Raw genomic sequence first — 144,179 nt, 5'->3', positions numbered from 1 at the left:
CATCTCCTGAATACAGCACACTGATGAGTCTTGACTCTTTATCCAATTTACCAGTCTGTGTTTTTTAATTGGGATATTTACCCTGTTCACATTTAAGGTTAATATTGTTATGTATAAATTTTATCATGTCTTTACAGTGCTAGCTGGTTGTTTTGCCCATTAGTTGATGCAGATTCTTCATAATGTCAATAGTCTTTACAATTTGGTTTGTTTTTGCAGTGGCTGGTACCAGTTTTTCCTTTCCGTGTTTAGTGCTTCCTTCTGGAGCTCTTGTAAGGAAGGCCTGGCGGTGACAAAATCTCTCAGCATTTGTTGTTTGTAAAGGTTTTTATTTTTCCTTCCCTTATGAAGCTTAGTCTGGTTGGACATGAAATTCTGGGTTGAAAATTCTTTTCTTTAACAATGTTGAATATTTGCCCCCACTCTCTTCTAGCTTGTAGGGTTTCCTGTAGAGGTATCCGTTGTTGATCTGATGGGCTTCCCTTTGTTGGTAACTTGACCTTTCTCTCTGGCTGCCCTTAGATTTTTTCCTTCATTTCAACCTTGGTGAATCTGATGACTATGTGTCTTGGTGTTGCTCTTCTCGAGTAGTATCTTTGTGGTGTTCTCTGTATTTCCTGAATTTGAATGTTGGCCTGTCTTGCTAGGTTGGAGAAGTTCTCCTGGATAATATCCTGAAGAGTGTTTTGCAACTTGGTTCTGTTCTCCCCGTCACTTTTAGGTACACCAATCAAATGTAGGTTTGGTCTTTTCACATAGTACCATATTTCTTGGAGGCTTTGTTTGTTCCTTTTCATTCTTTTTCCTCTAATCTTGTCTTCACACTTTATTTCATTAAGATGATCTTCAATCTCTGATATCCTTTCTTCTGCTTGATTGATTCAGCTATTGATACTTGTGTGTGCTTCACAAAGTTCTCATACTGTGTTTTTCAGCTCCTGTCAGGTCATTTATGTTCTTCTCTAAACTAGTTATTCTAGTTAGCAATTCCTCTAACCTTTTTTCAAGGTTCTTAGCTTCCTTGCATTGGGTCAGAACATGCTTCTTTAGCTTGGAGGAGTTTGTTATTACCCACCTTGTGAAGCCTACTTTTGTCAATTCATCAAACTCATTCTCCATCCAGTTTTGTTCCCTTGCTGGAGAGGAGTTGTGATCCTTTGGAGGAGAAAAGGTGTTCCGGTTTTTGGAATTTTCAGCCTTTTGCACTGTTTTATCCTCATCTTCTTGGTTTTATCTACCTTTGGTCTTCAGTGTTGGTGGCCTTTGGATGGGGTTTCTGTGTGGACATCCTTTTTGTTGATGTTGATGCTATTGCTTTCTGTTTGTTAGTTTTCCTTCTAACAGTCAGGCTAGTCTGCTGCAGGTCTGTTGCAGTTTGCTGGAGGTCCACTGCAGACCCTGTTTGCCTTCTTATCACCAGCGGAAGCTGCAGAACAGGAAAGAGTACTGCCTGTTCTTTCCTCTGGAAGATTCTTCCCAGAGGGGCACCAGCCAGATGCCAGCTGGAGTTCTCTTGTATGAGTGGTCTGTCGACCCCTGCTGGAAGGTGTCTCCCAGTCAGGAGGCATGGGGGTCAGGGACCCAGTCAAGGAGGCAGTCTGTCCCTTAGCAGAGCTCAAGTGCTGTGCTGGGAGATCCACTGCTCTCTTCAGAGCTGGCAGGCAGGAACGTTTAAGTTTGCTGAAGTTGCTCCCACAGCTGCCCCTTCCCCCAAGTGCTCTGTCCCAGGGAGATAGGAGTTTTATCTATAAGCCCCTGACTGGGGCTGCTGCCATTTATTCAGAGATGCCCTGCCTGGAGAGGAGGAATCTAGAGTGCCAGTCTGGCTACAGTGGCTTTGCAGAGCTGTGGTGGGCTCCTCCCAGTTTGAACTTCCCAGTGGCTTTGTTTACACTGTGAGGGGAAAACTGCTACTCAAGCCTTAGTAATGGTGGACCTCCCTCCCCGCTCCAAGCTAGAGTGTTCCTTGTCAACTTCAGACTGCTGTGCTGGAAGTGAGAATTTCAAACCAGTGGATCTTAGCTTGCTGGGATCCATGGGGGTGGGATCTGCTGAGCTAGACCCCTTGGCTCCCTCGCTTCAGCCCCTTTCCAGAGGAGTGAATGATTCTGTCTTGCTGTCATTCCAGATGCCACTGGGGTATGAAAAAAAACTTCTGCAGCTAGCTCAGTGTCTGCCCAAATGACTGCCCAGTTTTGTGCTTGAAATCCAGGGCCCTGGTGGCCTAGACACCTGAGGGAATCTCTTGGTCTTTGGGTTGCAAAGACCATGGGAAAAGCGTAGTATCTGGGGCCAGAGTGCACCATCCTTCATGGCACAGTCCCTCAAGGCTTTCCTTGGCTAGGGGAGGGAGTTCCCTGACGCTTTGCACTTCCCAGGTGAGGCGACATCCTACCCTGCTTCAGCTTGCCCTCTGTGGGCTGCACCGACTGTCTAACCAGTCCCAGTGAGATGAGCTGGGTACCTCAGTTGGAAACGCAGAAATCACCTGCCTTCTGTGTTGATCTTGCTGGCTGCTGCAGACCAGAACTGTTCCTATTCAGCCATCTTGCCAGCGACAACTATGTGATCTTCTTTAATTTAAAAACCAGTAATATCTTCACGTTTGGCAAGTGTAACCAAAAAAACACAAAGAAAGCACAAAAATCAACCATAGGAAATGAAAAAGGAGCATCACAGCAAAAATAGCATCCACATTACTATCATAATTGACTGGAATTCTTAGAAAAGCAGATGTTCTGGTTAATTTAATTTTCTTATTAACTGACAAAAAGAAGCTCCCTACTCTTGAGAAAAATCTTTATGACATGCATTCATGTGTTGTTTTAATAAGCAATGTGAAGAGCATAATATACTGTTTCTTTGGTGATTCCAGCTTTATGTTTCCATCTTACCTCATTCTGACCATTACTGAATGTTGTTATAACAATATTCTATTTTTAATCTATGTTTTTATAAATTGCCTTTTTCTGATCTTAGTTATTGAAGTCTTAGTATTTTTTTATATCACTTATTAGTAACTCTTTATTAAAGTCATTAATCTTTGTGGCAATCTACTATTTGTTATTTGCCTTTTAATTATCTGATTTTTCTTTTTAACAAATGAGGTTTCTTTAAAAAACTTTTACTTAGTCAAACATGTCAATACATTCTTTCATGATGTCTTCACCTACTTCTATGCTTAAATGCAGCTGTCCTAATATTTTTGGCACCAGGGGCGGGTTTTGTGGAAGATAATTTTTCCATGGACCGGGCTGAGGGATGGTTTCAGGATGATTCAAATGCATTACATTTATTGTATACTTTATTTCTATTATTATTACGTTGTAATATATAATGAAATAATTATATTACTCACCATAATGTAGACTCAGTGGGAGCCCTGGGCTTGTTTTCCTGCAACTAGTTGGTCCCATCTGGGGGTGATGGGAGACAGTGACAGATCATCAGGTATTAGATTCTCATAAGGAGTGTGCAACCTACATCCCTCACATGAGGGGTTTACAACAGGTTCCCGCTCCTATGAAAATCTAATGCTGCAACTGATCTGACAGGAGGCAGAGCTCAGGCAGTAATGCAAATGATAGGGAACAGCTGTAAATAGAGATGAAGCTTCACTCACTTGTGCATTGCTCCCCTCCTGCTGTGCAACCTGGTTCCTAAAAGACCATGGACTGGTACTAGTCCATGGCCTGAGGGGTGAGAACTCCTGCTTGAATGGTTTTGATTATTCAGGTATTCTGACATATTTTATCCTAGTCCTCATTTCTTCTATGTTTTAGTGTTAACTTGTGATACACCTAAAATTTAGTTTGATTTTGGGAATGAGCTGTGGTTCTAAGTTGATTATTTTAACATAAAAAATATTTTATAGATTAACTCCTCCATTCCTGATATGTAGTATTATCTTTATCACATATTAAATTCTCATGTCTACAGGGTTTGTCAATGGTTGATTTATCCATGTATTCTTGTATCTGTAACACACTAATTTTCTTATCTTTTCTTGTTCATTTACTTTTCTGAATAAAATTTAGAATAGTTTTTGCATACCTGCTGTCAAAAATAAATAAATCACTGCCATGTTTTAGTCGGAATGAAACTAAAACAACAAAAAGGGAGGAAGGGGTGAACATTTTTATGATATGCAGTTCAATATATATTTATTATATAATATTTCAAGGTCTGAGAAGTTGAATAAGACATAATACCTGATATCGAGAAACTGATGTTCAATAAAATTTGCTAATTGTTAAGAGAGATAAGTATCCTTTAGTGTAATGAGATAATAAAACTGATACGTGGGCCAAACAAAGGATCCTGGAACTCCTCTGCAATCCTCTAAATTGACCAATTTTTTAAGTAAAAATGTTATGCAAGTATATGTTGAGGATTAAGTAGAGAAGATATCATTTCGTATCAGATAATTTAGGAGATGACTTGAATCACTGATCAAATTGTGACACTTGAAAATAAAGTCGAGTTTATGTTTTCTAGCATGAGAGTAGAAAATAAATTTAGCAAACTAATATAGTACCTACCACATTTAACTGTCAGAATAAGTGGCATAAAATGTAAACATACACATACATACACAGACATACATACTTTTCTTTCTTTATCCATCCTTTTTCGACAACAAATAATATGATTTCACCTTTTGGGTATAATAATTTAAGAAAGTATAGGCCGGGCGCGGCGGCTCACGCCTGTAATCCGAGCACTTTGGGAGGCGGAGGAGGGCAGATCACGAGGTCAGGAGATCAAGACCATCCTGGCTAACACAGTGAAACTCCGTCCCTACTAAAAATTAAAAAAAAAAGGAAAAGAAAAGAAAAAAGAAAAAAAGAATTTAGCCGGGCCGCGGTGGCGGGCGCCTGCCAGCTACTCGGGAGGCTGAGGCCCGGGAATGGCGTAAACCCGGGAGGCGGAGCTTGCAGTGAGCCGTGATCGCGCCACTGCACTCCAGCCTGGTCGACAGAGGGAGACTTGGTCTCAAAAAAAAAAAAAAAAAAAAAAAAAAGAAAGAAAGAAAGTATAAACAAGTATGAACTTGAACTAAAAATTAAAATGACGATTATGTCATCTAGAGATGATACAACCGTCTACCCTATCTGCATCTGTATCTGTATCTTTTGTATCTATGTGTATCTCTCTCTATTTATCTCTTCATCAATATCAGTATTGAGATCTTAGTAAATGTTCTGTTTATTAGCTTGAATTTTTACTTGAGAAACTGTCCCTATGTTTTTAAATATTCTTCAAAAACAATATTTTAATACATACATAGTATCCTAGAATATGAATGTATTGTGAAGGTCTTTGCATTAAAATTAGTATAAATAACTTTTCTAATAATCGTTTTGAGAAAATTATAATTTTCTTTATTTTGATGAATCATATATTCACCCACTATAATTTTGATTATTATTTACTATGCTAAGCAATTACTTCTGGTAATAGCTCACCAATAAACTAAGCTGCTTTTTAAGACTGCTGGTATTCAAAGACAATAATAGTACCCATTCATTCTATGTTTGTGCTAATTATGTAGAAGAAACCCAAATACTTATCATGTAAAACCAAATGACATACACACACATATAAGCCTATACATTAAATAACTCTCTGTAGAGTTCCCATTCTCTGGAGGAAAACTAATTCTCCTTTTAGTTGGTTTTTAAGAAACTGATGAATAAATTCTTTGGAGAATCTAGAAAGCTTCTGATATCTGCTCATAATTTTAGATTTACAGTCATCTCTTGAAAGCATCAGTCACTGTACTATAAGGGAGAGGCAGAAGTGGACTTTCTGACAGAATGTCACTGAAGTAAGCCAGTGGCTGATGCTTCAATGGCCTATGTGACGGTATTTTCTTGAAAAAGAAAACACTTTAGATTCAGGGATGGTGACCATATTATGTCAAATTATAAGAAATGAAAAATTCTGAAAGATAGTTCACATTTCAAAATTAAAATGAGAAATAAAACTTTATAGCTGACCACTCCATTTATTCCTCTTAGGAAAACATCTGGGGAAACAGGTCTATTACTTGGGTAGCTTGTCATATGTCATGTCCTGATTTATAATACTTTCAATATATGATTTCATTTCTTTTATTTCTAGATTATTAGAGGACAACAATCTTAACTATCATCCTTAGATGGCACCCAGTTATTTCCCTTTACAGATGCTCACCTCCTGCTGTGCAACCTGGTTCCTAAAAGGCCATGGACTGGTCTCTGCACATTCACCCTCAGACTCCAATCACTATATTTGGGAATGAATCATTATAGAACATCGATTTTGCCTTCTTTAGCATGACTACAATGAAACAAATTTTATTCCTACTCTTTTATTCTGCGTGTACAAAATAAGAAAGCAGAATTAAATGGGAGATTTAGCCCCAATAAATTATTTCACTAAGAGTAACTGAAGACTTCTAGTCTTCACATGTTCTGTATTACAGAATTACTTAGAGAGTTGTGTGACTCACAGAATATGAGTTATAAAGGTGTGTTCTCATTAAATCAGTGTAAAATTCTCATGGCAAATTAAGTTGTGATTATTAGTAGCTAAGGATTTGACGAAAAAGATATTCTTGTTTATTCCTATAAATACATTTGCTAATTGTACTAATTTCTGAGTTCAAATATTTTCCCCAAATGGTTGTATTTTGTCTGTAGAAGAAAAGTCTTTACAGTTAAAGGCTTTTATGTAAATTTCAGATAAAGCATATGTCTATATGTTAGTCACAAAACAATGTAAAACAAGACAATATTGCATTGATACTTGGCAAAATAGTGTGGTGCCTTTGAAGAACTTGCAAAAAAAAAGGTTTCTTTAGTAGGTTATCCTATATAGTACATGTTAGTATACATGAAGTTGTACTCAATTCTGGCAGAGATATGTAAAATCATCTTAACAGATCCAAAATAATCACAACCAAATGCTGCCATACATTCAAATCATTCAACTAGTGCCTCCCTGTGATTGAAGGCCACAAATACCTTTCTGGTAATTGACATTCCATGTAATTCATATATCGGGAGAAAATGTGCTAGTCAAATAGAGGAAAGTATCTGGTACCCTTAACAACTTAAATTAGTCATTGTAAATTATTAAGTTCATGCTTTGGCTTTATACATCAGTGTTTATGAACTCTGGCAGTGTGTGACAATATTGGATTCTTATTAATTTTGGTAAACTGACATATTAAGGTTCCTGGCCTGTGAATATGAAGGGTTAGGACCCATCTACTATATCTGATCTTATTGGCAAGAGCCTGGGCACAAAATACATAATACAGTTTTTTAACAAAAATTATAACAGCAACAAAAACTCAGTTTACAAATATTAGTAAAAAGCATGCTTTGGTCAAGTTTACCAGAGGTTTTATGACAACTTGGCCTGGTGAAACCTTGAAGGATTTAAGACATGTCAGCCATGTACAAACAAAAAGCATATGAGATTATTAGACTTTGTCATCCCACAGCAGATGGCAACTGAAAATACAGTGAAGCAAAATCTCCTCTGATGTCTCTACAGTAAGCTATCCCCCAATTTTTTGTAACAGGAATAGATATGTTCATTAATTTCACCTACACCATAGTATATGATGGTAGTTACTAAGAAATCAAAAAGTAGAAGAAACAGTGGGTGGAATCCAGGAGCTAGGAGGAATGGAGTTCATAAGGAATGGAGAAGTTTTCATAGCCACTAACTAAATAATGAGCAATAATTTTACAGACATTCCCTCTCTTGTCTCTCTCTCTCTCTCTCTTGCGCATGTGCATGCACACACACACACACACACACACACAGAAAATCTCACATATAAGCCAAAAAAACTATGTGTTCAAGAAATGGTCTCAAACTTTGAAGCACGATAGGGTCATTTAAAATCAATCACAGTGTCATTTGACTTTGAAACAAAGAAAACAAATGAAACAAATGTATAATAGTTTCAGATTTTAGTCTGGGAAAAAAATTAGGAAAATAAGTTTATTAGCTTTAGAAACATAAAAGGCTAAGATAAAGTTTTCATGAAAATTGCAAGAATAAGGAACTTATTCTTAAATTTATCTCAGAAATAACAAGTCCTGCATTACACATAACAGTTGAGTATTCTTTTTTGTGGTTTCCGGATATTATGGAATATAAAAACACACAAAATATCTATACAGTCAAGATCACTTGTTGAAAAATAATGAAGACAGTAGAGGAAAAGTCAAAATGGAAAAGAAGAGAGAGAGAGAAACAAAATAATCATTTTCCAGCCTACCTAAAATTATAACTTGGACTTTCATAAAACTGGCATATCTTCTGCTTTACATGGAAAATTATTTTATCTTAAGTTTCCATTTAGATGATTAAAAACAGGGTTACAAATGTTAAATAAATGATGATTTATTGCAAAGAAAATAAGTTTTGAAAGGTCAAAAAATGTCTGTAACAATAAAAGGCAAACTAAATGATTTTCTCTTTTCAATCCTTTAATGAATAATTAGATTAAGTAAGACCTATATTATGCTTTCTTTTTTATTCTCATATCTAAATAATGCTTATGACAAACTGAACTCACACTTTTCAGACCCCTGCCCAACTTGACCTCTAGAAACACTTTTTTCCCCTTGCCATAATCTGAATCTTTGCCTTTCAAATCCTTGGCTCATGTGTAATGGTAGGATCTGGTCCACTGTGATGACTTCATACTGTTTTTATATCATAACCTATTTGGACTCTGTCAGTGTAAGAAAGTGTTAAATAAACATAGATTCCAGCTGTATAACACATGTGAAATTCAAATATATGCCTGACATTTAAGCAACATTATTTGCACAGGGATGCTAATCGACTTGATGAAGACAGGGCACAATGGTAATGGAATGCCAAGTCAGTATTATAGTATATTTTCAACCATCTTTCATTAGTAAAAATAATGCTTCATGCTTCCTAATTTATAAATACAATTTCATGTATTATCTCAATTTAGCATTCCATTTCCTGGATTTATATATAGACATTTTTCAGGTAACTGAAACTTCGAGAGGTCGGAGTGACTTGACCAAATTTACAAAGAGTTAGGCATAGGAATACAGCACTGAACTAAAACCTGTTGAGCTGAACTGACTAGCAAATCCTAAACCATTCTCATGTTTATTTTTCAGTTTAAGCAATAATTGTATGTTTATTTTGAAGACCATAAGAAAAGAGTGTGAAAAAACTTAAGTGAGGAAATTGAAAAGTTCAGTGGACTCATGCCCCTTATCCTGGCACCTGATCAAACCACATCTGTGGCAGAAACGACACTAAGTGTTTATCAATTTCCTTCCACCTTAAATACACAGATTACATCTGCAAGCCTCCCAGTAAGGGAGAAGATGTGACTGAGTTCTGGCCAATGCAATATGAGAAATTCAGAAATTATACATACTGCTTGTTCTATGGTCCCTAAAATACACCCATGTGATTCTTTATTCTTACTTTCTTTTACTTCTTGCTTGCCAGATGTAATAAATTAACCTGCGATCTTCAAGACACTAGAAATAATGAAGCCTCTGGGTTAAGGAAGACCGACTCCATGAATTACTGCATGGAGCAGAGGCTTCACTGCCTCCCCATTCCACTGAGGAGTCAGAAGGAAATAAATCTTTACTATGTTAAACCACTGAAATTTGACTGTTGTTTCTTATAGCAGTTAATCTACTTTGTGTATAAGAACAGTCACGAAATCTTTTGTTTTGACTTGAATTGAGATTTTTCTCTCTTCTGTCTGCCTCTGCCTTGTGTCTTCTGTGACATTATTTCTATCTTAATATTTCTGTGACAATATTTCTATCTTACTACTAGTCTGACAAAACTAGTAGTGTCCCAGAGCACGGGTAGCAACCCTGCTTTCTCCTTAGTCTGGCAATTCTAGAGTAAATAAAAATAATTGAGAATCAGTTTTAATTTTTAAATATATACAATTTCTACCATGGCTTCATTGTATTTGTAACTTTTAAAACATTATGTTATTTGTTTTTACAGCAGCCGTATGAACTGGATATTGTTATCCTAATTTCATAAATGAGAACTTTAAGGCACAAACACATTAAATAATCTACCCAACTTATAGATTGGATAGACCTAGCATTTACATTCAATTCAGTAAGGACCCGATATTCATCAAAATGGATTGCAGTGGGTCCAGCTTTCTTTAAGCACCACCCTCCCTTACCTAGGAGGAGGAAGAAGTCTTAGTATCAGGTTACAATTTCATCCTACTTCTGGAGTTATAAAGTGACCATTTTTGGAATGCATAAAAGCAGAAGTTGGCTGCATATAAAAAGAATATAATGGCTCCCATTGATACTTGCAACATCTGACTCTATGGGAACACTTAAAAGACCAATGTATTCTTAATCTATTCAACCATTTAACAGTAGCAAAATATTTTCTGATTTTTGCGTGACATCTGGCCTATGTTCCAGGACAAGAAAATTAGAAAGCAGTCAGTCATGACCTCTCCTTCATCCTAGACATTCTACCACTAAACAAGATAGAGTTAATTCAGTAAATGTCAAGTTACTGAAGAAATGTTGTCTTGTTCTGTACATATACATTTTGTTGACTGACAAAATACTTTACTGAGTTTTCAGAGTACAGTTATATTTTAATATTCCATAAGAAATACATAATACATAAATCTTTATTGAAATTCAAGGAATATACACTACTAAAATTAGTGGTAAGCCAATTGTTTAGTTTTCCCTTCTTTAACTGAATCACCAAATTATATATTCCACAGAAAAATATCCAGGTGACGTAGTATTGAAAATTATGCAACTGCTAATTTATCAGATTTCAAATAAGAAAATGCTCAGTAGATGTCCAATTTACAAAATTAATAATGTTTTTTCAATAATTATTGATAATTTTAAATATTTTTCTAAGGAAAAACAAACCTTTTTTAAACCTATTTTTAGATATCTTGAAAATAAGGCTTCACTGAATTGTTCATAATATATAATAAAAGTTATTTTCATATAAAAAATTAATACCCTTGAGATGTTTTAGTAAGCTGTAAGTCTAAAAATGCTACAATGGCACACTAGGTAAATGCTCCACCCTCTCTATTTCAATTTCCTGGAGTTGATAGTTAAAATATTTTTAAAATATACACGATTACACTTGAAAATGAGAAGGATATCTCTTTTTAGCATGGCAACTATGAGAAAATTTAGAAGACTCAAATCAGACTGCATTTGTTGGCAATAGAAAAGCTAATTCAAAACAAAATGACACAGAAATATTGGAGTAATAAAAAAAGAAATGAAAACAAATAAGCCAATAAATTGTTAACAAGTATAGTAATGTTAATATTAGACCATTTAGAATTTACAGTAAACAGCCTTAAATGGACAGAAATAGATATTTTATACTGACTTAAAATAACATAGGAATGTTAACAGTATATTGCAGTAATGGTTCCTTATGTACCAATCAACATAGTTACAAAATACATAAGGTGAAACTAAAAAATGTAAAAAAGAAGGATAAATCCACAATCATAGTGAGAAACTGTAAAACTTACTATTAGAAACTATTGATTTTTTGAGTTTGAAATAGAAACATATAATAAATGATATACAATATTTGTGTAACACAATAAGCTTGATCTAATGGATACACATAGAATTTTTTAGAAATTTATATTCAATAGAGGATTTAGCACAAAGGAGAGACCAAAAGAAATGAGAAACAAATGACCATGTACTAATAAACTACAAAGAGACCTCAAAAAAGTCACCAAAAACAGACCTAATAAACAGGCTACATTCACTGAAGGTATTGCAAGAAAACAAGAAATTAATCACAAAAATAGCTCTGCTTTAGGTTCCCTTCAAACCTATATACCTATCAAGTAAAGAAGATGCTTCTAAATAATAATTTATTAAGAAGAAAAGATACATTAATTATAAGCTATTTTCAAAGGATATTTATCAAAATGTATACTCCATGTTCACAGTAGAACTCAGAGAAAAATTTATGCACCTAAAGGCGTTATTATAAAATAATAAAGATAAAATTAAGTTAAAATATAGAACTTAGAAAAACCAGAAATTAATAAAAATGAAACATATATTAACAAAATGAAAATGAAACAACAAAAAATATTTCTAAAGTTATTTAACAGAAAACAAAGCTAGCTTTTTAGAGATATTAATAATAAAAAAACTGGAAAATACACTCATGAAAAACAGTAAAAGAGAAACACATTATGAATCCCAAAATTGACAATGGAACTGAGTAACATTTAAAATGTAAGAGAATGAGTAATTATATGCCATCAATTTTAAAACCGACATAAAACCTACATAAAATGTATACACTTCTAGGAAAGTATGCATTTCTAAATCTGTTCATGTGAGAGTAGAATAACTGAATTTAACATTTAACCCTAGAAGAAATTGAAGCAGTACCAGGTCCAGATACTTTTTACCCAGATAATGAGTCTTTACAAAATAAACAATTTCCCATCTTGTACAAAGATTTTCATAACAACGAAAATGAGGTGAAGCTACCTAACTGATTTTATGAAGCTAGTCTATTCAACAGACACCAAAACACACACACATGCCCGCACATGCACACACACACATACACACGCACTCACCAATATGCCAATTATAAAATAGATGTAAAAACATAAAGTATTAACAAGTCAAATTTGAGTAGCATATTTTAAAAAGGAATAATCAAATAGTATTTCTCTGGATAAAGTAAATTCCCATATTAGAATATGTATTAATATCTACTAACAATGAAACATTATTTGTTCATTTCCATGAGTAGTGACAACATTTACTGGAAATAAATACTCATCAGTAATAAAGACATTTAGTAAAAGAAGTCCAAAATAGAGTGTTCTTAACTTAATAAAGTACCAGAAATTTAAGTGAACATCAGATCTAATGGTAAGACATAAATTTTTCTAACTTGAGTTGATATTGAGATGAAGATACTCTCTATTGTTGCTATTCTTCAACATTATACTAGAAGTCCGACTAATGAAATAATGAAAATAAAATGATATATACAGTTAAAGGGAAGAAGTAACTCTATCTTTCATATATAATTTCAAGACAGTCTACCATTATTGCTACATGATTTCAAATTTTATGACAATCAGCAAACAAACTTTTAAACAACTAAGAAATTAAAGTAAGTTGAATGGGAAGATACAAGATGAATATGCAAGCTTTTTCACAAATGACGGACCATTAGTAACCAATTAAAAATTATAGTAAGATGTAGTAGTTGCCATTAATAAAACTACAAAACTATAATACTCAAGTAATAAACAGAAACACATGACCTGAATGTAGAAAATTGTGAAACTTTCATAAGATATAAAAAATATGTCAGTTCAAGAATAAGGACAATTGTGATTGCAAAAAAAAAAAAAATTCAAAAGTTAATAGAAAAGTCTTTGCAATACCCATTCATTTCCATTAAGATTTTTTGTGGAACCTGAAAAATTGATTCGAAAATATATATGAAAGTTGAGAGTTCCATGTTTGGTGATATGCTTAGGCTTAAATGTTCAGATTGACCTCTGGCATTCTGGAATTTTTCACAGTGAAAACAACTAAAAGCACTAGATACATACGAAAAAATCTGAGAGGATATTGCAAATTGCATCTTCCAAAAAGAGTGACAACAGTATCTTTCATCCTACAGATCTTCTGTAACATGACCTGACATTGCTGTGAGAATTCCAAACCACTCTGAGAGGTTATACACAGGTCCTCCTGTCAACAGTTCCACCTAAATACAACTAAGCTTTCATCTTATCATAACCCAGGTAGCAGACAATTGTGAAGAAAAGCTTGAAGATGATTCCAATTGCCAGCCATTTCAGTCATTCCCCAGCATTTTGGGTGTTCCAGTTGAGACCCCAGATATTGTGGAACAAACACTTTCTGCCGAATCCTGTCCAAATTCTTGACCCACAAGATTTTTGACATGAGAAAATTATTGTTGTTTTATACCACTGGTTTATGGTGGTGTGTTATGTAATAAGTGTTCACTGGATCAGCTGTATTTCCACTAATAGCAGGAACAATAAAATTGCTTATGTCCTGAGAGTGTATATCACAGCTGAAAACTTCAGTGATTTTCACAGCCTTCAGTGCTTTTCATAACCAGAGCTCACTCAAGTTGGAAAATATAGTAAGAATCTCTCAAACATTGAGTTGGAAACCTTAATAAAAGGAGGAAACAAAAATACAAAAATAAATATGTTCATTCCAGTCATCAAAGGACTATGGTTGCCCTGACTCTGAGGAGAGAAAGGGGAAAAAAAAAAATCCCTGAGAAATTGTACCCACAAGCAAGTTTTAAAATGTTTGCAGTTCAAAACTTGAGGTCCTTACACTTCAATTAAGTTTAAAGTGGACTTTATTCTTACTGCTGTCACATGCTTGTAGTGACAATACAAATCCTCTGGTTACAAATGAAACTTCCTCCTAGGCTCCAGAATTTATGATAAATAATTTTCAAACACAAATTGAGCAGTTCAAAACTTCTGCTCCCAGCCATGATGAACTAACAGAAATTGGATTTAACCTTCCACTGAAATCACTAAAAATTTGGACAACATGTATTAAACAATGGTTTTCAGGCACTGGGCATCAAGTAGCACAGGACAAAAATCCTGAAGGGAGAGTAAACAAACGCATAAGGACTATGAATGCCTGTGATTAGAGCCAAAGTTTCCAGGCCACAGCACGTGGAGAGGAGACCCAGGTAGAGCTTGGTGGTGTGCCTGAGTTAAGAAGAGGTAGTTGGGAGTCTGGCAAAGTCAAAGCAGCTACAATTCACAGGGAAATGTGTCAGACAGGAGACAACTACAGAGTAAGAGCTCTGGATAGATACAGTGTATTCCTCTTGAAAATTCAACTGAGTTCCGATTGGTGAATGAATGTGAGGAAATAATCTGCATTTGAGAAATGAATCACCTGGACAAAGCAGAGAGAAAAATCCCTAAGAGTAACACATGGTCAGAAATAGTTTGTATTTATTCCAGCCAAACTGGAAATACAACATGACTAGAACAACCATAAGTATATTAGGTCAATAGTAAGACAAAATTCAGAGACTACATGCTGCTCAGTTTCTGCCTAACAAAACTTAAATCTCAAAAGGATTACATTGTTTCTACATGACAATTGTACTTCAAAAGAAAGATTTGTAGGAACACACAAAAATATCTAGAACCCAACAAGGTAAAATTAAAAATGTCTACCATTCAATAAAATTTCCAGGTATGAAAACAAATAGGAAAATATGCTCCACATAATGAAAATAAAGTTCAATCAATAGTAATAGACTAAGAAGTAATACAGATAATATAGTTAGTAGAAAAGGATGATAAGCAGTTATAACTATCTTCCCAATGATCAGGAGGGTAGAGAAAAGGATAAGTTTGTTAAGGAAAGATATAGACGGTATTAAAAAGTACCAATATGAACTTCTAAACATAGGGGGAAAGGTCTGATTAAAAATGTACTAGATGGAATTAATATTGGAAAATTTGAGTGAACTTGAATATATAGCTATGAAGTAATAAAATCTTTTTGAAATTATATACCAAGAAAAAAAAGAGAAAAGTATGAACATACCAAGTAGCCTAATGCATATATATTTAAAGTCCCTTTAAAGTAGTGAACATCATTAAAGTACTGAAATGAAAACTGTTGACTTAGAATTCTATAACCAGCAACAATATCATTCAAAAATAAATGAAACATAAAGACTTATTTAGACATACAAAAGGTGAAAGATTTCATCACCAGAAAGTACACATCACATGAAATACTCAATAAAGTCTTTTAAGTAAAGAGAAAATAATACCAGATGGCAACATGGATCTACACAAAGGAATAAGGAGCACTGGAAATGGTAAATATGTGGGTAAATACACATTTCTTCATATTTTAAAAATCTCTTTAAGAGAATGTTGAATTGTTACAGCAAAAATAATCACATGTATTGTTGGGTTTATAATATATAGAGAGATAAAATACATGACAATAGCACAAAGACTGTAGAAACAGAAATATACTGCATCAAGCTTCTTTAACTGCATGTGAAATGATATAATATTTCTTAAAGATAGATGGTGGTAAGTGAAACAGTTATATTATAAGCCACAAAAAACATTAAAAAGTTACAGTTATGATGTCAGCAAAAGAAATTAAATAGAATCATAAAAACATTCTATAATTCCAAAATAGGCAGCAAAAGAAAAGAGAACAAAGAAGGGATTGAATGTATAGAAAATAAACAGCAAAATGGTGCATTTAAACCCAATTATATCAGCAATCACATTAACGTAAATTGTCTAACACCTCAATTACAAGGCAGATGTTGTCAAATTAGATTTTAAAAAACAAGACTCAACTACATGTTGTCTACAGAACAGAGAATACTTGAAAATATAAAGACACAAATTGGTTAAAAGATTGGAAAATAAAACCGTGTTAACACTGACCAAAAGAAAGCTGACATGATTATATTAATATCACACAAAGTAGATTTCAGAGCAAAGAACATTACCAGGGATGAAAAATGTCATTTCATAATGATAAAGGAGTCAGTTAATCTTAGAGGACATAACATATGCACATAATGACAAAGCTTTAAAATACATGAAAACTGATAAAACTTCAAGAAGAAATGCACAAATTCATAATTATAGGAGGAGAGTTAACTGCCTTTCTCAAGTAATTATTAAAACAAGTAGACATAATCAGTAGAGATATATAAAATATGAACAACTTTATTAACCAACTAGTCATAACTGAAATTTACAGAATGTTATTGAAGTAAAGCAGAATGTGCATTCTTTTCAAGTGTTCATGGAATATTTACCAAGAAAACCTATATAATAAAATAAGTTTCTATACATCTTAAGTAATGAAAGTCATAGAAAGTATATTCTCTAACTGCAACGGAATTAAATAGTAAATTACTAACAGGAAATTATCCAGATAATCTCCAAATATTTGGAAAGTGAATAACATATTCTAAGTAACCCATTAGTCATATCAGAAATCAAAATGAAATGAGAAGTTTTTTAAAAATAAATGAAAATTTAAAAATGTTAAAATTCATAGGATGAAGCTTAATTATGGATTACAGAGGAATTTATATCATTTTTCTCCTATATTAGAAAAGACAGAAAATTCTCTAATCAATGGCTTCAATCTCTACTTAAAGTAACTAAAACAAGAAGAGCAAATTAAATCCAAAGTTACCAGAAAAAGGAAATAAAGATAAAAATAGAAATCGATGAAATAAAAATCTGAAAAACAATAGAAAAAATAAAAATAAAAACTGGTTCTTTAAGAAAGGTAATATAATTAAAGCTCTAGCCAAGGAGATCAGAAAAATAAGACAAATTGCCACTACCAGGAATATGAGAAGTGAGGTCACCACAGTTCTACAGAAATAAAAATGAATATAAGCAATATTATGAACAAGTTTATCTCAATACATTTGGCAATGTATATAATATGTTCAAATTCTTTGCAGTATACAAACTACTAACGGTCACTAAAGAAGTAGACAGTCTGAATAGTCCCACATCTACTTTAAAAATTGGATTTGTATTAAAGATCCTCCCACAAAAAGTTTAGGCTTTGGTGGCTTCCTTGGAGATTTCTACACAAAAATTAAGAAAGTAACACTGGCAATTCACACAACTTCTTCTAGACAACGAAGAGAACTGAATACTTTCCAACTCGTTCTATGAGGCCAGTGTATCTCTGGGACCAAAATCAAACCCTGGCTCCCCCCGCCTGTGGAAACTGGGGAGGCCATGAGAGCAGGCCCCCTGAGGGCAATACACCTTAAGCAACCAGGTATCCTTGATTGTGGGAGTTCCTTGGAACATGAGCAGAAGGTGAGCACCCCTGAGAGCCAGGCTTGCCAGAAATAGGACAGTAGAAGCAGATTCAGAGGAGAATGGAACCCTGAAACCAAAGCTGACTTTCGGCTCTCTCCTCAGCTTCTGTGGAAAAAAATAACTAATAATTTCTGTCTTCTTTCTCCTTTTGATTTAAATCCAATTCTTGGTCCCAGGCAAGGCCCTGCAGAAGACAAGGCTGAAACTGGTAAGGTGCCCATGAGTACCATGGAACCTCCACATCCATTTACAAAGCCCTCTAGGGAGACTGGGCTAGTTGCTTTCTTCAGCTTCAGTATTTGTGTGTCAAGTGCGTGAATGAGTCAGGGCCACTGACCAGCAGCAAGGCTGGGCTCAGGAAAGCCTGCATTACAGCCTGCAATTGATGAGATTGCAGGATGTGATGGAGTGCCTTCAACTTTTCCACCTCATGATTCAGTCTTTGAGATCTATATCTAGATACTATCAGTCAATTAAGAACCTCTCCTGAGAAGAACTTCAGCAACAACCAAGCTTGAGTCTCCATACACCATCTATAGAATAATGAATTTCTTTTTTCAGGACTTACAGTCAAGATACCCCTCCTGAAAAAAGGAAGTCACAAATCGTGGATCGGTGTTGGTGTGGCCCTTTTGGAATGAGATGAACTCATTGAAAAAGATTCAGACTGAAGAGCTTGGACTTCATTTTCTGTTGGATTGGTTGGAGGTGGGAGTTGTTGGATAAGGTACAAGACCCATTCCTGAAGACATCGTGCTGTCACAATTGGATGGTATACAAGTCCTGGCCCCGCAGCTGGAAGCTGAGCCCATAGTTGAGGATGTCCAGCAGCTGGTACATGTAGAAGTGCTGTTTGTTGCTGGGTACATCCTTGCTGTCAGGGAAGTACGCCTGTTTAAGGCTTTCCTAGCCAAAGAGCTCCACTTCTCTGATGTGGCCTCCAGCTGACTGTTGACAAGGTGACAACCATGTAGGTTGCTGCTGTTGATGGCACAGGGGTGCCAGGCTGAAATGTAACTTGACCTTCAAGCACTTGTTGTGGAGCTATTGAGTAGATCAGACAGAAAAAACTGGTTGTCTGCACACGGCAGGTTTGCAGCCAGCAGCAGAATATGGAGGAATCAATTACACAAAGCTAGTGATGTCACCAGGTAAATCTACCAAAGTGGTGTGGTTTCAGATAAGGGATCCCAGACTCACATACGGTGGTGGTCATTTGAACTCCTCTTTGAGTAAAGAACAGAGTGCTATAGGGGACCAGAATATACTGGACCGGAATGTACTGTGCAGCTCAAACTTGGTGGCATCCTCCTGAGCTGTTCCTCCTCCTTCTCCCACTTTGCACTAAAAATGTTATCCTTACTCCCACTTTGCAGCAAAAATTTTATCCTTACTAATCTTGACTGTGCAGAAGCTGGATCACCAAAGTCAGACTTGTATATCTTTTAGTAGTGAAATGATATCAGCGCAAGCTAAATAATTTGTGCAGCCCAGTACAAAATGAAAGTGTGTGACCCATTGTTTAAAAAAATTTTTTTAAAAAGTAAAACGTGCCATCAAAGGCATAAGATAGAAAACGTTGTATTGCTTTCTTCCAAAGTCTCTCTCAACTTATCATGGTGTCTTATATTTGCTATTTAATGCTGCTCTAAGTAGAGAAATTAAAATTTTTCATCATAAGTGTGATTGTTACTGTTCACCTTCATTTTGTGCAATTGCAGTTCTAAATGAAAATATAAGAACATTTACTGATATCCAGAATCACTGAAATTGCATAGTTCATATTTCATAGCTCATATATGCATATGTATATTGTTGTTACCGAGCCAGTAGAAACTGCAAAAAAAACCAACTCAAAATTGTTCTTATTTCACTTCTTGATATGCACACATTCTACCAATACTCAATGGAGCGAATGACTTTGATAACAGGCTTACCTCGCATTTACTTTGAGTCTTGCTGAACTCCCACCTATGATGGGTCCATCAGAATTCTGTGCTCATGAGGCATCATGAACTCCATGTGCAAGTGAGATCACAAGAAATGGTAGAGAACTTACTGTGAATATCTCTTCTGCTCATGCACATGCTTCATTATCCCATTAGACTGAACTTACGAAAAATAAGTTCAAAGATAAAATTATTAAAAATTTCAGGACAGCAATAGTAGATCATTAAACAAACAGAGGAACCTTCTGACCACAGGTGCTGTGGGCCGGTACAGTTCTCATACGTGAAGTTGGCCCTGAATGACAGATCTTGAAACACAGTAAAGATCAGCTGGAAGATGTGGCTTTTGTTAAGGGCTCAGCATTGCTTAGCCTTCTACTTAGTGGAATTGGCCTTATCCACTCTTCTACTTCACTTTCCTGTGTTCTTGACCCACGTATGAAAGATAGTGTTGTTCCCCTCCTGGATGGGGCCATGCCAAATGGCATAATGCCAAAGCAAGTAGAAAGTTGGAGCTGGGGAGAAAACTGGGGGTGGTGTGAAGGCGGAGCATAGGGCATTACTCTTAGAACGTAATATTAAATGGATACAACATTGATGATTCTCAGCATAAGAATATAAATTGTTAACTCTAGAATAACCACAAATAAAATAATAAAACAAATATAGCTAAAGAACCATTAGAAGCACAAACTGGAAGTCTAAACATTTTTGACTAAAGTAAATAAAAACAGGAAAGTATAAATGGAGGAGAAAAGTAAAAATGAAAAATAAAAAATATATAGAAAAATGATGGACTTATACCCTCCATATTAATACCTATATTACATGGAAATTGAATAAATATTTTTTATAGTAAATCAAAGATTGTCAGACTGGAAAAAATGCAAATTCAACAATATTTTGTATACAAGAGATAGAAATGTAAAAGCACAGATAGCTTAAATGTAAAGGTACAGAAATGGATCTAGTAGAAACAATAGAAATAATACATCTAATCTAAGTATTAATATCAGGCAAATAGACTTCACGACCAAGTATAACCACAGATAAAAAGATCAACATTTCATAATGATAAAAGGGTTGATTCATCAAGAAATCATAATAATTCTAGATGTGTACGAGCCTAATAACAGAACTTCAAAATATATAATGAAAGAATTAACACAACTAAAGAAAATATAGTTTGAAGTTGGATAGCCTGATGCCTCTAGCTCTGTTCTTTTTGTTTAGGATTGTCTTGACTACATGAGCTCTTTTTTGGTTGGTATAAACTTTACAATAGTTTTTTCTAATTCTGTGAAGAATGTCAATGGTAGTTTAATGGGAATAGCATTGAATCTATAAATTACTTTGAGCAATATGGCCATTTTCAGGATACTGATTTTTCCTATTCATGAGCATGGAATGTTTTTCCATTTGTTTGTGTCCTCTCTGATTTCCTTGAGCAGTGGTTTGTAGTTCTCCTTGAAGAGGTCCTTCACATTCCTTGTTAGCTGTATGTCTAGGTATTTTATTCTCTTTGTAGCAATTGTGAATGGAACTTCATTCATGATTTAGCTTTCTGCTTGTCTAGTGTTGGTGTAAAAACTGTGATTTTTGCACATTGATGTTGTATCCTGAGACTTTGCTGAAGTTGTTTATCAGCTGAAGAAGCTTTTGGGTTGAGACAATGGGGTTTTCTAGCTATAGGATCATGTCATCTGCAAACACAGACAGTTTGATTTCTCTCTTCCTATTTGAATACCCTTTATTTCTTTCTTTTGCCTGATTGCCCAGGCCATATCTTCCAATACCATGTTGAACAGGAGTGATGAGATAGGGCATCCTTGTCTTATTCCCTTGTGTGGATAACTTTAAACTATACTACGAGGCTACAGTAACCAAAGCAGCATGGTGCTGGTACAAAAACAGACACATAGACCAATGGAACAGATAGAGAACTCAGAAATAAGACCACACATCTACAACCATCTGACTTTTGACAAACATGAAAAAAAACAAGCAATGGGGAAAGGATTCCCTATTTAATAAACAGTGCTGGAAAAACTGACTAACCATATGCAGAAAACTGAAACTGGACCCTGACCTTATACCTCTTACAAAAGATAATTCAAGATGTATTAAAGACTTAAATGTAAAACCCAAAACTATAAAAACCCTAGAAGAAAATCTAGGCAGTACCATTCAGGACATAGGCATGGGCCAAGATTTCATGACAAAACATCAAAAGGAATTACAACAAAAGCAAAAATTGAAAAATGAGACCTAATTAAACTAAAGAGCTTCTGCATAGCAAAAGAAACTATCATGAGTAAAAAGACAGCCTACAGAATGGGAGATAATTTTTGCAGTCTATCCATCTGACAAAGGTCTAGTATCTAGAATCTACAGGGAACTTAAACAAATTTACAAGAGAAAAACAACCCCATTGAAAAATGGGCAAAAGACACGAACAGGGACATCTCAAAAGAAGACAACTGTGTGGCCAATAAACATATGAAAAAAAGTTCAACATCACTGATCATTAGATAAATGCAAATAAAAAACATAATGAGATATAATCTCTCAGTCAGAATGGCGATTATTAAAAAGTCAAGAAACAACAGATGCTGGTGAGGCTGTGGAGAAATAGGAACACTTGTACACTGTTAGTGGAAATGCAAACTAGTTCAACCATTGTGGAAGACAGGTGGCAATTCCTTAAAGACCTAGAAGCAGAACTACCACTCTACTCAGCAATCCCATTTCTTGGTATACACCCAAAGGGATATAAATCATTCTATTATAAAGATACATGCATGCACATGTTCATTGCAGCACTATGCACCATAGCAAAGACATGGAATCAACCCAAATGCCCATCAATGATAGACTGGATAAAGAAAATGTGGTACATATACACCATGGAATACTATGTAGGCATAAAAAGGAATGAGATCATGTCCTTTGCAGGAACGTGAATGGAGCTGGAAGCCATTACCCTAAGCAAACTAATGCAAGAACAGAAAACCAAACAGCGAATATTCTCACTTATAAGTGGGAGCTGAACAATGAGACTACATGGACATGGGGAGGGGAACAACATAAACAGGGACCAGCTGGGGGAGGACTTGGAGAGGGAGAGCATCAGGATAAATAACTAATGCATGCTGGGCTTAATAGCTAAGGGATGAGTTGATAGGTCAGCAAACAACCATGGCACATGTTTACCTGTGTAACAAACCCACACATCCTGCACATGTATCCTGGAATCTAAAATTTTAAAAATTAATTTTTTAAAAAAAAGAAAATATAAAGAAATGCACAAGCATAGTTGGAGATTTAACACTTTTCTTTCAGTAAGTTATAGAATATACTTAAAAACATTGGTATGGATCACCATGGCATGTGTTTACCTAAGTAACAAATCCGCACATTCTGCACATGTATCCCAGAACTTAAAGTAAAATAAATAAATAAAATAAATAAATAAAATGTTTTTAAAAGCAAGAAAAAAAAAACACTGTCTTAAGGATATAGACTATAATAGACATTTAGAGAATACTATATTCCACAGTTTCAGAATACACATATTTTTTTCCAAATACACTGAGAACAGTCATAAAGATAAACCATATGTTGGGCTATAATAAAAGTGTCAATAATTTTCAAAAGTTTGAAATCTTACAATGTATATTTTCTAACTACAATGGATTTAAAAGTCAATAACCATAAGATGTTAGACAGCTGTCAAATACTTGGAAACACAAAAACACAATTCTAAATATGCAACCAAAAAAGAGCCCATATAGCCAAGACAACTCTAAGCAAAAAGAACAAAGAGGGGGCATCATGTTACCTGACTTCAATCTATACTACAGTAACCAAAATGGCATGGTACTGGTACCAAAACTGATATATAGACCAGTGGAACAGAACAGAGGCCTCACAAATAACACCACACATCTACAACCATCTGATCTTTGACAAAACTGACAAAAACAAGCAATGGGGAAATGATTCCCTATTTAATAAATGGTGTTGGGAAAACTGGCTAGCTACATGCAGAGAACTGAAACTAGACCCCTTCGTTACACCTGATACAAATATTAACTCAAGATGAATGAAAAACTTAAACATAAGACCTAAAACCATAAAATCTCTAGAAGAAAACCTAGGTAATATCATTTAGGACATAAACATGGGAAAAGACTTATAACTAAAATTCCAAAAGCAGTTGCAACAAAAGTCAAAATTGACAAATGGGATCTACTTAAACTAAAGAGCTTCCATATAGCTAAAGAAATTATCATCACAGTAAATAGGCAACCTACAGAATGGGAGAAAACTTTTTCAATCTATCCATCTGACAAAGGGCTAATATCCAGAATCTACAAGGAACTTAAACAAATTTACAAGAAAAAAACAAACAACCCCATCAAAAAGTGAGTGAAGGATATGAGCAGACACTTTTCAAAAGAAGACACTTTTCAAAAGGAACACTTTTACACGGTTGGTGGGAGTATAAATTAGTTCGGCCATTGTGGAAGACAGTGTGGTGATTTCTCAAGGATCTAGAACCAGAAATACCATTTGACCTGCAATCCCATTACTGAGTATATGCCCAAAGGATTATAAATCATGCTACTATAAAGACACATGCCCACGTATGTTATTGCAGCACTATTCACAATAGCAAAGATTTGGAACCAACCCAAGTGCCCATCAATAATAGACTGGATAAAGAAAATGTGGCACATATACACCATGGAATACTATGCAGCCATAATAAAGGATGAGTTCATGTTCCTTGCAGGGGCATGGATGAAGCTGGAAACAATCATTCTCAGCAAACTAACACAGGAACAGAAAACCAAACATCACATGTTCTCCCTCATAAGTGGGAGTTGAACAATGAGAACACATGGACACAGGCAGGGGAACATCACACACCAGGGCCTGTTGGTGGGGTGGGAGGCTAGGGGAGGGTAGCATTAAGAGAAATACCTGATGTAGATGACGGGCTGATGGGTGCAGCAAACCATCATGGCATGTGTATACCTATGTAAAAAATCTGCACTTTCTGCACATGTATCCCAGAACTTAAAGTGTAATTTTTTAAAAAATGAGAGAAATGGCTGGCAGTTACACATTTGAAATTATATCAATATGTTTGCATATGTGACTCCATCTTTCTTCCACTTATGAAATAATTATCTATATAAGTTCTTATATCTGAAGAATATTTTGAGATAATATTTTTCTAGATTTCAGAAACAATTTTGAATTCAAATCTTCAAAAGGCAAACAAGCATTGAACTATGCATTTTCTAATGTAGGTCCATGCTTTCTGAGGTAGGAGTCTGCACTAAACTCTGTAGGTGCGGTACTTGGAAAGCAGACCAATCTGAGGACTAGCTAAAACAGTTTCGGGGGGAAGCACCTCCCCATAAGACATGCACACCCGTGTGCCGTGTGAGTTTACCATTGCCGTGGCAACACCCAGAAGTTACTGCCCCTTTCCATGGCAATGACCCTACAACCTGGAAGTTATCATCCTCATCCTAGAAATTTCTGCATAAACCACCACTTAATTTGCATATATAAAAGTGAGTGTACATATGAGTGCAGAACTGCCTCTGAGCTGCTACTCCGAGCACACTGCCAAGCAATACCTATACTGCTGATGTATACTCTTAGTTTAATAAGAATTGCTATCACCATCAGCTAGCCTTTGAATTCTTTCCTGTCAAAGCCAAGAACCCACCCAGCCTAAGCCTCAATTTTGAACTTGCTTGTCCTGCATCCTTTCCATGGAGTTCATTTTACATAAGTGCTATGTAACTGTAAATTCAAATAATATACAAGTCAGTGAAAATGTTTTTATGTTTTATTACTTTTTCTGAGTTTTCAAAAGGAATTTTTTCTGTAAGAAAAGCAAACCCATTTTCCAGTTTTTATTAAGTGGTTTAAAATACAGTACTATAAGTTAAAACCAAACCTTTCAAGCATAGACTTTGCGGATCACAGGGCTTTCTTAAATGAACTTACACAAGAAATCATTGCTTTAAGTGTTTTAAACAAAATTCGCCCTAACTGCCTCCCTGATATTGTCCTAGGATGATTGAAAGGAAATAGCAATATGTGTATTTGATCTATTAAGCGATCCAAGCTACTCAGAGTCATGTCGGGTAATTATTTTGTCTTACAATTTAGGGCAAAGGACTGCTGAATGAGATTAAGTAATATGCATCATTCACTTTTGATAGAATCATAATTTTGTTAAGATATTTGAGCTTCATGTTTCTAAAACAAATTTTTGCAAATGATTCAAATAGATTTTTTTTTTCAAATTTCAAGCAAGATGTATATTCATCTAGGACAAAGGTTTTAGCACATACAATTATTAGATTCTAGTTTATATTTCAACTTGCTAGAAATGTAAGTCAATAGTATATGTCTTTATATGGTAAAGAAATAAGCATATAACATACATCTGGAGGTTTTAATTTTACATTAAACTATTTACTTCTTGTTCAGTGTTCCTAAGATATAATTATTTATTGTATAAATTATGTTTGTTCTTCATAAATTCTTGTAATATACATTTGGGCCTAGGGAAGGATTTCAAATTATACATGTTCCAAGGTTTATAGTAGGACATGAGGTAAAAAATAAATAATTGAGGTTTGAATGGCATGAGACTCTTCTACTCCAAAATTTACAATATATCTCTTTTATCTACATATCATTTGTAAAAGAAATAGCTGGCACTACACCCTTGAAATTATGTTCTACTTGGGAGTATTAATTAGAAATATTTAGGACTTTAATTATTTTGAAAAACACTTGAAAGACAACTTTACAATAGTTAAATTCATACAGAGTAAGTTGGCTGGTGCCCATTTTGTAGATTAGCAAACTGTTTGTAGAACAATTAGCTAGGACTAGCTCATCTCATAAAAATAGGTTCACAAAAGAAATGCAGTGGTGGAGACTCATTATTTGCTGTTCCATTCTTATTTTGAAACAATAGATACAGTTATAAAATGTATTCCTATGCATTTAGAACATATTTTCTACTGGATGTTTAACTAGACACCAAGGTGTAAAGTTCCAGAAATTTGAGTGCATGCTTCAAACATCCGGAGCTCTACATATGGGTAGTATACAGCTGTGTTTATTTCAATGATTACACATGTACATGCATATAATACATTTATTTAAATTATAATATCTTATATATGTGAGAATATTCAAACAAATGCACTTCCTGTACATCTTTAAATATGTAATGAAAATGGACTCAAGTACATTCACCACTTTTATTTAAATCTTACAGCCTTTATTTATATACTTATTAATATATAATCGTAACACTTTCTTTTTAGTCTAAAACCAATTTTTTTTCTTTTTCTTTTTTTTTTTTTTTTTTTGAGACGGAGTCCCACTCAGTCGCCCAGGTTGGAGTGCAATGATGCAACCTCGGCTTACTGCAACCTCTGCCTCCCAGGCTCAAGCCATTCTCCTGCCTCAGCCTCCTGAGTAGCTGGGATTACAGGTGCCCGTCATCATGCCTGACTAATTTTTGTATTTTTAGTAGAGATGGGTTTTCACCATGTTGTCCAGGCTGGTCTGGAACTCCTGGCCTCAGGCAATCCGTCCACCTCGGCCTCCCAAAGTGCTGGGATTACAGGCATGAGACACCACGCCTGACCAAAAGAAATATTTTTAAAAGATTAAAAAAAAATGGGGACTCTGAGTCATACAAATCAGGAAAGTTTTATAGAGAATTATTCACATTTAGCAAGCTTGCAGAAGAATTTGGAAATTCAGGAGGTCAAGAGTGTAAAATTATTTGTAAGTGGAATGGGTTTCTTTTATTCCAACAATTGCATCACAGTATGATGAACATTTTAATTGAATCTCAAGGCCCTTGTCCAGAGGTACTCTTTTTTTTTTCTTACTACAACTGTATCAGACAAGATAAACCCTTCTGGGTTTTGGTTTAATATGGAAGGAAAAAGAGTTTCACTATTTTAAAGCCACACACATAAGTAATCTGGTTAAGTGTATTAATATAATCTCATTTAACTCTACCTTTATTTCTGGGAGAGGAACTGGAGACCAGAAAATGATTTAGGAGGACAGAAAATAAAATTACATTTTGGATTCAATTCCTGGCCATAATATCCTGTGAGATTTCAGAAAGCCTTCTGGTTAGTCTATTTATACTTGTCTCAGTTTTTTTTTTTTTTTTTTTTTTTTTGTATGCTACTTTCTTTCTCAAGGGCTTTTGAAAAAAGATATGCTGGGGCTGGCCTAGAGGAAGGTGACTTTTATGTGAGCAAGACAAAAATTAAATTGGAGGTTGCATAATTTTTTGAAGGAATTTTAGATTTAGTTTACCACAATATTAAAAATGATGACTGAAGGCACTTAGATTGAATAAATCTAGCTTTTCTTAGCCTGCGTTTCATTGTTCATAGGCTGTGGATAATTTTAGTGGGTTTTGTAAGGATTACATGAGTATAATGTATAAAGCATTCAATATTCGAATACTTTTCAAATAACTAACATCTTAATATTTCATTCCCATTTTGTAGATGTGAAGATTGAGTACCTGAACAGAGGTTCCTAAATCTTAATTGTAGGTCATGCTTTTGCAGTCTTTCCTAAATTTATTAATCTCTGGTTAATGTTAATATAAAACGATTTTTTTCTTTTTTGCTGTTTGAATATGCAATGAATTCATTGTTTACACAGACAGTGGACCCTTCCACTTAGGGATGCTTCTTACGGATGATCCTGTGAATTGGGGAGTGTGTGTGTGTGAGATGGGAGGGCTCAGTAACCAAAATAACATAGTCTTCCGTTTTATATTTACAAAACAAGTCACAGCCTTTATTTTTAATTTCTACAGTCACCTCGTGAGATAGGTATTAGCACTCCAGCGAGGCATCAAAATGAGGGAAAGGCCTCAGGTCCAGCGCCTTTGCGTCCTGGACCGGCGTAGAGGCGGGAGAAAGGCCGACCAATCCGAGAGCAGGCTGAGGCCTGGTCCCGCCCCTGCAGGCATAGCCCCGCCTCTTTTCCGCCTCACCCTTTGAGTGTAGGGGTGTGCGGCTGGCTCGTCCCGCCCCTGCACCTGAGTGACAGGACCGTGGACAGCAACATTTCCCACCGGACACGAAGTTTGTCGGCCCTTGCCTTGGCAGAGCTGAGGTGTGTGTCCAGCGAGTGCGAGGGGATTGGGGAGACCCTGCCCAGGAAGCTCGGGGTCCGGGAATGAAAACGGGCGCACCTCCTTAGCGAGCCCTAAAGCGTTTAGGAGACGATCGTTCCGTCCCTGGGAGCGGCACTTGGGCGGGCTGGGCGGAGGGAGGCTCTGCAAGAGAAACCCGGAGTCCAGGAAACCCAGTAGGTACGATGATCACTGAAGGACCCGTTCCCGAGGAGCAGGGCGCTGGCTGCGGGGTGGGGGATGGAGGGTGCTAGGTTCGGTGGGCGTGGCCGTTGCGGTTGCTAAGGAACGCGCGGTTCCCGCCCTGCCAGCGTGTCTGGCGCCAGCCGCTGGGCCCTGGACATGTTAGGCCCGCCCATCTTCCAAGGTCTTCCACGCGGCTCGGGATTGGCTCCTTTGTGATGTCCGATAACTCGCGGCCGCTTATTTCTCTGTGCAGCTCTCTGGGTTCTGCAGTTCCCTTATGGGGCCCCCTTTCCCGTGGTACTCCTCTCCACTCTTTCTCCTGCTTCCTCTTATTAATGAACGAGTATTTGCATACCAAAACATTTGCAGAGAAGAGATTCAGACAGGACTAGGTGGCTTTATTGGTAGTGGTGAGGTTGGGGGGCGGGGGTATTTTTCTTGGAGCTTGGTGAATTCCTGAATCCATCAGATGTTGGTGTCCACGTGGATGTCTAGGAAAAGGGGATTGGAGATCAGGTTTCTCCTACTTGGAGTTCTCTGCTGCTTGTTTGAGCTTAATAAGCCTCCTGAAGAAGTTGAAGCAATTTATTGCTGGAGGAGCCCCAATGTATAATCTCCCTTTCATTCTCTACTGTGGAGAGGTGTGCTAAACCTGTAGAGCTGTTTTTGCTTCACTCGGCTCATACTTAATGATCAACAAGTATGGTATGAGATGGTAACCTTAGATAACCATTTCAAATCTCCCTTTGTTTGCTCATATACTCTGTCTGCCAATGATTCAGAGACAGTACATTCCAGAAAGAAAACACAGAAGAGGTAAAAATATTTTACTTCCCTCTGCCAGGTTTACCGTGTAAACCCCCAGGAAGGAAGCTTGTACTGCTTGTTAACATTGGAAAAAGCATGGGCCTACAAGTCCGGAAACCGGCAGAGTTAAGAAATGTTTGTCCTTGGGCAATAACTCTCGTAATTGTTTTATTATCTGTAAATTGGAGCCTCTAGGATATGCCCTAAAAAATGAGGAATAATTGATTGTGAAAGTATCATTTATGATCTACACAAATGTAAAGCATTATTGATTACACTCTTAATGTTTTTGTCTATATGATCTGAATTTATAAACACGTATAAGTATTGCCATTCAGCTTTAAGTATTTTCAAATTTCCTTTGTGTTTTTTTTAATCTTTGGGTTATTTAGAAATGGGGAAGAAATTCGCTCGTCTGTTCATTATTGATTCTGTGTTGGCTCTGGTTAGGTAGCACCTGTAATGTCTTGAACGATACTTTTTCCGCTTTAATATCACTAGGTATATATATATACCTGACAAGATTGGGAAACATTACCTTCTAATGCAAGGATGACTAACCTTTTTGGTGTCATTTACCACTTTGAGAAACCAAGGAAAGCTATTGACTTGCTCCTCAGAAAAACGCACAATTTTAAGCCTAAATGGACCCTGTTTTTGTTCAACTTCTTTAGGGATAAGGAAATTATTCTCTCCCACTTGCCTCATCCTACAGAGAGACTAAGTAACTTTTACCCAGGTGTAGCTACATAGCTGGGAGTAGAGTGGGGCTTTTGCCTTTCTTCCACAGTGCCTCTTACCATAGCATACCTTAGTTCAGGGCCTTCAGTCATCTGCAGTTCCCTTTTGGGACCCCCTTTCCCATGGTACTTTTTTTTTGAGCGCTAACAAACAGAAACTACGAATGTTCAGTTAATTGTTGCTATCTTACAAAGCCATGTAATCTATGTTTTATCCCAAATGCCCTTTGATCATAACCTCTTAAAGCATATTCTGGTATTTAAACAAGTGAAAAGAACATTGTGAAATATTTTGAGAAAAATGTGAAATTGTGTGTTTTTTTTTTTTTTTTAGACGGAGTTTCACTCTTGTTGCCCAGGCTGGAGTGCAGTGGGGCGATCTCAGCTCACCACAACCTCTGCCTCCCTGGTTTAAGCGATTCTCCTGCCTCAGCCTCCCGAGTAGCTGGGATTACAGGAATGCACCACCACACCCGGCTAATTTTGTATTTTTAGTAGAGACAGGGTTGTTCCATGTTGGTCAGGCTGGTCTCGAACTCCCAACCTGAGGTGATCCGCCCACCTCAGCCTCCCAAAGTGTTGGGATTACAGGCGTGAGCCACCACGCCTGGCCAAAATTATACTTTTGACTTACCCCAGCATCTCTTTGGTCTAATATGGGTTAATGTTAACCTCAGGAATCTCTTATTGTTTGCATTTTGTAATCCACATCTTCTCTTTTCCATCTCTATTCCATAAACAAAGCAAAATTCATGTACATATTTTGCAGTTTTATTTCCAAAGATGAAATAAAATATTTCAATATTATGATAAGAAATAATGGATACCATTATATGCCAAAATTCTAGATGTTTATAGAGATAAGTATGTACAATATTTAATAAGTTACATATCAATCAGATAACCAAAGATTTGTCCAGCAGGTATAGGTGAATTGTACAGAGAAAGTACGTAATTGATTGAAATGGGGTCATGAAGGGTGCCTATGAATTCAAGTTAGACAAGGCTAGGGCTGAGCAACATTGAAATAAGTATAACAAGATTTGGAAAGCTATTAAGCTGTCAATGGGTTCTTGTGGTGGAAAATCAAAAGAAGTTTAGTGATTGGGGCCTAATCTAGAGAAAAGTGGCTAGAGTTGAGGCAATATGAACCTGCTGGCAAAGGCTGAGAAGCCTCTTATATGACACGCAAAACTATTTGCATCTTGTAGGCAATGAGGATCCATTTCAGGTTTTCAAATGGAGAGCAACATGATCGAATTGGTATTTTAAAATGGTTCTGAAGCTTTTTCAAATACTGTACCACACCTTCTAAAATCCTTTAATTCTATGATTATACTTTCATGGAATAAAAGTTGTACAGAGGTATACATAGGTTTTCCTTTTAGGGGGAATATATAAACAATCCCCTAGTTACTCTAGGAACTTACGTGGTAGGTAAACTTAATGTGAGCAGGCTGTTAAATAAACGTAAATCATTAACATTTTTAGAATATTAAGAAGTTACTTATAAAGTAAACACATAATCTGTTTTTGCTTCTCAGTAGATAGAACTGCTTTAAGACAAAACATAATGTATATGCTTGCATACTGCATCACTTTTACATATGGCTTATAAAAACTTTATGAAAGCTTGAGATGATAGTTTAGTTATAGACCACTTGAATATATTTAGATTTTCTTTGCTTAGATATTTAAAAACAATGTTTAAATTAATGCTTAGCATTTCTTCTAATAAAATTAATACATTTGTTTGGAATGCCTTTGTAGAATTTGACTGAATACATATCCCCTTTGAACCTTGATTTAGATATATAATGAAAATAGTTATTCAGATGATGTTGTCTCATAGTTATGTAGACCTTTATATTTGACACATTTTCATAAAAATACTTTGTTTCATTCTTACTTCACATATATATGTGTATGTATATATGTGTATATGTGTATGTACACATAAACATACATATATGTATATTTATATACCTACATACATATGTATATTTATATACCTACTTACATATATGTATATATGCTTATGTATACTTGTATGTATATGTAAAAAGGCTCTTACTCCGTTTTACAGAGGTAGAGTCTGTAGTTCTGGCGAATGGTCTGAACATACTCTAATACATAGAGGAAAGAGAAGTAAGCTCTATGATCAGATAGATTTGAGTTCAAATCTCTGCTCCTTTCCCTGTCAACTTTGCATGCTTGGGCAAGTCAGTTAATCATTAGGAAACTCAGTTTCCTCAGTTGGGAAATTGTACCTATCACACAGAAATGTTACGAAAATTTATGATATGTGATATGCTTACCAAAGTGTTTGCCACATTAGTTGCTAGTCAACAAATGGGTAGCTGCTATTATTACTAATATTAACAATCATCATTAATAAGGCTCCTAACACCCATCACTTGCATTTTCAAAATCCACAAATTGCAGAATTAAACTTTGTCAAGTTTTCTACAAACTTAATTGAGACAAAAACCAGACTTGAAATGACATGGGACTATTTACGTAATTAGTAGGCATAAGATTTTTCTATGAAGTATTTATGTGCTTCCCCCACATCCTTTCAGGAGTGTTACGTAATTATAGTAGATGGGATTTATTACATTTTTATAATCTAAAATCATTCAAGACATATCTGGCCCAAACATTTTAGATAAGGACTGTAGAGTTGTATTTTTATGGCACTTGTAATAACAGCTTTATTGAGCTATGTTTCACAATCATAAGGTTTACCATTTTAAAGTGTACAATTCAGGGGTTTTTAGAATACTCCCAATATTGTGCAACTATCTAATTTCAGAATATTTTCATTATCTCAACTAGAAATTCTGTACCCATTATGTCAGTTCCCATCCCTTCTGCCTCCGCCCCCTTAAGCAACCAGTCTCTATTGACCTTCCCATTCTGGACATTTCATATAAAGGGAACAATGGAAGTTATGTATTAAGTGGACTTTTGTGACTGACTTCTTTCACTTAGACACATGTTTACAAGGTTCATCCATGTTGCAGCATTATCAGTATTTCATTCTTTTTAATATTCCATCATATCGATATATACCACATTTATACACCTGTTCATCATGAGTTGTTTCTACTTTTCGGCTATTAGAATAATGCTGCTATGGCCGGAGGCGGTGGCTCATGCCTGTAATCCCAGCATTTTGGGAGGCCGGGGCGGGCAGATCACGAGGTCAGGAGATCTAGACCATCCTGGCTAACACGGTGAAACCCCGTCTCTACTGAAAATACAAAAAATTAGACAGGCGTGGTGGCGGGCCCCTGTCGTCCCAGCTACTTGGGAGGTTGAGGCAGGAGAATGGCGTGAACCCGGGAGGCGGAGCTTGCAGTGAGCTGAGATCCGGCCACTGCACTCCAGCCTGGGCGACGGAGTGAGACTCTGTCTCAAAAAAAAAAAAAAGAAGAATAACGCTGGTATGAGCATTTGTATATAAGTTTTTGTGCAGAAATGTTTTCATTTTTCTTGGATATATATATCTAAGAGTAAAATTGCTGGTAACGCAGTAACTCTGTATTTGGATTTTTGAGGAGCTGCCAAATTTTTCCAAGTGTGGCTGTATCATTTTACATTTCTACCAGCAATGTATGAAGGTTCCAGTTTCTCCACATCCTCATCTCCTCTTGCATTTTTTTTAAAAATAGCCTTCCTACTAGGAGTAAAGTGGTATCTCATTATGGTTTTTATTTGGATATTCCTAATGACTACTGATGTTGAGCATCTTTTCATGTGCTTTTTGGCAATTTGTATGTCTTCTCTGGAAAATTGTTCAAATATTTTGCTCATTTAAAAATTGTACTATTTGATCTTTTATGTTGAGCTGTGAGAGTTCTTTCTATATTCTGGGCATAAGACCTCTATCATATATATGGTGTGCAAGTATTTTCTTCTATTCTGTGGACTGTCTTTGCACTTTTTTGGTCATGTTCTTTAAAGCACAAAATTTTTATTTTAATGCACTTCAATTTGTTTTTTATTTTGTTGCTTGTGCTTTTGGTGCTGTATCTAAGAGACTATTTTCTAACTCAAAGTAATAAAGTTTTATTCCCATGTTTTCCTTTAAATGTTTTATAGTTTTAGTCTTTGCATTTAGTTCTGTGATTCATCTTGAATAAAGTTTTGTGTTTGCTGTGAGGTAAGGGTCCCACTTTATTATTTTGTAGCACCTTTGTTAAAAAAGATTATTCTTTCATATTATTACTCTTGACTTGTATTGTTAACACTATTTAAAAGCAACCCCAAAATTGCTATTATTAATTATCTCATTAGAATTAGTAAAGTAAAGCTTGTGTTCCCGAATAGTTGGGGTTAAATTTTGATTTGGTATTATTATTAGACAGCAGTTTGGAAATATTTAAATTTTATATTCTTATCCACATGAGAGCAATTGCAGTGTAAAACTAGATATAAGTTCATTGCTTGGCATTTAATAGGTATTCGGTAAATATTCACTGTACAAAAATGAATAAATCATGCATTACCTGCTTGTTATTCCATGTTGCTTTTAAAATGGGCATTTAGAAAGTAACATATACTTAAACATTTAAGACTGAATAAATATAATTGTTTTTTAAGTCAGCCTTGTGCAAATTAAAATAACAAAATAATTTTATATCAGTCTCTTTACATTTATGCTTGACTTTAGAAAACAGTAGAAGCATCTTCTGCTACTTTTCAGATAATTGTTTAAGACACACTGGGTCACATAAATTTAAATAGATTTTTCTGTTACAGTACTTCTCAGAGCCTTCATAATAATATGAGAATGTGCCTTGTTAAAATGGGGCATAATATGCAACAATTTCCAATTATATTTCGCATAGAAACATATTCAGATTGAATAAATAACAGCAAACCAAGAAACACCTTTTGGAAATGTTTTCTCTGTGATTTAAATTTGTGGACAATTAGGGAACTGGAGATCATCCATTTACTATTTCTATATACTTTGTTTTGAATTTCAGTAAGAAAAATCACCAAGAATATTATTTTTGGTATTTGGAATTGAATTTGCCAGGAATGCAAGCACAGCTACCTAACTAAAGACCTTGGCTTTGGAAACATCTTACCCCTTGGCAGCTCTCCAGAGTTTAGACTTGGCAGCATCAAAGACACAACGCAAGGTGTGTTTATTTGAACATTTTGCAAAAGGTGTTTTGATTTGTGGTTTGTTTTCTTTCACTTTGTACTTATTGCTTTGGGTTGTTTTCTTCTGGCAATGAACCTGGGTTCCAAGCATAGTTTTTTCTTATGGAAGGCAGTATCACAATAAGGAAATGTTTTTACTTGTATTTATTTTGTGATATTTCAGCAAATCCAAATAAATGAAGTAACATTTATAAAGCCATACATTTATAACTGATTTATTTGTTAAATGTTTACTATTATCAATTGTCTATTAAGATTTGTTGCTACATTAAATTCTTGGTCTGTCTTGATGTTTAGTGCATCATTATACTTTGGTATATTGCAATATTTTGGTAATTATTTATTGGTTTTAATCACTGTCCTGCATATTAAGTAATGAACAGACTAATATCATCATAAAATATCATTTACTCAGCAATATTTCTTAGTAAGTTGATACATCCATTTTTCTCGTGTATTGTGGAGAGAGGAAATATGACATAAAATGGAAGAATATGGGCCTCTGTTTATCTCTGACCTAATCGCTTACTGTTCTTTCCTACTCCTCACTCTACTCAAAGCCTTTAAATAGCTCTTCATTTTACTCAACATCAAATCTAAATAAAGCTTTTAAACTGGCCTAAATGTCTCTACAATACTTGAACCATTGTTACTCCTCTAATTTTCATCTTTAACTGTTCTCATCATCATCCTCTTGGCCTGGGCATACTGCCTTCCTTTTTGCTCTCTAACATGCCAGGCATTTTCTCATCTCAGAATTTTTACACTTGCTATTCTTTCTACTGAATTGTTCTTCATCCATATATAGCAATTGCTTGACCAATTTCCTTCCTTTTCTGTTGGTCTTTATTAAAAGTTCACCTTCTAAATGGAGTCTTACCTGATGACCATCCAACGCTTTATATTTTTTCTTTGCTCTATGATTTTTGTCACTATCTGTTAAACTATGTATTTACACTTATTTGTCTTGCTTATTATCATTATCCCTCATAAGAATATAAGGCATATGAAGGCAGGAATTTTCGTTTGCTCTGTTTTCACTCTATCTCTAGTAACCGGAGTGGCCCCTGGCCCTTGATGAGTGAATGCATGAATGATCAGTGAATCCAGTAAATGTGTTTTAACTACTTACTAAGAGCTAGGCATTAACAGTTCCTACCTTCAGGAGTATAGTTTAACAAAGGAAATGGATAATTCCAGCAGCCATATTACTATAGTATTGTTTTATAATAAGAGTATGAATAGAATGCTGTCATCACTTGGAGAAGCAGCATTTAAATCAGACTATGTCGTAATTATGAAAGGCTTTTGGAGAAAAGTAATCCTTTGTATCAGTCAGAGGAGCTCAGGTTATACTGTAGAAAAAGCAAGCCCAAATTTCAATGTCTTAACACAGCACACAAACTACATATCCAAAATGAGTTGATAGGACAGTTCTGGACCCAAGATATTGAAGGTTTTATCCAAATATACTTCCATGATCACTGCAGCAGTGGGAAGGGAGTGTGACTCATTACGTACTGGCATTTAGAGTTTCACTGGTCAAAGCAAATTGCTAAATTTTGAATGGGGAACTATGAAGTGCAGTATTGCCTTCTATCCAGAGGGAAAGGGGAATTGTAAGATTAATGAGTTGCATTAATGACTGTCATACCTTTGTACTGATTTAAAGGAGTATAAGATATCCAGGTAAAAGGTATTTAAAAGCATTTTCAGATGATATATCTAGGTGTAGCTTTTTTTGACATTTATCGTTTTTGATGTTCTTTGAGCTTCTTGGATTTATGGTTTGGTGTCTGACATTTATTCTCAGTCATTATTGTTTCAAATATTTCTTCTGTTCTTAACTTTTTCTTCATCTTCTGATATTTTCTGATATTTTCTTCATCTTCTGCTATTCCCATTATGCATATGGGAATCTTTTAGAGTCGTACCACAATCTTTGAGTATTCTGTTCTCTTTCTCTCTCTGTGTGTGTGTGTGTTTTATCTTTGTTTTCTGGTTTTGAAGGTTTCTATTGATTTACCTCAAGCTTAGAGATCTTTCCTCAGCTAGTGTTCAATCTATGAATAAGCTCATCAAAGGCACTCTTCATTTCTGCTATTGTGTTTTTGATCACGAGCATTTTTTTTTGGTTCCTTCTTAAGATTTCCATCGCTTTGCTTACATTCTCCATCTGTTACTGCATGGTGTCTACTTTATCCATTAGAGCCCTTGGCATATTAATGATATTTAAGTTTCCAGTTTGATAATTTCAACATCCCTTGCATGTCTGGTTCTGATGCTTGTGTATCTCTTCAAATTGTGGTTTTTTTGTTTTGTTTTTTTTTGTTTTGTTTTGCCTTTTAGTATGCCTTGTAATTTTTTCCTTGATAGCTGGATATGATGTACTGGATAAAAGGAACTGCTGTAAATAGGCCTCTAGTAACATGGTGGTAACGTATGGGGCTAGGTGGTGTTCTCTGTAGTCCTGTTATTAGGTCTTAGTCATTTAGTGAGAATTGGCTTTTAGACTGTGAGCTTCATAAGTGTTTCTCCTTTTTCCCCCCCTTTAGTGAAGACAGGATGGCAAGAGTGGCCTGGAGTTGAGTATTTCTCTTCTTCCACATGGAAAGCTAGAGTGGGCTAGAGTTAGGGGTTTACCGTTCCCCAGGTCAGTTAGGCTCTGACAGTACCCAGCAAGTTCACCTTTGATTAGTTTCTCCTGAGGAAGGATCTTGTTAAGAATAACAGAGTGCTGTAGCATATTTCAAAATGGTTCCTTTTCCCCTCCCACTGGGATATTTCTCAGATATTTACTGTGAGAAGCTAGTCGAGCTCCTGGTGGTGAAACTCACAGAGTGTGGGAGTCCTTCTTTGTCTTGGTTCCCCTAGAGTTTTTAATTCAGACTTTTTCATCCTGAGCTTCTAGCAATTTGTCAATTACAGTTCATGTTTTTCTACCAGACCACTGGTTCCTTTGACACTTTCCACTCACGAATTTCTGACTGGTAAGCTGTGACTTCTGCATTTGCCTATTTCTCCAATCTTGAGGGTCAGAATTGTGCTCTGTGTCCTCATTTTTCTTAAGAATCCAAAAAGGGTGCTGATTTTTCAGTCTGTTTAATTTTTTACTTGGAAAAGGGATGGAGTGGTGACTTCTAAGCTCCTTACATACAGAAATGGAAACTGGAAGCCTATGATATACTTTTTAGATGATAGATTTTTTAGTAAAAAATTTTCAGTTGGCCCTCCATATCAAGGGGTTTTGCATCCATGTATTCAGGCAATTGCAGATCAAAACCACTAAGGATTAAAAAAGAAAAACAATAAAAATAGCGATACAACAATAAAAACTAACAGAAAAATCCAGTAAACAATTGTTTACATAGCTTTTACATTGTATTAAATGTTATACATAATCTAAAGATGATTTAAAGAATACAGGGGAATGTACAACATAGGTTAATGCAAATGCTACACCATTTTATGTAAGGGATTCCAGCACCTGTGGATTTTGGTTTCCACAGGAGTCCTGGAACCAATCCCTGATGGTTATGGAGGGAGACCTGTATAATACTATACTAAAGTTTAATATTCAAAAAGAAAATAGAAAAGTAGAATATTTGTGGACATTTTCTTAAAGGTTTTGGAAGATATTGGTTGGAATGTACTATAAGGGCTTTTCTAAAATTGTATTTCTTATTTGCCATTATGTATTAGACCTAGGGTTATTTTAAATATTTGAGTTGCTAAACTTATCATTGGAAATTAAAAGTTTGAGGCTTTTATGGCAGAACCAGTTTTATCTAAAGTCAGGCTATTGCTCTAGTAAGAGGAACAGTATTGACCTGCACAACGCATGTAGTGGGTATGTAAGAGGAATTGTGACTTACAGACTTAGTAGAAAAAACATCAAGAAGTTTACAACTCCTGAAGAGAATACAGAATAAAGAATTGTAGAAGTGTTTACCTGAGAAATTTTTTCTTAGACTGGAGGATAATTTGCAAATTCCCACAATGATTAGAGATTAAGTTTGCAGCTTTAAAAATGGGGACTAGTGTGTAAGCCTTTGTAGGTACATACGTACGTGTATTAAGTATGTAAATACATACATATTGTGAGACTAGGTTCTCACAGTAAATATCTGACAAAAATTCCTGGGGGAGGGGAAAAGGAACCATTTTGAAATACACCACAGCACTCTGTTCTTAAAAAGGTCTGTCTTCAGGATAAACCAGTGTATATAAAAAGATTTACTTTCTAAATGTAACTGTTGCTCTACTAATCCACAGTTTCAAACATGTATGAACAATAAGATAGTATACATAATTTGGCATTTTAAAAATCATCCAAAGATACTTTTGTGGAAGCCACTTAGCTGATGATAGAAGATATTTAAAAGATCAAATAATAGCAGAAATTGTACATTGTATATGTAATTAAGTTGTTATAGGTTTAGTGTATTCTGAGACCATTCTTATATCCTAAGAACCTTAAATACATGGAGCTCAAAAATGAGTGTGAGATCATCAACTTTCCTTCCTTCCTTCCTTCCTTCCTTCCTTCCTTCCTTCCTTCCTTCCTTCCTTCCTTCCTTCCTTCCTTCCTTCCTTCCTTCCTTCCTTCTTTCCTTCCTTCCTTCCTTCCTTGACTTCATACTGCCTCAATAGTAATCAATTAAATCAGCATGATGTAATGATGATTATAACATTTATTGAGCACCTACTGTGTGAGAAGCACTTAATATAAATTATTTAATTTAACCATTACAACATAGCCATATGAGATAGGTATTCTTACTGTACCTAAATACGCCTGTCTTAGTTAACCACCAAAAAGGACCAAAATCAGAAGGGAAACAAGTAGGGAAGAGTTAACCTACCCTTTATCAGGCTCAGATTCTCATAAAATATAACATTAAAAGAAAACACTTAGACAAATTAAATTTAACGAGTTTAATTGAGCAAAGAATAATTCTCTAATCAGGAAGCCTCCCAAGCCAGAATAAGCTGAGAGAGAGATTAGCATAACCACGTGGTGGAAGATTTATGGACAGAAAAAGGAAAGTTATGTACAGAAAACGGAAATTAGGTACAGAAACAGCCAGATTGGTTCCAGCTTGGTGTTTACCTCATTTGAGCCTGGTTTGAACAGTTGGCCATCTTTGGCCAAAACTCAGTGATTGGCACAAAAGTCTGTTGCAGTCTGTTTACACATGGAAAGGTTACAGTTTACTGTGCACAGAGAGACCTGGTTACAGTTTACTGTGCACAGAGAAACCATTAGGTCAAATTTAGAATATATAAGGAGGAAGCACTGGGCTAAACTTAATAATTGCTTATATTTGAAAACTCAAAGCATTTGCAATTAAGCTTACAATAATTAAACATCAAATATGTATGTTTCAAGTTAATGTAATTTTCTTTTGGATAATTTTTTACTCAAAAATGTCTGTTGAGTATATACTATGTGCAGACATTGTCCTTATTGTTTGAGATTCTTCAGTGTAAAAACAAAGATCCCTGCATTCTTGTTCAGGGAAGTGAGGAAATAAACAGTGGACTAAATTTAATATGAAAAGAGCTTTTAAATATTTTAAACTAGCTGATAGGTATAAGGTAAAACAACTTTTCTGTTGCAACACTGATAATCTCATTGTTCATTTCATAATATCTACATTAATCATGAGAAGGAGGAAATATTGATTGCCATAAAATGATCATTTGTTTTAAATACTTAGAGATTAAATGTTGTTGACCATTACTGTGGCGAAATTTCTCTCTCTCTTTCCTCCTTACTCAAGATGCAGCATTCCAAGTAAGCAATTAAATGTCATTTGCCGTTTGTAGAGCAACTTTGTTTTCTATAATTAAAGACCTAGGTGGTCCATAGCTAAAACAGAATAAAAGTGAATTAAAAAATAAGAAATGGTCCTATGAAGGACCATTTATCCTTCTTAGGAAGGATAAATGTAAATGTAAAGGATAAATGTAAGCATAATCTTTGTGCCTTTACCACAAATGCTCCTGATTAAAAATTCAGTTTTGTTCTTTTTGTTTGCAGTATATGGGTGTGTTTTTATGTGTATGAGAAAAAGAAAAAGGGAGAGAATGAATATGAAAAGGAGAATTAATTATGTCAGGGCTCCCTATGTGCGTTTGTTTCAGTAGCCTTTCAGAATCCTATCACTGTAATTCAGGGAATTGACTAAACACATATATTGTTAAAATAGAAGATGACATGTTTTTCCTGTCTTATTTTTCTTCTACTATCCCTCAAGTGATCTCAGTGTTACTACACTTAATATTCCTTTACGTTAGATGTAACCAGTAAAACCCTCTGGACTGCTCTATTTGGTAAACCATCTTGTATTAATTATTTCTTGTGAATATTTTAAAGAATTAAGTAATGGATGTAGTTTATGGGTTTCATTATTGAAATAGTAATGATATGGTACAGTGAAAAATTTAAATGTTCAATCACAAGGCCATTAACAAAGAATGAAAAATAATGAAGGGCAAAAGAAAAAAGAAGCCTTTTTTTTTTTTTTTTTTTTTTTTTTTTTGTAGGGTTTCATTCTTTTTGCCCAGGCTAGAATGAAGTGGTGCAATCTCGGCTCACTGCAACCTCTGCCTCACGTGTTCAAGCGATTCTCCTGCCTCAGCTTCCCAAGTAACTGGGATTACAGGCGTCCACCACCATGCCCAGCTAATTTTTTGTATTTTTAGTAGACACAGAGTTTCACCGTATTAGCCAGGTTGGTCTCAAACTCCTGACCCCAGGTGATCCACTCACCTCGGCCTCCCAAAGTGCTGGGATTACAGGCATGAGCCACCGTGCCCAGCCACGAAAGAAGGCTTTAAGATTAAGTCTAAACTTAAGTATATAAGCAAACAAACAAACAAAAAAACACTGTTGAGAGAGGCATAGGAAGGATTTTTGCAGAGGATAGAATCTGTATTAAAAGTCCAGTCTGTTAATAATTAAATTTTTGTACTGGAAGAGGTAACATGGAGGTCTTTAGGCTCTAAAAAACTTTTAGAAAAAGTAGGGGTGACACTTGTGGTTAAAAAAATAAATGAGCCGGGTGCGGTGGCTTACGCCTGTAATCCTAGCACTTTGGGGGGCCGAGGCGGGCGGATCATGAGGTCAGGAGATCGAGACCATCCTGGCTAAAACGGTGAAACTCCGTCTCTACTACAAATACAAAAACAAAAAAATTAGCCGGGCGTGGTGGCGGGCGCCTGTGGTCCCAGCTACCCCGAGGCTGAAGCAGGAGAATGGCGTGAACCCGAGAAGCGGAGCTTGCAGTGAGCCGAGATCTCGCCACCACACTCCAGCCTGGGCAACAGAGCGAGACTCCGTCTCAAAAATAAATAAATAAACAAACAAATAAATAAATAAATAAAATAAGAAATAAAAAGTAAAAGGTAGGGAGTATGACACATAAAGGAGAAATATGGTTCAATCAAAGATGATTATTATGGCCAGTAATGTGAAAAAATTAGAAAGCAACACTTAAAAATATTAATTGCTTTAGGCAGTTTATTCATTGAATAAAAGTTGTTTGCTTTCAAAAAATCCCATTTTCTGATATGAGCTAAATAGGGCAATTTTAAAGATAGGAGTTCAGAGCAGTTCATAGCCTTTTTACTACATTCATTTTTAAATGCTTTATTTGAAAGGGAATGTCCTGGTTTGTGATTTTCATACTTTTTCCCTTTTAGAAAGAGGCAGATGGTATGAAAACTGGACTCCCTTATTTAAAGGGAATGTTGATATTTATAACCAAGCTTATCTCCAGAAAGATTTGTTTTTTGCAGCTGTTCCAGGTTGGAAAAAAAATATTATATTAAAGCTCTGACTTGTTTTTCTTTCCATATTTAGGGGGGGATATCTTCAAAATGTGAAAAAGTGATGTTTGATTTTAAACATGAATGCAATGTAAACTGTGATTTTTTCCGTCTATATGTGAATTTTCTGTTTGTATGCTGTGATATTACTCTTTTTGTTTCACTGATCTATTTCCTAGATATATCACACGAGAAATAATTTACTCATTATTTTCTGTATATCATCAAATTATCCCAGGAAATGTAGTAGACTTTCATTAAGACTTAGCCTTTGTTATTAAGTAGACCACTTTCTAATTTTCCATTTTGATATTTTAGTCATTTTTTTCTGCCCAGAGCATATTTTCACTGGGAAAGTAACTTTGTTTTTAGTTCTTAGTTATATTATTTAAGTTAAGACATATTTTTTCTTTTTATTTTCTATTCTTTGCTTCTATTTTTAATTAGAAATGCTGCTTTTTTCTGGACATATTTTAGTACTTTTTAAAATAATTGACAACTGTATTTTATATACTAAATTTAATATATATAGCTACCTCTTGGAGCACATGCTAATACTAGAATGAATATCCATGCCTGCACATGCATATAATCTTTGAACAAATATGTATCTATATACATACCTGTATGGTACATAAGGAGGAAAAAACAACTGTAAGTTGGTCACTAAGCTGTCCACAGCTGCATGAGCGAACACAGACTCTTGCTTAGTCATGTGAAGCATCTCCAGACAGGCTGTACAGGACGAGTCAGTTAGATTGAAGAAGCAAAATAATTTATCTGCCAACATCTTCCTATCTCTCATTTCACATTGGTCAAAGCTCACCTTATGGTATGTTGCTGTCGCTATACTTTCAGATTGTGTCCCCTGACCCCAGTAGGCGATTGTTGGGGAAGTTAGATCCTACACTATATGCTTTGTGGCTTCACTGGAATCTGGAGGTGGCAGGAGGAACTGAGCTTCCATGGGTCATGGTGTAGATATTGCTGTAGCTGTGAAAGTGGTGACAGGGCTGTGCCTTCATCTTCACTATAGAGGAAGCCACATCAATCAATGGTATTGGAAAATGAGTTGAAGGTAATGGCTGGTACTGTCCATTGGGCAAGTGACTGAGAGTGCAGTAGGTAGTGAATCAGGTGACATTCATAAATTGGGCCCAACATAGGATAATGGGTAATGATTGCAGCTGGCCAACTTCTTTAAAAATTATTTATCATATGTAAATATGCCTTTGACAGTACCTACACCACAGTTAGCACTCATTAGCTATTTAATTTTTTTATTTATTAACTTTGTTTTATTAAGATATAATACATATACATATTTACAGGGTATAGTAAGATGTTTTATTACATGTATACATTGTGCAAAATCAAATCAGGGCATTTGGCCAGCATATCCATCACCTTATATATTTATCATATCTTTGTGGTGAGAACATTCAAAATTCTCTTGTCTAGCTAGTTTTAAATATACAATATGATATTGTTAACCTTAGTTATCCTAATCTACAATAGAACACCAGAATTTATTCCTTCTAACTGTAACTTTGTACTGTTAACCAAAATTTACCTGTACCCTCCTCCTTTTCCGTTGCTAGCCTCTGTTGACCACCGTTCTGCCTTCTACTTTTATGAGATCAACTTCTTTAGATTCCACATGTAAGCGAAATCATGCTGTAGCTGTCTTCCTGTGCCTTGCTTATTTCTCATAACATAGTGTCCTCAAGATTTATCTATGTTGCCATGAGTGCCAGGATTTCATTCTTTTTTATGGCTGGATAGTATTTTGTTCCATATATATTCTTCATTTTATTTATCCACTCATTCGTTTATAGACACTTAGGTTGATTTCATCTCTTGGCTATTGTGAATAGTGCTGTTGTAAACATTGGAGTGCTGATACCTCTTTGACAAACTGGTGTTATTTATTTTTGAATATATACCCAACAGTAGGATTGCTGGATCATATGGTAGTTCTATTTTTTTTTTTTTTTGAGAAACCTTCATACTCTTTTCCATAATGGCTGTACTAATTTACATTCCCACGACAGTGTGTAGGAGTTCTCCTTTTCTCCACATCCACACCATTTGTTACTTTTTAATTATCTTTTTGATAATAGCCATTTTAACAGGTGTAAGGTGCTGTCTTGTTGTTTTGATTTGCATTTTCCTAATGATTAATGATATTTTCATGTAACTGTTGCCCATTTGTATGTCTTCCTTTGAGAAATGTCTCTTCAGGTGTTTTGCACATTTTCAGAATGGGATTATTTGGGGTATTTTTTTGTATCGCATTATTTGACTTCCTCCTATAGTCTGGATATTAACACTTTGTCAGATGCATAGTTTACAAATATTTTCTTCCATTCTGTAGGTTCTCTCTTTACTGTATTGATTATTTCCTCTGCTTTTTCCTCTTCTAAAAAGCTTCTAGCAGAATCCCGTTTGTCTATTTTTTGCTTTTGTTCCTGTGCTTTTGAGGTCTTACCCAAAAAATCCTTGCTCAATCCAATGTGTGTCCAGTATGATGTTTTCCCTGTTTTCTCCTAGCAGTTTTATTGTTTCAGGTCTTACATTTAAGTCTTTAATTCATTTTGATGTAATTTTTGTATGTGGCAAGAGATAGGAATCTAGCTTCATTCTTCCACATGTGGATGTCCACTTTTCCCAGCACCATTTATTGAAGAGACCGCTTTTTTTCTATTGTGTGTTCTTGGCACCTTTGTTGAGCGTCAGTTGGCTGTAAGTATATGGATTTATTTTTGGATTCGCTATTCTGTTTCATTGTCTCTGTGTCTGTTTTTATGCCAATGCCATGCTGTTTTGGTTACTGTAGCTTCATAGTATATTTGGAAGTCAGGTAACATGATGCCTCTAGCTTTGTTCTTTTTTGCTGAAAACTGCTTTGGCTATTCAGGGTGTTTTCTGGGTCCATATGAATTTTAAAATAGTTGTTTTCCACTTTTATGAAGAATGTGATTGATATTTTGACAGGAATTGCATTGAATCTGTAGATTGAGTAATACGGACATTTTAACAATATTAATTCTTCCAATTCATAAACATAGAATACATTTCCATTTACTTATGTCTTCAATTTTTTAATCAGTTTTTAAAAATAGTTTTCACTGCAGAGAGTTTTCACCTCCTTCGTTTAATTTATTACTAAGTGTTCCATTTTTTTAAAACTATTGTAAATAGGATTGTTGTCCTCATTTCATTTGTAGATAGTTTGCTTTTAGTATATATAAATTCTACTGATTTTTGTTGGCCAAGCGTAGAAGCTTGTGCTTGTAATCGTAGCACTTTGGGAGGCTGAGGCAGGCGGATTGCCTAACCTCAGGAGTTCAACCAGCCTGGGCACCATGGTGAAACCTGGTCTTTACTAAAATACAAAAAATTAGTCAGGCATGGTGGCATGCACCTGTAGATTCAGCTACTTGAGAGGCTGAGGCAGGAGAACTGCTCAAACCCCGGAGGCAGAGGTTGTAGTGAGCCAAGATTGTGCCACTGAACTCCAGCATGGGCAACAGAGTGAGACTCTGTCTAAAAAAAAAGAAGAAATACTACTGATTTTTGTGTGTTGAATTCAAATCCTGCAGCTTTAGTGGAGTCTTTAGTATTTTCTCCATATAAGATAATGTCATCTGCAAATGGGCACAATTTAAATTCTTCCTTTCTAACTTGGTGGCCTTTTAATTCTTTCTCTTGCCTAATTGCTCTGGCTAGGACTTCCATTACTATGTTGAATAGAAGTGGTAAAAGTGAGCATCCTTGTCTTGTTCCAGATCTTAGAGGAAAGGTTTCAACTTTTCCACATTCAGTACATTAGCTGTGGGTTTGCCACATATGGCCTTCATTGTGTTGAGGTGCGTACCTTTTATACCTAATTTGTTGAGGGTTTTTATCATGAAGGGATGTTGAATTTTGTCCAATGCTTTTTCTGCATCTGTTGAAAAGATCATACGGATTTTGTCATTAATTCTGTTAATGTGATGTATAATATTTATTGATTTGCATATGTTGAACCATCCTTGCATCATGGGGTGAATCTCACTTGATCATAATTAATGGTATTTTTAATGTGCTCTTGCTAGTATTTTGTTGAGGATTTTTGCATCTATAATCATCAGAGTAGTTATCTTTTTTTTTGTTCCATCCTTGTCTGATTTCATTATCAGAGTAATTATGGTCTCAGAATGAGTATGGAAGTATTCCCTCCTCTTCAATTATTTGGAATAATTTTAATAAAATTAGTATTAGTTCTTTATTAAATGTTTGGTAGAATTCAACAGGGAAGGTATCATGCCCTGGGATTTTCATTGTTGAGAGACCCTATTACTAATTTAAGCTGGTTAGTTATTATCGTTCTGTTCAGATTTTCTGTTTCTTCATGATTCAGTCTTGGTAGGTTGTATGTTTCCAGGAGTTTATCCATTTCTTCTATATTATCCAATTTGTTGTCATACAATTGTTCATAATTATCTCTTGTGACCTTTTGCATTTTTGTGATTTCAGTGTAATGCCTTCTTTTCCATCATTAATTTATTTAAGTCATTTCTCTTTTTTTAAAATGTAGTTTGGCTAAGAGTTTGTTAATTTTGTTTATCTTTTCAAAAAACAACCAACTCTTCATTTGTTGACTTTCTGAATTTTAGTTTTTTAAAGTTTCTATTTTATTTATTTCTGCTCTGATCTTTATTTCCTTCTTTCTATTGATTATATGTTTCATTTGTTCATTTTTCTAGTTCCTTGAGGTGCAATGTTACATTGTTTATTTGAGATCTTCTTTTTTGATGCTGGCATTTATTGCTCTATACTTACCTCTTAGAAATGCTTTTGCTGTATCCCATAGGTTTTGAGGTGTTGTGTTTTTATTTGTCTCAAGAAATCTTTAAATTTCCCTTTTGGCCGGGTGCAGTGGCTCATGCCTGTAATCCCAGAGTTTTGAGAGGTGAAGGTGGGCAGATCACCTGAGGTCAGAAGTTCAAGACCAGCCTGGCCAACATGGAGAAACCCTGTCTCCACTAAAATACAAAAATTAGCTGGTTATGGTGGCAGGCACCTGTCATCTCAGCTACTCAGGAGGCTGAGGCAGGAGAATCGCTTGAACCCAGGAGGCAGAGGTTGCAGTGAGCTGAGATCATGCCACTGGACTTTGGCCTGGGTGACAGAATGAGACTCTGTGTCAGAATAAATAAATAAGAAATAAATAAATAAATAAATAAATAAATAAATAATTTTCCCTTTTGATTTCTTCATTGACCCATTCATTTTTCAGAAGGATGTTGTTCAATTTCTATGTATTTGTAAAGTTTCTAAAGTTGTTCTTGTTATTGATTTCTAGTTTTATATCATTGTGGTCAGAAAGATACTTGATATTATTGTAGTTTTCTTAAATGTATTAAGACTAGTTTTGTGGTCTAACATGTGATCTATCCTGGGAAATGTTCCATGTGCAGTTGAGTAGGATGTTTATTTTTCTGCAGTTGGTTGGAATATTCTGTAAACATCTGTTAGGTTCTTTGGGCCTAGAGTGCAGCTTAAATTCAATGTTTCCTTGTTAGTTTTCTGTCTGTATGATCTGTCCATTACTGTAAGTGTTATATTGAAGTCCTGTGCTATTATTGTGTTGGAGTCAATTTCTGTCTTTATATCTACTAATATTTGCTTTATTTATTTTGGTGTACCAATGTTGGGTGCATATATATTTACAAACATTACATCCTTTTGCTGGAAAAACCCATTTATCATTATATGATGACCTTCTTTGTCTCTTTTATGGTTTTAAAATTTAAAGTCTGTTTTATTTGACATAAGTATAGCTACTGCACTCTCATTTGCTTTCCATCTACATGCAATATCTTTTTCTGTTACTTTACTATCAGTCTGCTTGTATCCCTGACAGTGAAGTGACTCTCTTGCAGACAGTATACAGTTGGGTCTTTTTTTTTTTTTTTTTTTAATCTGTTGAGCAACTCCAAGTCTTTTAATTGGAAAATTTAATCCATTTACATTTAAGGTGATTCTTGATAGGTCTGTACATTTAAGAAGACAGCCCTCTCTTCTCGCATTTACAGGAGTTCTTCGACACAGATAGAATTTCATTATTTTGTCTAGCCTGTGATTCATGAAGGGCCACCTGGTGATGACCCTGAAGAGAATTTGTGTGTTCTTTAGTTGGCTGGGCCACTACCTTTGCTCTGATATCAGATAATGCTACTCTCTGGGCTCTGCTGACTGGTGAGACCACTGACCAGGCTTTCTTATTAGGTGGAGCTGCTGGCTGGGTACTGCAATGTCTTCTGGTCAGCCCAGATATAAGACATATTCCTCGTCTGGGTAATTCTGCTATTTGGGATCTGCGGTTGGGTAAGGGTGCAGGCTGCAAGGTTAGGTGGAGTTACTGTTCTGGACAGGTGGGACCTGAGGCTATGCTCCTTAGGAATGCATGATGAGGGCTTGCTTCCCTCTGGGTGTGGTACCCTGGGATGGGCATTAGGCTGAACTGAGTGGCTGTTTGACCTCTCGGATCAAGCAGGACTAGTGCCTACATTTCTCCCAAATGCATAGAGGCAGGAATCTCTCTGCCTGAGTAGGGTTGTAGGGTGGATTTGTTGGCTGTGTTGAGCCACTACTTGCCTTCCCAGGTGAAGTAGGTATAGCCCCTTTGCTTCTCCGAGATCTCTGGAGGAGGGCATCTCTTCGCCTGGGCAGGGTTATAGGGTGAGCTTTTTGGTTGTGTGGAGCCATTGCTTACCTACCTGGGCAAAGCCAGTGTGGCTTCTTTCCTTCTCTGATATCCCTTCATGTCTCTGACATCCATGAAGCTGGGAGTCCTCCTGCCTTATGGAGTCATTGGGTAGGCATTTTGGCTGTGTGGAGCTGCTGTTTACCCTGCTGGGTCAAGCCATTCTAGCCCCTTTGCTTCTCTCAAATTCACCAATAAAACAATTCTGTGAGTTCACACAAAGTGGGGAAATATTAAGGTTTTGACCACTCAGAATGGCATGTCTTCATAATCAACTAGGTCATTTAGTTGAGGCCCCATTGGGGATAATGTTTTGAAGTAGGCTGATCTATCCCTAGGTTAAAGGTTGCTTAGATGCAACCTAGAAAAAACTGCAGTAAAACCTGACCATACTGATTTTAACTCTCTTTCTGCTCTCAACAAAAAGCCCCAAATGTTTTAAAAGAATAAAATAACATTAGACATTAAACAATGTAACAATTACAGTTCCCTCATCTAATAAAAATTACTAGTCATGCCACAGAGCAGGAAAGTGTGATTCATAACCAAGAGAAAAACAGTCAATAGAAACAGATCTATAAATGATAGATTTGGCAGAACTACCAGCAAAAAATGTAATCAGTTATTGTATTTTTAAATATTTAAAGAAAATTTAACATAAGGGGAAAATAGAAGTTATTAGAATCAAAGGAACTTCTAGTGGTAAAAAGCATACTTTTTGAATTAAAAATTTCACTTTATGGTATTAACAGCAGATTGGATACTGCGGAAGACAAGTTCAGTGTGCTTGAAAATATTGCAGTAACACTGATCCAAAATGAAAGGCAGAGTGAATAATTGCCCCCCCAACAAAAATTAACAGTGCCTCGGTTACTTATGAGACAATACATGGTGTCATATATGTGTAGATGTAGTGTCAGAATAGTGGCAAGTGCAGGGGAAGAAAGAAAAAGTTATTTCAAGAAATCATGTCAGAAATTTTTCCAAATTTGATGAAAACTACAAAACGATACATATAAGAAGCTCAGAGAAGCCTGATCATTATAAAAATAGACAAACAGACACCAAAGCACATCAAAATTAAATTGGTGAAAACAATGATGCAAAAATCATTAAAAGCAGCCAGTATGGGTGAGGAATATAAACTAAAGATAAATTTAAAATGGTTGGTAATGGATGTGTTAGTTAATTTGATTGTAATAATAATTACAAATTGTATGCATATATCCAATCATGTTGTACACCTCAAATATATACACATATCAATTAAATATTTTAAAATATAAAAAGATAAACTTAAAGATAAGTTTGAAGACTGTTCCATAAAGCTATCCCAGTCGGTAGACAAAGGAGTGTTAGCTTTCAAGTACTCTAAGAATAGTTGTGACCCTAGAACCCTAGAATTCTATTTGAAGAAAAATATTCTTCAAAAATTAAAGATGAAATAAAAGTTTCTGTCTCTAAACAAAAGCTGAGAGAATTTGTTGCCCAAAGACTTGTACTGCAAGTAATGTTAAAGCTGTTCTTCAGAAAAAAGGAAAATGAAACATTAATCTACCACAAGGAACAAAGTATACTGGAAATGGTAAATATGTAGGCAAATAGAAAAGGCATTTTTATCATTGTTAAGGTTTTGAAAAAGATATGTTGACTCTTTACTGCAAAAATATGGTGTATGTTGATAAAAACACAGATGTTAAATATATGACAATAATATCCCAAAGGATAGAGGGTTGAGTTGGAAGTTTACTATTGCAAGGTCTTATATAATATGTAGAGTAGCATAATATTATTTGAAGATAGATTATGAAAGGTTACATAATATATATTATAAATTCTAGAGTAACTGCTAAAAATGTAAAACAGAGGAATCACTAATACATTAAAAGTGAAGATGAATAAAATACTAAAAAATGCTCAATTAATTCCAAAGAAGCAAGTAAAAAGAACAAAGAAGATGAGATAAGAGCAGATGGGACAAATAGAAAATAAATTGTAGGATGGTGGATATAAATGCAAACATGTCGATAATTACATTAAATAAAATGACCTTAACTGTACATTCAAAACACATATTTTCAACTGGGTTAAAAAAGCAAGACCCAACAATATACTGTCAACAAATCTGATTAAATAAATAACCATGTGCAAGCTATCTTAATTGTATCTGCCTCATTCCTGCTATATAACCACAGAATTTGGCATTTATCATTTGGGTGTGCATGTGTGTGTTGGTATATGTATGTATATTTTTCCCTAAATAATATCGACTATTGATTTGTATTTTTAAAATTGTTTTGTAAGTATATGAATGCATGTGTCTTTGTTCACACATTTTAACTGCTTTATATTTGACTTATGAATAAATTATGTAGACATATAGAGTTTATTTTTGTTTTTTGCTGTTATTAAAAACATTTTCAGTGAGTGTACTTACTAGTGTTTTTGTGCACTATAGAATTGTTTTTCTAGTTCATATAACTAGCAGTTGAATTAATGGTTCTTGTATGTACATAATCTTTAATTTTACTGGGTATTGCCACATTGCTCCCTCAAATATTTTATTAATTATTGTTCTTACCTTATTGTAATAATCTGAGCTCCTATAACAGTTCAATAAGTGGTCATGCATATATTTTTTAAAGGTATTCATAGTATTTATAGCTACTTTATAGATTTTGTTGCTATAGTAAATTAAAATTTTATGTATAAACTTTATATATCATAACCTGGCTGAGCTCTTATGAATAATTATACACAGATTCAAATATTTGTCTGTAGTTTCTCTCCACTTTGCCACCTGGGAGTCATATTTGTGAATCATGATGTTTTCTTTTTCCTTTCCAATGCCCTATGCTCTTTCCCCTTTTGTCTCACTGTGCTATCTGGATCTCTCACTACAATGTCTTTGTCTTGCTTATGATTTTTAAAAGAGGACTTTTAATTTTTCTCTATTAAGGATAATCTTTGCTTTGTCTGTTTGCCTATGTATCAACAGGGTAAAAAGTACTTCTCTATTTCTATTTAGTAAACTCCTTGCTCTTTCCCTTCCTGCCTCCCTCTGTTCATCCTCTATCTTTCTTCCTTCTCTCTCCCTGTAACAGTGAATGGGTATTGAATGTAACTTTTATTTTTCTGTATTGATTGAGGTCTTTCAGTATTTTCCCCCTTTAATCAGTTAACAAGAAGTGTATTATTAAGATAATATCTAATGTTAAATTGTCCTTGCATTTTTGTGGTTAGCTCAGCTTCATCATGGAAAATTTTACCATTATGATTATACATACTAGATTTGGTTTTTTAATACTATGTTCAGGATTTTTATATCTTTGTTCATAAGTAAGATTGGCTTGTAATTTTTCATTCTTGTAATGACCTTGCCTTGTTTTCATTTCAAGATTTGATTAGCCTTATGAAATGAGTTGAGAAGTGTGCCAATTTTTAGGCTTCAAAATAGTTTATTATTTTATATACCTGATAAAGCTTGTTGTAGGGATTATGTGTTCCTTGAATGGTTAATAAAACTTCCCTGTTGACCATTTAGTCTTAGCTGTTTTGTGTGTGTATATGTATGTATCTTATTTTTTAAAGGTAGATTTTTAAAACATTGATTGACTTAAAAAATAATGATAGTTTCATTCAATTTTATTATATTTGATCTGTATGTTCTTCAGCTGCTATTGGTAAGTCTGTTTCTTAAGAAATGTGTTTTTATTTTACTTTTTAAATTCATTGATATGGCATTTTTAATAGAATCCTCTTGTTATATAATGTTAATCTGCTGAATATTGAGTCATATATATATTTTTATTTCTAATACTGTTTATGTATTTTTCTTATTTAATTTTAGTTTATGACTTTTTATAATTTGAAGGACTTTATTCTTTTTTTAATAGAAAAAAATTTGGTTCTTTATTTTTCAATATTTTGTCTTTTCTAATTTATACTTACCCTAAGCATTACTTTAGCTACATTACTAATTTTTCAAAACTTTCTGTTAATGCATAATACTGTACATAAAGCAACATGCACAAAACAGAATATGTAGGTGGTGAATTTTCACAGAATAAACACGCTTTTAACCAAAACCCTGATTATTTTATTTTAGCAATAATTTCTAAACATTTTGCAGTCGAAGTGTTTTAATATTTGTAGTTCACAACATTGATGAAATTGGAATCTTTTATTACTCTTGAACAGTTTATTTCAAATTGTATTTTTCATATTTTATTCGCTAGCTTTTCTGTTTATTATTTTTTGTGAGACTGAATGCTCTTAAAAAGGCCAACAATTAACTATCAAGCAGAACTTTGACATCTTTTTAAATGAAATACCTTATGAAAGGCATTATAGGTTTGATAGAGTAGGAATTAGGGAATAGGAGATGAAAGATGAAAGATAAAAAGCTGGCACAAAGTAGAACTTCTGGTTTTTTGTTTGTATTTCAGTCTATACTTGGGAAATTCTTTTCTCCATCAGTCCATTGTAACAGGAAATCTATTTATGCTTTTTAGTATTGTACTGTTCCGTCTATTTTTGCTTATTTATTTGTTTCTACATAGTGGAGTTACATTAGTTAATAGCCCAGTGCTTATTTCCATTAACCTTTTTCCATGTTGTTTTCTCAATTTTTTAAGCTTAAAATTCTTTATTGTATTTCTCTAGTAGAATAATTTGGTGGTATTTTAAAAGCATAATTTGCATCATAGTTGATAAATATATGTTATAATACCACAATCTGTTTGAAAACTACCAGTCTGCAAATACTAGCAAAGTGCTAATGCTATATTCACCTGGGACTGCAATATAATGAATGCATTTAGTACAACTTCTATGAAATTGGATATATATCAGTTGTTTTTATACTTTTGACATTTAATTACTAATAAAACTTTTTAAAATAAGTCATACAGCATTTTGAAACTATTATGCTAGAAGCAAAATTTCCATAAAGGGCATTCTTATTGTTGTCTTGAGCTCTGTTTCCTCTTATATACTTAAGCTTATTTCAGTGTACATAATTTCCATTAGTTTTAAGATATATATGCTTAAAAATTATGTGCTAATTGTTAGTTCTGTCTTAATATACAAGGATGTGTTTCTAGGCATGAAAATAATTACCCTTAGCCTGATACATATGCTTATGTATTCTATGTTTTTTTAAATTGGAAGATAATTTAGCAATTGTGTAAGAAGGCAAAGTGATTGACTTTGTCAATGGCATCTAGTCTTTCATTGAAAAGACATGGCTAAGGTTTTATGCCTTCTTGTCTGGTACATTTCCCTACTACTCTTTATTTTGTCAAGGGATAAACATTGAATATCTTTCAGAAACTATTCATGTACCAAACTAGAACTTGCTTTTTCAGTTCACCATTGAAATAACCACTATTACAAAAATAATATGCAAATAATAGAGGTTTTTATTTCTTTCACACTTTCTTTCCTGTTCTCTCTTTGTGGACCTAAGTGACTTTTCCTAGTCACTTAAGGATGTTTTTGTTGAATTTGGAAACCTAATTACTTGAAATTGATAATGCATATAGAAATGACTAAAAATTAGCATGAGTGATGCTTGTCACTAAAATAGATCAAGGAGGTTCAGTGAGTGATATGTTATCTGTGTATTTTATAGTCAGAAGTGTGAGAATCATTGTGTTTGAACCTTAGATTAAGTGATGAATCAATATACAGAAACATGATTTCAAATATATGTCTTGAATGTTAGCAATCTGATGTAGACAAGCTATGTTTTTAAATGTATAAATACTTATGTAAACATACAGTATGTGGCTACACATAGGAATGACACTTTTAGTTTTCTATCTAGAATCTTTATGCCTTATCTTCAAAGAACACTGGTTTTATTCTTTTATCTACCCCTTTTGCAGACAGTCAGATGTTTAGGAGAAACAGACCTCATGGCCAGCTTCAGTAGTAAGTTTAAGCACAGTCTCATTTTCCTTGCCATAGTGTGGAGCATACATCTGTAAGGTATAAAATAAGGTGATAGATCTTTTTTTTTTTTTTTTTTTTTTTTTTTTTTTTTTTTTTTTTGAGACGGGGTCTTGCTCTGTCACCCAGGCTGGAGTGCAGTGGCCGGATCTCAGCTCACTGCAAGCTCCGCCTCCCGGGTTCACGCCATTCTCCTGCCTCAGCCTCCCGAGTAGCTGGGACTACAGGCGCCCGCCACTTCGCCCGGCTAGTTTTTTTTTTTTTTTTTTTTTTTTTTTGTATTTTTTAGTAGAGACGGGGTTTCACCGGGTTAGCCAGGATGGTCTCGATCTCCTGACCTTGTGATCCGCCCGTCTCGGCCTCCCAAAGTGCTGGGATTACAGGCTTGAGCCACCGCGCCCGGCCAAGGTGATAGATCTTTATGGGGTATTTAATATTTGATAATGACTATTATCACCAAGTTGGTCTATATGAGCACAGGTTAATTATTCTGTAGGTTTAATTCAAATGGGTTATTATCCTTTGTTTCATAGGTGATTCACAAATTTTAAAAATCTTAGGTATTATTTTACAAAATATTATACGAAAAATTAAATATGAAAACTTTATATTGATAATAATATCTGACAGGTTTCCTAATATTTGAGAGGAAAGCTACAAATATAAATGTGGAAAGAGCAAAGTCGAATGAGAGCCGTGTGATGTTGGATTGGAAATTGGAAGTACTGAGCTCATACCAATACATATATTTTCTAGCTCTCTCTACTTAGAAGGCCTGTGAACAGTATCAGTTCTTTTAGAAATGAGCACATCTTGTCCCCAGATCTTGCTTTCTAAAAACCATTCTCCACTAAAGGGGAACTGGGCCCCTTAGAGAAATGGCAGGTTCCAGAGCAGGAGCAGGGAAAACACATGCTAAACCATGAATATCTTATGTGTCAGAAAATAAAGAGGTTCTTAAATAATGACGGTGATATGCCAAAAGGACACAAACGACCTTGAAGGAACTTCCACTGGCCAAATCCAGGACAATTTGGGAATCAAAATTTTAAAAATGATATACATTAATTCTAACTAATTGAATAAAAAAAACTCTGAGTACATACTGCTATAAACACATATATGAATAAATAAATGGAGAGAATAAAATGTTTCTTAATACAGTAGGATACTAACTAATAAATATGGAAGAAATGAGGAAATTATAAAATCATCACATGGCACCTGTCAGAATATAATTAATTCAACCAAGAAACATCAATAAATGCTAACCAAGTAGTTGCAAATTTGATGAATAGGATATTTACATAGTTTCAACGCACCTCCGCACCAAATACTTATTAATTATAAAGGGGAAGAAACTAAATTCTCTCTCAGTGGAGAAATTAGGCAGGTACCACCTTAATCAAGTGATCCAAGTTAACACCATCAGAAGAGGATAGCTTGCAATGAGAACACTGTATTGGTCAGTTTAGTTAAAACAAACAAAAAAATAAGTTAGAAAACAGGAGAAACTTGCTAGTTAAAGGAAAAAATGAGAAATTCACGTTGATTATGCTTTGTTAGAATAATGCTAGATGTATGATTGAAGAAGTTAGGGGTAGATATATAGGCTCTTGGAATATATTTGAGGGAATGAGGTACCCAAGGAGGGCATAATATATAAAGTGAATGAATTATGGGGAACATGGGAACACAAACGCCATAGTTTCATAGGCAGCTAGAGGAAGAATGCTAATTAAAGAGGTCAAGAAGAAATTGAAATGTAGAAGGAGAATCAAGAAAGTGCTGACTTGGAAGCCTACGGCTTGAAGTTTGACGACAGAGTATTCAGTAGTGCCACGTGCCACAGGATGATTTTGTAAATAAGGACAGTCTATCTTAGCATAACCTACTATTGTGATATTCTCATATCTGTTTCAGGTATTGCCTAAAATACTAATCTGTTTTCTGAAATGCAGTATTTAAAAAGAAGACTTGCCATTCTTTCCTTGTATTGCAACACCTTATGGGTAAGAAAACTAACTGAGCGTGTGGTAAACTGTCCTTGTGTGCTTCATAGCCGGGGCAAGGGCTGTCCTGGATGGTCCTGGTTTAAGTTTATCTTGATGTAATGAATGGAACCCTCTTTCAGTCTCAAAAGTGTTCTGGCTTGGATGGTAAATTATAAATTATATGGTCATCCTATTACAGGTCTCTGATGACAGGATATTCCTTTATCACAAGCTGGGGAAATGATTGATAAGCATGTCTCTTAGCCAGTTCTTGATATCTTTTATTCATTAACCAAAATGCTTATTTCCTTCTGTTATAATCCATTTTAATTAGCTTTCCAATAATCTAGGCTTCTATTTCCCAAACTTTACATGAAACATAGGCTTCATGGGATGATAATGTGCATTGCTTGAGAAATCGGACAAACAACATTGGGCAATGTGACTTATGTAAGCCCCTCTTAGATTGACGGAGCACATGTAGAGACTCAGGAAAGTTTTTCAGTAGACTTCCCAAACTTACTAATAGCAGTTTTATCTTGAAACTACCAAATTTTGGGAACTTGGTTCACATTTTGTTTCAATGTAAAATGCATGTAAATTAAGAAAAATAAAAATTTTAACCTTGGATAAAACAAACTTGGTTATCAGTAGTGACTTTGATAAGATTTAGAGTGTATCAGAACATTTCATTTACACTGAACACAGATATATTACTCAGAAATTCTTAGTCAAATGCAATTAACATTTGGGCTAAACATAAAGGCAGTGTCCTTTTTGCTAGTAAATCTTTGTTTCAGAAAAAGTTATTGAAAAATCTGAATCATAAGAATTCACTAATATTCCATTAGAGCCAAGAAAAGGCAGTTCATATAGAGGAATTATGATAAAAGAAATTACGCCCATTTAGTCAGGAATTACAGAGATAAAAGTAGATGCCATCTTAGATGTTTACGTCTAGAGCTTATTGTTTTCCTTCCTTTTTTAGCCCAGTTTTTGGTACCAGCTGGATGAAATAAAGTTTTTTATTCATGTGATAATTCAAACGATCTGAGTTTTATTTAATTTTCTTAAAATAATCCAATTTAGAGGGATTGTAAGCATTGAAAACTCAAGGTTTGTGATCTTTAGATCAATAACCCTGTTTTCAATTACTCTTTGTCTCATCAGGAAAAGCAGTCTGAAGGTTTGTTGGGTAATAGTCAAGTGGATATGAAACTGCCCTTTGTGAACCTCAAAATCCCTGAAGCTAATGGCACCCTTGCTTCTTCTCATTCCTTTTGTCTGATTAAGCTCTTAGTATGCAGTGGTACAGCTGCCTGCCTTACTGGCTTTACATCAGAATTGTAGATGTTTGTTCTTTTTACATGTTTGGATATGTGTCTCTTCTTGTATCAGCACTTTGTAATCCTGAAAACAGGGTCTTCAGTTTCATTTGTTTGGTACCATATTATTGTGATTTTTTTTTTTCTTTTTTTTTTTTTTTCTGGAGACCGAGTCTCGCTCTGTCACTAGGCTGGAGCACAGTGGCTCAACCCTGTCTCGCCGCAACCTCCACCTCCTGGGTTCAAGTGATTCATTCTCCTGCCTCAGCCTCCTGGGTAGCTGGAATTACAAGCGTGCACCACCACGCCCAGTTAATATTTTGTATATTTAGTAGAGATGGCAGAGAAGGGGGTGTTTCACCATGTTAGCCAGGCTGATATCAAACTCCCGACCTCTGGTGATCCGCCCGCCTCAGTCTCCCAAAGTGCTGGGATTACAGACGGAAGCCACTGTGCCCGGCCTATTGTAACCTTTTTGTTTGTTTGTTTGTTTGTTTTTATTATACTTTAAGTTCTAGGGTACATGTGCACAACATTTAGTAATCTTTTAAAACTTTTAGAAAGAACAGTTTACATAAAAAATAATCTTTATTTAAAGGATAGTGTAATTGTGTGATTACTTTTTAGTTTGACTACTAAAAGTTACATCATAGACCAATCCTAGCTTAACTAACCTATCTTCTTTTGCAAATATAATCCAGAAGATTAACTCAAGTACATTTCCCATACTGTTGAAATCAAACCCTAGTGAATCAAAACAATAATTTTCGTACTTGAAAAAATTTCTGTTTAATAGAAGTTCTTTCCCTCATGTGGCCTTTCAGATTTGAAGTGCCTATCGCTTTTATATTTGTGAAAAGTGTAGAATTTAAAAATATAATTCCATGGGACCCAGCTAATGCAGCACACCCCTCCCCCAATGATGAGCATTGCTGATGATGCTTACAAAGCAGCTTTTTGTCTATTCTGGGCAGTATAAATTTAATGTGTTGTTTTCAAGTGTGTCATGTGTCCAGATGCCACAACAATCTGTGCATTAAAAAAGCATTAAAATAAAAGTAAGTGAAATATTTATGGGTATTTTTTGGTGGGGGCTGGGTTACTTGTGACATAATTATGTTTAGTTTAATTAATTCTATTAGGTTTTGGGAAAAACAAGTGCTTTGTTTTCTTATTTCTTGTTTTAAACATTTTATAATGTAGATTTCTAATGCTCTTCCACCCTCGTCAGCCACCCCATACCTACTTCTAGATTACCTGTTTTTGTTAATGACATTATCATCTCTCTAACCCAATATTTGCCAAGTACGGTCCACTAGCCACTTGAATTTGAAAACTGGCAGGGAATAAGTGCTTGCTCAAAATGCTGCTTCCTTGGCCACTCCCCAACATTACTGACTGGGTATTTTTGAAGGGTGAAGCCTGGACTTTGTATTTTAACCATCACTAAAATTTAAAAACATTGTCATCTTCAGTTTTTCTTCTGCTTCATTGCCCCCATCCAAGCTGTTCCTATATTCTAAAAAGTAAAACACCAAATGGAACTTCCTTTCTACTTGTTGCATTGATTTATCACTTAGTAGATTACTTTTGGAACTTAGCTGGACCTTTTTTTTTTTTTTCTAGCCTATTTAGTTAACTTCAAACCTCCTTGTCTTTCTAATCTTATTAAAAAGTATCTGATTTGGTTACCTCACTGCACTAAATCCTTTTATATTTTCCTGTTGAATTCAGAAAAAGTCTAAAGTTTCAGGGAATCATTAGAAACTTCCACAATTTGATCATGGCACCCCACCCAGGCCTTGCTGGTCCACCAGAGAGGCTGACAGGCTTCACAGTCCCTGCTCAGGCCTCCCATCTACTTCCAGCTGTGTTTCTCAAATGCTAATATGCAAAAGAATTGCCTGTGACCTTGTTAAAAAGATAATCAATGGTTCTCAAACTTTAATGGTGACAGTAATCACACGGGAAATTTAAAAACAAAACAAAACTAGAGATCCATATACCTTAGCCCCTAAGATTCTGATTCAGTAGGACTGTGATGGGGCCCAGGAATATGCATTTTCAAGAGTATCCCAGACAACTGTAATGGTGATTATGGACCATACTTTGACAAATGCTGATCTGGACTCTCAACTGCTCCCAATGAATAGGTGATACTAACTAGATTTGAGATCTGAGACTTTCTTCTGTGGTGCTGAATTCTAGCCAGCTGAGTTTTCCTGGAGGGATTGGGACTCCTCCATTTACCAAGGCTACAGCTGACTCCTGGAGAGGCCTGAGTACTCACTGCAGTTTTGAGATAAAGCTGGTTCAAGATACTACACATTCCTGTTAGCTTTTCTCACTGCCCTACCTGACCCATTTGGTTATACGTCCTCCACTAAATACTTATGCCCATATTATTCTGTATTATCTTTGGTTTTTCATGGACTAATCTCCTGCTATTTCCTTTCCTCTCTGTTTTTTTTTATATCCCCCTTGAACCCAGTTCATCCCAAACGCTTTATTACTTTTAGCTCTTGATGTTAATTGAAACTTGATTCTTCTTATAAACACCACTTTCCTGACGCCATCTTAAATGGAAACTATTCTTCTTTTGTTCATATACCAGTGGATCAAGAGGTTGGTTTTTATCATTTTATTTTTTATTGCCACTTTCAGAACATTTACATTTCCTGCATATAAAAGCAAACAAGACAAATCAAACAAAAAACCCAGCTCCTTTGTGATTTATTCCATTTGACAGTAGTGTCCTCTACCTCTCTCTTTTGCTGTTTATCTATGGACATCTGGGTCCCTTCTCAGTCTTCCTACCTCTGAGTCTTTCTTTGCATCCTCACCCAAATCCTGCTACCATCTTGGGTACGCATAATGCATATGTATGACATATGCATTATCCTGGTATTTCAGTTCCTTAACACATCTGCCATAATGTTTTCCTACCACGTCAGTCTTTCTGGACCAAAACTTACTCCATCTCAATAATAGTATTAATTACCTCACACTCACACTGACTAGTGACCTTGTTAATAACCTTTCTTCTCTAGTAAAATAACTAATTTTCTCTCCTAGTATTTGGTTTTTGGTTATTTTTTTACTCCCAAATTTTGTTATTTGGTTATTTTTTACTTTCAAATTTGGTCATTTAACTTTATCAAGTTCGAAGATTGGTCCACTTTCTGCTTAACTCTAAACCACTACTACCTTCACTTCCTTTTCTGCCTTTAGATGCCATAAAATATCATGTCACCCACTTTTTATAGTATCCTAAAGTTTTCTGTCATGCCTACCTGGGAAAACTTCAATTCTGCTTACTCTAGTAGACTACCCTTCCCTATGTCAGCACTAAGTAGCTAAGTACTCAGAAAGGAAAATATTATTTGCAATCCGATAGTCCAATGCTATAATAGATTCATGGTTACCAAATTTTTTTGGTCTCTTAGTGATGACCATGAAGCCTGTTTTTATTTTTTTATTTTTCTATTTTTTAGAGATGGGGCCTCAACTCTGTTGCCCAAGCTGGAGTGCAGTGGCATGATCAGAGCTCACAGCAGTCTCAAACTCCTGGGCTCAAGAGATCTTCCCACTTCAGCTTCCAGAGTAGCTGGTATTACAGGCACAAGTGACTGCACCCAGTTAGTCCTGTTTTCTTTAGACAACTCTTTCCATTCCTCCACAGCATTAATTCCAACTCTGCACTTGCAAACCTTCAAACTTCCCACCTTTCCTTTCTCTCATAAGGAGATAATCTTGCCTGCTACTTCATAGTGAAAACAGAGCTATTACATAGATATCCCTCTACTTTTGGTTACCAGACCTCAAGTCTTATGTGTAATTTTGCCCGTTATTTTCTCTTTTTCTTGATAAAGTGATGGACATAGTGTGCTATGATTATTACTTGAAATGAATGCTGGATTCTACTCTACTTGGAAACCTCATTGTTACTTTTTTTTTTTCCTGTATTTTCACCCTCTCACTTTCGGTTGTTCCTCCCAATTATTATTTAGACCAACTCAAATTTTCATCTTTAATCAGAAAAAAGCCCTAAAGAGTAAAAACAAAGCATAACAACAACAACAAATCTCTTCCTCAACCTCAGTTCCTTTCTACTTACTATGCTGTCTGTCTCCTTCCTTGTATTTATTTTATAATGGATTGGTCTGCAATTTTCATCTCTGCTCTCTCACCTCTCACTTATTCTTTAGCCTATAGGAAGTATTTGACCATTTAAGTACAGAAACATCATTGCTTCTTTTTCTCAGCATAATATTGTTGAGATTTATCTCTACTGCCTATGTTCAGTATTTTATTTTTCTGGGTAGTATTATACTATATGAATAAACCACAGTTTCTCAACTTCCTGGACTCACGCCATTCTCCTGCCTCAGCCTCCTGAGTAGCTGGGACTACAGGTGCCCGCCACCATGCCCCCAATTTTTAACTATTACGAACAAAGCTGCCATGACCATTTTTGTAGAAAGTATTTTTGTAACCATATACATTTATCTCTCTTACATAAATATCTAGGAGTAGAAGTGCAAAAATTGCTGGTAGTTAACTTTGTAGGAACAGCCAATTTTATAAAGAAGTTGTACCAGAAATTTCAGTTGCTCCACATTCTCTTCATTATTTTGTATATGAATTATTTTTTATTTGAACCATTCTAGTACATATGTAGTAGTATCTCAGTTCTAATTTTAATTTGCACTTTGCTAATTACTACTGGTGTTAAGAACTTTTTCATGTGCTTGTCATTTGTATATCTTATTTGCTGAAGTTTCTGGTTCCTGTTCAAGTTTTTGACCCCTCTTTAAATTATTAGGTTGTATACCTTATATTATTAATTTTTAAATGCTTTCTGGATGCAAATTATTTTGTCAGATACATGCATTATGAATACTATCTATCTGTAATAACCTATTTTCTTACTGGTGTCTTTTGATAAGCAAATATTAATTTTGATGTAATCCAATTCATTCTTTTTTTCTCTTTTATGATACATCCTACTATGTTTTCTTCAATAAATATTTGCCTCTACAAAGTCATGAATATAATATTTTCCCTAGTAACTTTGTTGTCTTAGCTACTTTGTTCAGTTGTATGATCTATCTTCAATTAATTTTTGTGTATAATATGAGATAGGGGTTAAATATTTTTGGTTGTTTTGTTTTTCATAAGGAAATATATTTGTTCTAGCACTATTTCCTAATACTGTGTTTTAGTTCCCTAGTTTGGCTGAAGATGAGTCCCAACAACTAAGATTTCTTTCCTGGAACATGACTTTTTAGGTTTACACAGATAAGTGTCCTGTACTTACTTTTCGTATAAATTTTCATATCAATGTTGGCAAGTGATCAGGATTTTAGAAATCATCTTTTCACATATTTCAGTTTTTAGATACTTTACCTGCAGCTGTAAAGGAAATTAGTTCGTCAAAGCGTAGGTGAACTGGGCACTTCTATCTCTGAAAACTTTAGAATAACAACTGTTTAACTCCAGTTTTATACAGTAAGAATTTGTTCCTCATTGTAATAACTTGTCTCAATGATAATATAATACTATTAATATGAGTAATACATAAAATTAATTGAAATAATTAATATGACTGATAATATTAAAATGATTAATATTACTTATAATATTGCATTTTAATGTTATAATTGTGTATACCTTGTCCACTTCACACTTGATAGTCTTTCAAATGATCTTTTTTTTTTTCATTTCCTTAAGTGTGGAGAACTGTCTTTGAAGATCTGAATCATGAATGATGCCTCTTAGGCAAGATCTGAATGATTACTCAGAGATGACTCTTGTGTGCAATATGAAAATATATAGGTTCCACAAGTGGGGATGTATTGAAAGGACATTTAAAGCAAATTGCAGAACATAGTAAATTCCTGGAAACGTGAATGAGCTTGTCAAAGTCATGGAACTAAAAGCTGAATTTCATAGTGCACTGGAACATAAGAAAGGAACAAATGACAAATTCAGATCATTAATGGTTCTTTATACTAAGGATTTTTGCTTTATCTAGGAAATGTGTCATCATTTCAATGACTTAAGTATGTTAAGTGAAGGAACAACTTTAAATTTGTAATACTCTGGAAACGGTTAATGTGCAATAAGATCAAGGACAAATATATTCTGTGTTTATTATATCTTCAGCATCTAGCATGAGGTTGTATTTTCATGATTGGTTCTCAACTTTGATCCAGCCATAACCAAATACCTCTTCTGTCTCACTACAGCTTCATGTTTAACGAAGAGTTTTCTTAGGTAAATGTATTTCTTTTAGCCTTAAAAACTAAGATAATTATTTTTTCTGTGGTCATGGGTTGAACTTTTTTTTTAATAACCTGTGTTTTGATATGTATTTAAATGTCACAGTCTGGATTTAATGCTTTTTCTGGAATCAGAGACATATGTGAAGGCTTCAGATTTCTTATTTTTTTACTTGTTCTCTCTGGATTTCATAAAAAAGGTATAAATGAGCAATAAAATAACTTGGTCGGAAGGTGATTGAATATAATACTACCTTTGTTTTTAAAGGTCACGTATTAATGCTTAAAAATACTGTTGGCAAAATTGCTCTGGAAAATTCAGGCTAAGAAAGCATACTAAAAACAAAAATGCTATGTTTAATCTTAAAAGTCCTAATGAGTGTAAAGTTTAATTAGATAAAAATTAACTGAATTATTTTAATATCCAATTTAGGTATTAAATAAAATTAGCATTTTTCTTCTTTAAATATGTGTTATCAAGTCTCAAGAATGTCGGAAACTTCTGTGATGATTTCATCTGAAATAATTCCTACAGCAAAATTCATAAATAATAAATATTATCTTATGAATCCATATTTTAGTTTAGCTGGGTCTCAGAGCAAGTTAGTTCCTCAGGGAATGCAGTGTTCTTTACAAAAGAAGGTGATGAGACATAATCTCCAAGGAATTAAATTGTGAAAACAATCTTGGTATTGTACATGCTCATATAAATCTGTTATTCCCTTTCCACATCTATCACAACACATTTTAAATTGTGGCTGATCTTGTATGCAAATAGCTGTCTTATTAGAAATTGCGGCTGTATGTGTTAATGTCTCCCTGGATTTCTTGGGAGTTTGCTATCTAACCATCAAAGCAATAGAAATGAATGATGATTACCACAAGGCTTTGAAGAACAAAGAAAAGTCAGAACATTTTAAAGGTTCTACTCGTCTGAGTCATTGACAGTTTGCACCATACAGATGAATAGGTGTCTCTCTAGGTCATTTAAAATAGCCTCAGTGTGTTTATTAGTAAGGCAAAATGCTTTCTTTTTTTGTGTATGTTTCTTGCAACTAATAAAATGTAAATAATTTGTGTAAGAATATGTTCTATAAGCATGTTTTGTTTTATCATTTGGTAAAACGTCATTTTACTTACTGAACAGAATATAATAATTTCAAAGACAATTAGAAAGTTTAAATTTTGATTAAATATTACCAAACCACTAAAAATAACTAAGAATAAAAATTTTAAACCAGTTTTTCTCTAATGTATCTTGGTTGAAATTCTTTTGAAGGCTTTTATGTTCAGTGATTATTATACATATAAAATGTCTGTTCATAGAGCATAGACCCCTCTAAAAATTTAGATTCTTTAGATTTTTCCCTGGTATAATTTTTAAGGTAGCATATATTAACACATAAGTAAAATTCAGCTACTTTGGTGAAAATATATTTTTGATAAACCTCTTACTTTTTTACTTACTGTTGGTAGTGAATGAATAAAGTATTGACCTCTGAAGTGTTATCTCTGCTGGGATGTTGGTTTAAATGACCAGAAAGGAATCGGAGGAAGCACAATGAGTAACCATTTTGGTAGATAGCCTTAGTGATTTGCTTAAAAAAAATAATTAAGCATAGTGTGTAAAGGCAAAGAACAAAACTCAATTGAAAAGGGAATAATATCTTGAGTGTTTACTCATTTAATCCAACTTCTCTCCTAAAATGGAGTGGTATCTTCCCTACCCACACACAATTAAGACTAAAATAACTTGATTCCTATTTATAATTAATAAATGCAAAATACTATGCAAATATGATTGCTATATGAATAAATTATAATATATCTATTGACAATTTTTATGGTGCTTGTCTTCACAGAATTATTTTTAATGGTTTGAATGATAAGAACTAAGACTATAGAATTAGGTGCCGTCTTGTTTTTATTGCTAGAATTTTAAAATGTTTTCTTCGATGTAATAACTACATGGTTTATTAGAGATGAAAATTTAACTTATTTGACTTTGTCATAATTTGAATATTCCTAGATATTGCAATAATACCATAAATATGAAGATTATTATGATTAGAAAAATAGGTTTTTAGCTGAACTTATAATTTTATTACATATGAATAAAAATTATTACATTGGAGATGCCTCTCACTGTATTGGGTGGGATCATTGTTAACTGTCTGTGTGACAATATATATAGATAAACAATACAATTTTCTCTGAACAGATTTCAAATGCATTTAGTGTTTTAGAACCTTGATAAACTCTTTAGAAAAATTACAGTTTGATAATTGCGTCAGTTTATGGAAACATCTATACTTGTTTGTTTTAGTTTCAGTGATGACAACTATTGTAACAAATAGATGCAAAAAAATGTATAGTACTGCAAATGCTGCCCATTTATTTTTTGTTATCACAGCAGTATGAAAGAGAAAAACAAGTTAGTTGGATAGCTCTCCTCCATGCAGTCATTCATGATCCAGGCTGTCATCATCGTCACATCGTGTTCAGAGTTACCCTGGAGGTCATCTCCATTTCATCCAGATAAATGAGTATGCAAGGAAAGTTTTTATAAGTCAGTTCTAGAAGCAGCAAACATTAATTTACTCACATTCTGTTGGCTGAAAATAAGTGATGTGCCCATAACTAACATCAAAAGAGGCCGGGACATTAGTCAAGTGTACCCAGAGGGAAAAAAAGGAGAACATGTATTTTAGTGAGTAGCCAACAGTTTTTGTAATAATTTATCTTTCTGGCATGGAAAGAGCTATGCACATTTATTTTTTTCTGTCTCCTCAATAGAGAGAACCTAAACATCTAGCATTTATTGCATCTAGCTCCAAGCCAAGGATCTCAAGCTAACACATAGGCACTCTCTCTCAATTTGCCTGTGACATTTTCCTACTCCTCCCCAGCATCACAGAACCCCTAAGAAATAATGATCAAGCAGTGGATAACTGCTTTATACCTGCAATAATCATCCCCATTTATAAAGGGAAGAATGGAAAACAGCCACAGGAGTCATTGGTCCATTGTGATGATGAAACCTGCTGCTCACAAGACCACTGAGAAGATCCATTGTACTGAAGTAGAAGTTTCAGCTTATGGTCTTTTTGTCCATTCTTCATGGCTCTTCCCTCTGGGTGGTTCTTCCTTTCTAGTCATGTGTGAAGTAGATGTTACAAACTCTATAGAGTTTGCCTTTCTTGAGTACTGCCGTATACTGGTTTAAATGTAGAGGCCTCAAAGTTGGCTTTCATTCAAAGACATTTTTAGATTATGTTTCTGGTTTCTTTGTAAATATAGTTCCCTCACATTTTAGTAACCTTCTTACCATTTCTACTCAGTTGCATGTGCCAGTAAACACTGTGCAATTTCTTTCCTAGACCTAATTCTCATGTCCACTTTCTGTGCTTCAGAACTCCTAGGCTTCTCTTTTTCTACTCAATAGTGTCTACTTTGAAGTAGTCTGAAATAATAGGCTCAGGTGAGACAGTAAAAACCCCTAATCTGCTATTTGTCTCTCTCTCTCTTTTCTTTTTTATAAGCTGATATGTTTTAATGGGTCTTTGTTCTTCAAAGCCTATTTTCATTTTTTTTTTTCCTGTTGGTTCTCAGAAGAATGTGGCTTTTCCAACATTTTTAGCCCCAAATTACTGGACTTTCTATTCTCTCTATTTTTGCTTGTGACATGACCAGTTCTTGTCTGACTTCATCTTCATCTTGTAATGCCGTACTGGAAGGAATGAGGAACAACTTCCAGGCACCAGTTTGAAGAATACTTATGACTGTAACATTCATATTCTATAAATAATGACATATTATAATTGAGGCTAGGAAGTATAGTCTGTGCTAGGAAGAAAAGGAGGATATGAGTGATCAGGTTGTACTCTCTGCTGCAATATTTAAATTCAATAAAAATCATAAAACTTACAGAGCAGAAATAAATTTTAATTCTGACAAAAATACAAAAAAAAAAAAACCCCAACAAAACAAAAACTTGTTTTTTTGAAAAGATGAGTAGAATTAACAAACCTTTGCTTGCCCGAGGAAGAAAAGGAGAAAACTCAAATAAAATGGGAAACAAAAAGAAACATTACAACTGATACCACAGAAATGCAAAAGATCATTAGCGACTACTATGAACAACTATATACCAACAAATTGCAAAATCTAGAAGAAAAGAATACTTTCCTTGGCATATAAAACCTACCAAAATAAAACATGACAGGACAGAATAGTTGAACAGACCAATAATGAATCATGAGTTTGAAGCAGTAATAAAACATCTTCCATCAGTGAAAAGCCCAGGACCTGATAGATTCATTGCTGACTTCTACCAAACAGTTAAAAAGAACTAATGTTGTTTCTACTGAAACTATTCCAAAAAATTGAAGAGGAGGGAATACTTCCAAACTCATTTTACAAGGCTGGCATTACTCTGATACCAAACCAGACAAGAATACAATTTGAAAAAGGGGAATACTACAAGGTAATATCCCTGATGGACATAGATGTAAAAATTTCAACAAAATACTAGAAACCAAATTCAGCAACATGTTAAAAAGATAATGCATTATGATCAAGTGAGACCACCCCAGTGATGCAGGGATGGTTCAACATTCACATATCAATAAACATGATGTATCACAACAACAGAGTTAAGAATAAACACCATATGATCATTTCAGTAGATGCTGAAAAAGTATTCAATGAAATTTAACATTCCTTCATGATAAAATTAATATTTTAAAAATTTCTCTACTACCCAAAGTGATCTACCGATTTAATGCAATCTCTATCAAAATACCAATGACATTCTCCACAAAAATCCTACAGAACAATCCTAAAATTCACATGGAACCGTGCAAGCTCTCCAATAGCTAAAGCATTTCTGAGCAAAAAGAACAAAGCCAGAGCATCACACTATCTGATTTCAAATTATACTACAAATTTATAGTAATGAAACAATTGGGTACTGGCCTAAAAACAGACACATAGACCAGTGGAACAGAACCGAGAACCCAGAACTAAATTAACACACTTAGAGTCTACTCATTTTTTGTAAGAGTATGAAGAAGTTACAATGGGGGAAAGGAGGATTGTCTCTTTAATAAATTATCCTGGGAAAACTGGATATCTATATGCAGAAGAATGAAAGTAGATTCTCTATCTTTCATCATATACAAAAATCAACTCAGATGGATTAAAGACTTAAATGTAAGACATAAAACTATGAAACAACTAGAAAAAAACATTGAGAAAATACTTCAGGACATTGGTCTAGCAAAAATTTGGGGGGTAAGATCTGAGAAGCCCAGACAACAAAGTAAAAAGTAGACACATAGGATTACATCAAGCTAGAAAGCTTCACAGCAAAGAAAAAAATCGATAAAGTGAAGAGACAGCTTGCAAAATGTGAGAAAGTTTTTGTAAAATATTCATCGGACAAAGAATTAATACCCAAAATATATAACAAGCTCAAACAACTCAATGGCAAAACACAATTCAATTAAAAATGGGCAAAAGATCTGAATAGACGTTTCTCAAAAGAAGATACAAATGGCCAACAAGTGTATGAAAAACATTCTCAACATCACTAATCATTAGGGAAATCCAAATTGAAAGCACAGAGAGATATCATCTCATCCTAGTTATGTGGCTACTATCAGAAAGACAAAAAATAACAAGTGTTGGTGGGGATGTGAAGAAAAAAGGGAATGGTCATACACTGTGGGTGAAGATGTAAATTGGTACACCATTATAGAAAACAATATGGAGGTTCCTCAATAAACTAAAAATAAACTACCATATGATCCAGGTATCTTACTCCTGAGTATATATCCAAAAGAAAGGAAATCAGTATGTGGAAGACATATCTGAACTCTCACGTTTATTGCAGCATTATTCACAATAACCAAGATATGGAAGCAACCTTGGCATCCATCAATAGATGAATGCATAGCAAAAATGTGGTCTCTATACACAATGGAATATTATTCAGCCATAAAAATGAAACTCTGCCATTTGCAGCAACATGGATGGAACTGAAGGTCATTATGTTAAGAGAAATAAGCCACGCACAGAAAGACAAATATTGGGTGTTCTCACTCATTTGTGAGAGCTGAAAAAGTAGATCTCATGGAGGTAGACAGTAGAATAGTGGCTACCAGAGGCAGGGATGGGAAGTGGGTAGAAGGGTAGAGAAGTTGGTTAAGGGATACAAAAATACAGTTAGATAGAAGGAATAATTTCTAGTATTCAGTAGTACAGTAGGAAAATTATGATTAACAATAATTTATTATATATTTCTGAATACCTAGAATAGAAGATTTGTTTTGCTCCCAACACAAAGAACATGTAAATGAGGTGATGGATATCCCAATTTTTCTGAATTGGTCATTACTCATTGTATACAGGTATCAAAATATTACGTATATCCCCCTAAAATATGTACAACTATTGTATATCAATAAAAACATGTTGAAGATTAAATCGAACAGTGCATATAATGTAATAAGCATGAAAATGTTAAGAAATGATAGTAGTTTTTATTGTTTACATTAAGAGGGGCAGAACTAGAACTGAAATTCATTTACTTTGGTTGTATATGTCATGCTTTTAAAAATAACATACAAAATACTTGAGATTCAAACTTTAGCCTTAGTTTTAATGTAACATAGTAAGTATATATATCCAAAATAGATATACTTGGAAATAAACATGTTGCCAAAAGCATGCCAAAATCCCCAACCTATCTAAGTAAATGCTACGTGATTTTCATATTTACAGATATGTTATCTAACAATGTGGTTTAATTGAGCACTGATAGTACTTGATAAGATGAATGTTACCAAAAACAAATGATTGAGAAATTTAATTGCCAGCAATTGTATCGTTGATGATTTATATAAAAGAATTTTATTTTCTTTATGAATATTTAAAGGAAATAAGTCAAAGGTATTTGTACCCATTGCTTTAAAAATGAATTTTATAGAATAAACTTTTTAAGAATTTTTTTATAAAATAAATTTATTTATAAAATAAATTTTATAGAATTTTATAGATACTCTTTTTCAAAAAAATTTCATTATAATTATTTTCTTTTCAGCAGGCATTTTGGAGATCAAAGATGGGTAGAAAAGATGCTTCTACTATAAAACTTCCTGTTGATCAGTACAGAAAACAAATTGGTAAGCAATGAATTATCTTTGATACACTCCTATGAATTAAGATAAAAACACAATTATGCATATTAAGAAAATACATTTTCTCTAATACATATGATACACAGAAATATATGAGTGAAGAAGGACTTTATAGAGTTTTATGGAAGCAAAATTAAATGCAGTCCTGCTTACCAGTAAAGATATGAACTTCATGTATTTATGATTTTTCAGTGCTCTTATAATTTTAATTTAATAAAACAAAAAATAAATATTCTTTAGGCTGAATGCTTTTATATAATTAGCATTTTTGATTTTATAGTCCATTAAATCATTCCTTTGTATATATATTATAACTTTTAATTCTGTTGACTCTTATTGGCAATAATTTGATAACTTCAAAATTCTGTAAAATGTGCTAAATAAGGTAGAACAAATGTCCTTTTATATGGAAACCTGAATTCAGAAAAAAAGAAAGAGAATTCTCCAGAGGTCATATGTGAAAGAAGGATGAAGGAAGACTGGAAATAAGGATTTGTAGATGGAACTGAGACTCCCAAATATACTTGGACCCTCAAAGAGATACTACCTTAGTAGAATGGTGGACTAGTAAAGCTCACTTAGCACAGGAAGATCACAGGAAGCTTACCTATTTTAAATTAGGCTCTAGGTGCAGGATTTTCTTTTCAAGGATACATGGAGTATTTCTAAAAAATTACCTACCTGCATACTAAGTCACAAAGAAAGTATCCAAGTTATAAAGAATCTATATCCTATAACTCATTTTTTAATCAAATGTAGTAAATTAGAAATTAGTTAGAAGCAAAAAGGTAACTTCCCCTTCTTCACCCAACCCTCTCCTTTAGTGCACTTTTTTTCCATCTCTACCATTGCTTCGGAAATACAAAATAAATAAAAAAAAATAACTCTTCTAAATAACTAAAGGATAAACAAAGAAGTTACAATCGAAGTCAGAAAATAGAGATAATTGGTATCAAAATATAGTATATATCTATTTCATAAATAAGACATAAAAAAGTATACTCCATAAAGAAAAATATATTTCTGAAGAACAAAAGACATGCAAACAAATAAAAAATATTTGGAATACATATAGCCAATTAAGAATTTTTATAGCACATATTTAAGGTGTACAACATGACCTTTTGCTGTATACACACACATACACATACATACACATACACACACACAGTAGATGATTACTACAGTCAAACCAATTAAAATATGCATCATCTCACATAGTACCTTTTCTGTGTGTGGTGAGCCCTAAAATCTACTCTCAGCAATTATCAGTGTACAATACAATATTATTAACTGTAGTTTTCATGTGATATATCAGATCTATAGTTTATGCATCCTACATAATTGCAACTTTATACCCTTGACCTATATCTCTGCTTTTCCCCTTCCCTCAAACTCTGGTAACCACTATTCCACTTTCTTTTTCTAGATATTTGACATCTGTTTTTTAAGATTGAAAAGATAAGAGAGATCATGCAGTAATTTTCTTTCTTTGTCTGGCCTAATTCACTTATGAAATTTCTGTTTAGAGTTCTTTTTGTTTTATATTAATATTGGTAAAATACCTTTATTTTGTTAAGTATTCTGGTATTTTTCTTACGCCTTAATTTTAATCTATAAATTAATGATATAATTGATTTTTAAATATAGCTGGAGAATCTTTGTTTTCAAGCAAGCAAATTTCATTCTATATAATTTAATATGAATGAAAAATCTTGATATATTTTCACATTTTTATTTATATTTTTCATTTGTAGTGATTTTTCCTTTGCTAATCTCCACTCTAACCTTTTTTCTTGAAACTTTTTGACTGTGTTTTCTTTTTCACTCTTTAAATTTTCAACATTTTCCATTCCTTTTTTTCTTTTCTTTCCCTTTTTTGGGAAAGGGAGAGGAGAGTCTAAAGTTTTCATAGTTGACTTAATAAAGTATATTAAAATCCTTATTTAACCTAGACAATAAGGATTTTTAAACTTCTAAATGTGATTACTTTCTCCTATCTTTCACATATGATTTTTTTATTACACTTACTAGAATTTAAATATTCTTGAAGACAGAAGCTCCATCTGATTTTTTTTGGCTTCTCTAATGATGTTCAGAGAAGGTACTTAATAAATATTTAAATAATCAATAAAGCAACTGTCCTAATTCTTAGTTGATTACAATTTTATATGCCCTTTGTTTAACCTAAACTGTTTACATTAATTTAAGTATTTTATCATTTTTCTTGAAATAGTAAGCAGTATGTTTAACTAAATTGAATATTTACTGGAATATGTTGTTCAATTTCTCTTAATTTTGCATTTTAGATTCCTGTTATTCTTTTTGTTGTTTGTCTTTCTTTTACTTCTCTACATCCCCATGGGTACCTTGCATATAACCACTTCTTAAATGTTTGTGGACTTTTTTTGTGTACTAATTGCAAACTCAAGATTGATATTATTTGTAACATCTTCTATTTAACTATAATTCCCCTCCATGTATAACTTGTTGCTTGGTTAGCATTTTTAATATGAATTTTCTTGGAAATTAATTTATATTTTCTGAGCAACTTGGTTTATCTGTAGCAGCTCTAAGCTTAGTGCTTGTTTCTTAGTACTTAATGTGGTGTTAAATGATGATATGTTTTCTGTAATGGTAATGTATGATAAGCTGTTATGTCCAAGCATTGAAAAATTATCATTGGTTTGAACTGTTTCTATAACGAAATTAAAATGAAAATTTTGCACGAGATTTTTATTTTCAATGATGAATTTACCAGCCTGCTCTCTATATTCTGGATATCTCCAAATGATTTTGAGAAAAGTTTTACTTTTTGCGTGGTTTGCTTTTGTAGATAATACTTGCTTTTTTTCTTTAAGAAAATTGTCATCCTTTGCATGATTTATGAAATGTAAAGGTACATTATGCTGATGGTAATCTACTGGATTATTTCTGGCTTTGTAGTTATTTTCATTTTATCAATTGGATTGGTTAATGTTTTACTTAGTTATTTTCCTGTGAGCATTTGTAATTTTATTCATCTTGAAGGTATTAAAATGCAGGCCATTTGTTTACTGACATATTTACTAAAGTTTTTTAACAAGATTCCATACAAAAGACTATTGACTCCCAGTTTTGTAATGAGTCTTCTTTAGATATTTGTAGTTTGCAATACAGTAACTAAAAATTGTGTTCATATGGCAGTCGCAAATTTACTTTATATAACAAATTGTATTACTCTTATATGTAATTTAGGTAATACAAGAAAAGTAAGATTCCAAGTAGTGTATTGCTTTTTGACGAAGGGAGGAGGGATTTGAAGCACTTCATGAGATTTTTTCTAAAAATGTTGAAGGAAATATAAAAGTCTTCATTGCTGATTACCAAATATTATTTGCCAGTATTTTTGGCATGCTGTAAATAACTCATCTTCCAATAATTCATTTGAGTAATTAAATTTAGATTGCAAATTTTTCTTTTCAAATATTTTGACTCTTATCTCTCCGCTTTTCTATTGTATCTTAATTGGTGTGGTCTACATAAATGGACAATAAATTATATATCTTTGTTATAGAGATCAGACAGTGAATAGAACTTGGTATTCATCCCAGACAGAATTATGATTGAATGTATTTGCAAGATTAAAGCACTGAATTTACTTTTTTCTAATTAAAGGCAATTAAAGATTTCTAGACACAAATAAAAGACAATGAATTGAGGAATAAGTGCAGGAGCAAGTCCATTTGCAGGTGAAAAGATGTGCCTTTGAAGCAGAACCAGCTGTATTTTCATTGAAAGAATAACAGTTTAGGAAGCTTTTCTGCATGTGCTTGCTTGATAGCATAATGTACTCATAAGCAGCTTATGCAGTATTCAGAAAATAACAGTGCATTAATTTTTAAAGCAGCAAAGGCAGAGGAAGAGCAGTACTGCCACATGATGATAATGAGTGTGGCTAGTGTAAAGTCGACTGTTGAGAAAGAAAGAAACAGTGAGCTTCTAGAAAATGAACATTTATAAAACAATAACCAGATATTCACGTGATAATGAGCTTGAGCAGCAATATCAACAAAGGGCAAAGATATAGTCTTATTTCTGGGCAAGGGTAAGGAATTGAACAGCAAAAAGCCAAAAGCAGTAAAGTAATCTATTTTTTTTTTAAAATTAAACTAAGGACGCTCCCATGAAAAACCATGTCATAGTTAAAATGATTGCTTTAAATATGAAATAATGTCTGGCATAGATAACTTTTTAGAACATACGAATGACTGTATCCATCCCTAAAATAGTATAATATGAGGAATGGTAAATGATAACTATAAGGTATTTAAACAGTTATTATTTTTATTAAATGTTTTTATATCTATCAATATTAATAAATGTTTTCGTAGATCTCTTTGTATGCACTTAAATGTGTGTGTGTGTGTGTGTGTGTGTGTGTGTTTTTTACAGGGACAGCACTAATGCCAGAGTTTAACATGTTTTATTCTTAGTGAATATATAAGCAAAGGAACTTTTAACACAGATGATATTTACTAATTAGAAATTATAACTTAAAATGGCTTTTAAAGTATTTTGTTTAAACTGCTGACACTACAGATTGTCTGCATAGTATATGCAGGTAAAAATTGTGAATTTCTGTGCTACCATCTTTGCTATCAAAAACTCCAGAAATAATTTGAAAATTCTTTTATATTAATGTTTATTTTTTAATGACGACTTTCCTTTTAGTTAATACTCATAATCCCTGTTTAAGACTTGAAGCAGGAAATTCTGTTGATTATGTACCTTGAGTTTTCAAGTGTATATTTTTAAACCATATTTAACAGGAGGACACAGAGAAGAACTAGTTTGGTTTGTTAAATTTGCTTGAATTGGTGGCTATACACACGTTGTTAAGTGAATGTTAGTCTTATGTAATTGGAAGAAACCATTCACAAAGGTAATCTTTTAGGGCCTGAGAACGATGTTTAAAATGATCCCAGGCTGAAGTATCTATTCCACTTTCATCTTAGTTTTATAGGATGTGAGCCACAGATGGAAATAGCCATGATTCCAGAGAAAAACAAGAAATAGAAATGATGGTAGAAAGAGAAAGTCCTTCAGTGTCAAAATTTCAACTTATGTCAATCCCTACACAAATTTTCCTTTTCCCTTGTCTTTTGGAATCAATCAATCAATCTCAATCTCTTTCTCTCCCATTTTCAAGTTACTTCAAGATGGATTTCTGTCATTTACAATGAAAATAATTCTGAAAATGATCTAAGGATGTCTCCAGCATCCTCCACAGCTACCCAAACATACATCCCAAACAAGCTTGAGCTGCTGTTCACTAAGTCCAGGATTTTTTTTGCTGTTGTTCTTTTTGAGGCGGAGTCTCGCTCTGTCTCCCAGGCTGGAGTGCAGTGTCCCCATCTCGGCGCCTGCCACCACGCTCGGCTAATTTTTTTTTTTTTTTAATTTTTAGTAGAGATGGGGTTTCACCGTGTTAGTAGTCTTCCTTTTATTATGTTGTGATTTGGCCTAAAGGAAGAGGAAGAAGTGTTTTTAAAATTTTGATAATGGTGACTTTACAGGGAAATTGGTTGTATGGGGAAGATGAGTGTTACATTCTAGGAGCAAGCAAAGAAATACAGGTTCAGGCTATCATCCTCAATTCTCTAGTTGGTCATAATAGTTGTAACTCATGACTTCCCTTCAGTATTCATTTTAGATATTCTTAGTTTGAATCTCAGTTCAAGAATCTTAGTTTGCTGAGGGTCTTTGCCTTTAAAAATTTTTAAATGGTATTAAATTTTATGATTGGTTGAAGTCATACTTGAGTTGTCCCAGGAATTTCCTTACCTCTTCCCATATTCCTTTTGGCATGTGCTATGTATTAACAAACCATTTCAACGGATCTTGATAATCAGCACAAATTACCTCAGCCAACACTATGATTGCGCATTTTACTAGTTTGCGCACAGGTATGTAGAATTCAGACTGCCTAGGTGGCTGGCTCAGCTTTCAATTCAGGAGAACTAGCATTGTATCTTTTCTTAGGTTACCTCTGTTTCCAGATAAACCGAACAAAATATACTACTCAAACTTTGGCCACTGGGACCATTTCCCTTTTTCGTTGTCCTTTGGGTCCATCTTCAATGATTGCTCTAATACCATAGCAGTCTATTTCTAGCTGGTGTGAGAATATGATAAAGGTCTATCTACAAACGTTTTTAATGTTAAAATTGTGTACCTAATCTTGTAGTTTATTGAACTAGATAACCTCCAGTTCATGACTGGTAGCTCAGGCCAGATGATTCCTGAGTCTCATGACAAGGTAGTCAGTTCTCCATCCTTTTGGTAGCAATCCAGGAGTTGTTTCTTAGCAGCTGCTACTTGCCGAAGGGGGTATGGCACTGTTCCAAAAGCCTAGAGACTGACACTTTTCTTTTATTCGGACCTGCTGAAGGGTAGCTTCTGTGTCTCAGTTAGCTAACAGTACTTCAGATTCCACTGATTCTACTATGTCATAGACTCCAAGAGATGGAGTATCTGTCACAGCAATCTACTGGAGAGCCTTTTATTGTTCCATGCTCTACTTAACTCTAGGAGCTTTTCAGGTCTCCTACATAGATAAAATAGCTACTATAGGTTTAAAAAACAAGAACATGAACAACCATGTATCCATCATCCAAGTTAAACATTGAAAATACACCAATAGCTGAGAAGCCTTTTATGTACTCCATCGTAATTGCAATGCCCTCCATCTTTCCGAGAGATAACCACAATATTAATTTTGTATTAATTATCTTTAAGTACTTTCCACTTAAATTTGTGCCAGAAATCTATAATTTAGTTTTGTCAGTTTATATAGATGATCTTTATATAAATGAAATCATGTTGTATATATTGTTACAAAATTTGCTTTTACTGAATATCATGTTTTAGATTTTTATTCTTGTTGATGGCTGTCGATATAGTTCATTCATTTTCTATGCTTTATGGTATTCCATTGTTTCTATATGCTGGTATTTTTCTTCCAGTCTCCAGGTTTTGGACAGTTATCGATTATTCTTGTTTTTTTTCCTATGAATGCTGTTATGAACAATGCTTCTATGAATATTTTTAGACATGTCTGTTCATCGGTTTACATGTACAAGTTTCCCTGCAACATATACCTAGTAGAAGAGTGTTGTATCATAAGTATGGATGTGTGACATAATCAAGTAATGTGAGTGTTGTTTTTGTTTTTTTAAGAAGTTGAGCCTATGCACCATGCTTGCTGGTGATGGTAATGGTAAATAGGGTGTGGCAAGTTAATCTTTAATTCTGGGAGACAATTCCAACATGCAGACCTCCATAAATTAGATTTAGGTAGCAAACCTCTTTTAAAAGAATGTTTATTGTTGTCTCTCTTATGTATATATCTGAATGAGGTGTCTCAGACACTTTCCAAGGCTTCTCCAAGACTTATATCATATCATTGTCATTGTGATATACTGTGTGGTTGTGAAGCAGTTAAAATCTCTGTGAATCATGTTTTTAACACTGAGATGTGGAGTTTACCTACTCCTGCAGTAGGACTGTAAGTATACTGCTGTCCTTTCCAGTAAGGACAGACAGCCTCTTGCAGTATCTGTGATCAGGTCTGAGAAAAATGCATTGGCTTGGTTAGTTAATTAACTAGTTATTGCCATGTGCTAGGGACTTTTTCATTCTGGTACAGTAAGAAAATTCTACTATAATTTTAAATTTTCAGTAGTACTCAGTTGGTTTCCATGATATAATGAATCACAGTGAGGAAATAAACAGGCAAGTGAAAATAATCAGTGTGACTGCATATATAAAGTTTTTCATCATATAGTCAACCTCTGACATTTCCCCAGGAGTATACATTTCCTTTTCTTTTTTAGTAAAGAAAGGGAGTAATAGTTCTACCTCATACTCACTAACAAAATAGCTGTTAGATCACATATTGGGGAGCCAAGCTGGAGATCCTGTCTATTTCCATTATCATTTGAGCCCATGTATTCAAAAATTGGGAAATGAACACAGGGTCTGTTCTGGATCACTGAGTCTGCCATTAGGAATTTTTAAATAAACTGATCTGTTAAACTCCTTCTGGGAATTAGTGGTCTTTGGATCTTTGCACTTTGATATTTCCAATATTGAAATTGTTTCTATCATCTACCCACATGGCTTCTTTCCTAACTCCATTCGAGTATAAGCTCAAATGAAATCTTATTAAGGAGTATTTCTTTGACTGCCATATCTAAAACAATACATATCTTGCTATCATTGTCTGCCCGTTGACAAGTGTATTCTTTTTAGTGCTTTTTATCACCTGATAAATTGAACAATTTTTGTTTGTTTATTATTTGTCTTTTACACAAGGGTTGGATTAACAGGCACTTGACCTGTTTCATTTACACATTAGTTATCAACCTGAACGTAATACTCATTTCTGTGCTTTGTTTTGGTCACACACTATTGGGAAAAAATTATTGATAGAAATAAATAGTTAAATATGATAGGTATCTTAGTATAGATCAAGCAATTTCAGGATACTCTTCAATTAAACTGATCACAACATGAGAAGAGCAATAGGAAATTTTATTCTGCAACAGAATCACAGGCACATAGAGCCTGCAGTTTTTATTATTAATATAAAATGTCAGCAACCAGGGTATAATAATCCTCCTAACTATGCATGTACCTTTCACTTTTTATAGCAAAACTATTAGGCTATAATAAGAATATGCATCAAGCAGAGACACCAATATCTTGCCTGGCATTTAATTATCAAAAACATCTATGCTACAATAGTATATTCACTTATATAATTCTTTATATGTAGACATTTAAGTGCTTGAATTATTTTAAAAAATCTACTGTCTGGATAAAACTTCCATAACAATGACAAATGTTGAAGCTACTCTTAAATGAGCACAGCAAAGTCAAATGATATAAATAATAATTAGGAAAACCAACACTAAAAATGAATGCACTTCTTATTTCCATTACATTAAAATGTGAAATGTATTGGATTACTAAAGTTTTTAAAATGTTAAAATTTTGAACATAATTTAGAATATATTTAAAAATAGGAAATTGAATAAAAATTGATTTGAGTTAGTCTGGAAAGTTAGGTATATATTTTATAATTTCTAGGGCAACCATTAAAACATTGATCTAGAGTCAAAATCACAATACATAATTTAAATGGAATGCTAAAAAGTGTTCAAGTAATCCAGAAAGAAGGTAAATGAAAGAGCAACAAAATCAAGGGAACAAAGAAAAACAAACAATAAAATGTTAGACCTTAATGAAAACATATCAATAGTTTTATTAAATGTGAACACCTAAATACACTAATTGAAGGACAGATTTTCACATTGAAATTGTATAAAATTACTTACATATAGGCTGTATATAAGAAATTAGCCTCATGAGCAAAATGGCTGAACAGAATCCTCTAGTGATCATTCCCCCCCAGGAAGACCAAACTGAACAACTATCCATACAAAAAAGCACCTTCATAAGAAGCAAAAAACAGGTGAACCGGTACCTGGCTTTAACATCATATTAAGGAAAGAGGCACTGAAGAGAATTTGAAAGACAATCTTGAGTCACCTACACCACCCCTTTCCCATACTTCACCATTGGCCATGTGGTGTTGAGAGGGAATCTGTGCATTTGCAGGAGGGAGAGTGCAGTGATTGTGGGAATTTGCATTGGAACTCAGTGCTGCCCTGTCACAGTGGAAAGCCACACAGGGAAGAACTTAGTGCCCACAGAGGGAGCATTTAGACTAGTCCTAGCCAGAGGCAAGTCTTCTATCCTGGTGGTACGAACCTGAGTTTTAGCAAGCCCCATCACCATGGACTAAAAGTCTCTGGGATCCTAGATAAATGTGAAAGGCAGTCTAGGCCACAAGGACTGCAATTCTTTGGCAAGTCCTCGTGTTGTGCTGGACTCAGAACCAGTGGACTTGGGGCACATGTCATCAGAGATGAAAAAGGAGGCATCACAAGTGATATTTCAGAAAAAAAAAAAAAAAGTAGAAGCTACTTTGGGTAACTGAATGCCAATAAATTAGTTAACCTAGAGGAAATGGATAAATTCCTAGACTCATACAACTCACTAAGATTGAACCATGAAGAAATCCAAAACCTGAATAGAACAATAACAAGTAATGAGATCAAAGCCATAATACATCTTTCAACAAGGAAAAGCCCAGAACCGGATGGCTTCATTGCTGGATTCTACCAAACATTTGAAGAGGAAATAATACCAATCCTACTCAAACTTCCAAACAATAGAGGAGAAAGGAATGCTTTCAAACTGATTTTACAAGGCCAGTATTACTGTAATACCAAAAGCAGACAAGAACACATTTAAAAAAGAAAACTACAGGCCAGTATCCCTGATGAACATTGATGCAAAAATCCTCAACCAAATTTTGGTAAACCAAAGTCCAACAACACATTAAAATATTATTCACCATGAGCAAGTGGGATTTATCCCAGGGGTGCAAGGATAATTGAACATACACAAATCAAACAATGTGATACATCATATCAACAGAATGAAGGACAAAAACTGTATAAACATTTCATTAATGGTGAAAAAGCATTTGATAAAAATTTAACATCTCTTCATGATAAAAAACCCCTCAAAAAAACTGGGGATAGAAAGAACGTACCTCAACCTAATAAAAACTGTATATGATAGAGCCACAGCTAGTATCATACGAATGGGGGAAAACTGAAAGCCCTTTCTCTAAGATCTGGAACAAGACAAGACTGCTCACTTTCCACTACTGTTATTCAACGTAGTACTGGAAGTCATAAATAGAGCAATCAGATAAAAGAAAGAAATAAAGGACATCCAAAATGGAAAGGAAGAAATCAAATTACCCTTGTTTGCATATGATATGGTCTTCTATTTGGAAAAAACAAAAGACTTTATGAGAAACTATTAAAACTAATAAGCAATTTCAGTATAGTTGCAAGAGTTGATTTTTGTACAAAATCAACATACAAAAATCAGCAGGATTTCCATATGCCAACAGCAAAGAGTCTGAAAAAAAAAAAATCGAGAAAGTAATCCCATTTGCAATAACTGCAAATAAAACAAAATACCTAGGAATAAACTTAAGCAAAGAAGCTAAATATTTCTATAATGAAAGCTATAAAACTATGATAAAAATTTGAAGAGAACACACACACAAAAAGGAAAAATATTCCATGTTTTTTTATTGGAAAAATCAGTATTGCTAAATTGTTTATATTACCCAAAGCAAACTACAAATTCAATGCAATCTCTATCAAAATGCCAATGAAATTCTTTACAGAAATGGAAAAAGTAATACTAACATATTAAACCAAAAAAGCCTCAGAATTGCCTAAGTCATCCTGAGCAAAAAGAACAAATCTGGAAGAATAATATTAACTGACTCCAGATTATACTGCAGAACTGTAGCAACCAAAACAGCATACTACTCTCATAAAACCAGACACATACACCAATGAAACAGAAGAGAGAACCCAGAAACAAATTATTCCATCACAGTGAGCTCATTTTTGACAAAGGTACTAGGAACATACATTAAGGAATGAACAGTCCTTTCAAACAATGGTGCTGTGGAAACTGGATATCTATATTCAGAACACAGAAACTAGAACTCTATCTTTTACCATATACAAAAATCAAATCAAAATGGATTAAAGACTGAAACCTCAAACTATGAAACTAGTAAAGGAAAACTCTCCAGGAAATTGGACTGGGTAAAGATTTCTTGAATCGTAGTTCACAAGCACAGACAACCAAACCAAAAATGGAGAAGTGGGATTACATCACATTAAAAAGCTTCTGCACAGCAAAGGAAACTGTCAATAAAGTGAAAAGGACAACCCACAGAATGGGAGAAAGTATTTGCAAACTATCTAACGAAGGATTAATAACTGGCATACATAAGGAGCTCAAACAACCCAATAGGACAAAGTTTAATAATCTGAGTTTTGAATGAGCAAAAGATCTGAATAGGCATTTCTCAAAAGGAGCATACAAATTGCAAACAGGTATATGAAAAGGTTCTCAAAATCGTTAATCATCAGAGAAATGCAAATCAAAAATACAATGAAATATCATCTCACCCCAGTTAAAATGGCTTTTATCCAAAAGGTGCAAGAACGAATGCTGGTGAGGATGTGGAGGAAAGGAAAACCTCATACACTGTTGGTGGGAATGTAAATTAGTGCAAGCACTATGGAAAACAGTTTGGAGGTTCCCCAAAAACCTAAAAACGGAGCTACCAGATGATCCAGCAACGCTATTGCTAGGTATATACCCAAAAGAAAGGAAATCCGGATACCAAAAAGTTCAAGACCAGCCTGGACAATATAGCAAAACGCCATCTCTACTAAAAATACAAAAATTAGCCAGGCGTGGTGGTGCATGCCTGTAATCCCAGCTACTTGGAGTCTGAGGCAGGAGAATTGCTTGAACCTGGGAGGCGGAGGTTGCAGTGAGCCAGGATCGCGCCATTGCACTCCAACCTGGGAGACAAGAGTGAAACAACATTTAAAAAAAAAAAAAGAAAAAAAATGCAATGTTGGCACAAGCATACCACAGATATTCCCATTCCAAAAGGGAGAAATAGTCAAGAAAAAAGGAGTAACAGATTCCAAGCAAGTCCAAAACCCAACAGGGAAAACGACATTAAATCTTAAAGCTGGACAATAATATCCTTTGACTCCATGTCCCACATCCTGGTCACACTGGGGCAGGCATTGGGCCCCCAGGGCCTCAGGCAACCCTCCCCATATGGCTTTACAGGGCTCAAAGACCTAGCAGCTCTCTGAGGTTGGAGTCTTTTGCCTGGTTCTTTCCAAGGCTGCAACTGCACACTGGTAGCTCTATAATACTTGAGTCTCTGAAGTGGCTTTTCTCCTGTGGCTTCACTAGGCATTGCCCTAGTCAGGGCTCTCTGCTGTGGCTTCATCCCTGCGACAAGTTTCTGCCTGGGCCCCCAGTCTGTCCAGAACATGTTTTGAAATCTAGTTGGAGGCCTCCATGCCCTCACAGCTCATGAAATCAGCAGGTCTGCAGAATCGGCACTACATGAACCCTGCTAAGACTTACCCCTTGTGCCTCCTGGAGCTGCAGCACAAGCTTCACCTGGGCCTGCTGAAGCCACAGCTGGCATGGCTGAGGGGTGCTGTGATGGAATGTGAGAAACAGAGTCCCCAGGCAACTCCAAGTAGCGAATACAGAGGTAGCCTGGAGGCCTCTATGGAGACCTTGCCCTTAAGATCTTCTGGACTCAGAGATCTCTGAAATGCCTTTGGGGGTCTTTCATTCTCCTGATGAATAGCACCTGGTCCTCTTCTCTCCCTAGTAATCTCTTTAGCAAAGGGTTGCTTGGTCATGCCTTTAGTATTCTCTCCTCAACACACTTTTTAAAAATTCTTTACATGGCCAGGCTGAGAGTTTTATATATCTTTCCCTTCTGTTTCTCTTTTAATTGTAAATTTTACCTCTTAATCATTTCTTTTTTTTTTGCACTGCTCACTATATGAGGTCAAAGGCAGTCATGCAACTCCTTCAGTATTTTGCTTAGAAATTTATTCTAGCAGATACTTTAGTCCATTGCTCATAAATTCTGTCTTCCATATGAAGTCTTTGACATGGAAGCAATTCAGCTATGTTCTTTGCCAATTTATAACAAGGATGGCCTTTACTCCACGTCCCAATATGATGTCCCCCATTTCCATCTGAGACCTCATCGAAATGGCCTTTACTTTTCATGTTTCTATGAATATTCTGATTATGACCACTTAAATAACCCCTAAGAAGATTCAGACTTTCCTTACAGCTCACCATTTCTTCTGAGCACCCCCAGAATCACATTTAATGCTTCCTTCATAGCAATACAGGGTTTTTCTCGCCTGCTCGTTCAAAGTCATCCAGCCCCCTCCCCATTGCACATTTCCAAAGCCACTTCCACATTTCCAGGTGTTTGTTATAGCAGCACCCCTACTTCTTGGTACCAGTTTTCTGTCTTAGTCCATTTGGTGCTGCTATAACAAAACCTCTGAAATTGGAAAATATATAAAGAACAGAGATTTATTTCTTACAATTGTGGAGACTGGGAAGTCTAAGCTTAAGGGGCCTGCATCTGGCAAGGGCCTTGTGAATGCACTACCCCATGGTGGAAAGCAGAAGGGCAAAAGAGCATGCACAAGAGAGAATGAGGAAGTAAGCCGAATTTATCTTTCTATTATGAACTAACTTCCGTGATAATTAACCCACTCTCACAATAATGGCATTAATTTATTCATGAGAGTAAAGTCCTCCTGATCCACTCTCCTCTTAAAGATCCCACCTCTCAAAACTGTTGCACTGGAAATTAAGTTTCCAACATGAATTGTGTGGGAAACATTCAAACCACAGCAGATGACCACTAAGGTAACTGTGCAGAGACTCCAGTGACCATATACTATTGAATACAGTCTTTATAGAATTAGTTCGGAAAAGTTACTAAACAAAGGTATTCTAACAACAACAACAAAGAGCAAATAACAGTAACAACAAACCTCAGGAGTGATCTAATTTGCAGAGTTTCCACGTTACGTTATCAAATATGTTTGATTTTCAATTTAAAATTATGAAACGCATAAAGAACTAAAAGGGTAGTTCATACTCAGAAAAATGCAGTAGACCTGTTCCTAGGGAAGCTCAGACACTGGACTTGATTGAGGCCCCAGACTGGCTTCAGAGGCTTGAATTATCAAGTTTTTCTCTCCACATACGATTTAATGAGCAGCTGTCAAATAGCTACTTTGGTTATTGCATCACTGATACAACCAAAATCAGAATCAGTTGTTCAAGAAACAGTCTACATATAAAATTTAGGTTATGTAAGTGTGTGTGTGTGTGTTTTTCCCTGGGTGTAAGTACTCAGAAGGCAGGGACTTCTATATTTTATATTTTTTACCATCGTGTGGGCATAGGTATCTTTCTTGAAGCCATAAATAATGTTGAAAACCTCTTTGGGTACAATGGAACGATCTGGTTTTAGTTATAAAGAACTTAGCAGACACTCCTGTAAATGTTTTCACTTAGTAAACTAAAACCACATTTTACAATATACATTTTTGGATATCATAGTCGACAAGGAGAATACTAAATTTATGACAGATGCACTGCTTGGAAAAGTACCAGGTATACAATAACTTTTAATACTGTCTTTTTATTATCAGTACAGTTTCAAATGTTAATATCAACTTGAATACAAATCTGGAAGTATTATTCTCTAAGAATATAAGAGTTGAATTGAAATAGAATATTAGAATAGAATATTTAACCAATGGTTTTATGGCAGTTGAAGTAGAGTGATAAATTCTCATTTTAGTATTAACTCTTAGATATTTGAGTGTGTTTTATGACAGATACATTATCCAAAATATTTCATATCTGTATAAAAAGTATGAGTTAAGATAATCCTCTTGCATCTGTTTATTCCCTCCTAACCCCACCATCGCATCAAGAGATTATTATAGGGCATATACAGGATAAAATAAGAAATTGCTTTGTGATAAGTCTGCAATCTTCAAATATCTTTTAGAATTCTCGTTAGAAACTTGCTTTGTAACCCTGACTGGAGGCCTTTGATGTGTCACCATTTTCATTGTTCTGAACTGTTTATATCTCAGCAGGAATAATGACACAAATAGTTTGACTGTGGAGATGTGAAATTAGAGTGAACACTTGTCAAGATTTTTTCATCAAAATTAAATATTGCTCATTTAAAATGGGTCAGAGTAACATTTTTCTGTATTTTGTTCATTCCATTATTTAAATTTAGATCATTTGATACATATTATAACAATTGGCTCATTTTTAGATCATCAAACCCCATCATCAAGTAATATTTATTATTCTTCTGCATGCTCATTGATTCAGAGTTATTACTATACAATAGCAGTTAAGGAAAGAGCATACAATCATTTAAAAACAAAATACCTTGCTTTCCAGCCAAACAAACACTTTTATGTGTCTAATGGACACAAATACAGTGTTTCTTCACTACGCCCATCCATTTCACTCTCATTTGACTACCATTTCTAGTTCTAAAACTCTATATGAAACTTTAAAGATACTTTAGAATCATTAGCAGACACATTAAGATGTATTGCACATTAAATTTTTTATGATATACTTGAGTTTAGACCAACTGCTTTTAAGTTTATTTCAATGTGAAGAAGGTGTGGAAATTAAAGTTAGAATTTGTATTATTTAGATGAAGGGAATGTAGCGATGAGTTTTGTAAAGGAACTGGTCATCAAAAGGAAGGGGAAAGGATAAAAATAAAACAAATTAAGAATCTAAAATAGCCAGAGAGATTATCCAATCACGTATTAACTCCTCCTGAGAATAACATATTATACTTATGTTTGAGGCTCATTTTGCCTCAGTTCCTAGTTAAGAGTTGGCTAACAAAAGATATATCATTTTAATGAATGCTTTCACTGCTCGGGTTCTTGTTGTTAAACCTATATTCTCCCCAGGCTGTGTAATCCACTTTTTTACTCTTTGCTGGAGTCACTAGATGATACACAAAGGAAATTTTGTGGCACCAACTCAGTTTCGCATATTTTTGGCTGTGAAATGTGGAAGAGATTATTCAAACTAATATCTAAATGTAGCTATCCTATAACTTCTATCTAGCCATGTTAATTTTGTTCTCTATTCAGAGGAGATAAAAGTTAAATACATATTGTTCTAATGAATTCAGGTGAGGCTAAAAGTTAAGTATTTATAGGTTTCTTCTTTAGTCTTTTACTCAGTATATATAATTACATAATATAATTATATAGAAAACTTGGGGATATTTCTCACTTATGTTTTGAATGCTTAATGTATCCATAATAAAATGCATTTATAATGAGCTGTTACTTTTCGGAAGACAAAGTTAACTTTACCTATTGATGGGATCTTATGTATACTCATTTACTTATGCATTTGTTTCCAAATGCTTCCAAAAGGTTTTTCTTTACTTTAAATTTTGTGTTCTCTAAAACAAGTTATCTTTTTTGACATTCACTATACAGCAAATCGAAGATGTCCGTCAGTATCTTCTTCCTGAAAAAGTAAGAGAGAAGGAAAAGTTGACCTTTTGGTGACAAGTTTATGGTTACCACAACTGGAAACTACTTTGCAACTCTGTGTCCCTGTTTCACTGTATTTAAACATTCTTTGACATTTCAAATGATTGTTAAACTTAATTATATATAAGCATAACTCATTGTCTGAAACTATTTCTTTTTAGGTAAACAGGATTATAAAAAAACTAAACCTATTTTACGAGCAACCAAATTAAAAGCAGAAGCAAAGAAAACAGCAATAGGCATAAAGGTAAACCTCTATTTGATAACTTTAAAATTTGATATGTGCATGCCATTTCATTTTCTAAAACTGGATTGCATAAATGTTGAATTCTAAATGTTTTATGACATTTCACAATCTAAATAGAATGCCAGACTTGAAGGTTTTTGTAAAGAATTTACTTAATGGAAAACATCCTTCCTATTCTGAGATTTTGGAGGGTCTTAAAACAGTGTCACTTAAGAGAATCAGTTATACGTAAAGGTGCAATTTATTTTCTCTCTCGCTACTGTGTGTATTATTCAGACATTTCAGTGATGTATGTGGCGTTCGTCAGAAATTTCTTTCGTTTTTCAATAAATTTCATTTTATAGTTGTTTAAATTGCAGTTATAATTATATATACTGAGATCATTAATATATGTAATTTTACTCTACTTATTTTATTGTTGTCAGTACTCTCTGATGAAATTATAATGGCATTCCTAAACTTGTTCTTTCAGAATACCAGTGTTTTATCTGCTTAAGAGGGATAAATACAACTGAGAATGATGTTAGCAGATATTAATTTAATGTGCTAACACAATGAAGCTCAACAAATTGCATTTAAATTATTGACCATGTCAATCTTTTGCCAGGTATTTAGAGTTGAATTAAACTATTAATAGAAGAATTAATTTGGCAACTCTACTATTAAAGGTGTAAAACAAAAATGACCAGTACATATATTTTATTTAAATATTAACATGTTAAAAGGAGATTTTGGGTTTTATCTGGCAGATGAAAAATCAATTTTTCTGAGTTATAGCTTACAGCAAATGCCAAGGTATTACTACCAAGCTGTAACAGCTGTTGAACTGCCAGATGATATATTTGGTTGTCTTCCAGAATTTGCTATTATGATCACGAAACACTGCCTTCTTTTCGCTCCTGATTGCTGATTTTGATCAAGCATTGCCGTGTGATGCAGTATGTTTGCACAACACCATTTCTTCAGTGCTGTGTGTCAGTTTTTATTGAAAAGAAAAGTAAATTGCCTTTTTGTTCAAACGAGAGAAGATTCATCTTTTGAAGTATTTTTCTAATTTCATGTGAAATTTCATTCATTAAAAAAATTCTTTATGACGTGACTTTTTTAAAAAGCAGTGTTGAGTTTTTTAAACTTTTACATTTGGTTACTTGATGACCATTTCTTGAAGCGAGAACATTGTCTGTCATTGCCCTCCAAGGCAGTATGTCACTTACTTTTATCTTTCACAGTACAGTGGGATATTTGTTGTTTTAGTTAGTTTATTTGTTTCTTAGAAAAATATGGAGTAACAAAAACCGCTTGTGGCACAATATGATGAGAATTTAGATATTAGGATTTGAGAAATAGTGCAGCTATTTATTTATTTATATACCACCTTTATACACACACCTTTGTATACATTTGCTCCTATAATTGTTGTTATTCTTTAAATTTGAAGAAATAATAATGTTCCCAGTATGAGATAAGGCCTGCCTTATAGTGCAGTTATCTAGTATCTTTTTCAAAACACTGTAGAATTTGCTAATCTTTCTAGGAAAAAACATTTTTCTTAGATTTTATTTAATATTTAAAGTGTCAACAGAAAACTTTCAAACTGACAGCAGAATATAGCTCCTTTTTAATAAGCTAGCATATCATTTTGATTTGTAAACCTGTGGAAAACAAAAACCTTAACCTTAAATATTACTTACTTGGCTTGAAAATTTATGTGAAGAGCCTATTAAGATGATATGAAACTTTTTAGAATCAGGACCTTGAAGATGTTTTACATTTCAAATCTGGCATACTAATTAGTTTGCCCTGTCAAACTTTGATTGCCTTGTCATTTTGGCATAGGATTTTAAATAACAAAGTTTCTTTCAGCAATTGCCATTTAATGCTTTTTAATTTCCCCAGTGAGTGATTTTATCCATATTGATAATGTCAGAGAAGCAACTAAGGACTAATGAACATCAAACATATTTTACTCTTATCTAGTTGATATAGAATGATCGTAATATTGTAATATCTTATCACTTTACTACATAGTATTTTGAATGAATCATAGATATACTCTTCATATAATTCAAATCTATAGAAAATATGAACAGATGCATGGGTAGAAGAATAACAGCAATGAGAACAGCACTGAGCTCAGGATAAGGAGGCCTAGAATCCTATCTCCTTTGCCCCTTTGTTTTGCTATGATCTAGCTAAGTCTAAGTTGGCACATTTATAAAATGGAAATTTTGCCATTTACCTCATAATGTTGTCAGGAGAGTTCAATAATACGCTAGAAACACTGAACATTGAATTGAACAGATAGAAGTCATTTATGAATTATTAGCTGATTGAGACAACATTTGTTTGAATTAGCCATTCCCACTTTGTGTAAGTAAGTCTCTCCTTCAGTGTTTGTCATCGGCCTTAAGATACCCTCCTAGAGTGAGCGTTGTGTTGCCATATTATATGTTACAAAATGTTCTCAGATTGGCTTTGAGATAGTATTATGCATATTAGTGTTGTAAAGTTTTAAAAACATTACGAATTTCAATATCCCTGTATAAAGATCATATAAATTTTACTCAATCTTTCATTATTATAAATTACAATAAATATTATAATAGTATAGCACCTGTGAAAAGAAAGATGAATAAGACATGATCATCTTGGAAGAGCTTATACAAGAAATCACTTATAGATTTAATTACCATATCAAATCAACAGTACTGATTGAGAAATCATGGGCTAGAGATAGGAAAAATTATACAATAGGGGCTTAACCCTCAGAGGCTTTTAGTGCTGTTTGTAAATGTATGTTTAGTAATAGAAAGCGTTCTGAGGAAACAGTAATATCCGCATAAGATATTAATACATTGTTCTGAAACCTAGACTTAATTTCCACTAAGAAGGTACTTTTTTATTTTCTGTGTTTTAGAAATATAAAGAAAATCGCATAATTTATTACCCAGTAATGCAATGAGTGCCACCTAAAAAATGTTTGCACAACTAAGTTTGCTATTTAGTTGCTGCTCAATTAAAAGAGTATTTTTCAAGAATTACAGCATCACTAACTTTTATTTAGAATGCAAATACCAATTTTCTAGCATTTAGATGGAAAGGACTTATATTTGTTAATGAGTTGATTTTTATATTTAAAAGGTTTATATGAAAAGCATAATTATAATGAAAGAATAAGGATCACAATTTTAGTCTTGTTACGTAAATAAAATATTCAAGTGCCAACCAGATCCTGCCAGCAACCCCTTGAGATGAGCCAGCTTGAAATGTTATGTTTGTTCTTTTTTGTTCTTTATGATTTAAAGCTAAAAATAGCCAAAGGGGGCAAGGGAATCATAAATGCCTGTAGGTCTCTAAGTTATGGTTGGTGTCACCAGCATCCTGTAAGCATTATTTTCAAGTTTTACCATTGTTTCAACTCTCCAGACACTCAGCCTCTACAATGCTTGTCTCCTCAATGAAGAGATAATTTTTGAAGAAAATTATTGGCTATACCTTTCCACCTAGTACCTTTAAGCCACACCCACACTGTACATTGAACAGATGTAATGAATTAATGGGTCTTCTGAAGTGGTATTCTATGAATATTCTCTGCTTCCTACCCCTTAAATGCCTTTTCATGCCTCTGGGTGTTCTGAAAATATATAGTGAAATGATACAGAGTTGTTTTAAGGACAAGGAATTGAACAGCAGCAATTAGAACTGATTATCAATAAGATATGAATCATGGCCTCCAATCAAGAGTACAAACTTAATTCTTGCATTAAGATTGGGTGAATGGGGACTGCTGTTGAACAGTTTTGTTGTCCACTATACAGAACAGATGGAGTTTGCAGTTGTGTGTCACTTGTTTATTACATCCTCTTAAAATTAGTAGCTGTGTAACCAGATGGGTCTGGGAGCACAGCTGTGGATATAAGAAAATAAATGAAACCTGTCTGATGCTGCCATGCCCTTTTGAGATGCCAAAGTGTTTCAACTGCAACAAAGAAAAAATTCACTTTCCTTTGACATTATATTGGTATATTAGATTTAAAAAATGAAATCTTACAAAAATTTTTGACACTGAGTTTTTCAACCTCTTGGTTTTTATTAATATTTATTTTCATAGTTTGGACATCTAAATAAATATAATTGTGAAACTAAAAATCTGTATAAAATATCTATTTGTAAATTCAACATTCATGTAAAAATTCCATGTTGATTATAAGCCAAATTCATTTTAATGCTTTTAAAGTTTATTATTACTGACGACCTTCTTGTGAAATGTAAACTATATTCATGTAAATGCAAATAAATTGCTTCTTTGTAAAACAGTGCCAGGTAAAGGGCATAATACACAGTAGAAATTAGAATATAGTATTAGGCCCTTTAGGATACTGAACTGGCACTCTATTTGCTTTTTTTTTGATTTGGCCAAATGATATGTTAATGTTAAGAAAGTTCTGGAAGGTATACACACAGAGAGATATATACATACACATACTTTTTGAGAGATAATATGATTTTTATAATATATGAATAAATTTTTTATCATTATTTCAATACAGTTGATTAATTTAATCCACATCACATCACAAATGAAAAATCTGGACCCATCCTTCACAGTTGTGATAAACTGTACTGTAATATAATCTAGAGACCAGTTACAACTGTTTCTTTACAATGAAAAGGAATGATAATTAAAAAAAAAAAAAACTGTGCCCAAATGCTATCATTAATACTGAATATGTTGAAGCCACAAATAAAGTTAAACACACTCAAATAGGAAACAGACCAACTGTGTAGATACAAACTGCATTGCTTGTATCGAACATCCTGATATCCAAACTATAAAAATATATTAAAATGATACATTTTTAGTATTACTATTAGGAAAAAACAAATTAGCTAGAAATAATAATACCAATGACTCACCCACTGATGTATTTGCCATTTCATTGGGACTTGCCAAGCACAAAACAAGTTTCTTAATGGCAAAAAATTGTAAAAAGGATATGATTATTAGATTCAAATTATTAATTCTAGACAATGGAATAATATGGTTATATTATCTGGTGAAACTAATAACATTAACCAATCTTTTTTCATCAATTTCAAGTCTACTTTTTTTTTCTTCCCAGGAAGTTGGCCTTGTACTTGCAGCTATATTGGCGCTACTACTGGCTTTCTATGCTTTCTTTTATCTCAGACTCACCACAGATGTTGACCCTGATCTGGACCAAGATGAAGATTAGCTAAGCAGCAATCAATGCATGAAAGAGAAATAACTTTATGAAAGCACCCTTTGGGATCAAAACTTTCAATACTGAACCTGTAACATCTTTAATTCTTTCTGCTAATATTTTCAGTTTGCAGACATATGATTTTAAATAGTTGCATAGGATATCAAGAAAAGAACCTTACCTAGCAATGCAGTATAGTATGTGCTACTAGATACTTTTATATATCTTTCTACTTTGACAGCCACCCTATACATGATACATTTAGATGAAATGGAAACCAGATCCTAAATTTTTCAAATGTCATTGCCAATTTATGTGTATAATTCCATCACTTCCAGATTACTAGGTCTGTTTTTGTTCTATATACATCATAATTTAGTATATATTCTTATTTAGAGAAACATACTCAAATCACATTCAGAAAGAACAAAAAGTCATGGGAAATTTTTTATTTTACGACAAAGCCCTGCTCTCTTTCTGGAAGTATTTTATATCATTAGAGAGACTATCTGCACATACATCTACAGTAATCTTTTTCCTTCTTTGCCAACTGTTCATTGCACATGTGCTCCATCAGAAATGGCACCTGGATGACAGAAGCTCAAAGAGTCACATATGTCTCTAAAATAGAGTTCTTTTCCTCTTGGGCTGTCTGAACTGGTGTAAATAGAAAGTTCAGTTGATCTTGGTTTTAATTAACTTATTACTCTATTAATATAACCTTGGAATTCTATTTTAATTATGTTGTTCTGGCTGCTTGTAGTATCAGTTTGCCCCTCTTGTTAAGGAGATACGTAACAATCTGTCATTTAATTGTGCCGTCTTTTTCACATAACAGTAATAGCAAAAATCCTCCCTACTCAGAATCATCTTCTTAGGTTGTCTCCTAAATCTGAACAATACAGTGGTTTTATAAAATTACATTTTGTCTCTTGAGAGTTAATCAATTAGAACTCTTTAGGGAGAAAGTAAATAATAGAAGAAAATATATGCCTCATATTACTTTCATATGTAATTATCTGTTTATATAATTTTTCAATGTATTTTGCATTTGTGGGAGCATAATGACCTGTACATTCAATATTTTTACTGGTAATTCAATTTTTAAATATGTTTTTACAACATGTGAACACATAAAGTGTAGAAAACTGGAAAATACATGTCCACAGAAAGAGTTATGAGCTACTACCTTATGGAAAGATGCAAAGAAAATGAAATTGTTGGAAACATGTGCACAAAATGTTTTATATTATATACATTGTATTTATGAAGAATAAATAAAATAATAAGATTGTTTTCCTACTAGCCAAGAGAATAAATCCTTGGGAAATATCTGAGGAGTATGTAGGGCTTCATAAGCACTGCTTCTAAAAGATAATCTTTGATACTTTTGCAAAAAGTCGAATGTGACTGTGTAGCATTATGTTCTGTAGAATTTTTTTCAAGTAGCATAATTTATTTCATTGGTGTGAAAACAGCCAAAGGTTCCAATATCCTCACAAATCATTTATGCCAAACATCTGAGGGCAAAATTTAGCCAGTGTTATTTACTAGATTCTTCCCTTTGAACTCACAAACTCAAGAGACAGACCAAGAGTTCTTATATACTCACCACAGCGGACCAATCCAAGTGGCATTTTTAGGAAAGGTTGCAGCATTTAATGCCATGTGGTATGTCTGTTCGTCAAGTGGGTGGCAAGGGAATATCCAAGCTGGCATTTTGGATATGATGGGCCTTTTACTTTCCTGAGTGACATGCCACATGTCAAGAAATACTGCTCCCCCCCCACTCCCATCACATTTACGTGAACAATTTTCATTTAGTTATTTCCCCTTCCATATGGTGTTAAAAACAGTCATATTAAATAAAGATTATTTCTAGTTTTCAGTGGTAATTTAAATGAGAGGATATGTAATAATTGCTTATTAGATACTTACCCAAATGAAATATAACAGAGTTTACAGTACTTAAAATAGGTGATTATGCTCTTGGAAATGTTTGAAAATTCATCATCCTGAAAAAAACTTTACCATTCTGTTTTACCCTTGAGGTGTTTTGGGGGAAAAATGTTTTTGATAGTAATAACTATTAATCTAAATATAGTATAATTATAGGCAAATTTCACTGCCTAGTTTTATTGATATCCCGAGTCTACAGCTAGTCCATTCGTATGACTGATTGATTTATGATAGCTCCAGAGAACCATAAATTTCGAAGGCTAAACTCTCTGATTTCAGTAAATAGCAGGTAAAGTGACACAATATATGTTTACACAACACTGTTCTCATGAAATGCAAATTTTACAAAACTCACATTAACTGGGAAGCAGCCAACCCTCTGTAGAGAAATCCCAGATTGGAAGTCTGGTTTGAATCTTTGAAGACAGAAAGGTGATATCCGGCCTGCTGTTTTAAAGGGACCACACTTTTGAATACCTACTGGCGTTTGGCATAAATCTGAGACTGGCACCAGACACAGTGTTAGATGTGGGTATTTTCCCTCCAGTAATTCACTGCTCAGAGTAATTTGCAAGACAAAAAACAGAAAAAAATCGTAATGATTTTTTAAATGTTAGAATCTATTTGTTAACATACTCTGCAAAATAAATTTCAACTAATGCAATAGATTTAAAATATAGCCTATGGAATACTGTGATTGAAGTTTGAAGGCTTGCCGGTTCTTATTTTGCATGCAAGTTTAGATGGGGTAAAGAATGTATAAATTTATTTGAGATGAGATACAGTATTGTAAAAATATAAACTCATCTAGAATTTCTTTTAAAACAAGCAAAAGCCTATTTTAGTACAAATGTTGGGTGGGTAGTTGTTTTAAGGTGGCAAAATACTTCAAGACTTTCTAACTTTTTAATTTTTCATAAAGACAGAAGAAATACTTTCACCCTAACCAATGATTGTAAGATCTTGAGAGTATGTTCTTACTCATTTCTGTAATTGCAGTAGTGTAGTCATCTGCAGATAAATTTAATAAACGCATGTTAAAATTTAAGTTGATGCCTTTTGGTCCTCTCAGAATCTGTCACAGTTCTTTGTGGAAAGTAGATGATCAAAAAATGTTTGAATTTAATAAATAAAACTTAAAAATCACAATATCAATCATCTCAGCATTTACCATTTATGGCCCTTGGTTGTACTGAGATATATATGTGTTTCACCCTGATTCTCTTTAAATCAAGACAACTAGCATTAAGGTCACTATAAAATAGAAACATTGCTCTTTTCTAGGGAATCAAATATGCTATTTTTATCTTAGAATTTATTGAAAACTATACTCAATGTTTGAATTCAACTTAGCATGCATTTTCACTCCAAATGAAAATAGAACTCAATTTTCATTATAATATTTCTGTGACTACTAAAACACAATATTTTCCAGACTTTAAAATTATATAGTCAAAGATAATTCAGTAGAGCAAATTGTGCTATACATGAGCCTCAGAAATAAACTTCTAGAAATTAAAGTTAGCTGATTTTAATGTATTTCATCCATAACATAATGTTGTTGAGCCAGAGACTACCTAAGATAATTTTGTATTCTCTCCTCACCAACAATTAGACTTCTTTACACTTACCTGGGGCTTCCCTGGGAGATTCCTAGCACTTCTCCCTTAGCAGCACTGCCTTCTTTTATTAGAATTGCTCCAATGCAGCCTGGATAGAATGCTGTTTGCTAGATTTTGTTCCACTTACACCATATTTAGAATCAGTGCAACCCACGGTTTAAAAAAAAAAAAAAAAGTAGCAGATGAATTCAACCTATGGGAACATTCTTACCTTTTTGTTGATGTTTAAGCTATAAAGGTAAGTACAGAGGGAACTGGGAGAGTCATGTAAGAACTGTATCAGTATGGAAATATCCATAGTGGGTCAGTAATTGAGTTAAAACAATTGAACTGTAGCCGCATTCAGCGTAGTGCCTCCTTATTATACAGTTTTTCTATCCCTAGCAACAGATATGTGATTCTTATTTCAAGAAAAATAAGATACGTTACATGCCAGAAGATTTTTTGATGACAGTACTCCCTCCTATTCTTCATTTTTTAAAACAACAACCAAATTGGTGGGGAGGCAGCCAAAATTTGAGGTACCAATGCCTCTCGAACAGATGTCGCACCATTATTTTTTAGCTCGTTTAGATGAATAAACATGTTAAACTGTGAAGTATTACATTTTAGATTTTTTCATTAAAAAAAGAGACAATCTGTTTACTGTCCTAATTGAGACAACAATCCTTGTGGTTGCCAGTTTTGGCAGTCATAACAATGAACTATAAATATTTGGACCAATCAAGTAAATGGTGACTATAAAGGCTATAGCATGTGTAAAGTTCTGTTTTCATGGGCACCCATCTTAGTATGGCATTTTTTCCCCCTGACTTCTTCAAATACAATTGTTTGTGTGAAACTGAAGTTTCATGGTAAGCCTAAAAGAAATTGATTTCAATATCTAATTTCTTTCTAGCTTATCATCCTTTTTAGTGTTCAACTATCCATCTGCTTGTAACAAATTGCTTCTGCAATTGCTCTATTGAATGTGACAAATCAGGTCTTCACTGGATTGCCTTCTAGGTATGTCCTAAGATAACACAAAATTCAGAGGGATTTTCTTTTCATGTTGACGTAGTGAGACTGAAGATATCTTGAAAGTCTCTTAAATTGCAGCAATTTTATTTCTAAAATAAGATTTTATAAACAGTGTTGGAAATAATTCTTGCTGTAGTGGCCATGAGGTGGAGTTTATAATCTTAGTGCCTATTACGATGGTTTACATTAAACAACAGTGTGGAAGTTGATAAACTAAAGAGAAATAACCCATACATGAAAATCACTTATGATGCTAGCTCCCAAACATTTGTGATCCAGATAGGGAGTGCCCTTCTAGGTAGCTTAAGAGTGCTTTTGCTCCCTTCCCCAGCTCTGCAACTTCTACCCTATTTGCCTTAGTTCTAAGTTCCAGGCAGCAGGCAGTCTCTCTTCTGTTTTTTTTTTTTTGAGCCTCACTTTTATTTTAATAGGTTAGCACTCTCTCCTGCTTAACTATGTGCTTACTGTGTTGACTACCTCTACCCTTTTATTTAGACTTGTCATTGACCCTCACCTACTTTTTCCACTCTCTTACTTCTTGCTTGCTTTTTTATCACTAACCACATGTATTACACAAAAGTAGAGAGAATAATGTAATAATTTCAATCTACCCATTACCTCATTTTAATAATTATTAATATCTCCCCACTCTTTTACATATTTTCACCATTTTTATACTGAGGTATTTTAAAGCAGACTTCAGATATGATGTCATTTTACTGTAAATCTTTCAGTATGCATCTCTGACAAGAATGTTGGGGTTTTTGTTGTTTTTTGTTTTGTTTTGTTTTTATATTATTAGAAGTCTATTAGCAGAATTAAATACTTATTTCTTAATATAATCTAATACTGTCAGTATTCAGATGTCCCTAATTGTTTCCAAGATGTCTATTTACAAGAGATTTTAAAATCAAGATCCATGCTGAATTTGGTTGCATGTCTCTTAAATTTCTTTTATTCCGTAAAAAAATCATCCAGGCCATTGAATTGCTGAAGAAAACAGCAATTTTGTTTGTTATATCTCATTATCACCCGATAATGTGACATTAGGCTAGATTAGGTCCAGTTTTTTATGATTGTGGTTTGTTAGTTCTTAAGCTGCGAGTATTTCGTAGTACTTAATGAGTTACATAATATTTGGTGGTCTCATTTGTGATGTTAGACTTATCAGTGAGTTGATGTGCTAGTAATGTGATTTCCTGCAAAATAAGGTTTTTCATCAACATCATCTTTCCTGGATTCATTATCTCATTAGGCATTGCAAAAATGGTGATTTTCCGTCATTCCTTCAGCGTTTATTAAGTGGAATTATTATTTTCTAAAATACTCTTCTTTATCAACTATTTGATCACCTGAAAATACAGCTTATACAGGAGAGGAAGGATAAATACTTGAGTCTTTCCCTTTATTAAATTTCAGAGTAATGAATTAGGACTCTCTAATGGTGGTCAATGAAGATTTGCCATTGTTATTGTTGTTGCTGCTTTTATTATTATAATCTAGTTATATATTTTATATATATGATGTGTTTCAGCCCATTGCCATCATCATTCTTTTCAGTACTGAGATGAGAATTCAATTATTATGCTTAATATTAGAAGTATTCTCATTAAAATCATGACAGTTTAATGCTTTTACATTGTTTTACATTTGTCTGAAAGTGATAGCCAGTGTAATTCAGTTTTTAAAACAGCAGGAATTTTAAAAATGGCAAAAAAATGGAAAAAACTAAAATTTTAACATTACATGGTTGACTAGAAAACTAAGAAAATATTGTATAAGATTTACATGTTTCTTTAGATAATAAGTATGCAGTAATAGTTTTATTGTTCTCTATATAAACACAATAATTAGAATAATTAGTTAAGTATCATAATAGAAAAACATGTTTCACCATTGCAATTAAAATTATGGACTATGTAGAAAAAATTAGCAGAAATGTATGAGTGTTCATTGAATAAAAAGCTCTACAAGATAACATAATGAATTTTAATTAAAAAGACACCAACTGTCTCCGTGGATGGAAGATTCAATATTGCACAAGTATAAATTTTCCTTTATTTTGTAAACAGAAAAGGGAACCTTGATCTGCAATATATTAAAGTATATTATAAAGTTATAGTAACTAAAATAATATCATAGTCAATGAAAAGTAGACAGATCAACAGAAAAAAATTCAGTGTCCAGAAACAGATCTAAATATAAATATTCAATTAATGCATTATATATGTCATGCAGATGGAAAGATAGATTATTAATTAAATGTATTGGAACAATTTAGTATCCTTCTAGAAATTAAAAGATGCCTATAGCGTGACTTAAAACAGGCTGCATTCTGGTGGAATTTATGATTTCTATATAAAAAATAAGACCATAAAAAGTATTAGAAGAAACTATAGGTAGACATTTTTAGAATCTTTTTGTAGGGAAATTATTTCTAGGCGTTGATTCATGAGTTAGAAACCATAAAGGAAATACTGTTGGATTATAACACATTAAATTAAAATCTAACATGCAGCCTGGTACTCAGTGTTAATTAAAGATGTGAAGAAACAATCTCTTTCATTCACTGCTTGAGGGAATGATAATCTCACACACTTTCTGGAAGGCACTTATGTTTCAAAAGCTTTGAATTTCACATATACTTTAGAAATTCATCCATATATGACAATGACAGTAGTATGCAAAGATGTGTTAACCACATCACTGTTTGTGACCAAAAAAGTGAAAGTGATGTAAATGTCCAATTTAGGAGTAAGTGAAAAAGCAGTTATAAAATATTAAATGTGATGCAATTCTATTTTGTTTAAAGATACCTGTCTCTGTGTGTTTAACTTATGGGAGGACTAGAAGGAAAATGTTGTGTTGAGCTACAACTTGAGTCCATATACCTAGTAGATCTGCCTGCTAGTTTCCATTACATTCTTCTATATTCGTTTATTCAGTATTCACTCATTCATTCTGTATTTATTTGTCTGATAACTCTTGCCCTTATTATATGCTAATATGTCATCTGCTACAATTCCACAGCAAAAGCACTATGGAAAAAGATGGGTCTGCTTTATTCACTGAGAAATTAAAGAACACTTCAAAAAGGAACTGATATTTGAATTTATTCATTGTTCATTCAAGAAATATACTTATTGAGCACTTGCTACATGCTAGTCACTGTCCTTTGCGCTTGCAACAAATCAGTAAACCTTAAAAGCAAAAACACAACCTACTCCTGTTCTTACGATGTCATCTTGAGAGATGGTGATGGTTTCATCAAATAGAAAAAAAAAAGAAAAAAAGGATGAGACAGTATTCTAAGTGAGGGAAAGCCACACTTGACTTTATTTATTTCACAATAATTATCCATTTATTTGTGTGGTATCCCACCGGACTCCAAGATCCTTAAGATCCTTAAGAAAGGAACTCTGGGTTTTACTCTGATGTCAAGCATTGTTCCAGGCCCATAATAGGAACACAGTAAATATTTTTGAATAACTAAGTACTATATTTCATTCCCTAGAACAGAGTTTCTTGATGTTGGCATTATTGGCATTTGGGGCCAGATAATTATTTTTTATGGGTGTCTGTCCTGTGCACTGTAGAATGTTTAGCTGCATCACCAGATGCTAGTATGCAGGTAGGTGCCAGCAGTACCTCTACCGCCTATTATGAAAACCAAAGATGTTCCCAGACATTTTCAAATGTCTGTGGGGTCCAGAATCACCCCTATCTGTACTGTTGAGAACCACTGCCCTAGCACTATGAAATTATGTAAAAACTACGGAACAGTTCCAGTGAATATAATGTGGAAATCGGGAAGAGTAGAATGAGACTTTATTTTTAGTTACTTTGAGTCTTTTATTAGAGGCATTGTATTTTATTTTTTGTCCAAGCACTCCTGTTTCCATACTATTTGTTGATTCAATTCCTATACTAACTACTGTGCTTGTGAGAGATGGGGGACATCACATGTAATGATGAGAGGTGTCTGCATTTAACCCACCTTGCTGGTCACATTCCTAGTGGTACTGCAGCTTTGTTTTGATTTCAAAAGAAAGGAGGAAAGACTTTAAGATGTTGCTTTTATCAAATAAATAAGCTAGTATTTTTTCAAGAAATTTTAGACACACTGTAAGACAAAACTCCTAATGCAGTTTTTTAATACCTTAATTTTTAACGTAGAATTTTTTAATATCTAACATTTCATCTTGGATTGTAATCCCCAGTTGTTGAAGGAGAAACCTGGTGGGAAGTGATTGCGGTTTTCCCCATGCTGCTCTCACGATAGTAAGTGAATTCTCGCGAGATCTGATGGTTTTATAAATGGAAGTTTTTCCTGTGCTGATACATGCATTCTCTTATGTAAGATGTGCCTCTTCTCCTTCCGCCATGATTTGTAAGTTTCCTGAGGCCTCCTCAGCCATGCAGAAGTACCTCCTTTCTTTATAAGTTACTCAGTCTCAGAATGTCTTTATAGCAGTGTGAGAATGGACTAATACTGTAGCTAAACAATGTCTTAGAAATCGATATTTAATTCTTAGAGAGTTTTTGAAACTTTACTGTGTAACTTTTTCATGGATGCACTAATTATGTCTGATCTCCATTTTCTCTTCATTTTGTAATCTGAAATGATTCACATATAGAAGATGCATATATATTGTGTGTGTGTATATCTATATCTATATCTATGTGTCAGTTAAATAATAAAATGAATACCCATGTACCCAGTGCCCAGCTTACCAACATTTGGTATTGATTGCTTGGCTATTTTAATTTTTGCCATTTTGAAGTGTGTATAAAGATATTTCATTTTAAAATTTTTATTTTCTTTATTACTGTTGAAATTGAACATCTTTCAATATACCTCATCCGTTTATATTTTCTCTCTGTGAAAGCTCTGTTCACATTTATTGCACATTTAAAAACTTTTTGTGTCTTAAAAATGAGTAAGAATTACTTATATCTTTATATATTCTAATACTAATCTTCATCAGTTTCACGTGTGTATTTGTGTGTCACAAATATACTATTAGAGATTGCGTCTTCTGTTTTCACTGCCTTTGTGGTATCTATTGATAAAGTTCCTGATTTTAATGTAATCAAACACATCAATGTTTGTCATTTTAACAATTATTGAGATTTAAAGAAAGGCTTCTTGCCCCAGGGTCATGAAAATATGTTTGTATTTTTTTTTTTACAGTGCTTTTGCTCTTACATTTAAGTCTTTAATCTCATCTGGCATTGATTTTGTACATGCTGTGAAGGGGGGTCAGTATGGAAAGGAGGGGGCAACTCAATAAATGGTACAGGGACAAGAAACATAGCACTAACATATGAATGTGACAGGTGGCAAGGAGTGCTTGAGGGACAATTAAAGCAGGGTAGGGGGGATGTCCCAGGGTGGGTGAAGAAGTTAGGATTTTACGCTGGGTCATTAGGGTAGGCCTCACTGAGCTAGTATTAGGCCAATGGAAAAAAGTTAAACTCCGTTAAATCAACTTGGTGACAATTGTCACATTTAATATATTCAATCTTCAGCCTAGTGAACATGGTATCTTTCCCTACTTAATTAGGTCTTTTTAAAAAAATTAAGCAAAGCTTTAGAAGTTTCTTCATGAAAGTCTTGTAACTTTTTGTTAGAGTTATTCATAGATTACTTTTAATATTTATATATGGTAAATATTTATTTTTAAACTATATTACCTATCTGTTGCTGGTGTATGGAAATACAAAGGACTTTTAATATTATAAAAATAATATTGTTAACTAAGTTATTAATTCTAATAATTAGCCAGAGGATTCTTTTGAGTTTTGTATGAGGACATAACATTGCATTCAAGTAATGATAATTTTATTTCTTACTTTCCATCTCTAGCATTGTTTATTTTCTTCCATCCTTAGAGTTTGATTTAGTAAGTTCAGTACCTTATTGGAGAGAAATGTTGATGGTGAGCATCTCAATCTTGTTCATGCCATATCCTGCAAGTCTTCATGCAAGTGTCGTCTTCTTAGTGAGACCTAACCTATTCCCTATTTAAAATTGCAAATCCCCAAACATTCTAGACATTTCCAGTTCTCTAAGCTGTTTTATATTTCTCTTTAGCAGTTGTTACCATCTGACATAGTCATATTTTATGTGCTGGTTTATTATTTATCTACCACCATCAGGAGGCATGGACTGAACTTCTACTAAGTTATTTTGAGCAAATGATTGAATGGGTAAAAATATATTTATACCTTATACTGCCAAATTCTTTACTGTTACACATAGTTTTACCACTGATTCTCTATAGGTTTCCAAATGTGCTATTTGTCATCTGTAAATAAGTAATGTAAGTTGTTCCTTTCCAATTCTTATGTCATTAATTGTTACTGCTTATTTAAGAACATTGAATAATTAGTGCCATCAACATAATGTTAAATGATTATAGAGATAGTGGCCATCATTACTCCTGACCTTACTAAGAATTACTGTGTTTTACTATTAAATAAAAATCTGGCTTTACTTTAGGACTGATTCTGGGTGTGCCTGTGTGTGTGTGGAGTGGGGTGGGGGGAATATATACATATATCTAGTCAATGGTATATAATTAGTTATTTATCAATCATATAAAATACAAAATAGATTATAAGTTATTAAATTATCAAATCACATGTATAATTTATCATATATAATTTTTAAAATTATGTACAATAATATACTAATAAATGAATATATAATTGTATGAGTAATATAATTAATAAAATTTTACATATATAAATATGTAATATATAATATATAAATATATAATTTAAATATAATTCATGAATATGTAAAATAAATACATGAAAATATATATCCAGTGTATATTTACATTAAAGAAGTATCCATACATTTCTATTCTCTAACTTTTACTAAAATAATTGTTGAATGTTTTCATCATATATGTCAGCATCTGGAAATAATCACACTATTTTTCTATGTGAAAGTCCCACTATAGGGATACATTTCATAATATTGAACTATCCTTGCATTACTAGTATCAATCTTACCTACCTTGCTGTGTTACTTTTTTTATGAGGTGGTGTGGTCTGCTAATTATTTTTTATTATTGCATCAAATTCATATATGATGTTATTCCTTAATTTTTTGTGATATGTTTTTCAGAAGTAAGCACCAATGTTGCACTTGTTTTATAAAAAGAATTTAGGAGTTTTTCCTCACTATATACACTCTGAATCAATTTATGATGCATTATTTCTACCTAAGAAAAGCCATCTATGTCTTATTATTTTGTGAAGTGCTTCTTTGATGTTTTCTCTCTTACTTCCTTGGGAACTGGCATATTTAAATTTGTATTTCTAGTGAGATTAATTTTGGTAAGTTGTATTTTCCTAAGAAATTATCTATTTCACTTAGGTCTTCAAGTTATTACTAAGAAAAGTAGTCTCTTACTAGCTTAGAAAAGTATTCTCTTTTTATTTAAAACATTTTATCTGTATCAATAATTATTTCCCATTGTCAATCTTATGTTGTATATTTGGATTTTCTCACCTTTTCTTGATTAATTTATCTAGTGGAGTTTATTATTTTCAAAGAATGAAGATTTTTATTTATTGATCTAGTATTTTTATGGTTTTTAACCTACTGTTTGCTTTTCTTGGTTTTAGTATTTTACTACATTTTTATTTTCTCAAGTTGAAAATGTAATTTACTTTTAAAAATTATTTTATTTTACTGATCTAGATGTTTAAGATGTTAAATATCTTTTCATATATCTGTTTTAAGTTTATTTCAACAATTCATTACTCAGAAATTATGTAATTTCTGTTTGGGTTTTCCCTTTTATCCAAGTGTCATTTAATAAGTTACATATATATTTGTGTTTTATATATGTGTGTGTGTGTTTTATATATGTATGTGTTTTATCCAAGAGTTCTTTAATAGAAAGTTTTATATTATATAAAATCTATTTTATTTTTATTTATACAAACACGCATATACATACACTTACAGGTAGAAGAGCTTTATGTTTAAAATTTAATTTTTAAGTATAAATTTTACTATAGTGTAATTAGAGTTGCTTGCAATATTTCTGTTTTATGAGGTTTGTTGATGTTTTCTATTTGACCTAATATGTGATCAGTTTATGGGAATGATTCTTTCATACTGAAGAAGGGGATAGAGTCTATTATAAGGAATATTGTCCAGTTTTGTTATAAAAAATCAAACGTATTAATTATGCTTTATAGATCTTCTATATCCTTACTTATTTTTTCTTCATTTGACTTGTTTGTACTGAGAGTCATATTTTAAAGTCTTCTTTTATTATGTTTTTTTCTCCTTGCATCTTCTGTAGTTTGTGCTTTTTGAAGATGGTGACTCTGTTATTTGCTGTGTTGATATTCATAACTATTACATCTTTGAGTTGCAGCTTTAAGCATTATAGAGTATCCTTAACGCCTTTGGCCTGAATTCTCCTTTATCTTATATGAATATTGCAGTTCTTCCTGTCTTATTGTTTAATTTTCCTGCTATAGCCTTTCCCATCCCTGTAATTTTGACCCTTTTGAATAACTGTATATTGTCTGCCCCTCAAATAGAAAATAAAGTTGGGATTTGCTCTATGAGCCAATTTGAAAATTTTTTCTTGCAACAGATGAATTAAACACATTCTTACTTTTTGATGTGGCTGATATGTTGGTATCAATTCTGTACATAAGTTTATGTTGCTGCTACTATGTGTATTTCGTTATATATAGTGTGTTTAGTGCTTCTTTGCTGTTTAAAAAACATTTTGGTGTTTTTGAAAGTGGGTAATTTTATTCTAATGGTTGCTTTAGTATTTATACTTTTATTGCCCTTAATATACTTTTTTTAAATAAGTTACCTTTTACTATGTGGACTGTAAATCTTACGTTATACACTTTTACTCTCATCTATTACTTATAAAACAGCCAATAATCTTATTCTACTTTCTCTGCAGTTTAATTTTTCACCCTTGTAAGTAACTTGATCTTATTGCCTGTGTACCTTCAATGGTTTTTTTTTTTTTTTTTCCTTAAGATTCTAGTTGTTTTTCTAGGAGATATCTCGGACTTTCTTACTTTTGAGTTTTCCACGCATACAGTGGGGCCATAGACTACGTAAAAATAAGTTTTTTTGTTCTGATTTTTAAGATTATAGTTTTATATATCAGTTATATTAGATTGTTTTATTTTTATCCAGAGACTTCAATTATATATATGTTAAACTTTTTTGCATATCTTCCATTTCAAGCATCTTTTTTTTGATCCTTTTATTTATTTATCTCATTTTTATTCTCTTTGTTGTTTTTCTGCTTTTCTTCAAAGTCCATTATTAAACTTTCGGTAGAATCTGTTATAAAGCTGGGGTATCTTTTAATTTATTTTTTATTTCTGAAATGGACTTGTCTTTTCCTTCAGTTTCTTTACAAGATCAATCAACTTTTATTGCATTATTTCCTCTTTTTTCCACTTATATTCTTTGTTTTAGATTTCTAATTCTAGTTTATATTTATATCCATATTGATATCTACATATCTATATATAATTTCCAAAAGCTTGTTTGATATTTTTTAATTAAACTTGAAATTAAGCTGAACTAAAAAAAAAATTGTGTTAGACTACTCTTTCGTATTTTTTTGTTTTGTGGCAGTTTTCTTCATTTTTCATAAACAACAATTTAGTGGCTGAACTATTTTGACTTAAATTTTCTGATTTTTTCTTCCATTAGCTCTGTATGGTGTTGGCTTTCTTTTTTTTTTTTTTTTTTTCATCATTGTGGTAGGGGAGAAGTAAAGAACTGGCATGCCTTGTTCCTGTTTAATTTCTGAAAGATCCTCAGTTATCTCTTTTCCTTTCTTGTTTCTCCTACATCATCACGACATAATTCTCTCTCTACTTTTATAATTCTTCTAAGAAGGAATGCTTTACAAAGCTACTGGCTGCTTTAATACTACTCACTTTTAAACACCTTTCCTATACCAAGTGTTGTGAACCACAAGATACCATACCCACAGTTTTTCTACTTAGTATTGTACTTTCTTTCTTTAAGGTCTGTGCCTTGTCTATGTGCTCTACATTTTTATGATGTGTCTTAGGTTTCCTTCTTTCTTTCCTTCTTTCTTTCTTTCTTTCTTTCTTTCTTTCTTTCTTTCTTTCTTTCTTTCTTTCTTTCTTTCTTTCTTTTCTTTCTCTTTCTTTCTTTCTTCTTTCTTTCTCTTTTTCTCTCTTTCTTTCTCTCTTTCTCTCTTCTTCTTTCTTTCTTCTTCATCCACAGGCTGACAGTTACGTCAGGAGGTTTGTTGTGATGTGACATTTATATCTGTATTTGTAGCCAAACTGATGTTCATAGGATTTTCTATTTCCTGGTAATACTACAGTCTTGAGTCATTTGTAATTTCATCTGCACTGTTTTTTGATATTATCATCTGCGGGGAGGACTGGAGGAGAGATTCAGTTTCAGGAGGGCACCATTATTCCCAGTCTCAGAATTTACTTGGAAAGAGAGTTTTTGAATTGATCACTTTCCAGGTTGACTATTTGCAGTAAAATCACTTTGGAATTGTTTTCTATAGAATTTTTATGTTTTGCATTTTAAAAGTTTTTTGAGGCCTTAAGTTGTATATCCAAAGTTGAACTCAATACTTTATTTAAAGTGGGGGTGGGGGGTCTTATACTTTTGATTTTCACCATACCGTCTGGTATAATAACTTACACATGATAGTTTCTCAATAAATATTAATTATTTGATATTAAGACTATTATTTATGAAAACCATTTTATATAAGAAACTGGAAGCAAAGCATTTGGGTTATTCATGTATTTTAAAAGTTTCTTACATTGAAAATATTGAGAAATATCTTCTAGAAGAAATAAAATATAGTTCTTTTTTAAAGCAGCCATACTTTGGGTAAAACATGCATCCAAGAACATATTCTCATGAAAAAGCTGGAAATAATAGAGACTAATTTCTCCAATTCTTATTTTTCTCAATACCTACTCTGTACAAAAAAAAAAAAACAAAAACAAATGACCCATAAATTTTATTCTTTATTTTAGCATGTATAAAAATTAAGGCAACAAACAATAAGAAAATATAACACATTATTTTAATCTCTGCTATTTATTAATTCATTTAATTTAAATGCAAATTATACGTTTTAATAATCATAAATTGCCTGGCATCAGGTTGTTCCTGGTAATGAGCAGTTCGAGAGATGGCACTTTTTTGAAATTCTAATAAAGCATTCCACAGAGCCTTCTTCCTTTGTGAACGTGGCTGTCCCTTGAAACACCCTGAAGTACAGAGCTGAAATGATTTAAAACCTCAGAAGAAGGTTTTTAAGGTTAGAATAGGAAGCCACTCTTGGTTTCATGGCTAGATCTGAACATTGAAGTTAAGAAGCAATTTCAAATCAATCGGTAGAAAGATTTTACTTCTGATCATGAGCAAACAGAGGCCCTTTCTCTGGTAGGTGTCAGGAATCATGTGATGGACACTAATGATGTCTGCTGCCTTTTATCATCTGTCAGGGACAAGTCACATTTATTTCCACACAGACAGTGAGAACATTTAATGAAACAAACCAGCATTATCGAGCTCCAGGTTCCCAATTCTCTTTGGTCCTAGAAATGAGGCTCCAGATTCATTAAATTGTGGCTTGTGGAGGTACCCCACAATTATAGTCTACTCAACCAAAAATTATAATAAGATCCCAAAGCAAGGCTCCAATACACTGACCCACTTCTCTCTACTTTAAAAGTTCAATTCAGCAGATCACAGGTTTAGATCATGTGTATATGTAGATAGATAGATAAAATTATACATATAGTTTCATTACTCTTTAACATAAAATTATATGTTCATTATTCAAAAAATACAAAAGCTAAAAAAAAACCCCAAATTATATTGCCCAGATATATCCTCTGTTAATATTTATATATTTGTGGTTTTACTCTTTAGCCTTCCAGACTTTATGAAACCTTCATATTCATTTAAAAATATGTAAATTATTTGTTCCCTGTTCTCTGTCTGATTACAAGAACACCCAAATTTTTGCTTTCTTTTTTTTTTTTTTTTTTGAGACGGAGTCTTGCTCTGTGCCCCAGGCTGGAGTGCAGTGGCGCGATCTCGGCTCACTGCAAGCTCTGCCCCCCCGGGTTCACGCCATTCTCCTGCCTCAGCCTCCCAAGTAGCTGGGACTACAGGCGCCCACCACCTCGCCCGGCTAATTTTCTTGTATTTTTAGTAGAGACGGGGTTTCACCGTGTTAGCCAGGATGGTCTCGATCTCCTGACCTCGTGATCCGCCCGTCTCGGCCTCCCAAAGTGCTGGGATTACAGGCTTGAGCCACCGCGCCCGGCCAATTTTTGCTTTCTTAAATCAAAAGATACACAAATACAGGCAGATACAAGCCTATTGTATTGCTGTATTCTTTTTAATATATTCATTCACTCAACAAATATTTACTGAGTTTCTACTACATGCAAGATACTTTTTAGCAATTGGAAATACATCAGCAAACTAAAACTGATAAATTTCTCTCACAGAGCTCACATTCTGGAGAAATAGGTAAACAGAGATATAAAATTAAAAAATGAAAAAAGTGCATGCAAATATAACACACATTTTATTCCAGGTGGTGAGAAGTGCTATGCAGAAAAAGAAGATAGACAAGGGGGAGATCAGCATTTCCATTTGCGCCACTTACTCTGCCACAGCCATAATTCAGACTTCTCTTAATTTCTCCAAATATCCTTTGACCTCAGGGGCTTTACAATGACTCTTCTATACTACACACTCTTTCACCTCTTTCTAATCTTTCCTCAAATGTCACCTTCTTTATTGAGGTACCACCCTAACTACCCTATTTAAGATTTCAACCTGATGCCCCCTGTCCTGCCAGAGCACTTCTAAGCCACTTACCACAATATTACCTCTCTGCTACTCAATGCTTATCACTTTTGAACATCCCACCTATTCTACTTAGTTATTACGCATATTATCTATATTCAGTTTCCCTCCACTGGAATGAAAGATCCATAGGAGCAGAGATTTCTGTCTGGTTACTGGTGTGTTCAAAGTGCTAAAACTAGTGCCTGGCGTACGGTAAGTGCTCAAATAATACTTGTTAGGTGATTAAAGTAGAGATGTTGAATAGATGGTTGAGTATCTAAGACTCAAGTTCTGGGGAGAAGTTCAGGCTGGAAATGCAAATTTGGGAGTCATATAAGGTAATATTTTCAGTCATGAAATTAAAAGAAATCTGGGGAATGAGTAAAAATAGAGAAGCCATACGAAAAAGTTTTAAAAATCAGCAAATTAAGTCCGGGACATCTCTTAAGTTTTATGTGATATCTCTTGTTTTACCACTCTTTTAAGTACTATATTAAAAGATAACCTCTGTAATTCTGCATTGTAAAAAGATTTTTTTATAACTCTAATATCATTAAAAGTATTATAAAGATTCTAATTTTTATAAAATTAGCCACATGCAATATTGTAGCATATAAACTGCACTGCAGAGCCGTCAATGAGCAGAGAATATCTTTGAATGCCTGAAGATGCATAATCTCTACTTTAGACACCATTGATCTAGAAAATGAAGTTCAAAAGGACCTCAGATTGAGATCATCCAAAGAGGACTCCATTACTTTCTTTCTCTGTTCTCTTCATTTTCTAACATTTTCTACTTCTATCAATGACACATCTTTCTGTAAAAGCCTACACAATTCCTCTTCCTTCCCTCTCAGCCAAATGCCAATCCGTGGTGGCTTCACATCCTGTCCATTTCACATCTGTGCTCACTTTTGAATCCTTCCCTCTTCTTCCTTACTATGAGCATCTTATTTCAGGCCTTGAATACCATTTCTGTCTTCTCTTCTAACTGAATGTCACATCTCTGTTAAGTTTCATCTCCATTCACGATATCTCCTTTTCACCTTCCTTTCGTTGCTGACCTCTTGTATTTATGCTTATATCCTTACATCTCCACCATATCTGCTCTAGCTGAGGTTACTATTAACTTCCTAACTGCTCAATTTAATGGACACTTTTCAGTTCTTACTTTGCCTGTCTCTGGCATTTGATACTGTTTGAAGCTGTCTTCTGCTTGACACCTGTCCTTCTTGTGGCTTCTGTCATACCATGTTTTCCTACCTTTTCACTTTCCTTTCTGATTCTTTACAGCCTCCTCTGTGGCCTTCCTTTTTTCTCTTTGGCCCTAAATTTCAGTGGTTCTTAGGGTTCAGTCTGAGGTCCTCTTCTCGCTCCTCAAAGTCTTATCTACCTGAACCCCGAGTCCTAATCTAATTAACCTCCTCTATTCCCTGATGCTCACCTATGATTCCCCTCTCTGCTCTTGGATCGTTCTGGGCCTGCTTTCTAGGTCCTTCTCCATTGTCACTAGCTACTCAGTCACAGATCTCTAGTACTGGAGCTTCAAGACTCAACTAAAATTACATTTTCTCTTTCTTATCAGAGTATTTCAACTGTGCCTTTCATGAGGCACTTTCCACAGTCCATTTAAGCATTCGAATTATTTCTGTAACCTGTTATCTTTCCATGGGCTGACTCCATGTCTAATTTTTTCTTTCCTAGATTGTCATTGTATTGTAGCTGGAACTCAGTCAATGGACTGAATAAAGAATAAATAAATAGGAATGTGCCTCATATTACCATAGCACAGTACTAGTCACTAGGAAATGGTCATGTAGTTAGCAGCCTCCAGAACTACCTAGAACACTCCCAAATTAAGGACTGAAAAACTAATTCCTTGTCTGGTTGAGTGCACGGTGCTTGACGAGGCATCTCAGTGAGTGGTGGGTATAGCACAGATTCATGGGGAAGTACTTTTACACAACTCTAACTGGGCACCAAAATATGCAAATTACAGTGGTCATGTTTTCTTCATTATTTTCAGTGAGCCATTTATGTGTGCATCAATACTGTTTTTTCACATGATTTTATAATGTTTTAGACATTCATTATGCATGACTTCACAGTTCTCTGACTACTTTGGCAGGGCTCACTCTGAAATAAAATTAACATTAACGATTATTAATATGATTTTAATGGAGCATTATATTAACATGTGAGAAGATTAGGGCTTATTACTAATATTCCTCATATGATAATTTCTTTAACAGTTTTTAAATTTATTATGCTATTATATTGGCCCCTTTTCCTTGAGCATTGCTTAGGTTTACAACTACCAAAACCACTATGTTTAATTAGCAAGGAATAATAATAGCAACAAAAGCTATCATTTATTGAGCACTCTGTCACCCTAGGCCCACTGGTAAGCACTTTATGTGTATCATTTTTTTTTTTGATCCTCACAGAACCATAGAAAATAGATACTATTGTTATGCCTAATTTACTTTGAGGAATCTAAAGCTTAGATAATGTTTTAAGATCATATTCTAGAAGTAATGGATCTAGGTTTCCAAATAAAAATGTCAGACTCTAGAGCCAGTTTTTTTTAACTACACTTATTTAACTTCTAAATTGCTCTTTCAGTAAGAGATATATTTGAGTAGGTCATGCTATTTCCATTTAGTTTGTCAGTTTTTATATTTAACATCTAAGGTCATGCTGTACTATGCTCTAGAAAAAAAAAAAAATGTTCCCCAATAGAGAATTTATTAAACACAGTGTGGTATGTAGTATAGTTTACTGCATTTCCGTAATGTTTTATTTGAGAAACATTATCTCAAAAGGAAATGAGCCTGAGATATGTTTTTGTTAAACAAAGTTGACTTCATTTTAAGTACTCACAAAATATATTTCAAATAGGCCATTCTAGACTCTTGCCTGGAGTCAAGTTCTCTGATCTGCTTTTATATGTCAAGACTAAGTTTACCTACCTCTAGTCTTCCAAAACTTGAATTCTTCATGATTTCTTAAGAATACCAAGGGTAGACGGATAAACTGATTAAGTTTCCTAAAATTCTAAATAAGTAATATATAAAAGCTAAGGGACAATTGAGGCAGACAAATTCTTACAATTTTCTTATAAACGTAGGGCTTCAACTTCCTTTTACCAGCATTTGCCCTTCCTTTCCTATATGAAGATGATTCTCCTTGACAACAAAAGCAGAAAACTCATGGGACCTCATCAGATCTGTTTTCTACTTACTGTCTGTCAGTGTTATACAATTGGACCTCAGCAACAGGCAAACCTGGACCTTTCCTCCCTGACCTTTCTCTTATTTGGAACACAAACAACTAAAACTTTTTAATATTTGTCTTTAGGACTTTTCACCTACCTCAACACATTTGGGGGCTTAGACTCACTGATGGTATTCTTTAGAAATCACTGCTACTTTCTTGGTATGTACTGTTCTTTAATATTCCATTTTGCATTGAAATCTACTTGAAAGCTCCCTTTGGTGGGTATATGTAACTTCTGAATTGGTGATTCTGGATACAGTTTGAATTAACCCGTTTGAAAATCTCATGAATGCTCTGGGCTTTTCTTCCTGAAATAATACACCTATACATTAATGTTTCACATAAATCCACTGAGTTTTTAAACCAATAACTTGTATTCATGGACCCTTGTGGATCAAATCCTGATTACAGTTCCCATTATTGGAGATTTTCTGATTTTTATCTTCATTAAGATTATCAAGATTATATTAAGGCAATTTAATTGTTAAAATAAGTAGTTTGATAAATTTTTGTCTTAGGAGCTCACATCATGGATTCATATCTGTTTTCACTCTGAATATTTTGAAGACTACCTTCATCAGATTTAGTTACTGCCTGCATCTGTATTTTCTACTACAGTTGTTTCGTATTACTGGTTTATTTAAGGCGGTGTGCATAACTTAAAAATTCAGTACTTTGAACTGTAATGTAATTCAAGGTAGTTAACATCTCTAAGCTAGTGTTCTCCTCTGCCAAATGTGCTTAGGATCTATCTCATTGTTGATTTGTTTGTTTTATAATGGGTGTGAATTTGATGGGAATGTCAGCTCCCCTGGGGCAGGAATGTCCTTGGTTTTGTTAATGTTCCTCACCACTTGGCCAGGATAATGCCTGGCACATAGTAGGTACTTAATGAATATTTATTGAGTGAATCAATAACATACACAAATAAGTAACAGACAGTATGGCTTTAGTAATGATTCTTAATCACAGTTATGAAATTATCACTTCAGAAATGAAACCAGCACAGGTCAAGTAAAGAATTTTCTGAAACATGCCTTTTAGCTGATTGTCACTTGTAACAGATATTTAATTTATTGAAAATTCCCATTACTACTTCATTTTTGTCATCACTTCCTCAGAGATGCCTTCCTTGACAAACCTAACTAACATTAACTGCTTCTGTCCTAAGCAAAGAACTCTGCTATACTAGTCTGTTTCTTCACAATCTACAATGACTTTACTTACATATTTAATTTGCTTTTCACCTCTTTCCCCCACTAGAGAATAAGTTTTCTGGGAGTAAGTACTTTGTCCTATTTAATGCTCTATCTGTAGTGCCAGGCACTAACAGGCACTCAACAAACCTTTGTTAAAGAATGAATGATATGTGATGCTTCTTCCTCCTAAGACCTCAGTTCTGCTCACACCTGCTGACACGTGCAGATCTTAGGATCACAGAACATGGAGCTCTACTTCCTTTCTCTCTAGAGGGTCCAACTTTAGACATCTTATTTTCTGGGAACAATCCTAACAGTATTCTTCAGATTCTTCTTCCCTCTTTGTTTGCCATACCCTAAAAACTACTTAAAATTCTGTAGCAGACACTTACAATCCTCCAGCAGGCATCTTCCCCTTTATCCTGCCAAACAGAACCCAAAGTTTTTCCACGTGTCCATACTCCTCCTTGTAGCCATTGCTTCTGGGGAGGCCAGGCCAGTTCTAGTTCCAGTCTTCGTTACTCTCAGTAAACTATATGGTCTCATTCTCCTTTCTGGTAATTGGCTTGAATGTGGGCATGTGACTCAACGTTGTCCAGTGAGACGGTGGGGTGGGATTTTCTGAAGTTTCAATGAATGGATAATGATGTAGCTTTACCACCATATTCTAAGCTTCAGAGAACTCTAGAGAGCACTAGAATATGAGTATAAGACAGTAAGAGTGAAAAGAAACAGTGAAAAAACATGATATTGAAAGAATATGAATGAATGAAGGGATGAGGCAGAATCTAAAAGAGGGGCTATGAGAAAGAGAATATATGACAAAGAATAAGAGAAGAGTAGTTTTCTACCTTCTACTTACCGTTAAATGACTATATGATAAAGTTTTATTCAATTTTTTAGATTATCTTAGAGACTCTAAATAGTTCATCAAACTATTTACTGACAGAATTTAACAAGCTATCTCCTAAGTATCCAAAATCCTGGAGTTTCTATAGTAATGTATGTTGTTATTTCTGGGTGATGCCCAGCATCTAGTTGCATGACATCATTGTACACTCCCTGTGAAGAATGCCTAGGAATGGCCACAGGTGTCTGGCACATTCTGACTATGGCCAGGAGACCCATATCATTAAGATAATGACCAAGAGTCATCTTGTTTGGCTATGTGTTTGAAACTGAAACAGGCAAAAACCAACATAAGTGCAGTTAATTTAAGGCACTTTCACTCTATTTATTAAAGCTAATTGCAAATCTGGCTTAAAATTAACAATTGCCAAAAGGATTAAAATGTGCATGGCACTTGACCTAACAGAGTGTCCATGGCATTACCACTAGATTTAATATTTCCAGGAGTGGGTTTCATTGACTGAAATGTTATGCCTAGAAATAGCCCTGCTGTAAAATAAGTATCAACAATACCGTGGCAATGCCAAAGCAATTTATGATTTTTACAACAGTCTGTACTAGTGGCTAGCATTGAAGCAATACAGCTGGAGACTAATTAATGGATGCAGGTAGTATCCTCCATCCTGTAAGAGGGAGGTTGCCTGTTCCCTTACCGGCTGCTGGCTGTAGCTCTCATACTGATAGCATGTTGTTGCCAGTGTTGCCACCTCATTAGAAAATTAGCTTTTAATTAACTTTGGAAGCTGTTGCATGGGTTTCAATAGGAGGCATACATTTGTACACATCTTGTTGCAGAATTAAACCACCCCTTCATGTTTCTAATGGGCCTCTCCTGCCTAGCAGAAAAGCAGCAGTCTAGCCACTTGCAGGCAGCCACTCCATGGGTAGCAGTGGCCACACAGCTCCAGCCTGCTCCCAATTACAATGAGATGTCCTTTAGTGCCCTCATGAGCAGCCCCTTACTCCAAGGCCACTTGAGATATTAAGCAGCAACAGAGAGGACCACAATCCCAGATGCTCCCCTTTTATTCTCCTGACCCCCAACCTGCCTTTGATAGCACATAGTCTGGGAAGAATGTGCCTTACCTCATTTTTATATTTAAGCATCTCTGCCTTAGCACAGTGGTGATAAAGCTACAGACAAGATAAATAGCTAGATTATCACTATTCTCCCCAGGGGAATGTCGTGCTGTCAATTAGGCTAATGGTGGTTCCAGGTTCAGCTTTGGCATGCCCTAACACCAGGGAAGGCTTTTTGCCCTGCATAGCTGCAAAGCCCAAAGACGGGTTTGAAAAGTGGCTATGACCCTAGGGTGGCCAGCCAGCAAAGAGAGAAGTCAAGAAGCCTGATGATTAATCACTTGCCACAACAATGGGAGGGTGAGGAAGATGAGGCCCAGGAGACCAGATCTTTTGAGCTTTGTTATAATTACACATTGCCTCTTTCAATTCTACTTGGTGATTTAAAAGGAGATATGGGTGCTCACTGTTTAAGAAGTGAGGCTCCATTCTTTACTAAAAATAAGTGTTCTTTTGTCATATTTTTGCAAAGCACTTACTCTGACATCTCATTTGATCTTATTACCAGTCTCTGAGGGACTAGGGCAGGTGGCATTTTTCTTGTTTTGCAGATGATGGAGTTTTACAACACAGCAAAGGTTAGTAATTTCCCTGTGATCACACAGCTGGCTGTGATGAGAGCAGAAGAGAAGCCACATAATCTAACTATTGTAAATCTTTACTTATGGTTCTCCTCTGCCTCGTACTTGCACTTCCAACTACAGAAACTAAGTTATAACCTGTTAACACAGTATTTTTATAATTTTAATAATTACATAGGAGACAAACCTAAAAAGGAACTTTTCCTGGAAAATACAGCCTGCTAAACAATGAAGTAATTTATTGAACACCAATATAGAAAGCATAGTTATAGCTCTGATTTTTTCTATAGTTGGGGGCATATACAGATGACCTTTACTTAGATGCCAGCAGAAAGTGACAGACTGTGCAGTGTTGATATTTTTCCATTTGAAGACAGGTTCTCTGCAGTGTGGAGGTCAGATTATGAATCAAGTGACACTATATTCTGTTTTGCTTGGCAAATCCCAGATTTCAGCTATTTCAAGTATTCCATTGGTTTTAGCATTCTTCCTGGATATAAATGGTGCAGTTAAATAATAAATTTTATGGCACCCCAATTTTAAATCTAAGATTTATTTTCTAGCTCTCTTGTCCCACTGAGGAACCCACCATTCCACAGTTTAACTTTTGGGAGTTTTCAATAAATACTTTATTACTCATATACTTCTAGTGCTTTCCTGCAACCAAATGATAGTGGTGATAAAGATGGATGTTTACCAGTCATTCACTCTGTGCCAGGTGTCAGGCTTTATAAAGTACCTGTATTATTATCTCTTTTAATCATTTCCAAATCCTCTGAGGTGCTTCCCATTGTTACCCATATCTTACATAGGAGGAAACTGAGGCTCACAGTGAGTGAGTAACCTGCTCAAGATTCAACGGTAAGTGACAAAGCCAGTATTTTGACTCAAGTGTTTCTAGCTTCAAAGCCTTAACAGCAATTTTTCAGTTGGCAAAGTCTCAATCCGGATCCTCAGTCTATTCTCCTGTGTGTTTGACTCCTACCAATGGTGAAAGATGACGAGTCCTGTCTCAGACTTCCCAGGCAATTTTCCCTAGCTTTACACAAATAATTGCTTCTCATGAAATGCATATTCCTGAGCCTGCCCTCAAAGACTCTAATTTAGTGGAACCTAGACATTTCCCTTTCAATAAGCTCCATAAGTGATTCTGATGCTAGTGGTTTCTCAGCCATATTTTGAGAAACACTGATCTATATATTTCTAAGTATTTATTGTGTGTGAAAAATTGGGTCTGAATAGAGATTACCAGTGGCTGGAAGAGTAATGGATAGATCATCTGTATCACTGAAAACTCCTGAAATGAAGAATAGTAAGAATGCTTATTAGGCACCTACTTTGCACTAGAAGCTTTGCATATATTTTATTGCATTTAATCTTTATACGAATCCTGTTAGAGGCGTGTGTGTGTGTGTGTGTATGTGTGTGTGTGTACGTACATTTTACACTGCTAAGGGAACTCTGAAAGGCTGTACAGAGCACTACTCAGGGTGATCCCAACTGAGGGTTGAGAATGTCGGAATATTAATTCTGTTTTCCTCCTCATCTATTTTCTTCCCCAGCTTTTCCATCCTTCCTTGTCCATGAGATGAGAATGTCCTCGTGATCAGATAAAGCCCTCGGGAAAAGGGCTTCTCTATTAAAGGTCGGTTCTGGTGTATATTTGTATTATAGCCTACACATAGACTTATTTTTCCATTTTTAAAATTTCAAATTTCACTGTTTTGTTGAAAACATATAGTTTTTTGTTCATTTGTTTTGCTTTTTAGGAAAGTATCAGCCTGTGTACATTGTGTTAGGTTTTTACTTTCAGTGTACAGGACAAACTTAAATTTGAAATCCTAGGTCTCTGAGGACTGTGAGATAATGAAACGGGGGAATCTGGAATATTGAATATGATACTTCTTCTTCATGGAAAAGAGTGGGAGATCTGTGCTGCATCCACTGTCTTGGACACTCCAAAGGAAAGCTCAATCTTATTGATACAATGAACTGACAGGTGAGACCTCACAGTCTCCATCAATCATGGCCTAAATCAGCTGAAAGGCTGCTATTGCTCTTTGGGGAGCAGCAGTTCAGCAGAGGAGCTGCCTCCAATAGACAATGAAGAAGTCACCTTTGCTAACTGACCCTTTCCTAGGGGAATTGCCAAGTTTGTGCTAAAAGCAGCCCTCTCCATCTCTCCAGGAAGGGACAAAATGGATGGACAAGAAGACCAATAGATATTGAATCCCCATCATGTCCCTACCTGCATTTACTACCCTCACAAATCCATATGAAAGAAGAGTAAACTCGCTGGGTGCAGTGGCTCACACCTGTAATCCCAGCACTTTGCGAGGCTGAGGCTGGCAGATCACCTGACGTCGGGAGTTTGAGACTAGCCTGACCAACATGGGGAAACCCCGTCTCTACTAAAAATACAAAATTAGCCGGGCATGGTGGCACATGCCTGTAATCCCAGCTACTCGGAAGACGAGGCAGGAGAATCACTTGAACCTGAGAGGTGGAGGTTGTGATGAGCCGAGATCACGCCAGTCTGCACTCCAGTTTGGATGGCAAGAGCAAAATTCAGTCAAAAAAACAACAACAAAAAAAAGTAGAGTAAATTCTGGGCTGCATAAGGAGAAAGAGAGGCAACTCCATCTCCTCACTGTTGCCAGAAATCCAAAGATAACCAAATGTTGAAAACTAACACTTTTTGAAAGTTTCTTTAATATGGATAATTGAATGATAGTACCAAAAGAATGTGATGTAGGTGTCCTCAAAAGCATATAGTAGCTTGAGCTGCACAACAGGAAGTGTTTGCTTCTCTTCCTTCGTTCTGTATTTTGGCCAAAGACATTACTGTATGAGAACAAGCCCTCTTTGTTAATATCAGACACATCTTTCCCTTGAGATCCTGAAGATCATGAATTAAAATACTTTCTTCCTGCAATACTTTCTCTTCTCCAAAATCTCTGGATTGATCTGCGGGGTTACATTTGAATTTGAATTTTAGATAAATAGTGAATATTGTTATTAAAATTATGTCCCACAGACTGGATTAAGAAAATGTGGCACATATACACCATGGAATACTATGCAGCCATAAAAAAGGATGAGTTTGTATCCTTTGTAGGGACATGGATGCAGCTGGAAACCATCATTTTCAACCATCAAACCGCAAGAACAGAAAACCAAACACTGCATGTTCTCACTCATAGGTGGGAACTGAACAATGAGATCACCTGGACTCAGGAAGGGGAACATCACACACCGGGGCCTATTATGGGGAGGGGGGCAGGGGGAGGGATTGCATTCTGAGTTTTACCTGATGTAAATGACGAGTTGATGGGTGCTGACGAGTTGATGGGTGCAGCACACCAACTTGGCACAAGTATACATATGTAACAAACCTGCACGTTATTCACATGTACCCTAGAACTTAAAGTATAATGATAATAAAAATAAATAAATAAATAAATAAATAAATAAAATTATGTCCCAAATATTGCATGCAGCAAATTTATACAAAAAAAGGGAAAAAAAGTTTACTATTTATCTAAATGTTAAATTTAACTGGTATACCATGATTTTATTTAGTAAATCCAGCAACCCTAAACCAAAGGAATGTTGGTCTAGCTATATTATTATCAGATAAAATAGACTTTGGTTAAGCAAGAGTTTTTTTCAATAAGGGATAAACTGCACAAGCCATGAAGTAAATGACAGATCCACCGCACTACCTTCAAATTGTAAAGTCTCTGATCAAAAAAGACACCATAAACAAAGTGAAAATAAAATGCATAGACTGGGAGAAGACATTGCTGATTCACATAACAGGTAAAAGATTAAAAATTAAGAATTTATAAATTGCTTCTATAAGTTAGGTAGGGAGGAAGGAAGGAAAAAAGGAAAACAGAGGGGAAGAGAGGGAGATAAGAGAGAGACAAAAGAAAAGGAAATATCCGTAGAAACCTGTAGAAACGTGATGTAAAGTATATGAACAGGCAATTCAAAGTACAAAGCCAAATGGTTAATATAAGATTATAAACTTCATAATCAGGAAAATAAAGATTAACCAAGACCTGCCATAATTGCCCAACTATCAATATTTTAAATCTTGACAATCCCAGTGTTGAAGAAGATAAAATATATTTAAAAAAATCATTGTTAGCCGTATAAATCAGTAAAACCAATCTGGACAGCAATTTGACATCTATAAGGATGCACATAGCAATAATATCTTTTGAATGAGATGTTCTATTCTAGGGTATATACCTAGGGCTGTGCTGTCTAATGCAGCAGCCACTAACTGTATGTGGCGATTTAAATTTAAAATTAAATTAAATTAAATTAAATTTAAAATTATGCTCCTTAGTTGTACTAGCCGCATTTCAAGTTCTCAGTAGCTGCGTGTGGCTACTGGTTATCATGTTGGACAGAGCACATATACAACATTTTCATCATTGTACAAACTTTTATGAGATAGTGACCCTAAGATTGTCTTTAATAATAATTTCTATAATAAAGTATTTTTTTCTTTTTTTTTTTTTGGCTTCCCTGCTCCCCATAACTAGCACAACTTCTTCCATCTCAAGTAGCAGTTATTGCTCTAAGATGATTCATTTCAAAGACATTTCCCATCTGGTTTAGCTGAAGCACTGTTTTAAAAATTAGAGAAATATTTTGCTCATGTCTAAGAATATCAATAAATAAATGTAAATATAGACTTTTAAAAAAGAAGCTAAAAATGGCCCATTTGTCTGAAACAAGTTACCAAACTGGAGGTACATGAGCCTGTAGATATATTTTATTTGGTCAGTATTTTGTTTTGGTTGTTCTTAAGTTGAATTTGTTCCCAACACTTAAAAATATAGAGATTTGCTTTATTTTTTTAAAAGTTGTCTGACTTATTTTTAAAAATAGAACTATCTGGAAAACTGAGCCTATATCCATTGACAAAAAACCTTTGTTAGTGCTGAGTGGTGAGAACTTATTTTGCGGGGGTACAGCCTCTCCAGGAGATCCCAGTCCTTCACCACTTCCCTCATTTATATCATCTGCCTCGCCCCTCTGTACTGACTTGGAGCTTGCAGCCTCTGTTCACAATATAGAAAAATGATTGTATTGCTTTCTGGCATACCCAAACACTCACAGGCTCCCAACTATGTTGTAGTTGTGTGTGGTTGACCACATCAACCATCATGAAGATAAATATTTGACTATCACAGGAACCTGAAAAGGCTAAAATACCAATCGATCGAGTTATGTTACGATATTTTAATTTGAGCTTATGATTCTGTGCATATGTTTATTTCTGGGGTTTTATTTATATAGACATGTCTGTGCTGTATTTATGCATCTGACAACTGTTATTTTGAGGAAAATAAAGTAGAGGTGAAGGTCCAGCCGTCCTCAGCTGTTAGAAGTTAATACTGTGTTGGCAGATGCACCAGAGAAGGCTAACATATCACTCTGTTTACACCTGAATGGAGTTGGGGGAAGCACAATATAAATAAACATACTGTTTTCAAAGAGTAGAAATGTTGAAATCAAGTGGCTAATTGCGTTTAAGGAAGAGTTCCTGACTGTGCTTCACCTCTGGCCTGAATTCTTTCTCTTAATTAATTAGGCAACAAAAGTATTAACATAACTATCAGGCAGAGTTTAAATGGTCATTCTTCAGGGATATTGTAAAAAGGATTGCTACTGCATTGAGTTTGGTCATGATTCAGTTTAATAATTTGGTTTCTTGACATCTTGGGGTAAGAAAAAGTCAATAAGTTAAATGGTTTGGGTGATTAGGGACAGGGCCAGAAAAAGGGGTTGATTTTATTGTGAAGACTCCAACCACTCACTCGGATACACTTAAGACTTCCTCTGGCATAAGAGAAACTTTATACCCCTTGAAGAACAATTTCCTACTTTTCCTTCCCCCAGCCCCGGTGAACACCATTCTATTTTCTGCTTTTATGAGTTTGACTATTTGAGATACTTCATATAAATGGAATCCTGTAGTATTTGCCTTTTGGTTTCTGGCTTATTTCACTTAGCACAATGTCCTCTAGTTTCATTCATATTGTCGCAAATGGCTGGATTTCCTTCTTTTTTAAGGCTGAATAACATTCCACTGTATGTCCATATCACTTTATTCATTCATCTTTCAATGACCATTTGGGTTGTTTCTATTATAAATAATGCCACAATGAATATGAGGGTGCAAGTATCTCTTTCAGATTCTGATTTCAATTCTTTGGGATATATGCCCAGAGGTGAGATTACTAATTCACATAGTCATTCTATTTTAATTTGTTGAGGATCCTCCATACTGTTTTTCCTAGTGGCTGCACCATTCTACGTTCCCTCCAAAAGTGTATAAGGGTTCCAGTTTCCCCACATCCTCTTCAACACTCATTATTTTTTGTTCCTCTGTTGTTTTTTTCTCAATAGCCATCCTAATAGATGTGAGGTTTCTCACTGTGGTTTTTGATTTGCATTTATCTGATGACTAGTGACACTGAACACCTTTTCCTATAACTGGTAGCCATTCATGTTTTCTTTAGATAAATGTCTATTCAAGAATTTTGCCCACTTTTTAATCAGGTTGTTTGTTTTTGTGGTGTTTTTTTTTTTTTTTTTTTTTTTGCTACTGAGTTGTAGAAGATTCTTATATATTTTGGATACTAACCCCTTATCAGATAGATGGTTGGCAAATAATTTTCTCCCATTCTGTAGGATGTCCTTTCACTCTATTGATTGTTTCCTTGGCTCTGCAGAAGATTTTTAGTGAGATGTAGTGTCCCTTTTGCTTTTGTTGCTTGAGCATTGGCGTGATATTAAAAATAAAATCATTGCCAGGACCAATGTCAAGAATTTTTCCCCTCACATTTCATTTTAGGAGTTTTACGGTTTCAGGTTTTATATTTAGGCTTTTAGTCCATTTTGAGTTGATTTTTATGTATGTATAAGATAGGGGTCCAATTTTCTTCTGCATGTGGATATTCAGTTTTTTCAACATCATTTGTTTAAGAAGCTATTCTGTCCTTATTATGGGTTCTTGGTACCCTTTTCCAAGGTCAATTGACCATATATATGAGGATTTTTTTCTGGGCTGTCTTTTCCATTTCATTGGTCTATATGTCTGGTTTTATGACAGTGGCAAACCATTTTGATTACTGTAGTATTGTAATATATCTTGAAATTAGGAAATGTAATGTCTCTGGCTTTGTTCTTTTTTTTTTTTCAAGATCATGTTAGCTACTTGAGGTCTTTTGTGGTTCCATACAAATTTCAGGATTTTTTTCTATTTCTGTAAAATATACCATTGAAATATTGATAAGGGTTGCATTCAATCTGTAGGTAGCTTTGGGTAGTATGGATATTTTAACAATATTATTTCTTCCAACTCATGAGCACAGGGTGTCTTTTCATTTATTTGTATGAATTTCCTGTTGTGCAAGATGAGTCAGTTCTAGAAATCATCTCTACAACATAGTACATATAATTAACAATATGACTTTGTGCACTGTAAAAATATGTTGAAGATAGATCTCATATCTCATGTTAAGTATTCTCACCAAAAACAAACAAACAAACAAACAAACAAAAAAAACAAAAACAAAAAACCCTTCACAAATGAACACAAGGAAATGTTTGGAAGTGACAAGTGTTAGTACCCTGGTTGTGATGGTATCACAGGTGTACACATATGTCCAAACTCACCAAGATGTATAATTTTTGTAGATCAATTATATCTAAATAAAGTTTAAGCTTTCTCTGGAAATAAATGGAGGAAGAAAAAGCAGGAGCTGGAGAAGGGAGGAATCTCCTCATTGAGGTTAGACTATATTGCTAACCAAAGATGATGGAGAATTAGAATTTCTTAGCACATGAGCTCTTTAAACCAGTGTTTTAACCTTTCTGTGTGATCTGCTCTGTGATTTTTTCCCCTAGTCTGTAATGTTTTATAATATTGGCCATGACCATTTCATTCTTTTCTCTTTTTGTTACACACAGGATAAGAGATAAGGCAAAAGAAGAAGAAAGAATGCTGCAGGCAACCCTTTAACCGGCATCTTCTCCTGCCTGGGTTGCTGCATCTGTTGCATTGTTTTTTCTTTAGTCCTGTCTCTTGCCAGGTTTTCTGAGTTTAAAGAAAAGCCAAGTCCTCATTGTGATGCCTAAATCATAAAATATTAAGAAACACTGAAGTATAAATAATGTGGGCTGATTCAAAACATATATTCCATTAACCAGTAAATCTATAATGCAGAATCCATTATATTCACATGGGTATCAATAAGAATTCAATGGCAAAGAACCAATGTACTCCTTTAAGCAGGAAGGAATATATTACAGGATATTAGAGAGTTACAAAATTATCTGAATTTTGTAAGGTTAAGCTTTTAAAAAATGACTTTCAAGAAAACCTTCAAGAAACACTCTTCTGAATATTGGCCTAGGCAAAAAATTTGTGATGAAGATCCCAAAAGGAAATGCAACAAAAACAGAAATAGATTAATGGGACTTACTTAAACTAAAAAATCTTCTGCAGAGCAAGAGAAATAATCCGCAGAGTAAACAGAGAACCTACAGAATGAGAGAAAATCTTTGCAAATTATACTTCTGACAAAGGACTAGTATTCAGAATCTACTAGGAACTCAAACAACTCAACAAGAAAGAAACAACTCCATTAAAAACTGGGCAAAGAATATGAACAGTCATTTCTCAAGAAATACAAGCATCTAACAAACACATGAAAAGATGCTTAGCATGCAAATTAAAACCACAATAAGATATCATTTTACACCAGCCAAAATAGCTATTATAAAAAGTCAAAAGACAACATGTTGGTATAGGTGCAGAGAAAAGAGAATGCTTATATACTGTTGGTAGGAAAGTAAATTAATTCATCCTTGATTTATATTGGATATTTGTCCCCACCCAAATCTAATATTGAATTATAATCCCCAGTGTTGGAGGTGGGGCCTGGTAGGAGGTATTTGGATCATGGAGGCAGATCCCTCATGAATGGCTTGAACCATCCCCTGGGTGATAAGTGAACTCTGAGTTAACATGAAATCTGGTCATTTAAACGTGTGTGGTACCACCCACTCCACTCTCTTTCTCTTGCTCCTGCTCTGGCCATGTGATGTTTCTGCTCTCCCTTCACCCTCCACCATGATTTTAAGTTTACTGAGGCCTCCTCAGAAGCCGAGCAGATGCCAGTACCCCGCTTTCTGTAAAGACTGCTGAACTGTGAGCCAAATAAACTTCCTTTTCTTTACAAATTACTTGTTCTTAAGTATTTCTTCATAGCAGCGCAAGAATGGCCTAACACAAACCTCTATGGAAAACAGTATGGAGATTTCTCAAAGAACTGAAAATAGAACCACCATTTGACCTAGCAATCCCACTACTGAGTATCTACCCAAAGGAAAAGAAATCGTTATATAAAAAAGACACCTGTACTCATATATTACCCCCAACACTATTCACAATAGAAAAGTCATGGAACCAATGTAAGTGTCCATCAAGGTTAACTGGATAAAGAAAATGTGGTATATACACATCATGGAATACTACACAGTCATAAAAAGAATGAAATCCTGTCCTTTGTAGCAACATGGATGGAGCTGGAGGTCATTATCCTATGTGAACTCACTCAGGAACAGAAAATCAAATACCACATGTTCTCATTTATAAGTGTATAAGCATGTATAAGCAATTTGTACACATGGATGTGATCATGGAATAATAGACACTGGGGACTCCAAAAGGGGAAAGGGTGGAAAGAGGGCAAAGGTTGAAAACTTATCTATTGGGTACAACATTTCCCATTTGGGTAATTGATACACTAAAAGCCCACTACCCACCATTAAGCAATATACCCATGTAACAAACATACACATGTGCCACCTGAATCTAAAAATAAAATAAAAATTTTATAAAAGAAAGACTTTTAAAAGCCACACCACTGAACTGGATCATCAAAAGAACTGCTACATATAAGTAAATTAAGTGCAAGCAACATAGTCTTTTTTGGTATCCGTATGTGTAGGTCAGAGCCTGGCATTGTTATGGTTAGGGACCCTACCAGAAGTGAACCCCAGGTCTGTCTCATTACTTCTGCATCTGTGATGCCACCACCTGTTGTTCAAGAGGGCTTAACTACTAACATTCTCTTTGTTCTTTGGTGATTGACTTGTTCTCTGTGAGCTTTTGATTCCTCACATATAAAATGGAACTAATATGTACTCCATTTCCTTAAAGTTTAGGATAATATATAATGATTTTAGGATCAAGAAAGTGAATTCTTACAGAAAACCTGGGACAATGAGTGTTAATTCAACTTGTTTGTTAAAAAGCTTACATCCCCATGCAACATTTTATTTAGCAGTGTTTTATTTTGAAGCAAACAGTCAGCTTGATGGATTTGAAAAATGGAAGAATGGTTGCCTTTTCGAATCACAGAAGTATTTATAATCATAAACCCTTGCTTTTGAGTAAGCATAGTTGAATTGAAATTCGTGTAGTTCCTCCCTACAGAAATATTGTTTGTGAATGGCAATGGACCAGGATTTAAATAGGTTAAATTTATTGTATGAATTAAACACAAATGATGAGTTTAGCTCTTTTCTTTTTCTTTCCTTCCTTCTTTCCTTCCTTCTTTCTTTCTCTCTCTCTCTTTCTTTCTTTCTTTCTTTCTTTCTTTCTTTCTTTCTTTCTTTCTTTCTTTCTTTCTCTTTCTCTCTTTCTCTCTTTCTCTCTCTCTCTCTCTCTCTTTCTCTCTTTCTCTCTTTCTCTCTCTCTCTCTCTCTCTTTCTTTCTTTCTTTCTTTCTTTCTTTCTTCTTTTTTTTTTTTTTTTTGAGACAGAGTCTCTCTCTGTCACCAGGCTGGAGTGCAGTGGCGTAATCTCAGCTCACTGCAACCTCTGCCTCCTGAGTAGCTGGGATCACAGGCGTGTACCACCACACCCAGCTAAGTTTTGTATTTTTAGTAGACACAGGGTTTCACCATATTGGCCAGGCTGGTCTCAAACTCCTCACCTCAAATGATTGGCCTACCTCAGCCTCCCAAAGTGCTGGGATTACAGACTTGACCCACTGCACCTGGCCAGCTCTTTTCTTACACGATTACAGTATAGTGGAAAAATGCGGGTTTTGAACTGGCTTGAGTCGCTGCTCCATGATGTATGAGCTACATGATCTTGCTCAATGCACTTAACCTCCCTGAGCTTCAGTTTCCTTATATATAAAAGCACTTAGGGCCAGACACAGTGGCTCACACTTGTAATCCCAGCACTTTGGGAGGCTGAGGCAGGCGGATCACAAGGTCAGGAGGTGGAGAACATCCTGGCCAACATCGTAAAAACCCATCTCTACTAAAAATACAAAAATTAGCTGGGTGTGGTGGCGCATGCCTGTAATCCCAGCTACTCGGGAGGCTGAAGCATGAGAAACACTTGAACCCATGAGGCAGAGGTTGCAGTGAGCTGAGATGGCGCCACTGCACTCCAGCCTGGCAACAGAGCGAGACTCTGTCTAAAAAAAAAAAAAAAGCACATAAATGGATCTGTAAAGGTCCTGATGTATAAAAGGTACTAAACAAATGATAGGTACAATTATCATTGTTGTTGATTGCATCTATATTTATCAACATTTTTAGTCTGGTATGGTACATAGGCAGAACAAATATTAGCATATCTGAAGGAGAAAGAGTACACTCTATAATGTAAGTCCTTCCTTTTGGAAAGCTTTGAGCCTTATATAGTCACTAACCTTCTTCCTTCCTCAGACTCTGACTTTTGGTCTGTAGATCCCTGACTGCTGCATCTTATCTGTATAATAGTCCCTTTTTACTCTCCCTAACTTCCAACTAATAAACGTCACTGGTCCTTACAAACAAAAGCAAGATAAAGTGCCTGTCTTCTGCTGTTTCTTTCTCTTTTTTTTTTGCCATGAGAAACTGTTTTATTTTTTTTAAACATTTTAACTTGTTATTTATAATAAAGCATACATCACTCCCAACTTATTACAGATTTTTAATTTTTAATTTTTTGTATATTTAAAAAATTTCCAACTTTTATTTTCAGTTTTGGGGTACATGTGCAGTTGTACAGGTTTGTTACCTTGTGCATTGCAGTGCTGTTCACATAAGCAAAGACATGGAATCAACCTAAATGTCCATCAGTGATAGACTGGATAAAGAAAATGTGGTACATATACTCATGGAGTATTATGCAGCCATAACGAGGAACAAGATCCTGTCCTTTGTAGAAACATGTTTGGAGCTGGAGGCCATTATCCTTAGCAAACTAATGCAGAAACAGAAAACCAAATATTGTATGTTCCCACTTATACATGGGAGCTAAATGATGAGAACAAATGGACACATGGTGGAGAGCAACAGACACCGGGACCTGTTGGAGGACAGGGAGTGGGAGGAGGAGAGGATCAGAAAGAATAGCTAATGGATGCTGGGCTTAATACTTGGGTAATGGGAAGATCTGTGCAGCAAACCACCATGGCTTACATTTACCTATATCTCCTGCTACTTTTGAGAGAGAAACTGGTGTGCTGTGTAGCCCTTGATAGTAGGAATATTGCTGAGTTGACCTTCACTATTGTTATTTCAAGACCTGCACTATCAGGATTTCTCAAGGAAAGGAATGCTTAAATAGTCTATGGGCAGCATCAATTGACATGAAGTCAGATTCCATTTATTCTAAATAGGTATAGGAGAATTGGCTTCTTTCCTCTTGATTGCTTTGATAGTAAATTTAATAACTGGCTAAGAAAGCAGAAAAAAAAGAGGAAGACTCTTTAAATTGGCCATGGGTTAGAAACGAAACAGATCCGGACAAGTAATCTTACTGTGTAAAATAGATTATGCTTTGTCACATTCACTGATGATAGATTTAGGTACTTCACATACTAAATAATAACATCTTATGGTATGTAACAATTACAAAATTAGACTTGACTTGCTTTTGAAAGGTAAAAATTCCTTTTCGGAATATAAGTATTGTGACAAAATCTGTGGGTGTAGTGAGCCCTTGGGTATTAGTGAGTCTGAACTATCAAGCAAATAAAAGACACACAGCCTGTATTTTCCCATGGAGTGAACCATGCCAAACATAAATATTGTAGCATTGAACATAAAACACCCTATGCAAAAATATAGACCTTGTTTGTTTGATTCCTCTAATGCTTTAAAAAAGCTTACATCAAGGTTACTATAAGTACTATATTTAAGAAACTAATTCAATTTAAGGGGTTCTACACTGCCTATAAATTTTTCTATTCAATTACTGCCTATTTTCAATTCAAGGCAATGCATTGTTCTATGCCAACAAACCTTGTTAGGTACTTAATAATAGCAATAATATATAAAATGTGACTAAAGTGCTTGTTGAAAAATTAGTCATTACTAGTAATTACTGTCTTCTTCCCATCATAGTTCAGACAATTAGTTCAAGGACTATTATTAATTTTTAAGCTAATTTTATGGAATGCCTACTATGTGTATGATGTTTAGGAGCTTTCCATGTATACTTCATTCATTCATTTTGCCAGTCCTGCCAGGTAGGTTTTTTAGGAAGTAACACTTATCCTCTGTCTTTCCATTTCCATAGAAGGGGATTTTCATGTTCTCTCCCAGTTTTGGGAATTTTGAATGGAACATTTCTGACTTTATTCTCTCTACTTTATATTTGCTCCTCCACAAGGGAGGAAGGAGGGGAAATGTGACTGGTGGGAGCCTTGTAGCCAGCAGGTCACCTCCCACACATCCCATGCACTGTTGCCTCTTGGCAGTGGGAGAGAAGGTCCTCTTGGCTCTGCTGAGCTGTTTGTGTCTTAGATAAGTGAGAGGAATGGAGCACTTGTTCAGTACCCTCTGCCCTTGCAGTAACAGATCCAGGACAAATTCTACCACCCACGGTACACTTTTGAGTTCTCTGGTTTCTTCTCCTTTGGGCAGTGGTTGGTGAGCATCACTGCCAACCACTGTGAGACAGATTCTCTAAGCAGCAGACACAGGGTAAGTAATCTGAGGTGGTTTTGCAGTCCCTGCTCATCCCCACAGCCAGCTGCTTAGGTCTAGACTGGGGAGAGGGATGAGGCAGGAGGCAGCCATGTTGACTGCATTTATCAGCTGTATCTTCCATTCCATCTTTACCAGGGAACGTTTGACTTTGAGAGTAACAGACATCCCTAAAGATAGGTGACACTGACTTTCACTTATCTCCCTGTTCTACTCCTGGGTCTTGAAGGAGACAAGTGATATATAATTGGGACCCCAAACTATAACAGGAATGTCTATCTTTAGTTTTACTAAAAGGTGAGGTACATAGAGGTGAATTAGTTGCCCCAACGGGATCATATAAATCAGGTATAAGAACAGCGGTCATCAAAAGGTGTTGTGCAAATTATCCATGTGTCTACAAAGAAAATATTAGAAGTTATATTTATATGTATGTTTGTATTAAAAATAATGAAGATAATAGACCTTACAAATATTTAATATGGAACTAAAAGTGACACCTATATTAGGTTTGCATATCAGGCAGTCACTTATCACATACAATATACAGAGTTTCTCCCTAAGGCTGAGTGGTTTAAAGCTTTGCCCTTACTCTCTCATTAGCTTTCAAGGTACTAAAATGTTTTGAATTGAATGGATTGAACTGCATTATCTGGCTATAAGCAAATTAATATTTTCAAAAAATAGATAAGTGTCTTATAAAGATTCCTATACAGAAATTAAAAATTGAGGATAATGTAGATAACATAAACACAAGTGTACAACAACAGCAAAATGACAGAGCTGAAACTTCAAAGTTTTTGTCAGCCAAATTCAAAGGGAAAATAATGATAATCTAATCAGATCCCAAAAGGAGTTCACCCAAATTTAGAAAATATTATTTAGTATTTGATATACAAATTTCCATTCACTATATTTAATTAATGAAGCTCATTCCATCTTGAGATATTAATTAATGATAGCGTAAAGTAATAATTACCAAGACATTTAAAATCTAGGCACCCAAACCATGAAGCAAGCCTCTTTTCTTTTCTTTGATATTTAAAGTTATTTGAAATTTATCCCAGTGTTATAGAAAATTTCATTAAAGGTGACAACATTTAGATGCTTTCTTGAGAATTGATTAATGTAACACTATAATAATATAGGTAATTTATGCACACATATAATTCTTTTAATTACTTTTTTTTTATTATTATGAGGTGAATTTAAAAATGTTTAGAGACCCCTGGACTAGATGATTAGTGCAAGCCTAAAGGGAGATTTCAGGTAGCATAATGGGAAATGAAGAGCTGGATAGCATATTTCGCGAATGTGTAAGCAACCTAAATCTGAAAGGATGTCTATTTAAGATACTGGGCTAAACCGGATGATTGAAGCAACGGACTCAATATAACTATAGCACATTTTAACAAGATAAAGTTCCAGTACTACCCTTAGATAATGAAAATCTCGACTCTCCAACTGTAGGATGGTTAGGCAGCAGTGTAAGAAAAGAAACATTTCAGAGGTTTATCAAGGCAGAGTGTGATGGATCTGCTGTTAAAAAGCAATGTCATCTCTGGCAGTATGAACAGAAGTACTTCTTTATCTAGAATATGGACAAATCTACTCAGGCACCTAGGCCATGGTTTGAGGTCCGTGTAGCTTTTTAAAATAGACTACAAATAAATAGAAGAACAACCAAAGGACAGGAAGACAAGGGGATTCAGTCTAAGAAATTGAGGATATTAACTTTACAAGTCTTCAGAGATACCATCAACCTACTAATATTTACAGAATGACTGTGAAAGGAGAATTCAAATCCTGCATGCCTCTAAGGCAGTGTCGTGTGGCTTCTTGGATTCACTCAACTACTCAACTTCATTTCCCCTCGAAGATACCTTTCAGCTACATAGCACAAGCCAAGCTGTACGAGCTGGCTGGAGTCTGGATTGAAGCCTGGGGCCTGAATGGCCCTTATACCCCACAGGTTGGGCCTACACTTGAGAATTCACCCGTCCACTTTAGGATTCAAACAGGCAACTTGGAATTCAGAGACAACTACTGCAACCTGAAGATAGAGAGTGGTTAGTGGTTGCCTGGGGTAGTCCTTGACCAATAGCAAAAAAGGTGTGAGGAAGCATGATAGATAAATTCCCCTTCCTCTGTACCTTGTGTGAACAGTCACATTTTTGGGGGAGATGCTGTGGAGCATTCTTCTGTGTTTCCTGGTTCATTGGGAAGTGGCAGTCAGCACATTGTACTTATGCTCACTCCATTTCCCCTTTCACCACCTCCATCCTGGGCTTGTATCACCTACATGGAGTATCTCCACTTTCACCCTTGCCCCAGGTTTTGCTTTCTAGAGGACCTAGGTAAAAACAACTAGTTCCCAGATGTTACTAAATTATGCAATAATGTAACAATAAAGAAATATTCAGTAGTCAAGTATTTTTGGAAAACTTTGTATTAAATATCATTTAATGGATTTACTTATGCAGTTTTTAAATGAAGTAAATACTCTGCAGTGCTTTTTATATTTCTTAGAAATCTTTTCCCAGGGAACATGTGTAATGCTAGAATAGTACAGAGTGAATTTTTGCAACGTTGTTCTAATGGACAGAATGAGGAACTACTTTTCAGCTCATCTTGAAGAACAATTGTCCCATTACCAGAATTGTTCAAAGGTAGGATAAAGGAGCTCCAAGATTTTTTTATTCCTTGTTCCTGAGTTTACATATATCCTTGGAATACCCACATGGCGTGGACATGATACAGAGGATTCAAGTCATCAGATGAGTTCTAAGTGTAGTATTAAAGTTTCCTGTTTTGCTTTACTATTTAATATTTTTGCTTTAAAGACTGAACTGTCCTTGCCATTGTGTATAGCAGATACATGGACACTCCGTTTGAAATATTATGCTTAGGTATTTCTTTGAGAGTTGTTCCCATTCTCCACACTGCACTTGTCCATCTCAGCATATGACACAGCAATTGTGCAAAAAAAAAGGTAAAATAGTTTGTGATACATAATTGCTGACAAATGGTAGTTTTTGTTATCATAATTTTTAAAAATAAGAAACTTTTATGAGATTTGATAAATTGTCCAAAATAGTCAATTTAGAGAACATCAGCTAAATTAACTTCAAGCACTAGGCTCTCGATGACCTGTGCCTTGTACTTCATACTCAGAAATATTTAGTTATGTGTAAATAATGCTGTGATCATAGCATGCTGTCTCATACTTTTCTCCTTTGTAGAAACTATCTCTTCTATCTGTAATTGTCTCCTCCTGCCAGCATGCCTGGAAAGTAATTATTTATTTTTTAAGTATCAATGCAAAAATATACTCCTTCCCTAACTTCCCCAGATGGAGTTAACAACCTTCTCTTAAGCTCCTACAATGTTTTATATCAGGAAGGAGCTTGGAGAAAACACCCCATATGGTTCAAATAAAGAAACTACTTACAAAAGCACAAACCAAGGTTGTTGATACTTCCAGAGATTAAAAATGTTAATAAGCTATCACAAAAGCTAGGGATGAAGGAGTAAGAGGAGAAAGGAGTGTTTCTAGGGCCAGTGAGAGCCAGAGCTCTCAGGACAGAGTTTCTGTCCTGGTAGAACTCAGCCACTCCCAGAGGCAAGCACCTGAGTGAGGTAAGAGATCAGCAACTCCCTGCTCCTTTTCTAGAAAGTTCTAAATAAACTTTCTTCCTTCTAAATAAAGGAATTACAGTATCTAAATTTCAATATTCTAGATACATTAATTTGAAGTGTCAATTGTGCTTCAAGCTATTTGTTTTTTCTTGTGGGAGTAAAATGTACTTTTCTAGCTTTCTGAAAAATTGAACTGCTGATTGGATCTACATAAAATGACACTAATTCTGGAAAGCCGTTTAATTTACATATAATTAAATGTGGATATAAATACAGCTAGCCAACAGCTCATATGCTGCTACTCTGGACACACTTAGCCCTGCTCCACAAGGAGCTGTACCTCTGCAGCTGCTTCAATGAAGTTGCTTTCTTTCACCACTATCTCACCCTTGAATTATTTCCTGGGTGAAGTCAAGAACCCTCCTGGGCTAAGCCCCATTTTCGGGGTTTACCTGTCCTTCATCATGAGCAGCCTCTCTTTGGCAGAAACTAATGGAAGTTCAGGTGGCAAGGGAGTCTGAGAGATGGGGTCCTCAGCAGTGCCTGCCTCTGTGGTAAAAACACAGAAAGGAGTCTAGGAAGAAGGGGAGATAAATGGAGAATAATGCTCACATTGGCATTTTTATCCAACTTATCACATGAAATTTACTTTGCTTATATGCCTATCTTCCCTCTCCTTGCTCAAAGAGATATGTGTATTTATCTCTATGTCCTTAGCACATAATAGCATGGCAAAACATATAAGTTGGAGGGAAGGGAGGAAAAAAAAGAAAGGAAGGAGGGAGTGATATGAGTTATATATTAAACATGTCTGATATAAAGTATAAGTGAGATCCCAGTGAGATATTCTAAGAGGCAGTAGGAATGGAAGGTCTAGAGCTGAAGTGAGAGGCTCTAAGGAGTGACTTAGGAATAAAGCATTGCATCATTTGCAGAATGTACTCCCAATGAATGGCATCCTTTTGGCTTTGGATTGTGCTGAATTTGAGTTTTGTATATTAGATTTAAACTTCACTTTATAATAATTTTTCCACAACATAGTTATGCTATTATTTTGGAGGGATCATAACTCTACCATACCTCTAATAAGTTACCAGTATTTTTGAAACTTTTTTAAAACTGGGGTCACTTGATACTTTATATACTAATCTTGCTATTTCCATATTCTGATTTAGGCATTTTAAGCCGTTCACTCTCTGTTTATGATTAAATTCTCTCACTCCTCTGGCAACCAGATACTATTTTAAAAGATTTAACGTTGTTTACCAGAAACCTAATATGAAGAAAAAGTTTCTTGTAAAGTCTGTATGGTGGTGCTAAACTGTTGAGTGTTTCTGAAAGAATTTCAGTGTTCAGAGCAAATGCTGAAAATTTCTGTTAGTGTTTTTTAAAAAACAGCTTTACAGCACTTAGAAAATATCCTTAAGATACATGAGAGGGAGATGGTGCAGGGGAGGATAGTCTAAACTATTTGCTTCTTTTGTACTTTGCTTCAAGTATTTTTTAGAATATTGATATTATGATTATGATAAATTTTTAAGGTAATCAAATTTGTGCTTTTTTGGTAGGTAAAACACTCTACATTGTTTCAAGGTCTTTCTTATTCAAGAATCTTCAGTTGTTAGCTATTTCTCCTTGTTTAAGTCATCTGCTCTTACACTAACTTTCCTCAACCTTCTTATTCAGATCCTGCCCTGCTAATCCAGCTTTACTTTCCACCACCCCTTAATTAGCTATCCTTAGTTCCTATCATTATTATTTTCTTATCCCAATCCCTGAATGTATTTTATATAATATTCAGTTTAACAAATAGTTATCACCTGTATAGTAAGGTCAGATGAGAGGTACCAATATAAATATGAACAAAAGGGCCCTGTCATGTACAAGTACATAGTCTTATTGGAGGAAAGAGACATGACAATAAGTACCACATAGCTCTGTGAGTGCTAAAGGGGTGCTATTTACAAAATGCTATGAAAGTAACAGAAAGAGATAGGATTGACATCTGCCTGGAAGAGTTGTGAGAAAATAATTTTAAAAACCTTCATTTAATCTGAGTCATGAATAATTAAATAAGTGCTTGCCAAAAGGATTACCAGGGAATTGAACAAAAGTGTAAAATATTAAAACAATTAATAATCATAAAGAGTTTTATTAAGCCTAAGTTTCCACATATATTGCAACTCGCTCTACAGTTCTTTCTCAGGGAACTTCTAATAACATAAAAGCGCTTTAATACCAAGCCATTAATTCCCAATATCAGACACCCAGTGATTTAAACAAACTTCTAAACCTTCACATCCTAGCGACACAAACAGATTCTACAAGCCCTTGCTCAAGTAAGTAGTGGCTTTCCAGAGGGACGTAGTGTCATTTTATGTAGATCCAACAAGCACTTCAATTTTTCAGAAAGCTAGAAAAGTACATTTTACCTCCACAAGAAAAAATAAATATCTTGAGGCACAAATCAAGCAACTGACACCTAAAATTAATGTATATAGATTATTATAATTTTGATAATTTAATTTATTTTTCTGGAAAGAAGAAAATTTTATTTAAATATTATTATTATTTAGATAATGGATGTATTCAGATTAGTCAGATTTATGCTTCTGACCATGATGGGGTAATAACAAAAATCAGATTAACCATACTGACACAAACTACCAAAAAAACAAAATATATGAAGCAATGGTTTTAAGACATTTGCTATCAAGCAACAAAGAATAGCAGTTCATAGGTGATGCAAAACAGTGAACTGAACCCTAGACTGCATCAGCTTATTGCCTTGAGAGAATTTCTAGGCCTCAGCACAGGGAAAGGAAACACAGATGAAGACCCACAGACTCCCTGAGTTGAGGAGACAGAACTGAGATTCCAGGGAGACCAAGGCTGCTAAGGTTTTCAGGACAGGGTGTCAAAGAAAAGACGGCTTCACAGAGTGAACTCCGGAGATTTTCAAAGAGATCCCCCCTCCTACTATTCAGCTGAGTTATGACTGCTGCATCTGTGGAAGGAAACTACCCATAACTGGCAATAGAACCACTTGGAAGTATTATTGAGAATAGTGTAGTGAAATCACACAGGTTAGGGAATAGTGCTTATTCCTAGCAGCCAGAGTAGAAAAAAATAATAACTTACAGGTAATTTAGTTGATGGTTTTGTATTAGCAGACTAAACTAAAAATTATGATAGTCCCACTTAATGAATCTTAAAAGCAAATCCCAAAATAATCATACTATTTCTGAGTAGCTTCACATGTCCCAGAAAAAAAATTAAGAATATTTGTGGCAATTACAAAATTATCTAGAACAGTATTCAGTGAAAAATTACTAGGCATACAAAGAAGCAGGAAAAATAAATAAAAATTGACCCATACTTGATAAAGACATTAGAGTTAGCAGAAAAAGACATTAAAACTTACACCAGTATTCTGTGTTTTCAGAAAGCTAGAGGTAAGATTGATCATGTTAAGTAGAGACATGAAAGATATAAAAGACCCAAAGCCTTCTTCTAGAGATTAAAATGATAATGTGTGAAGTTTAAAAATACACTGGATGAGATTAACAGCAGATTAGATATTAATGAGAAAAATATTAGTGAATGTGAAGACATAGCAATAAAAACTATTGAAATTCCAACACAAAAAGAAAAAAAACCCTAAGGTACATGACCATAGCACTAGGAAACTTTGGGACAACTTCAAATGGCCTAATAATAAACATATTGTTTATTATGAAGTTCTTAAGGGAAGCATCCAAAAAAGGAGTTCAAGAAATGATGGCTAAAAATCTCCAAATGTGGTAAAAATTATAACCCACAAATCTAAGAAGCTCCACAAACCCCATATATGAAAAACAAGGAAAATTAGACCATAGCATATCAAAGTCAAAGTGCTTAAAACTATTAATGAAGATGGTCTTAAAGAAAAGAAATATTAAAAGGATTCAGAGAAAAAAGAAACAATACAAGTAAGAAGACATTTGAGTAACATCTTTAATGTATTAGAAAACACAAAAACTAAAAACCTGTCAACCTAGAATTCTTTACCCAGTGAAAATGTCTTTCAAAATGAAGGTGAAATAAAGACTTTCAGACATACAAATGCCGCAGGACTGCATCAACAACAACTCATACTGTGAGAAATGTTCAAGGAAGTCATTCAGGCAGAAGGAAAATGATATCCAAAGAAAATATGAATCTACACAAAGGAATGAAGGGCACAATAAATGGTTAATACACTAGATTAATTTATACAATAGTATTCTTATTATTTAAGTTTGTTTTTAAAAATTGACAAAACAAATATAAAAACAGTGTATTATAAGCATTACAATACATGTAGAAATAAAATATATAATGACAATAGTACAAAGGAAGGAAGAAATGGAAATATACTATTATAAGGTTCTTGGGCTATTTGTGGAGTATTAATAGCATTACTTGAAGATAGAGTGATAAGGTAAAGAACTATACTTATAAGCCCTAACCCTAATGAAACCACTAAAATAATAAAACAGAGTTATAGTTTATAATCCCCAAAATAAGATATAATGGAATCATAAAAAATACTCAATATAAAATTTAATGTAACATTAAAGACAATGTTTTTATTACCTCATATGAAAGGAAAAAGATTTCACCAAGGAAAATGAATATAATGTATATCATTTCCTTTTGGTGTCCTAATATAAGAATGGTATATGGCTCAGAGAATGAAATAGAAAATGTTTTCTTAGACCAGGACTCCTTTGACACTTTCTGCCACAGTGCACGTGAAGAACGCCTTTGATAAATGTGATGTGTCTTCGTTGAGGAAGAAATGATTACAGGGGCACACTGCTGAAATGTCCTGCCTTCCTTTGTCAGACATGAAAGAATTAAAAAATATATGTGAGAATGACAATATTGACCTCCAATCTTTATACTGAGAATCATGTATTCATAAATTTCAGTTATTTCTTACTAGTAATGAAATAAATCACGATACATTTCTAGATACTTATCTAGAACCCAGGTTGCCTAGAGTTCCCAAGCGCTGACTCCAACCTATTTTCCTGCCTCAAACCCAACTCTAGCAAGGAAACCTTTGCCACTTAATGATCATTTCTCCTCTTAACCCCATCTTTAGTAAATCAGTTGCTTCACTTCTTATTCCCTAAATTGTTGTGTCTATTATTTAAAAAAATTTAAATTTTGACAGTCTATAGCATAATTCAAGCTAGGAAACATTGCTATAGATACTTTTATTTTTTCAAATATGAATATCTTAACTGTCTTTTTGATGGGAACTGGATGGCAGCCAACACAAGACAGGGTTTACTAATGAGACTAAAGTGCAGGCAGTTAGTGTTCTTGACTGAGAAGAGTTCTACATTTCAGGTTTTACATACGCTGGTGCCAAAGGAAAACTGGCTTTCAATGAAAGGGTGTAAATATTCACTCATTCCATAAACGTATTGAATGACTACCTGTGCCAGGCACTGAGCTGCACACTGGAGAGACTGTGGTGAGCTAGACAAATAGTAAGCGTTGGTGGGCGTCCAATCCCGGGGGCAGCGGGAGGCAGCAGTGAGTAAACGTGTATGTGATGGAAGGCTAGGATGCAGGTAGCTCTGGAAGTGATTGGGGAAGGCAGATACTTCCAGTCCGGTAAGTTATGAAGTCTAGAGTTCAAGAAATGGTAGCCAAAATCTCCAAATTTGATAAAAATTATAAACCTACAGATCTAAGAAGCTCAACAAACCCTAAACATAAAGAATGAAGAAAACTAGACCATCACTCATCAAAGTCAAATTGCTTAAAACCGCTAATGAAGATGGACTTTAAGAAATCTTAGGAGTCAGAAAAAAAAGATAAGGGTTATAAGTATGAAATACTGTTATAAGCAAAATTGTGTATTTTTAAATTGCTACTATGGTTTCTTTTCTTGTTTTTCTGACTGTATTCCTCTAATAT

The 144,179-nt window shown here is 34.5% G+C and overlaps 1 protein-coding gene across 9 annotated transcripts; it reads left to right on the top strand.

Annotated features, from left to right (window-relative positions):
• Window positions 1–28,965: 28,965 nt before the first annotated feature.
• On the top strand, window positions 28,966–99,125 carry TRIQK (triple QxxK/R motif containing). 9 transcript variants are annotated; one of them, XM_025394800.1, is made up of 6 exons: window positions 28,978–29,115; window positions 35,865–36,023; window positions 68,610–68,765; window positions 73,305–73,383; window positions 90,698–90,783; window positions 95,907–99,125. In XM_025394800.1, exons 4-6 carry the CDS (start codon window positions 73,323–73,325, stop codon window positions 96,018–96,020), a joined length of 261 nt encoding a protein of 86 aa, XP_025250585.1. In that variant the 5' UTR covers window positions 28,978–29,115; window positions 35,865–36,023; window positions 68,610–68,765; window positions 73,305–73,322; the 3' UTR covers window positions 96,021–99,125. The 9 variants fall into 9 exon arrangements, with proteins under 9 accessions (XP_025250582.1, XP_025250585.1, XP_025250587.1 ...); XM_025394797.1 differs by lacking the exon at window positions 68,610–68,765 and having other exon boundaries at window positions 28,966–29,115; XM_025394802.1 differs by lacking the exon at window positions 35,865–36,023.
• The last annotated feature ends 45,054 nt before the right edge of the window (window positions 99,126–144,179 follow it).

This window comes from Theropithecus gelada, chromosome 8 (genome assembly GCF_003255815.1).
Source record: "Theropithecus gelada isolate Dixy chromosome 8, Tgel_1.0, whole genome shotgun sequence".
NCBI classification, from domain to species: Eukaryota; Metazoa; Chordata; class Mammalia; order Primates; family Cercopithecidae; genus Theropithecus; species Theropithecus gelada.
The sequence above is the reverse complement of the archived record's forward strand: the minus strand, read 5'-3'. Positions and strand labels throughout refer to the sequence as shown.

Excerpts from the sequence above, each read along its gene's own strand:
- TRIQK (XM_025394797.1), top strand. The coding sequence starts at position 73,323 with ATGGGTAGAAAAGATGCTTCTACTATAAAACTTCCTGTTGATCAGTAC. Across the intron at positions 73,384-90,697 it reads TCAGTACAGAAAACAAATTG|GTAAACAGGATTATAAAAAA; the intron begins GTAAGCAATGAA and ends ATTTCTTTTTAG. Across the intron at positions 90,784-95,906 it reads AAACAGCAATAGGCATAAAG|GAAGTTGGCCTTGTACTTGC; the intron begins GTAAACCTCTAT and ends TTTTCTTCCCAG.